The following is a 144,179-nucleotide window of genomic DNA, read 5'->3' as shown; positions in this document are numbered from 1 at the left end:
AGAGAGGGACAAACACAGGCTTTTCCTGCGGTGTAAATATCCTCCCCCCTACAATTACCCAGTGACCATTGATCCTTTAACTTGAGCCCCTTATGGGCACTTCCCCATTACAGCTTTCAGATTATCAGCCTCTTGTACATTCTAGATCATGGAAGACATCTAATGCCAGCAGGTTTGTATGTACTCGCCTACATCATTTTCCTTGCATACTTACCCATGGAGTTTACATGTACTCTTCCAGCAACTTTATGTTACAGGCGGCAGAAGGACAGGGCGACGCGTCCCTTCAGCCGCCCGTCCTTCTGGGTCTGATGTCCGGTTGCTAGGCAACCAGGGACGCCGGAAGACGCGGCGGCAGGACGCCACGCCCGCCCTTCAACCCAGCGTCTCCCAGCAACCTGGGACGCTGTCAGCTGCCGGAGAGACTTCCTGCTCATGGCGGCGCCGTTGCTTAGGATGACGCCGCCTGGCAGAGTAATAGGGCGGCCTCTATTCGGCTTAATCACAAACGGACCACAGGTGTCCGGAGGGGGCAATTAATGTAGGTGGGGCTGGACTCCCCGTTCTCATTGGTCCCTCAGGGTCATTTAAGGGAGCCCAGCAGTTCCCCACCCGTGATAGCTTCTGTCTGACTCTATCCACCTGCCAGTGTCCTTTTCTGTGTTCCTTGTGGATCTTCCCCATGGAACGCTGTTCCCTTGATACCCCTGGTTTCGTGAGTTACCCCAGCAGGGGGTTATCCTTAGTTCCTGTATTCATTCCTTGCATTGCTATTTATTCGCAGCCGGTCAGGCTAGTCTTGTTTATTTTTCGGGCCTAGCAGGCTTTTCCTTCCTGCCCCCGTTCCCATGGGGCATTCCTTCCCCTGGTTCTTCTTTACTGTGTTTTTGCTGTTTGGTTATTGTGTTTGCGATAGGTATCGCAAAGTCGTAGCGACTAGGTCGCTGGCGCATAGTAGCGTTAGCCAGGGCCTGGCTAGTCACCATTTGGTTAAACTTTAGTTAGGCTCCTTAGTTAGTTTTTCCTGTTGACTGTACCCTGGGGGGGTCCCCGGCTCCTTGTTTATACGTAACACCTGGCTGTACCGGAGTTAGGGCGGGCTTAACTCGCCCTTCCAAACGTGACGGCTACAGGCGAAGACCAGAACACCTGCAGGAGTCGGTCACCCAGCCTGGGGGGTATAACAGAGTCAGAATAGGGTTTTGCCGTGGCTGTCCTGAACAGCGGTCCCGGCTGCGGGGTAACACCCGATACTTATCACTTTAGAGTTTACATGTACTCTCTTAGCTCAATATTTCTACCTTTGCTTTATAACAGGTCCTTACATTTGAACTTGCATCCTAGTATTTTTAACTAGTCAATGACCCCATATGCATATGTATGATCTACAGTACATGAAATTATTTGCTGCTAATATTGCCAGTTGTTTTTATCTGCTTTATTAGTAACTCTATGGTCTTTAAGTTTACAGATATAGCCCCTGTCATCGTTGCTCGGCGCCCACCGGAGCCTCCCCTCCGCGAGCGCCGGTGGACAGGGACTACATTGAATTGGGACGTGCATGCATTGCACGCGTGTCCCAATCCTTCAGCAGCGGGGCATTGGCATCCTGCCCGTCTCCGCTTCAGGGAGACTGGCAGGGTTGGGGGGGGGGGGGCGGGGCAGCGAGGGGGACCGATGGCGGGGACCTGGGGGGAGCTCCGTTGCCACGGGGAACGCGAGCATCTTGTGCGTGCGCGCCCCCTGGCGGGAGCTGGCGGCTGGCTGGGGCTGGCGAAAATTTTGCCAGCCCCTGCCTGTATTAGCCAGGCTCCATTTGTATGCTGCCTTTGTTTTGACATTGTAATATAGTTTGCGGCCAGTAATGACAAGAGGGAGAGCGCTACCCTGTCAAAAGTGACCCGGGCCCCCCAAAGGCTTAATCTGGCCCAGTCTATATATGGGGTGGTCCAGTTGCAGATCTATAAGCATACTGTATATATGCATTTAGTTCTCTGTAGTACACCAGCAGCAATCATGGCTGACTTGCCTTTAATGCTTTAATCTCTATTGTGTGTTTAACACTATTCTATTGTAATAAATGACACAAGCATAATTTTAAACTTATATGCAATTGTAACATGTGTTAAGTATCGTAAAATATGCAGTTAGTATAACATACTATACTGTATTATAAAATGAATACTTAAAATGCATCTGAAACAAAACAGGAGAAAGTGATTAGGAGAAGAAATGCCATATGAGGGAAACAGCATGGTAAAACGAGTTCACCAAGAAGATGGGTATACTGTATACATTGGAGAGGCAGATGTTTTCTGTATTAGATACATTTATAATTTATGACATACTGACAGCAGTGTTTTTACAGGCAGGAATATGAAATTATATCTTTAATACAGAGTTAAGAATATATTTATAGAATGCAGCTACATACTGGCCTGCTTCCCCGATGAGGTATACAGAGAGCTGTAAATTTACCTGTAACAGTCTCAGTGGTTTGATCTTTATGAAGCATAAACAACCCCTCATAGGTTGTATAAATTATATGCATCAGTGATCTCTAGCACACCACTGAAAAAAAAACGAAATACGAAAAATAATCCCGATGCACAGAACACACAAATGTCACTTTTTATATAATACTTGAATTTGCTGTATCTACTGACATTTTCCTATTAATGACATCTAGAATACCTTTAAATCCCCATTTGGGTGCCATGGGGGAAAACATTTCAGTGTTTGCAGCATACTGTAACTAGCTGCCTGCTATTGACGTACAAGTCAATAATACAAATAATTATTATTATTATTGAGGCTGCATAAATCGAAAGAACATAGATGATTACTTGGATTTTAGTACATTTTTTTAATTGTGCATTTTACGCCAACTCTCTTAACTGTATTTTACTTTTACAAAATGTAATGGTAAACATTGTGGACTTAATTTATGGAACTACTGTCAGCCGGTATAATGTGTTTTGAAATTAATTTCAGAGCACTGATTCCCATGGTCATTTTATAAAAAGCATCACTGAATCAGTTCATTTTTGGTTTGTTGCATAGAGCAGTAATGTGATTTATTAATCTTGTAATGTGCTTTTTAATAGCAATATAATCAGATGTAGTCAGAAAAAGGTGTAGTTCTTCAATTTGTTTCTCTTTCATTTATATTTTAAAAATATAATAATAGACATTTGAATTGAATGTTTATTACAAATTCATACTTTTTTATAGAAATTAAGGTTAGTACTTATATTTTATTGATTAAAAGAAAGAGGTTTGTGAGGTTTGTCCATGTTATCATAAAGAGTCGAAGCAGGAAGCAATAGGGAGGAGATGTTTGACCATATGGTCAGCTAAAGTGGGGAAGTAGGAAGTCTCCTCGTTGTATGTCTGACCCCACAGCACACCAGCCTACTGTTGATCCTCTGTGTCTCTCCTCCTGATCACTTCCACTGGGATTGGATCTGCCATGCAGCCCGGCAGCTGCCATTAAAGCTTATGTAAATGGTTGGGTACATCAGCATGCTCTTTTGTAGAGAGAAGCACCAACAATGACATAGCACCCCCAACATTTATTAAACACCACCACAGTCGATGGCATCACTAGCCGGCTGCTAGTGTTGGGGGTGTGGGCCACACCCACCATGTGGCCCACACCTAGGTGTCATCCTCTAAAGAAGTGTGCGATACTCTCCTGCAGAACCCAGTTCCTGTCACAGATAACAAGCCGACAATGCAGACGGCCAATTCTCCTGTGTGCAGCCACCATTTCCTGTAATGCTGGACATGCAGTAGGAGAGACAAAAAAATGGGAGTCCAAGTAAGGCCATGCCCCTTTCCTTCAGGCCATGCCCCCTTTTCATCTAGTGCAGCAGGTGGAAAGTGCAATAATGCAATGTGCTCACTTGGAGTCACCGCACCTGGTGACTCCTCTGGCCACAGTAATACATGGGGGAGAAGCAGTATCACCCTATACCCCATACTACCCACCATGGCAAGGTCATGCCCCCTAGATGCCCCCTTCCCATATGCATTAGCCAGAATGTCGGCAACTATGATTCAAGGATTCATCCAACCAAAGCTCTGGCCAGAAAATCTACTTTTTAATGTAACACAGTATAAAGTAAAATACTAGATTATTCTTTATTTCAATTTATTTATTTATTACCAGTTATTTATATAGCCTACACATAGTCGGCAGCGTTTTACAGAGAATATTTGACTATTCACATCAGTCCCTGCCCCAGTGGACGTTACAATCTACAGTATATTCCTTACCACATGTACATGCACATACATTCACTCTAGGGTTCAATTTGTTATGAGACAATTAACCTACCAGTATATTTTTTGGATTATGGGAGGAAACTGGAGTACCCGGAGTAAACCCACGCAAATACGGGGAGAATCTCAGTGCTGTGAGGCAGTAATGGTAACCATTACACCATAAGAATTAGTATTGGCTTTATAGTTCTTAGTTTAAAAAATATTGATTTTTGTGTTAGCCACAGGGTCAGATTGGCCCATGGGAGCACAGGAGAAACCCCTGTGGGCTCCAACCCTTCCTCAGGGTATCAAGTTCCAGACTCATTATAGTGCAGAGTACAAATTTTCTACAGTGCATTACTGTTATTAATCCGGTACATTTCTATTCATGCACTAGTAGTATTACACACTACTTACCTGTAGACAGGCAAATAAAGGTAAGACCTCCACCAAGCCTATAAGCTATTAACACCTAATACTTGGTACAAGTTGAATATAATTAGCTAAGACTATGATGCATGAGAAGATGCAATAAAAAAAAGGTTAATTAAAAAAAGACATCCACCGCACTCACCACTCCTATATCTGGGGTGCCTGTGGCATGTGACCATATTGTTAAAAGAAAAAATAACAGAAGCTCTGCATTCATAATAATTATTACAGAGGGATACGGTTATCATCCTAGCTGCCAGGGTGCCGAAACTCAGACTAGCAATGCCAGAATCCCTACTCAAATCTAGATAACCGATTCCAGAACCCTGATATTGATCGGGCTGCTGATACTGGAATCCTGATAGTTAGCACACCGCACGTATGTGGAGAAGGGCAGCTTTAGGCTGGGGATGGGGGGGATAGGTCTAGATGCTAGCTGGGAATTAGGGTTGGGCTGTGGGGTGGGATGATTAGGGTTAGATTGTGAAGTAAAAAGTGTAGGTGCTAAATGGGAGGGTTTGGCTGTGGGAAGAGGGGGTATGGTTAGGCTGCAGGAAAGGAAGGCTAGGGGGTGGCAGGAAGAAGATAAATTTACCTACCGGACCCCTGATGGGTTTCCCTATATCAGGATGCTGGCGTTGATGTTCTGACCGCCCGCATCCCATCCACCAGTCATCCATATGTATTCCATTACAAACACATCAAGCATATCAGCTATACAACATAGAGTAACAACAAAATGCATATGGATCATAAACACAAAGTGCCTGGAGTTTGACTGACAGGATGCTGACATTTGAGGGTGGAAAACTGCCATTTTCTGGATGTGTCTAAAAAAATGTAGGCTTGCCCAAGCATTTTTGAGAAGGGACTGTCACGTCACTGATGACCACTTGCAGCCTGTCTCAATCACAGATTAGTGGAAGCCTCCGACCTATTCACATTTGCACAGATGGCAAAAATTTAGGCACATCTTCTCTTTTTGTCTGGGCGGCTGCTCTCTCCTTGCAGTCCACTGTGAATTCTAGCATTAGCCATCCATGCTGAATTAGGCCCCAAGTACATACTATCATGGCCACTTTATTTCCATGATGGCAGCAGCCTCTTTCAGAAAGATAATGTGCCACGCTGCCACACTGCAAAAACTGTTAAATGAATGCTTGCGGAACCAGACAAATTACCCAGATCTACAGTAAATGTGAATGAGCATCTGTGGGATGTGCGGGAAAAACAAGTCCGAGCCACGGACCTCATAACTTACAGCACTAAATTGCATCTAATGCGAATGGTGCCAATACGGTGCCAGATACTGCAAGATGCCTTGAGAAATCTTGTGAAATCACCCATGCTCCCACGCACCCGTGGGCACGCTAGCCATGGCAAATGACCCCGGCTAGCAGCAGAGATGATTGCAAACACACTTTATGGCTAGCAGCAAAAGATGGTGGCAGACGTGTCTCTATGGATAATAAAACATTTTTTTCTCTACTTATAATGCCTCACATTCACCATGCCTACGAGCAGAAAGTACCAATGCTAAATCATGTCAAAACGTATAACAATATATTATTCCACTTTTAAGTTTTTAAAAGTTAATTAATGTTTGCTCCTTTCCTTACACTACCCTGGAGCTGGTTATGCAGTCGGAGACAGTATTAACAAGCACATCCTGGAAATGGTTATGTTGTTAGCGTATTAACAATAAAAAAAAATGTAGTCAGACATTTGATTTAACATTTCCAGTTTGCTCCATTACTGTTGACCTTTCCAAGTGCTTTTTGCATGATCATTATGAAAGCAGTTGTTATGATATGTGTTTATAATATGAGATGGTATTTTAACTGTTTTTCTCTAACAACCAAAAATAGAAAAAAAAAGATCATAATAAACAAATAAATTGGTAATATCTATTAAGACACTTTTGTTGTGATTACTTCACTGATCATTACATACATTAAATATGCATAATGCCACACTATGGTGTTTATTTGACAAATAGCCCTGAAATGTTCCATTGACTATCACTTCTACTCACTAACTAGACATTTTGGTGCCCTGTGCAAGGAGGTAATGGGTTTCCCCTCCCCATACTTAAAAAAAAGGACAGCATGCGCCAAATATAGTCTCACCCAACACCAATCAGCAACCTACTGCATCTCTCCTGTGTGTAGGCGTGTTTTTTTTTTACATGTCTATACAGTATATGAGCTAAATCTAATATATTTATGATGCTTTGATTGAAGTTATACTACATACAGGGGTTAGACAAAAATATGAAAACACATAGGAAAACAATAATTTTATTTCTTATTAAGGTATAGGACTGCAAAACGGCCTGAATTCTACTTGGAATGGACAAATATAAGCACTGGATGGTCAACAACAATGGAATCTTAAACCGTTCTTCATGCAACAGTGGACAGGAACATTGATAAAGTGGGAAGACTAATTGTGGGCAATTCCCTTTGTCCATCACATGACAGCTCATGGATCAGATTCCACCTTATCCTCTGCTTTATTTGGAATCATATTTGTGTTTTGTTTTTATATCTGTTACGTCTGAAAGGTTTGCATACTTGTAATCTAGCTAAAAAGAGCTTAAGCTCTGGAGGTTGCTCTGATGATGATGATGATTATTATTACTAATACTACCAGGGCTGTAACTAGGGGGGGGGGGGGGGGGGGGCTAGGAGGTCACGGGCCACGGGTGCGGGCAGAGAGAGGTGGGATGCTCGGCTGTCTTCAGAGCGGGTCCACAGCTGTTTGAAATTTCGTGCCGGTCGCCAGCCAATAGAAGGCCTCGGGGCCCGGCAGCCAACCAGGAGCCGCCACTGATTTGCTCCCATGCCGCGAGGCCTCCTATAAGCTGGCGACCCGGCAGTGGACACAGCTGTGAACCCACTCTGAAGACAGCCGAGCAGCACACCTCTCTCTGCCAGGCTGTCACTTTGGTGCTGAGGCTTGCAGCCTGGTGGCACCGTGCTAGAGTCTGGATTGCGGCTGGTGGCTGCAGTGCTGCTGGAGCATGGACTCCATCAAAATCTAATTTTGGCCCTTCTATTACTACTAGCGTTATCCAATTAGCACTGTTATTTTTTTTATCCCCCCAAAAAGGGCAGATATCACAATTTTAGCCCTATGGTGACTAGTGGGTTATCCTATTAAGCCCCATTTTTTCGGATGAAAAATGTGCTGCTATCATGCAATAGCACATGAGATCTGGGATATCTCTTGGACCCCTAAAGGGGTAAGAGCGCACTGGCAACAGGTCTATTAGGATACTGTTCCTGCCTAATACTATTATTATTATTATTATTATTATTATTGGGTGTATAGACAATAAATACCCACAGAACATAAGAGAAATACCATCCCTGCACTTAAACTTACATTTTAAATGGTAAATGTTTAGGCTTAGAGTAGGTCCCTATACAGTCCGCTCACTGTCCATTTGTTCCAGTATTGCATGAGCAGCCCTACAGAAACCACAACAAGCTGGAGCAATATTCTGAAGCAACAGCATTATATGGGATATATATAAGATCCTGGCGGTGGGTATGCTGGTGGTCAAAGTCCGACCCCGGCATGCTGATATGGAGAATGCCGTCAGGGGCTATGTAAGTGACTTAGCCCTCTCTCGCTAACCCCTAAACCAAACCCTCCTTGCTGGCAGCCTAACCTTCCCCCCACCCCCACACAGCTTGACCATAACCCTTACTGCTTTCCTACCTTAACCACTACCCCGCCACCAAAACCCCCCCATGTAAGTTCCTAAAGTTGTAACCCTGATTTTCCCCACTTGTGCCTAAACCAACCCAACCCCTCTCCCCTTTCATCGGCCTGTTCCTTACCCGCCCTGGCTGTCAGTTGGTGTTCCAACGGCAGCCGGACCGCCGGGATTATAAATGCATCTCCCTCTTCTAACTCACCTCTCAGGTTTCTAGTAATTGCTAAGAGGCTGAGACACTGCTGGATACAGTAAGTCATTCTTGAAGCTTCACTGACCGTGCAAAAACAGTTGCAATCTGAGTGCTCTGCCCAACCACTTAACCATAAAAAGCGGGGTTGCCTACTTTTAGGCTGCCCTCTCCGGAAAATGAGCAGCCCTACAGAAACCACAACAAGCTGGAGCAATATTCTGAAGCAACAGCATTATATGGGATATATATAAGATCCTGGCGGTGGGTATGCTGGTGGTCAAAGTCCGACCCCGGCATGCTGATATGGAGAATGCCGTCAGGGGCTATGTAAGTGACTTAGCCCTCTCCCGCTAACCCCTAAACCAAACCCTCCTTGCTGGCAGCCTAACCTTCCCCCCACACAGCTTGACCATAACCCTTACTGCTTTCCTACCTTAACCACTACCCCGCCACCTAAACCCCCCCATGTAAGTTCCTAAAGTTGTAACCCTGATTTTCCCCACTTGTGCCTAAACCAACCCAACCCCTCTCCCCTTTCATCGGCCTGTTCCTTACCCGCCCTGGCTGTCAGTTGGTGTTCCAACGGCAGCCGGACCGCCGGGATTATAAATGCATCTCCCTCTTCTAACTCACCTCTCAGGTTTCTAGTAATTGCTAAGAGGCTGAGACACTGCTGGATACAGTAAGTCATTCTTGAAGCTTCACTGACCGTGCAAAAACAGTTGCAATCTGAGTGCTCTGCCCAACCACTTAACCATAAAAAGCGGGGTTGCCTACTTTTAGGCTGCCCTCTCCGGAAAAGGGCAGCAAGCCAGAGGAAGCAGGGGGCGGGGCTGGCGGGCATGCCGTGAAAGGGACGGGGCCAGAGGCAGATCTCAGGAACAGAGCCTTGTGTGAGGACATGGTCCATTCCCCCCCCCCCCGCACCCACACAGTATCCCCCATCTGGCGGCCAGGCGCGCACAATACACAGTGCAGCTTGCAGAGCGCTGAGCCTAGGATACAGAGTGCAGAGTGCGAGCCCCGAAAGGAGAAGATGCTGCGCCACCGCCACTGCTGGTAATAGTAACGGGGGGGAGCGGGGTGCCAGCGCGCGAGGGGGGTGCCGCTGGGGGCCTGGGCTGAAGGTCAGTCCCGGACCCCAACATTACTAGTGCCGGCCCTGGCTGTGTAGGAACAGTTGTAGTTGATAACAATAGTAATGAAGCTTCCTCCAGTCAGACAATGATGCTGCACACTGTTTACTGAACTTTTAGTTAAGATTCCTCTTTTCACACCCATATGTTATGTTAATAATTTTTTAATTAACACTTAGTAGGATAAATGGGCTCCGAGACATTTGCATGTGTTTCTTGGCACATTGCACAATAATCTAAATTAGGTTGTTGTCATTTCTGGATAAATCCTTCTTTGTATAGAACACATGACTCTGAGAGAATATTCCTACAATAGAAATGTAAGCTTCAAATGTAAAAACAATGTTAGATATATACACATAAATAGTGTACATATATCCAACATTTTGGAACAATGTGAGATCTTTATGTAAAATGTATCTTTTAAACATTTATTTCTCTAGCTTACCCATACTCCTACTTTTATTGAGGGATGATGTTGCATGGGCATTGAAATATACAGTATTAAAATCTAGGTAAGGATGTCATAAGACCAAATCTGTTATGTCCTAAGAAAATGGTTGCATATCAGCTGGCATTTGTACATTGTGACAAAGGGTGGATTGAATGGAAAACCAGCCTGGAAGCAGCCCTCATGGAGATGGGTATGTTGAAGAGGCGGTATATACCCTTCAACAGTGCTCATGGGTCACAAAAAGTACAATATACTAATTCTAATGAAAGATTACACTCAAGAAAAAAAATGGGGCTCTATTTAACTTTGTCATTATCTATAAATATGGCTGTGGTATACAGTGGCTTTTCTTTCTGATTTACAATCAAGTTCAGGTCAATACAGGTTGAGCATCCCTTATCAAAATATCCGTTATCCAAATTATTCCGAAAAAAAAAAGCTATCTTGCATTTATGTTGTACAAACACATGAAATACACGTCTGTGTCCCCTTGCGGGGCTCACTTTGCTTGCCCATGCTACGGGCTCGGTGGCTCGCTACGCTCGCCACACTATCTAAAGTAAACTCCATGCCAACGTGGATAGTGGGGGTATGAACTATACAAGTTGGCATGGAGTTTATTTTAGAAAGTGTGGCAAGCGCCAACCCGGAAGTAGCACGCGGCCATGCTGGCGCTGTGAAACTACACAAGTATCCAAATATATTTTATGTGTGCATGAAACAAGTTTTCAAAACATGAAACAAGTTTGTGTCTAATCTCAGGCAAGGACGTTGACTGCAAAGCAATCATTACATTGCAGATATTTAGTGCCAGTTACATATGATGTCCCCAGTAGTGCCAGTTACATATCATATCCTCAGTAGTGCCAGTTACAGATGTTCCCAGTAGTGCTTTTTTTCCACTTTCTGGAATGTATAATTGATTAATTCTGTTTTTTTGAACTACAGCTTAAATAGCTATTTAGACCTGTTAATTATTAATGCTATCTTCATTACCTAACATATATTTAATGTATTTTACTCCATTTATTTGTTCTTAAATAGTACAGAAAGTGCTTAAATTTGTCCAGTAAATAGTAACAAGTTCATTGGACGTTCTAAAGTATAAAGCTATGGAGCCTTTTGTGACGAATGCCAATAGAGACCGCTAAGAGGGTAAAACTTTTGAATAGAATTCTGCTCTGACATACTGATGTATGGGGGACAGTTTGTTCATTCATGTTTTTACAGCTGATGTCTTACTCATTAGTTTAGCTTCCAGTTGGCACAGCAGCTGGTGTCAGCATTTCAGAGTGACTCGGAGTGATTGTATGGCTTGTAGTCCATGTGATGTTTTATGGAAATAAATCTGCTTCATAATGATCATGCAGGCTATGCAGCTGTGGGCCTAGAAAGGTGACTGCAGTAATTGTGCACCCAGACATATATATCAAACATAAATATACAGTATGGGATGTCCGTGTTAAAGGGAAGTCGTGAGTTATCTTTAAACATGAATGGTCATTGTAAAGAAATCAATTTGTGAAAATAGCTTGATTAAGTTTAGGTAAGAAGAAAGTTTTTCCTTGAAAAACCAAAAAGAAAAAAAAAGTTCTGATACACACATGCCAATGGGTGAAGTTTGGTATCTTGGAAGATGAAAAAGCAACTATCAGTTGATTACAGTGGATCTCAAATATACAAGGCCCTGCCAAAAAATCAAGAGCTGTCTTAAAGGTATTGTACTGGGCCCCTATCCACCCATTGATGGGACCCAAATTTAAAAAAAAATCATAATTTTCACCACCTGCAGTCCAGCACCATCTCTTCACATGCTTCCATACTGTCAATGACTGTCAGCACTCTGATTTGAAGCATGCTCCTTCTGCCAGCTTCCACTTCCCCAGCCCTTTTACCATCTTCTTCTCGCTCTGGGCTTCTTCTTTGAGTCCATAACATCATGTGCACTTGTCAGGGAGACTTTTGATCATAGCATATAGACGGCACTTCAAACATGGTACAACTGCTATATTTGGGAAATACAGTGTATCAGTACCATAAATTGTAAAATATTAGTGTCAGTCTGGCATGGTACTGTAGGAATCAGTCATAAGAGGTCATCTTCTATTATTGCATAAAAACCCTCAGTATCAATATTCAACAATAACAGCCAGTGTCAACTTTGATGGTAATTTTACTTATAAATTTCAGCCAGGGCCCTCAGGAGAAAGTGGGGACCAGTGGGGACCAGTGGGGACCATAGGTCCTCAGGATAAGCCAGGTGAGGCAGCAGTGAGGGTATTATGGAGTGCAGAATACTAGAACGTGACACAGTTTTTAGTGCAGAGTTGTAATAAGCAATTAGTTACTAAATAAAGGTCAGGGTATTACAATAATAATTACCCAGAAAACTTGATTTCCATTAATGCCTTGTCCAATTTGTGTATATGGTGTCAGGATAGGGATCCCTTTGTTAAAAATGCAAAGATCCATAAAGAATACCAACCCCACTACCCAAAGCACAAATGATTTCTAAATAATTTTATAGAAGATCATAGGTAATCATGTGGTTGGCATTGTGGCTGATTGTAGCCGCGCTGGCACAATTTAGCAATAAACGTGTCTAGTTGTTTTTCTAGTGGGATGACAACTTTGGGCATTTTACACGCCCAAAGTTGTCATCCCACTAAACTTATTAAGAGCTTGCCTTATTCACAGATGCTCAGGTATCGACGTATTAATAGCAATCGTTCTGTCTGTGAAAAACAACTAGACACGTTTATTGCTAAATTGTGCCAGCGCGGCTACAATCACCGCGATCTGGTGGCTTGTAAAGAGAGGGTGCTGTCACTTGACAGGGACTCATTATTCCAAAGGAAGGTCCCCCAAGAAAAATTACATAACGTCATACCAATGGTGACCAGTTACAATGTTGCCTCTGAGGCTATTGTTTCAACAGTTCGTAACAATTGGTCTGTACTTGAAAGTGATAAAAATTTACCCTTTGGTGAACACCGCGTCATGCCTTGTTTTACCAAGGGACAGAGCCTTAAACAACTGCTTGTCAAAACTGATGTTAAATTTCAACATGATGTAACTGAAAAAATGTGGTTAGGTACGCCCCGTATTGGCAATTTTCGCTGTACCTGTGTTACATGTCAGTTTCTTGTTACTGGCAGCACCTTTAATCACCCCTACTCTGGTAAAGTTTATAACATTGGTTTTCATTTCACCTGTAATTCCTCCTTCATTGTATATTTGATCGTTTGCCCCTGTAGTCTGTATTATGTTGGCAAAACCGAGAGAAAAATGAAGGAACGTATGTCTATGCACCGATGTTCCATTCGCAACGCCATTGAGACCGGCAAGAGCGACCAACCTGTCGCCAGGCATTTTGCCCATAATAAACACCCATTGTCCAGCTTAAAATATCGGGCTATTGATTGCATCCCGCCTGACAAACGGGGTGGTGATCGTGCTCGAGCACTTCTCCGTAAGGAGACATGGTGGATCCATCAGTTGGACACCATAGCCCCACGGGGGCTTAACGAGCATTTTCCATTAGGTGTGTTTCGTAAATGATCCTCATTATCTAACATGCATTACGTTCTTTCATTGTTTGTATTCTTGTACTATGCCGCTTATTTTTCTTTGCTATTGTTCTTTGCTGTACTATATGCAGTCATGCTGTTGCTAGGACACGTTGTCTGATGCTTTTAAATGTTTATGTGTTACTATGGTGATTGTGACGTCTGGCGCGTTATTCCGTAATGACGTCAGCCGTCACCTGGACGGGGGCGGGTAAGCGTCCCAGCCACTCTGTCCAGAGCTGCACGTGGGATGCTCCTCTATTTAAGGTTGGTGTTTGTACTGTTTTATTATCCTGACGAAAAAAATAATAAATTTTGAAACGTTGATCATAAAATGGTCTATTCGTGTCTCTGTACAAGTGCCGTGAGTGCCGCACCATCACCCGCTCTATATATATATATATATATATATATATATATATATATATATGTACAGCGTGGGTTCGGCACTCCCTGTAACAACCAAATAACGGAGCCGGTGCCTTCACAAATGTAGATGCAAGGACGCGGTGGTGCGGCACTCTTAGCAGTTTTTCAATAAGTCACGATAAGACCAGGGTCCAACAACGTTTCAATTTACAGAATAATCCCAGCCTGATCGAAGTTCTAATAACAGAAATACTTTAATCTGCATAAGATTAACTAATGCAGGTCTTGAAAGGAAGAAGAAAAGCATAAGATATAAGCAGTCTTGGCCGAGTGCACTAATGTATTGCTGGTGCAGAGGCAGAACTCTGGGAGGCAATGGAGTCATCTGCCGCCGGGCTCCTGCTCTTAAGGGGGCACCTCTCCACCACTGCCAGTTTAAAACCATTAATTGAAAGCCATCAAAATTGTTTCTGTGGCTGAGTTTTGAAATATATGTGTGTTCTCTCTCTCTCTCTGTATATATACAGTATAGAATATATATTTCATAACAGACTATATATATTTTGAAAAATATTGTGTGTGTGTGTGGGGGAGGGGGGGGGCACCAATATTTATCTTGCCTCCGGGCAACTGGGACAAACTTACGCCACTGTGCTGGTGGCTGCAACATTAGCAGTAATCTATACTCCCATGAATCAGAACAATAAGAAAGGTTAATAGTGCAAGATACACTCAGCATCCAATGTGCTTAAAAAGAAAATGCAAGGTAACCCTCTGCTGTTTCTAGATTGAGCTATAATGCCTGTGATTATCATAACCATTTAGTGCAAATTCAGCATTCAATTTCCTGGTTTGCAACTACATAAATATTTAAATTGTATTGAAATGAATTGTTACACGCTGTTGCATCCATCCTGTATATTCAGAGAGAACAAATTGAAAAAGGCATATACTGCAATATTTATTTTTTTGCTTTGTACTTTCTGATCTAGAAGCAAAAAAGATGTCGAACGGACTGGCACTCTCTCCTGCCATTGTTATGCTGCCCCGGTGCCCTCTGCGAATATTTGTAGATAGATGGATAACTCAGCGGCACTCAGAAATGTCAATATGGTGCAAAAAATATTTTATCCCATGGACTGGGTGCAAAACATAGAACTGACGTTTCAGGGGTACACAGCCCCCATTTTCATAGTGCAGAACAAGTGAATGTAAGTTAGACTCCTACCTGAACTAGAGGAGAAGGAACAGTGAGAAGAACCCATCACCGTGCGGCGTCCGTGCCAGGGGCTGGAGTCTGGCAATTTAACTTCCGGTACAGCCTCCCGGATGTGACGTCGTGTAGAAGGAGCATCGCCCCTTTGCTAGGCTACCGCCCATGTCGAGACTCCCGTTGCCCTCTCTGGTCAGCGCGCTGAAAGAGGAGAGCAATGTAGTGATGAAAAAGAAAATGATACTCCCCATAATTAGGAAAGCTTTTGATTATAGTAGAAAGTGCGATAAAGAGTACAATAAAATGTTCAGTGGAGGGGGTACATTGCATGGAGAAGAGAACATCGCTACGTAACTCACATGGGTGTCACAGTGAATTGCATGTACAGTTGAGGAGAAACACTGATAGGAAAAAGGTAAAGGCCCAGGAAGTAACTATTACTAAACTGTATAAAATCCCGATGAATAAACGCATTAATATCATTCAGTATGACCTAATCCAGAGTAATAAAGGGTTAATATACACAAAGAGTAACATTTTAAAGTGTCTTGCGCTTAAAGAATAATATTATCTCACCCAAGATGATTTGAGGTGTATAACTCTGGTCACAATTGGTAGACTTGCCAGTACTACTACTGTTTGAAATATATATATAACTGGTTTGTGGAATTGGATGGGAATATGTGAAAAATTTCAATAATTGATGTCCAATTTATAGATCCACAGATTGGATTAAGGGGATTTGTGCTCCATCCAAAAGTTGTAGTTATTGATGTCAAATGTGTAGGAGAATGCTGCCCGGCAGCAGCGTGGTGATGATAAGGCACACGGCAGTCCGATGGTGGCTGCGGTGATGTTAATTACATGGACACACTCCACGGCAGTGGCATAGAGGATGATGAAGCACATAGATGGCTCCAGCTACACCTGCCCGGCAGCTATTGTCTAGTGACGAGCTGCCAAAGAGGTATTCAGCAGGGAGTGAGCCTTCTCTCTCCTGTGATGGGATAATGAAAACATTATCCCATCACATCAAACATCAAGGTGTCGGGCAGAGATGAGTGGTCTCGGGAGAGCGATAGGCAGAAAAAAGAAGAAGTGAAAAAAGACTAGTGTATGTGACTCTACTAGTGCGCACTAGGCTGCCAAATGCGGTCTATCCCTTCAGGTGCCCTCCCACCTGTACAAAATACAAAAGACAAAGATTTTGGGATAAAACCACTTTCAGCGCCACTATTTGAGGAAGGTATTATCAAAGGAGATGTACGTTCCTTATGCCTAAATACCGTTCCTCTTCTCCGTATGTGTCACTCGAGGATTCAATCGAAATGACAGGCAATTTTCCAGATGTCCTCTAGGTTATATTTCTGTCTCCAGGGTATTTCATCCGATATATATGCAAAAGAATGTGCAAAGGAAATGCATATAGTGCAATGACCCTTTTTTATTTGAATATAACACAAACTGACATATACATATATAATAAACAAATGGGTAGTGGAGGGAGAACTGTGAAAAAAAAAAAAAAAAAAAAAAAAAAAAAAAGGTGGTCTGTAATTACCAGATCAAATTGAGAATTCCTTTTGGGGAGATTCTCAAATGAAGCATGGATTGGAGGAAATAGCGTCCTGTCCTGTCCGGATTCAGTCCAGTGCAATAACCCTCCTACTGGTAATAGTGGCCTCCGTTCTCCTCAGTACCTCCACAGTCCCGTGCACCAACGCGTTTCGATCGCTGACTGCGATCTTTTTCAAGGTTAACAAGTCTCTAATCCTGTGCGGGTTTAAATCCCCCTCCTGATTACATATCCCGCCCCCACGCCAGCCCCCTGGCGTCTCCGCCGTCTGACGTGTTGCGTCGACGTTCTCTAAGCGTCCCCCGTTGCTAGGACTCGACGTGACGTCTTCTGGGCGTGTCCAGTTGTTAGGATGCGGCATAGCGTCTTCTGGGCGTACTCGGTTGTTAAGATACGGCTCTCCGGCTTCTAAGAAGGTGGTCACGTGCTTTTCCGTACGTGGCCACGTAATGTGACGGACAGGGATCACGAGTCTCTGGTTGCTAGGAGACCGCAACGCCGGCATCTCATTTATGGTGTACATTTCCCGTGTCTGTCCTCCAGTATAATATAAAGGGGTACACGATCCATGCATTTCTTTATTCCATAGGAGCAGTTCGTAATGGTCCCGAGTTTTAACTGGGACTGAGTTCTTTAGGATAATATCATTTGTGCCCCGGAAATGGGAATAAAAACATATAATAAATGTTAAAAACCATCCATAAAATCACGTTTGTATAAAAAATAGATAATATGATTCTATATAAAGTGGTTGTAAATATATAAAAATTGTAATTTACTGGATTTATGGTTAAAATGTGACATAAAAATGTTGTTAAAAATGCTTTTAAAATATATGTAGTATATAACTAATTCTCCCCTAAATATTGCACTTTCCCCATTCAAGTAAAAGGAAGGAAACGGAACATATGAGCCCCAAAAAAGTGCTATTGGCAGAGGTAGATGATAAGAAGAAAGCAGGGCTTAAAAGGTGGTTTTAAAAGATGATTATAAGAACCATTTAAGCTCGAAATCAGAATTTAGACCCCCTGGCTTAAGGGTGTTATGTTCATAAATATAGCGCATCTCTTCTTTTGCCAGGGTACTCGTTAGATTTCTTTTTCTTGGGTCCAAGATTATTGCTTTAATACCCATAAATCTTTTAATATGAGCAGTGGAGCTGTTATGTTCAGTCTTGAAATGGTGGGACAGAGAGTGTGTTTCTAGACCTTTACGGATGTTGTTCAAATGTTCACCCATTCTGATTTTGAACGGTCTAGTGGTCCGGCCTATGTAAAATAGATTGCATGAGCATTCTATAGCATACACGATATTCTTGGTATTACAAGTTATAAAGTTCCTGATTTTGCAGGTTTTTCCTCCAATAGTGACCTCTTCAATTTTCCTTATCCCACCACTTTTAATCTCTCTGCATCCCTTACAGTCCCCACATCTGTGGAAACCTTTAGTGGTAATGGTGCCTTTCTTAGTTGATGGGAGGGCACTCCGTACCACATTGTTGCTGAGATTAGGAGCACGTCTATATATAAACGTGGGTTTGTTGGGGACGAGGTTCCCTATGATGGTGTCTTTCTTTAGGAGGTCCCAATGTTTTTTAAAAGATCGTTCAACGTACATCTTGGCTTTACTGCACCATGTATGGCGCAATATGGCACACCTTGGACTCTGCAAAAGTCACGCTTTTTGATTTTTCTAAAAATTTGCTTCTCTAATCTATTACTTTATACAAGTTCTACTGCTTCAGAATTTTTTTAGACTCTATCTACTTGCTACATTTGGAAAAACAGCTAAGCCGTGTTTTACATGTTGTGACAAATTGAGAAAAAAAGCCAAAATGTATGTGGACACATCTGTAGTTTGTGTTGTGAGTTAAAACCCGTAATGAAGGCCCAATCTGTTTTCTTTTTATTTATATTATTGGGATTTGGCTTTGGTTTATCTTGTAATAAATCACCTCTTACTATATTTTCCACTTCTTCTGCTATTTGTTCTAAAGACTGCGGGTCATACCCACTGCTTTTGAACTTCGATATCATCTTCGAAGCTTGTTCTTTATATACATGGTCCTCACTACAATTTCGTCTTATACGTTTCAGTTGTCCGCCCGGAATGGATTTGAGCCATGTATTATGATGGCAGCTGTCTCTGCCTATGTAACTTTGTGAGTCTGTAGGTTTTGTAAATGTCATAGTTTTTAATTTATCGTCTTCAATGTAGATGCTGATGTCTAAAAAGTCTATCCTTTCTTCACTTATACTGAAGGTTAATTCAATATTATAGGGGTTATTGTTCAGGTATTCACAGAATGTTTTTAATGTGTCCCTGTCTCCCTTCCAAAAGAAAAGGATGTCATCTATGTATCTAAACCAGGACACCAGATTCGCTCCAAAGGGATTGTTCTGCCACACATGGTTGGATTCCCAATACCCCATAAATATGTTGGCATAACTAGGAGCGAATCTGGTGCCCATGGCTGTTCCGACCTTTTGTATGTAATGACCCCCCTCAAACGTAAAAAAATTATTGGATAGAATGAATTCTATTCCTTCTAGGAGTAGATCTTGTGTATCTTCCTCCATCTGGCTCTCCCTTAGGAAGTGTTCACATGCCCTTATTCCATCTGTATGGTTGATTATGGTATACAGTGCCCTTACATCTGCTGACACCATAAGATACCCATTCTCCCACGGGACCGTGAGTAAAGAATTGAGTAGTTCTTTTGTGTCTCTTATGTGGGACTTATTGGTGAGTACCAAAGGTTGAAGGTGGTGATCAATATATTCTGATAAGTTTGATGTGATGGAGTTCAAACCGGATACGATAGGTCTGCCGGGGGGGTGGGTAGGGTTTTTATGGACCTTCGGTAAAAGGTAAATCACCGGAGTGGTTGGTTCGGTGATTAAAAGGAATTTAAATTCCCTCTCCTCTATTGTATTATTCATTTTGTATTTATTCAGGAAATTCTTATATTTCTCTAGGGTATTAGAGGTAGGGTCCATCCTAAGTTTTTGGTATGTGGTAGTGTCATTTAATTGCTTCAATACCTCATTTACATACCATTCCCTATCCATCAAAACTATTCCTCCTCCCTTATCGGCAGGTTTAACCGTGATGTTATTATTTGTTTTCAGATCTTTTAAGGCCATTCTTTCCTTTAGTGTTAGATTATGTTTTACATTTTGTTGAGAAATATTTTTAACATCTTCCTGTACAAGAGCACTGAAGGTCTCTATGAAATTACCTTTTATATGGGCAGGATAGAAAATTGATTTTGGTTTAAATCTTGATTGTTGAACCTCTTCCTCTATGTCTACCTGATCATTTTGATTTTGTAGGAAGAATTTCTTTAAGCAAAGCTTTCTGGTGAATTTGTGAATATCGATGAATGTATCAAATTTATTAATGTATGCAGTTGGTGCATACTTTAAGCCCTTGCCCAAGACTGATTCTTCATGGGGTGTTAAGATGTGTGAACTGATGTTAAATATCTTAACTTTTTCCTGGATTTGTACAGGGTTAATGTTTTTTTCAGTTGTGTTTCTTTTTTTCCTTTTCCTTTTTTTGGATTTCCTTTTCTGATTGTTTATGTTAGATCTTTTTTTGGAAAGAAATCCTCTTTTTCCTCTACGTGTAATTTTTGTCATTTTCTGTGGTTGAATCTGTTTCCCCTTTCTAAAAAAGGAATCCTATTTTGCCTATTTTGAAGTGGTATGTACCTATTTTGAGTCATAATGGGTGAGTGTTCCTCATTATGAACATTCTCTTCCCATCCCTTATGTCTATACGGGAAATCTCTCTCTCGATCTCTATTGTGATTGTTTCTATAGTTGTTTCTATAGTCATTAAGTTCCATCCTATTTCCTGGTCTGCTTCTTTGGTTATGTTCTGGATATTTTTCTGAGTGGGTTGGCAACCTATTATCACGTTGTCTCTCTCTATGTCTACTTCCCTCTCCTCTTCTGGGGGAGTGTCTATACCTTTCCTCTTCGTTCTGAGTTTCCCTTCTCCATCTTGGAGTGGGTCTTGAGGTATGTCTGCCTTCATTCTCCGATGTGAATCTTAGTCTTCTATTAAGATGTTTCTTTTTGAATATGGGGACTGGGGTTGGTATATGGTAATTTAAGGGGTCTTCATTCTCTTCCTCCCCCAATTCCTCTACTTCCCGTTTATCCCTCATGAACTTTCTTATTTTCCTGTCTATCAATACTTTCTCTGATTTTTTCATGTTGACATTGATTCTTTCTTCATATTCCTTATACTCAGGTTGATTGGATAGTGGGGTGATTAATTCCTTAAATTTGGTGATTTCTTTATCTAATCTAATTAATTCCCTTTGTCGCTCCTCTATAATTAAATCCATTAGACGGAATGAACATTGGTCTATTATTTTATCCCAATCTTCCCTAAATTGGTCGGAAGCGGATTCAAAGGAAGCTCTTTTTTGAATTCTGAGACCCTTGGGGATGATTTTATGTGTGACATATTTTTCTAAAGTGACGGATTCCCACCATATTTTATTTTCTTTGATGAGTAGATTTTCTATTTTCTTCATAATGTTCTCTAGACTTTCGTCTAAGAGATCGATATGTTCTCCATCATCTTTGAAAATTTTCTCCAGGATAGATTTCCTGTGCTCTCTATGATTAAACATGTTGCTACACTGGATGAGTCAAATACGGTGAGGTGGAAAGATACAGAAGTGAAAAAAGACTAGTGTATGTGACTCTACTAGTGCGCACTAGGCTGCCAAATGCGGTCTATCCCTTCAGGTGCCCTCCCACCTGTACAAAATACAAAAGACAAAGATTTTGGGATAAAACCACTTTCAGCGCCACTATTTGAGGAAGGGTATTATCAAAGGAGATGTACGTTCCTTATGCCTAAATACTGTTCCTCTTCTCCGTATGTGTCACTCGAGGATTCAATCGAAATGACAGGCAATTTTCCAGATGTCCTCTAGGTTATATTTCTGTCTCCAGGGTATTTCATCCGATATATATGCAAAAGAATGTGCAAAGGAAATGCATATAGTGCAATGACCCTTTTTTATTTGAATATAACACAAACTGACATATACATATATAATAAACAAATGGGTAGTGGAGGGAGAACTGTGAGAAAAAAAAAAGGTGGTCTGTAATTACCAGATCAAATTGAGAATTCCTTTTGGGGAGATTCTCAAATGAAGCATGGATTGGAGGAAATAGCGTCCTGTCCTGTCCGGATTCAGTCCAGTGCAATAACCCTCCTACTGGTAATAGTGGCCTCCGTTCTCCTCAGTACCTCCACAGTCCCGTGCACCAACGCGTTTCGATCGCTGACTGCGATCTTTTTCAAGGTTAACAAGTCTCTAATCCTGTGCGGGTTTAAATCCCCCTCCTGATTACATATCCCGCCCCCACGCCAGCCCCCTGGCGTCTCCACCGTCTGACGTGTTGCGTCGACGTTCTCTAAGCGTCCCCCGTTGCTAGGACTCGACGTGACGTCTTCTGGGCGTGTCCAGTTGTTAGGATGCGGCATAGCGTCTTCTGGGCGTACTCGGTTGTTAAGATACGGCTCTCCGGCTTCTAAGAAGGTGGTCACGTGCTTTTCCGTACGTGGCCACGTAATGTGACGGACAGGGATCACGAGTCTCTGGTTGCTAGGAGACCGCAACGCCGGCATCTCATTTATGGTGTACATTTCCCGTGTCTGTCCTCCAGTATAATATAAAGGGGTACACGATCCATGCATTTCTTTATTCCATAGGAGCAGTTCGTAATGGTCCCGAGTTTTAACTGGGACTGAGTTCTTTAGGATAATATCATTTGTGCCCCGGAAATGGGAATAAAAACATATAATAAATGTTAAAAACCATCCATAAAATCACGTTTGTATAAAAAATAGATAATATGATTCTATATAAAGTGGTTGTAAATATATAAAAATTGTAATTTACTGGATTTATGGTTAAAATGTGACATAAAAATGTTGTTAAAAATGCTTTTAAAATATATGTAGTATATAACTAATTCTCCCCTAAATATTGCACTTTCCCCATTCAAGTAAAAGGAAGGAAACGGAACATATGAGCCCCAAAAAAGTGCTATTGGCAGAGGTAGATGATAAGAAGAAAGCAGGGCTTAAAAGGTGGTTTTAAAAGATGATTATAAGAACCATTTAAGCTCGAAATCAGAATTTAGACCCCCTGGCTTAAGGGTGTTATGTTCATAAATATAGCGCATCTCTTCTTTTGCCAGGGTACTCGTTAGATTTCTTTTTCTTGGGTCCAAGATTATTGCTTTAATACCCATAAATCTTTTAATATGAGCAGTGGAGCTGTTATGTTCAGTCTTGAAATGGTGGGACAGAGAGTGTGTTTCTAGACCTTTACGGATGTTGTTCAAATGTTCACCCATTCTGATTTTGAACGGTCTTGTGGTCCGGCCTATGTAAAATAGATTGCATGAGCATTCTATAGCATACACGATATTCTTGGTATTACAAGTTATAAAGTTCCTGATTTTGCAGGTTTTTCCTCCAATAGTGACCTCTTCAATTTTCCTTATCCCACCACTTTTAATCTCTCTGCATCCCTTACAGTCCCCACATCTGTGGAAACCTTTAGTGGTAATGGTGCCTTTCTTAGTTGATGGGAGGGCACTCCGTACCACATTGTTGCTGAGATTAGGAGCACGTCTATATATAAACGTGGGTTTGTTGGGGACGAGGTTCCCTATGATGGTGTCTTTCTTTAGGAGGTCCCAATGTTTTTTAAAAGATCGTTCAACTAGCCAAAGCCAAATCCCAATAATATAAACAAAAAGAAAACAGATTGGGCCTTCATTACGGGTTTTAACTCACAACACAAACTAGTTGAACGATCTTTTAAAAAACATTGGGACCTCCTAAAGAAAGACACCATCATAGGGAACCTCGTCCCCAACAAACCCACGTTTATATATAGACGTGCTCCTAATCTCAGCAACAATGTGGTACGGAGTGCCCTCCCATCAACTAAGAAAGGCACCATTACCACTAAAGGTTTCCACAGATGTGGGGACTGTAAGGGATGCAGAGAGATTAAAAGTGGTGGGATAAGGAAAATTGAAGAGGTCACTATTGGAGGAAAAACCTGCAAAATCAGGAACTTTATAACTTGTAATACCAAGAATATCGTGTATGCTATAGAATGCTCATGCAATCTATTTTACATAGGCCGGACCACTAGACCGTTCAAAATCAGAATGGGTGAACATTTGAACAACATCCGTAAAGGTCTAGAAACACACTCTCTGTCCCACCATTTCAAGACTGAACATAACAGCTCCACTGCTCATATTAAAAGATTTATGGGTATTAAAGCAATAATCTTGGACCCAAGAAAAAGAAATCTAACGAGTACCCTGGCAAAAGAAGAGATGCGCTATATTTATGAACATAACACCCTTAAGCCAGGGGGTCTAAATTCTGATTTCGAGCTTAAATGGTTCTTATAATCATCTTTTAAAACCACCTTTTAAGCCCTGCTTTCTTCTTATCATCTACCTCTGCCAATAGCACTTTTTTGGGGCTCATATGTTCCGTTTCCTTCCTTTTACTTGAATGGGGAAAGTGCAATATTTAGGGGAGAATTAGTTATATACTACATATATTTTAAAAGCATTTTTAACAACATTTTTATGTCACATTTTAACCATAAATCCAGTAAATTACAATTTTTATATATTTACAACCACTTTATATAGAATCATATTATCTATTTTTTATACAAACGTGATTTTATGGATGGTTTTTAACATTTATTATATGTTTTTATTCCCATTTCCGGGGCACAAATGATATTATCCTAAAGAACTCAGTCCCAGTTAAAACTCGGGACCATTACGAACTGCTCCTATGGAATAAAGAAATGCATGGATCGTGTACCCCTTTATATTATACTGGAGGACAGACACGGGAAATGTACACCATAAATGAGATGCCGGCGTTGCGGTCTCCTAGCAACCAGAGACTCGTGATCCCTGTCCGTCACATTACGTGGCCACGTACGGAAAAGCACGTGACCACCTTCTTAGAAGCCGGAGAGCCGTATCTTAACAACCGAGTACGCCCAGAAGACGCTATGCCGCATCCTAACAACTGGACACGCCCAGAAGACGTCACGTCGAGTCCTAGCAACGGGGGATGCTTAGAGAACGTCGACGCAACACGTCAGACGGCGGAGACGCCAGGGGGCTGGCGTGGGGGCGGGATATGTAATCAGGAGGGGGATTTAAACCCGCACAGGATTAGAGACTTGTTAACCTTGAAAAAGATCGCAGTCAGCGATCGAAACGCGTTGGTGCACGGGACTGTGGAGGTACTGAGGAGAACGGAGGCCACTATTACCAGTAGGAGGGTTATTGCACTGGACTGAATCCGGACAGGACAGGACGCTATTTCCTCCAATCCATGCTTCATTTGAGAATCTCCCCAAAAGGAATTCTCAATTTGATCTGGTAATTACAGACCACCTTTTTTTTTTCTCACAGTTCTCCCTCCACTACCCATTTGTTTATTATATATGTATATGTCAGTTTGTGTTATATTCAAATAAAAAAGGGTCATTGCACTATATGCATTTCCTTTGCACATTCTTTTGCATATATATCGGATGAAATACCCTGGAGACAGAAATATAACCTAGAGGACATCTGGAAAATTGCCTGTCATTTCGATTGAATCCTCGAGTGACACATACGGAGAAGAGGAACGGTATTTAGGCATAAGGAACGTACATCTCCTTTGATAATACCCTTCCTCAAATAGTGGCGCTGAAAGTGGTTTTATCCCAAAATCTTTGTCTTTAGAAAAAAGAAGAAGACTGACCTCCACAGCGCAATAAACACTTCTGCCCAGGGTGACACCAGAAAAGCTTTCACCAAAAAGCCTTAAAATACAACACAATACAAAAGATGGTACACCCACTGACGAAATGTAAAACTTACACACTATACAGGTTGAATATGTCCAGATAATCAGAACAATAATCTGAAAGAATATGGACAGAAAAACAAGACCATGGTGCAATATTGTAAGTCACTCCAAGCTGTTTTAATTTATACAGTACACTCACATAGAGCGATCAAGAATGCGCCTATCACAGGTCTTTTTAATCTTCCTCCACTGTTACTTGAACCTGTAGGGCTTGTAAAAATACTTGATAGTGCAATATTGTCGATATAAAAGGTAACAACATTTTATTGGTGCACTTACAATATATAAAAAGATAAAAACATATCACGAATTTCGGGTCTAAGTCCCGGAAACCGGCTGGTCCAACTTACGGAAGGGAAATAGGATCTCCTGTAATGTCCCCACTGCGGCTAACCCTGGTCTGGTCCGGTCCGTTCGGTGATGACAGATGGCAGTATTCAATGTGATTATTGTCCGTGCATGGCGAGCGTTTTTTTTCGCTCGCCATGCACTCGCCGTGTTTTTGCGAAGATTCTCCATGTTTGGAGACTCTCCGTGACGGCACTTTATACACTATTCAATTTGACTGATACTCGCCGCCCCTCGCGGCGAGTATCAGCCAATCCGGCGTATGAGGTGACGCCGCAGGGAGCCCGAGGACGGTGGCAGGCAGGGAGATGGAAGTCTCCCTGCCTGCCCCAGAACGTATGTGGGGGGGAGGTGGGCTCCCCGGGAGCCAGGCAGCACAGGCTGCCCCCCCAGGAGAGCCAACAGGGGGCCGGGTATTCACTGCACCCGATCGTGCATATGCAATGATCGGGTGCAGTGAATATATGAATATCTAATGAGCGGCTTGGCTCCCGGCCCCCTGCTGGCTGCTCTGTGTAAAAAAAATATATATATATATTTTTTTAAATGAAATATATATTCATGTGCTATAAGCACATGAATAAAAATAGCATGCCCTTTCACAGATTAAAATTCCTGATTTTTTGACACCAAAATTAAAACAAAAAACCTTTTATTGTAAAAGTTCACATTCCAATTCTCCATGAAAAAATGGAGAATTGCTACACGGAGAGACACGGCGAAAATCACTTAGAAAGAGAAGTGCTCGTTGAATAGGGTTGCTCGCGTTTTGAGAGCAAAAGTATCCGTCCAACGCGAGAAAAGCACAAACTCGCCATAAAACACAGAGAATTTTTCTCATTGAATACTGCCCAGAGAGGCAGAAAGAAGTAGTCCCAGGAGAGGAAACAAGATGTGCCATTGAAATATAATATTTGTGAGCCATAATACTTTTGTGTGAAATTGTTTTAGGTTATATACCTAGTCTTTCAATTAAAAATGTACTATACTTATATACATTCTTATATACATTATCATCACGTGGTGAGTGCCCTTCCACCACAAGATGATCTGCTTCAGAAGGATGCCTTTTATTATAACAACAATATTTTTTTCACTTTATTTAGAGGGGTATGGTATGATGGACCGTTAATCGGAATCCTGACCACCGGTACTCCGACAGGAGGGGCGAGTGCAAAGAAGCCCCTTGCAGTCTCGGTGGCTCTCTGTACGCACCACAGGTACTATTCTCCAGAAAAGCGCCTGTCAGCTGGGATCTCAACAGTCGGGCATTTCAACATTTGGGATGTCATTATACCAAACGTCAAGATCCCGACTGTTGGGCCAGATCATCTGGCACTCCTTTTGAGTTCTAAAGAAGAATAAATGTTTATTTTGAATGAAACTGGCATTAAGCCAGTGCCTAGGTTTCCAAATTAATGCTAGTCATTTTTCTAAGACGTAGCCACAAAGATTATGCCTTCTTTTTCCGAAAAAAATTGTATTTCTCAAAAATATCTCGTTTTTTTTAGCAAAAGACTATGCTTTTGTTGGTTTGGTGGTCATGTAGTTCAGTAAATTGATAAATAGTATGTTATTTGTAGACAAAGATGTAAGAAATGTTTTAAACTTCCCCTGTCTGTCTACCCCTCCCCTTTAGAATGTAAGCTCTCACGAGCAGTACCCTCTTCCTTCATGTGCTTTTCCATTTCTTACTTAAATCATCCTCAATCAAACCAAATCCTGCAGATTTGCCTCACGGATACTTATTTAGTGTTGTCTGCTGATGCAGCTATGGAGTTATGGGCATGGTCAGTGAAGTGATGGTCATGGTCAAGTGGCTATGATAACTTGTCATAAAGCACAGTCCAGAGTATCCCCTAACTCCAGCGTACATCTTTCTGAATAGATTTCAAGAAAGATAGTGCCAGTATAGGAACATAAGCACCACAACATTTAAAAATGGTTGGTTTAGTTTGCAGGGTTTATGGCTCCCCTAAGCTCAAGGATCCATGTTATGGCCCATAGACACTGCTATCTCCATCCTTGGACTAAGAAGCAATACTTAAACGGGATTTAATTATTTCAAATGCATTTACTACCCTACTAGAGGTCATTTACTTTCCCAGAGACCTTTGCACTTCTGAGGATAACTAAAGCCCTGTACACACTAGGCGACGGGCTCTACCACCGATACCATTAATGACATTGACAGTAGGCCTGGCTGTACAATATTGTGTGTGTGTACACACTGAATGATATAATTTAACAATATAATTCAGTAACATCACCGGTCCCCTAGTGCGCATACAGCTGAGACCATATAGTGAAATTGAGCTGTATGCACACGTGACAGGGGGGCTTGTTAACGATGCATAAGAGCACGCATCATAAATGATAATGAGCAAGACTAGTCCATACATCCCCAAGGTAACTGTATCTGCATTGTGGCCCTTATTCAGATCTGATCGCAGTACAAATTTGTTCTCAAAATGGGCAAAACCATGTGCACTGCAGGTGGGGCAGATGTAACAGTGCCGAGAGCGTTAAATTTGGGTGGGTTGTGTTGAAACTGAAATCTAAATTGCAGTGTAAAAATAAAGCAGTCAGTATTTACTCTGCACAGAAACAAAATAACTCACCCAAATCTAACTCTCTCTGCACATGTTACATCTGCCCCACCTGCAGTGCACATGCTTTTGCCCATTTTGAGAACAAATTTGTACTGCGATCAGATCTGAATAAGGGTCTGTATGTTCCTGCAGACATTCCCCTAAATATTTGCAAATGCCCAGTTAAAACAAATATATATATTCATTGAACTGTGCATGTGCAATTGGTTTTTGTTTTATTTGTGCATTCCTTTAAATGGTGGACCAAGAAGGGTGAATGGCAAGATGGAAATACTGTTCTACATTATTGAAGTCATGCGGTTCTAAATTGCCATGCGGGAAAGTCCTAAGTGATCAGCTGGGAGAAAGCACTTATCATTCTGTATTATGTGTACAAGCATAATCCACCTCCTCCGACAATCCAAAGGTATGTGGTGTACATTGCTTCATACAACATGTGTCGTGAAGTATTTTAATGGTCTGACAGCAATAATTTACACACACACACACACACACACACACACACACACACGGAGACTGCTTTGGAGATGGAGTACAGTAAGTCCTATGACACTATATCATTTGACTCTATTAGTTCAAATGACTTGCACAGAATATAATAAACAGAACATGAGCCTGGTGACTCACGCTGAGGCTAAAACCATCCTGCCAATTTGGAAGATTAGATTTCTTTTTTTCTTTTCTTTTTTCTAAAGTCATTTAAGAGCAAACGGCTAAATCTTTTAGCACTGGTAATGTTTAACTGAAAATCATAAAGTTTCCAAAGTAAGTGCAACAGTCACCAATGCTATAGCTGCAGTCTGGGTTTGTCAATGGATGGAAATTAAAACATGATAATAATATACCCAGACATACAGAGTTACATCTGACGTGGTATTTATTTATAAAACTTGGTGACTAATGCTGGATGATGAGTTGGAATCAGCTGACAACGTCTTCAGTGACCAGAGCAAATGCACAGCCTATTGCTTGAAGAGCAGTATTAAAATATTCTATGTGAAACACTACGGGCCTTATTCTATGTGTCTTATTCTAGTTCACTCTTTCTGACAAAATCCTTCTTAGATGGACAAAACCATGTGCACTGCAGGTGTGGCAGATGTAACTTGTGCAGAGAGAATTAGATTTGGGCGGGGTTTTACTTCAAAGTGAGATCTATATTGCAGTGTAAAAATAAAGCAGCCATTATTTACCCTGCACAGAAACAAAATAACTCACCCAAATCTAATTCTCTCTGCACAAGTAAAATCTGCCCCACCTGGTTTTGTCCATCTAAGAAGGATTTTGTCAGAAAGAGTGAACTAGAATAAGGCCCTATGTGTCTTCTTCGAGGGGAACCTGCGTGGTGAGAAGTCACATGCGATGCCCCTTGAGCAGCATTACATGCATTATTACAGGATTATTAATATTAATTATCCCTCTGCCATACTTATAGATGATAGTGAAAGGTTAGTGGGGTGGATCCCGACTAATGCTGAAGTCTAAAAGTGGCATGCACTGTAATCAGGAAGAATGCAAGCGTTAGCTAGCTGTTAGAAATATACTATAAGTGCAGTTAGGGGTTAGTTCAGAGGGGCCTTTATTCATAGTAAGGATAAAAACCATATTTACTGACTTTGCTGCCCACTGTTCTGGGAAGGAGTAGCCCAGTCGGCTGCATAGGGGGTGTGGAGGGAGCAACAGTAGGCTGTCCGAGGGCGTGGCAGCACAAATGGGTCATCGTGGCTCCAGCCCCGACTATACAGTGCTGTGAAAACAGGCATTGTATAGAAGGTGCATGGCAAGGTGACACAAAGGGGGAAATTTACTAAAGGAAATTTGTACAAAAATAGGTGTATTTGTATCCAGAAATACACTCATTTTTGACATTTACTATCCCGAAAATAGGGCAATTCGTATTCGTATTGATTGCACATCAATACGAATATGAATTGACGTATTTTCTAATGGCTAATGGCTGACCTATGGGCAGCAGCTCTTTCTTTAAAAGGCCGGATGGTCTTGCCAACGTAATGTTGGCCACATGGGCAACTAATCAAATAGACAACATGTCACCCGTTGTCTAATTTTAAACGGTTTCCCCGAGTAGGGGTGCCTAAATATGTCCCCAAATGACATTGTAGCTGCATGTCAGTGCCAGTGCACTTAAAGCACCCTAACTTGGGAGTATCCAAAAATGTGGAACGTGCAGGCCCCCCACAATCTGTAATGTCGTTCTTCACCAAATAATCTTTAAGATTCTTCCCTCTAGTGTACGCACACATTAACTTGGAATTCTGTAGTGACCGCAAGGCTGGTTCAGTGCGAATTATTGGCCAGTGTGATTTGGCCATTTTGTTAATAGCGTAGCTACTGGGATGGAATGAGTTGACCCATATAAAATTGTCGCCTTTTTTGTGACCAGATGGTGTGAGAGCTTGTGCCCTAGACATGGATAAAACTCGTTGTTTTGATTTCAGTAAATCCACTGTTTTGTAACCCCGGGTCCTAAATTTTTCTACCACCTCTGATAGAGCTGTCTCCAACTCCTCAGGGTTGCTGACAATGTGTCATACCCGCAACATTTGGGAAAAAGGTAAGCCTGCTTTGAGGGGGGTGGGATGGTGACTGGAAGCCATTAATAAATTGTTCCGGTTCGTGGGTTTACAAAATAAGGCCGTGGAAATGACACCCTCCTGGTTCCTAATGTCCACGTCCAAAAATTGTATACACTCACGGCTGATGTTAAAAGTAAGTTTAACTGGTGATGGCGAGGCATTGTGATTTAAGATTAACTGCTCCAAAAGCTCACGGGGACCTGACCACAAGATCAGCAGGTCATCTATGTACCGTGTGTACATCACCAGATGCCTGCTGATCTCGGCGTCCTCAAAAAACAATGCATGTTCCACCTGGAACATGTAGCTGTTGGCTAGCGACGGGGCCACAGAGGACCCCATCGCACACCCACAGCGCTGGAGGAAAATCCTGTTGTTGGACATAAAGAAATTTCTTTTGAGCGTGAGCTCGAGCAATTATACAAACAAATCTATGTCCGGACCTTTGTACAAGGGGTTGTCCGTTATCAACGATCGGACCGCCGCGAGCCCCCCCTCATGCGGTATGCATGTGTAGAGGCTCGCGACGTCCACCGTGCACAAGAGACACTCCCGTGGCAACTGGCCCAACTGTTGTAATTTTAAAAGTAAGGTGTTAGTGTCTTTCAAATAAGACGGCCTCCCCTGTACACAGGGCTGTAAGAAACTATCCAAAAAAATGGATACAGGTTGGTAAAGGGACCCCCGGGCAGAGATGATGGGTCTACCCGGTGGGTTTTTGGCATTTTTGTGCACTTTGGGTATGGTATATAACAGTGGCACCACTGGGAATTCAGTGGTTAATGCTGTTTGGGTGTTAACATCAATGAGCGCTGTTGCGGCTGCTTCAGCCAAAATAGAGTCCAGTTCACGCTTGAATTCAATGGAGGGATCTTTATGGAGTGGTGGGTACATGTTGAGATCCGATAATTGTCCAGCGATTTCCTGCAGGTAATCTGTGACATTTTGGATAACCAGTCCACCCCCCTTGTCCGTAGGACGGATCGTTATGGAGGTGTCAGAGCTGAGTGCTTTCAAGGCCTTCCACTCCAAGGCGGAAAAATTGGATTTAGTGTCCACAGGGGAAGACAAAATGATGGCAGTATCATGTTCAATAAGTCTGTTGAACGTTTTGATAGACGGGTTTACCGACATTGGCTCAAACTTGGACTTTTTGCGGATTGCTGTAGGTAATGGCTCTGAGATGGGTGACACTGTTTCTGTGTCCTGAAAGTGTTCTTTTAATTTTAGAAGACGATTGAGTTTAAATTGTTCGATTTTGATTTGGAACGGATCCGCTTTGTTCATGGGAATTAAATTTAACCCTTTGAGGAGTACTTTCTCTTCATCCACAGTTAGTGGACGAGAGGACAGGTTAAAGATCGGCTCCATCATTTTTTGACAAGTGGTTTCGCTTGTTTTTTCTGACCTTTTATTTTGGCCTCCACGGCGGGTATAGCTTCTCCGCTGCGGGCCAATTGGTTGCGAGTGCGCACCCCACCTGGGATGCGGCCACGGGAGTTTTTTGGACCCTCGAATTCACTTGCTGAGGACCCATCATCCCGAGATGATTCAGTGTCTTGAATGTTACGTGCAAACCGTTGCGTGTTTCTACGTCTGTAGGGTCTAGATATGTTATCCCCTCCTGTGAGCCATGGATAGACCAGATGTTTTTTGTAGTCGTTGTTAACACGGTCCTTCTTGTTTTTTTTTGTATGCTATTAGTTCTTTCTTGTATTTTTCTAGTTGACCAGACATTCTTTCCATCCAGTTAGTACTGGAATCCCCAGATAGTGTAGGTGAATGGGTATGTTCAAAGGTTACAATCTTCTCCCTTGTAACTGCAAGCTCTCTGGAAACCTCCTCTATGACTAAAAGCATAAGATCGAACGAACACTTATTCAGTATAGAAGTCCATGTCCTACAAAACGGAATACTATATCGTCCCAGGGTGGGGACATTTTTAATGCGGAAACCCCTGGGGATTTTTCTATCCCTTATGTAGTCTGAAAGAGTTAAGCCGTGGTAAAAGAAATCCGTTTCTCTGCGTTTTAGATTTAATAGTTCATGATATAATTGCATATTGTCAAGGGTAGGTGCCCCTGCTGCCACGTCCTCCTTGAACAATAACTTGTCATAATCTGTGTCGGAGTAGCTAAACGTAGCCCCCGGGATGAGTTCCACTCGGGACTGTGCTGCGGCTGCAGTCTGCAGTAAATGATGGTATGTCCATGCTGGAAGACTCCATGTGGCACCAGTGAAGGTGAGACCACCACCCTTGTGTCCCACTCTCCAAGCAACTTGATGCAAAGCAGGACTTTTGGTCAATCAGGCAGCAAAGATGGTGAACCAATATGATGAACAGTAGCAATGGGTGCCCGCTGCGTTATCAAGCTATGGCAGGCTTGAAAAATGTAGGAATTTGCATGTGCGCGGCACTCCAACCTGATGCTGTATCCACAAATAATGATAACTCCGGTGCCCTCCGTGTGTTACACCTGCCGGCTGCAGGTGCCTGTATCTAGCTATGTGTGGGTGGCGGCACTCGGTCCAATGGAAAATAAAAGTCAGGAGACCTTGTAGTGGAAACCAACGTTTCAAACCTCAGCGGGTTTTTTATCAAGGTGTGTGCAAAAGACAAGTTAACAATGAGACAAAACATACCTTTATGCGTCCCGCCCGGCGCTGTAACGTGAAGTCATCCTGGATGGAAGCCGATGAGCCCGTGAAGGGCTATATATATATAACACAATCCTATCACTAGCGGTAACCCCTTAATATACTGTATGGTAAAAGGAAGCCCGTTTTTGTTGGCCAAAAATTAGACCTTACATACTGGAACCTGATTTTGGCTTCCCCCACCCCAGCCGCAGCGTTTAATTTACCTTTTCTGACGATCTCTGGGGAGGGGCGGGGCCAAAGTGTCATCATCGCGTCGTTTAGCCCCGCCCCCTCCACGGAGATCGGCAAATTGACGCACTTTCCTTCATTGGGGCGGGGCTTAATGATGTCACATTTAAGCCCCGCCCCCGAACGCCTGCTGAAAGTCTCCTCTCCGGGCTTCTCCCGGAGAGGAGCTTTCTGAAGTCGGCAACCCTGTTTTAACTACATATAAGACCTTATTCAGGTCTGTTCACAGCAGGGCTGCGTTTGCATGGGGACCGATGTTGTTTTACTGCGCATGCACATTTCTGTGCATGTGCATATGCAGGGTGTGCGCACTCTCGGTGAACACACTGCACGCACCCAGGACAGCGGGCAGGGGGTGGAGAGTGGCGTGAGATGGCTACATTAGCATATCCCATGACAACGCTGAGTGTCATGATGCTAATGAGGCCATGACGCGGGTGCAGGGGGCGGCTGGCTGACATCACCGGATGTCAGCTGCCCGGCCATTTCCTTTGCAGCATGCACCCATATGTAAGGTTGCTCAGAGTGCTTTCGATGGCCAGCAACCATCGAGAGATGTGGGTGGATCCCCCTGGCCTGCAATTGGAAGTTACTGTGTAACATCCATTCGCATGCCCTGCGTGCCAATCGCGCTTGTGAATGGGTGGCAGCAGGTACAGTATGTTTTTATTAAAGGGTTAAAGGCCAGATATCGTGTACACATAAGGAAATCCTTTGTTCAGTTGTTTGCAGGACTATAAATTAACAAAATTTATGTTTTTCAGGGTTTTTTGTGTGGGGGATTTAATAATAATCTATTTTTTTAATGATGTTTTAAATCCACTTAAATTAGGATCCCCAGTGAGCAAACTTCCAGCAACTTATTTACTTGCTGATTAGAGGAATAAGTGACGTTTTCTTCCACATTAAAGCCATCAGTGGGTGATATAGGGGCATTTATGTTTATATAATTCAAAACATGCTAAGTTCTCCCTTTGATATACAGTGTTCATTCACAAAGTTATCATAAATGTAATGTTAGATATTTTCTGTAGTAACAATAGTGCAGACCAAATGTGATGAGTCAGTAATCCCGGCTGTGCCGGTCCTAGAGAGAGATTATCTTGCATTCGTTATTTGGATATGGGGTAGGATTTAAGAACAGAGCAGTTGCAAATCTCTGTCTATTTCGATGTCAGCTGAATTTGTACTGGATAACCCTGCCTCCTTTGTTTTAGCAATTTGTTCAAGCACCTTTCAATATGATTGATTGAATGAACCTCACTGTATAGCAGTAACCAGATTGTGAAAGTGACAGACGGTAGGTAACGATAGTAACACCTTACACAAAAGTACAAAGGCGTCACCTGGTCCCAGGGTCATCTCTACGTATAATACTAAAAAAGAAATTGGGCGCAAGACCTAGTAGATATAAGAATAAATGGTCATGAGTGCTCTCTTTTATCTAGATAATTTGTTCCATCTCTACGTATAGGCTTAATGGGCGGTTGCCCAAGCCCCCCCCCCCACACACACACACACACACCCTCCTTTAAGCTTGTAGCCGTGGCATTTTAGAGATCATCTGGTACCGTGCAGCCTCCTCACGTACAGCTCTGGCCTCTCTGCCCAGGCAGTGCCCATGGTGCTTTGAGGCTTCAAGAGCTGGCCAGTCTGGTGACATGTTCCTGCTCTTCCCAGTCTGTCAGCCCCGACTCTCAATAGCTGCAGTCTGCCGGTAAGGCGGCACTTGCCTGTCCTGTATTCACTATAAAGTTGGCTGTCCTTGTTGTCCTGTATTGTTATATATTATTAAAAAACAAAGCCCTGAAGCAAGCACAGGGGAGGCGCTACCTAGCTGATATTTACAGCACTACACAAACTGTAGTATAAAAATACATATAATGCAAGTGCACTTTCCAATCGTTATTACTCAAAATTACAATATATATTACAGACAATAATTTTGAATAGTAATAGTTGCAAAGTGCACCAGCATTTCTTTTTGTCTATGCTAAGAGCAGTAGGCATACTCAGTCAGGTTGCTAATGGGGGGAGGGGAGCAATAAGCATGTATACTGTCATGGGGGCGCAGTAGGAATGCAGCAGTTGGGGGGGAGCAGTAGCCTTACACAAGTCAAGGGAGGGAGCAGTAGGTATGAATACAGCCGGAGGAGGGGGGGGGGAGAGGTCTGTAGCCTTACACACAGTCGAAGGAGGGAGCAGCAGGCAGGCACACTGTCAGGGGGGAGCAGCAGGCTTGCATACTGTCAGGAGGGAGCAGCAGGCATGCAACAGTCAGGGGGGCAGTATCCTTACACACATTTGAGGGAGATAGCAGTAGTCGGAGGTGGGGGGTAATAGATCTATGAAGCATGTGGAGAGGCTGCACAGGACTGCAGAGGGGTTTGGTTTTTTAGGGGGGTAGTGGCTCCACTTTATTGCTTTGCCCAGAGGCCAACAATGCTTTTAAGAAGGCACTGTTTGGTCCTCCAGCTGCTGTGGACTACAAGTCCCAATGCAAAGTGCTAGGCTGCAGTTATCAAGGCTACTGGTAGTGTCACAGATACATAGCCACTGGCTGCCTCAGCCTGCTATAGATACCTACTGTATGCATGAAAAGTATGCTATATTTGTAACACTATAGTTGTTTACAGCAGCTTAGATTGCAAGCTCCTGGGTATATGCAGTAGAATGCTACCGTTATTAGCAAGTGCTAATCAGCTGTTGCCAATGGCCGCATGGTCTTTCTATGTTTCTTAATATTATGCAAGTTTATTGACTTAATTCTATAAAACACACCAGCTCATTGCACTGTCTCATAAATGTCATTGTTATGGCTTCCTGGAATAAAAGTAAAATGTAATCTGGGAGGGAGCTTTATCATTTTTATGGGTGCATCCTATCCGTGTCTTCTTCATAGGTGTTGGGAATTTACCCTACAAACATTTGCCAGTAAGAGCAAAGGGAGTCAGTGTACTTCTGTATACATAAAAAATGTCAGGGCAGCTCAGCATTTCCGTAACAGATATAATAACATCATCTGTGTACCAAACGTTGCAGCTTCACAAGCTGATGAAGAGCTAGACATGAGAAAATGGGATTATAGCTAAATATAACTATAAATCACCAGGTCTCATAGTAAAAATGTTTTGGGATCAGCAATGTGTATTTGCAGTACCAGTGGCGTAAGTTTGTCCCAGTTGCCTCGGAGGCAAGATAAATATTGGTGCCCCCCAAATAGCTTAATCAGTAAGGTGTCTGTCTCCAGTAAGACAGGTCATGGGTTCTAATACAGGGTGTGACACTTGCAAAAATTATACTAGGAGGGGGAATCAGCCACAGAAACAATATAAACTGCTTTCAATTAATTGAATCAAACTCTCATGGGAGAAGAGGTGCCCCCCTGGGAGCAGGAGCCCAGCAGATGATGTCTCCATTGCCTCCCAGAGTTACACCACTGCGCATTAGTCACCTCTTAAAGTGTCCCCGTTCTGTTCGCCTGGGCATGAATAGAACATTACTTGAGCCCAGATTTGGCTCAGCCGCTGGATTGGATACACACACATCATCAGGCTAGACCTTATCAGTGGCCCTCATAGAGTTACACTTTTTGACTGTCGACCTAACGCATGTGTTGACCTAGACACCTGTTGACCTTGTTATATGTCGACCCAACTGTATCGACCTAATGAATGTCGACCATCATTAGATCGACCCAATGTTCCCAACCCAAGAGAAAGAACAGCAGCACAAACACAAGGTAGTTACTTTAAAGCTGGCCATACAATAGCACAACTTCTCCAATGGGATGCTTCTAGCTACATTCGAGTGGCTAAAGTCCTATAGATGTAAGCATGCAAACTAGTGTTGCCAATCACAGGGCATTTTTTCAATCCCGGGATTGGCATCCCTAATTTAAAAAAAAAACACCCGTTCCCCCACAACCACCGCACACAATTACTTACGTAATGGCCAGTTGGTCCTGCCAAACTTGGTCCCGGGATTGGCCACCCTGCTAATTCCCAACCTTCTTTTATTTCCGTAATTGTAAAGTTCTGAAGAATATGCTTGTGCTGCATAAATTAATATTAATGAAAATAATCCTATCTGAAAAAGCCTTATCATCTCCATGCATTGCACCCATAACTAAAAGTGGTTACACCAGTCCTGCTCTGTAGATTACCATTCATGTGTGTGTTTGCCAGAAAAAGGGATTGTCTTCACATCATCCAATTCTAGTAAGTGGTTATTGCGGTCAGTAGAGGGGCATACACAGGGCGATTAAACCCCATTTGTAAGCAATCTGACATGACGGGGAAGTAGCAGGGAGGCGGCGGAGGGCTCCGTCGGAACAGGGTGTGTGAGCGTCTCGTGTGCGCAAACCCCCTTCCAGCAGTTGGTGCAGGCTGGCAGATGGCGATTCTATTGCCAGGAGCACCTCCGACGGGAGCTGCTACATCTGTAGGAGGTAATAGTCATACTGTGCATTAATAAGACAAATGTATCTAAGATAATACAAATATAGCAGCGTTTTTAATTTGTTTTAAAGTTGTCTTCTATTGTTCTTAGTTGTGAATAATATAAACAGATAATTTATTCTTACCAGGATCTTTATTACAGAGCCAACGGTTTCCTTTGTCCAAAGTATTTTTAAATCATCTCTGGCTGGAGAAATGTGTAGCCAGTAACAGGATTCCATGACTCACTTGGCTTCGGCGAGTACTTCAGAGAAAAAGTATTCAGCTCTATGATGTAATGCTTATATTCATGTTACATATCATTGCCTTTTTTTTAACACATATTTTCCAACAGCCAAAATGGTAGCGACAGAGAGGAAAAAAGTTATGGCAGAGAAATTAATTTACACAAACTTTAATTCTCGTTCAATCTAGATGTCCCGTGGCACTGCTGATATCATTAATGATATTGGCAGTCCTGCAGGTGTGCATGCACACTGATTGATACAATTCAGTGACATCACCAGGACCCCGCTGAACATACAGGATGTTGGCTACATAGCCAAAACTGGCCATGTAGGTAAAGTGGTAAAGACAAAAGCTTCAATAGATCCATTCCTAGCAGACCTTTATAGTAGGGGTAAGCGGGTTTGGATTTCAGGAATCCGAATACCGCCTGACACCCCAGATCCAAGTACAGACCCGATCAATGTTCGGGGTTTCCCACCAGGCCCAGGTCTCAGGACGCATCAAAACATCAACATCCCATGTCAGATCTCGCAAGATCTGGACTCTATTTAAACCCACACTCTCGCCAAATTACATTACGTGCATATTTCCAGTCCAGTAATACATCTGCATAATTCCAGTCCAATGATTCTACTGGTGCATAATTCCAGTCCAGTGATACTACTGGTGCATAATTCCAGTCCAGTGATACTACTGGTGCATAATTCTGGTTCAGTAATACAGCTGTAATTCCAGTTAAGTGATACTGCTGTATAATTCCAGTCTTGTGGGAACTTAACTTAAATTTTAAATTGCATTACTGAGGAGTGTCGTCATACTGGAGAGTTATCCGGGCACTGTGGGAGAGGGGTGGTTCTGTATTACATATTAAATTGCAATAAAGAGTAAACATTGGAGTAAAACAAAGGTAGTTTGTGGCCCAACTGAAATATTGCATCTTTTTCCTGCCAATATATTACATGATTGTAAACTAGCAAGCAGGGTCCTGCAACTACTATATCGGTCTGTTATTAGAACTACCCAGTTTGTTTTATCACTGTTGTTCCAATTGTAATGTGCAATGGAATATGCTACGCTATATAATAAACTGTAAATATAAATGGACTGTCTCACATGCCTACTTGGATACTGTCACTGAAGAAATAAATATAATCCACCAGCATTCTTTCAATGGAGACAGCATCATATGAAGTAACAGTAGACATGTCTGTTATTGTAGTGGGTATGTTTTGAAAATGCAGTTTTCTCCGGCAGGTGCCGGAGAAATTAAAGAAGGAGATGTTGCCATGTCAAGTTCTGTTTGAGCTGACCGTATTCGCACCCACAGCTCTTTGTGCCACTGCAGATTTGGGTTCATCATAAACAAAGATACAGGTTTACAGCACCTTTTTCAGGCCGCCAACAGCATCTCCTGCATGCCTCTGTCATTTTATGGAATTAATTAGCATCCACTTTCAAATAAATTGTGTCCGGAAAACATGGGACTTTTTAGAATTTGCAGTTATTTGTCTCAAAACATAAATGATCCCTACAATGAATGTATTTGTGTACAATAATACATGTGGAAACAGTGGGTACAACTGCATTTCTGAATGAGGACACTATTGTCGCTTTTTTAAAATGTCCCTTGTACAGTCTGGGAATTGCTTGTGTAGCGAAGATGAATCCAGAGTCGGCACAGAGTACATCAATCAACTGTGTAAATCTGACTGCTCTAATGGCGGATACTGGATGCATGTCTAACACCAGCATACAGTAGTTGCTATGGCCTCGGTAATCTGCTTTGCGATTGGGTGACTGCTGTCATACTTCATCTTCCGTGTTCCTTGTAAAACTAAATAGTATTCCAAAACAGAATTATTTTCCCACCAGCCAAGTGTAGTTACTGTATGGTATTGGTAGGGTCAGGCCTAGACATCACAAACCATGGACACACTTGGACTCTGCTTGGGGATTTGTGATATGTGAATGCACAATTAGTTCCTGTGCTTTAACAAGCTTTATTTTTTTTATTTTTAGATAGGGAGGGGGGCTTCCATCTCCATGAGAAGGGCTTATACAGCAGAGAGAGCAACTGTTTATTTTGTAGGGGCTCAAACAAACCAATTATTTCAGCCACAGTTGTGGCAGACCCTGCCGCTTAAATGATTGGTTTGTTAAACTGTGCATGACCTGTTAATACAACATAAGGGTGGGCGGGAGACAATTCCATCTTGCACTTTTTTTTTTTTGCATTATGTCCTCTTTGTAGCATTTTTTGGCACAGTTTTTAAAACTGCCATTCTGTCTGCCATTGCAGTGCCACTACTAGATGGGCCACGTGTTTGTGCCACCCATTTATGGCACAAAAAACAACATTGTGAGGTGGGAGGTGTTCAGAATAGACTGGAAATGAGTGGAAATAAATGTTATTGAGGTTAATAATAGCGTAGAAGCAACAACAAAAAAAAAATTATGTGATTTTAGCTTTTTTATGGTTTAAAAAAAAAAATACAGATCCAAGACATGAAACACAAAACATGGAAGGGTGGTGTTTTGGAACAGATCCAGACCCAAAACATGGCTAGAGGTACAGACATAAAGCCCAAAACATGAGACACGAAAAGTGTCCACTAAGTGGACTTGGTGGACAGTCCATAATTGAAATGTTAATGTAAAGGTCCCCTGGTGCCTGTACACACTGCAGGTAATATACAGTACACTTTGGTTTTGGATGAGCTTGGATGGGCTTCCCTGCACAGATCATGGTGCACATCTATTCCTTGCTCATGATGCCAGCAGACTGGAAATCTCTCCAGGAACATACCGTGCCAATCAGAATCTACTTTTTATTTATTTAACCACTTCTAGAAGATAATAGATATAATCTGATTGGTTGGCCAAAGCAACCTTCCATCTGAAATAAAACTCCTACCGTACACATTGGAAAGTCAATTTGTACAGCGAGGGTACAGCACATAATATTTTGTTTGCACCAGGTTATTATATGTATGTAACTGACAATTGAATTCTTCCTTTATTTTTAAATGTTGCTGTCATATAAACTCTCCTGCCTTTATATAGCATGAACAGCATGGATATTTAAATGTCAATGAAACCCTTCATTTCACTGGTGTTCTGTGGTTTAGCTAGAAACTATCGCTCATCAAATTTCATATACACAGCAACAGTTCTGCAGTTTTTTTCCCTTAATCACCATGTTGTGTCTTGAATCTCCATGTCAACAGCAAAAGGGGATTCTCAATGACTCATATAATTTCATGTCTGTCGTTAACAAGAATCAACTGTTAAAAATATACTTAAACTGAACAGGAGCATTGTTGCTTATTTAAAAAAAGAAACTTAACTTGTTTACATTTTAACAATCTGCCGTTATTTCTCTATTATTTTGAATGTGCATAAAAAAAAAAAAACATTTGTTGGATACTTGAAAGAGGAAGTTACTTGTACAAGTGACTAATTGTACCCAGAATATATTGGTTGTCATGGCAGATGTCCAAACTAACATAGCTAATATATCCTGTGACCATTTGCTCTCTGCCAGCAACAGTAAATTATGCAGGCAAATGAGTAGCATACACAGTTATGACTGAAAGCTGTAAGTGTACCCATAACCTTGTCACAGAAGAGGCTGCCATTTTGAGGGTTAAATCAATGTTAATGATTTTGAAGCCTATAAATTAACTAGGAATCAACAAATCACTCATCCATGAAGCAAAAAATCACCTCCTACTGTACCTCGGAGATTACCACAAACCCTACTGTGTTCACATGGAAATAAAATGGTTTATTTCTTTATTAAGTTTCTTATATAGTGCACACATATTCCGCAGCGCTTTACAGTCTGCAACACTGTTGTACCACAGTGTGTAAGAAACCAATGCACCTATTTAATTAATAAATTAAAATAATCTCCCAAGTTTTCAAAGAATCCTAGATGGAATGTGTTAATGGTTGCAGTTCTGTAACATATCTTTCAATGTTCCTTGACCAGGGGAGCGTAAAGCAGGGAGACGGCCTGTGTGCAGCCCCTGGGCCCCCTCCTCTGTAACATATCTTTCAATGTTCCTTGACCAGGGGAGCTTAAAGCAGGGGGGAAGGCCTGTGTGCAGCCCCTGGGCCCCCTCCTCTCTAACAGCTGGAGTGCCGCGTTGCCCAGCGCAGGTATGGATCATTGGGTCTCCAGCATGTTGGTCGACATCCATTCAGGTCGACATGCAGGAAGGTTAATATGACTGAAGGTTGACATGGTCATTAGGTCGACACAATCATAAGGTCGACATGGGGTTTTTCACATTCGGGTCCAAAACTCAGTCGACATGGACACTGAAACGTAGCACTGCATACCCTTGCATGCTTGGATGGTAGGGCATGAAATACCGCCTGTCGGCACATGTCAGCTCAAATTTCTTTTTTTAAACCCCATGTTGACCTTTTGACTGTCGACCTTCCCCATGTCGAACCTTCAGTCATGTTGACCTTCCTGCATATCAACCGTAATGCATGTCGACCTAATGACTGTAGACCCAATGCTTGTAGACCTAATGACCGTATCCCCCCAGCGCAGTAGAGTCTGTGCACTAGAGCACCAAGGAAGCACAGTGACAGCAACTCCAAGGTCCATTGACATTTTCAGTATTGCTACAATCCTTTTCTGGATAGCCATGCTTCTTTTATATATAAATTACTGGACTTTTAGGTGGTACGTAAAAGCATTTGTGGCAGAAATATTAAGAGGATGATGATGCTTTGGAGAGCAGCTGAAAACAAATCCATATTATAAAGGAGTCGCTAATAACAGAGTTTAGCTGTACAGATAATCTTATAAAATGTAATTCACACAGGGATAGAAGACACTAACGTTTTACAGCGATCTATAAACTCGGTTTTTAGGTCTCTTTTATAGTTGATGTTCAGCTTAAATCTGAGCGATCATTATATAAGTAAAAAAATGCAAAGATTATATGTTATATTCCTAAAACAAGAAAAGGCTACAGCCATATGTCTCCTCCAACCACACCGCAGAAGTATGACACACCACCAGTGGAAACACAAGTGGTGCAATTTGTACTACTTGCAGCTGGAATTTTTATAGACTGAGACCATAAAAAATATATATATATTTCGAACCCAAAAAAGTATATAGTAATATTTTTATTAAATTGATTTAACTCATTCCAAGTTGTATCACCTATGGCAGTAACTATGGATAAGTTGGTACTTGTTTAGTTGCACGGCGGCCGATATATCGGATGCAATATCGGCCGATATATCCGATTTATCGGCCGATCCGATGCAATTTTTTACCTGTTCATAACCCCACTATCCACTACGCATGGAGTTGATTTTATATAGTGAGGCGAGCGCAGCGATCCCGAAGCGTGGCGAGCGAACACGGATTACTGCGCTCGCCACACTATAAAAAATCAACTCCATGCGTAGTGGATAGTGGGGTTATGAACAGGTAAAAAATCGCATCCGATATATCAGCCGCCGTGAAGCTAAACAAGTACCGTCAAGTCTTTACTAATTTTAAAACAAAGATGGAGCAAACATTTGTCATTTCCCGAGAAAAAGTGGGGTGAACCCGCCCCAAATGAAGTATTACCTTTGATAAAGCTGCTGTAGCGGCGAAACGCGTCAGGAGGACTGTTGCCCCCTCTCCACCACCAATACTTTGGATTGCAGTCCGGACCAGCCCAGGAAACTACTTGTCTTTTACTATCATCATTGGGACGATCAAGTCCGCAAATCCTCCACCCACCACCCCAAACTTCAACACCCAGGTACCTGAGGATAATACCATCTGTCCTAGACCTACTCCAGTGGATTTCGGTTATTTGTGCCAACTTGTGCCGACCACGTGGACATCAGGACATTCCTAACACTGTGTGTGGAGCGGTAACTATACCATCTTCTATCCCCCCCATCTGGGCTTAATAGGAACGGACTCTCCATAAGCTGCTTTAGTGTGGAATCGGGCACACCTATACTGTGCATATATGCAATCATTTTTATTATACATGTGTATGTCTTTTGTCATTGTTTTAAACCTTCAGTAAAATATTTTGTGTAAAGATCATCCAATTCTTAATATTTTAATTCCATTTTTAGCGCTGCTACTACTCTTCTTTCCTTATTTGTAATTTCCTTCATGCAAAACTTGCAATTGTTGGCCAATAGGAAAAAAGAACAATACTGATGCACACTCTAGGTGCTAAGAACACTGATAGTAAAAATAATTTTGATAACTCTTACAATTAACATGGAGTATAATTGAAGTTCTTAGCACACATTTGCGCAAATATGTGGGCCCATCCACCGCGTCCAGGTGAACTTCATTAGATGGGTCCCTAACATTTCTAACACTAACACATTATATAAATTTATCTAGGTCTTACCTTCAAATAGAGCCCATATTAACATGCAGTCTGCAATGTAGGAACCTGTGCTAATTAAAACACCTGAGGGTAGATGGGAGGGGTGCCAGTGCCAGAATGAAGGAGCCTTACCTTCAGTGTACAATATATACACAAATATTTGGAAAAGAGGGGGGGACTGGACTGCACACCATATTTTTTAAACATAATGAGAGGTGCTACCAAGTTAAGGCTTCTAGTACCATACAGGAAAAAAGAACAATACTGATGCACACTCTAGGTGCTAAGAACACTGATAGTAAAAATAATTTTGATAACTCTTACATTTAACATGGAGTATAATTGAAGTTCTTAGCACACATTTGCGCAAATATGTGGGCCCATCCACCGCTTCCAGGTGAACTTCATTAGATGGGTCCCTAACATTTCTAATACTAACACATTATATAAATTTATCTAGGTCTTACCTTTAAATAGAGCCCATATTAGCATGCAGTCTGCAATGTAGGAACCTGTGCTAATTAAAACACCTGAGGGTAGATGGGAGGGGTGCCAGAATGAAGGAGCCTTACCTTCAGTGTACAATATATACACAAATATTTGGGAAAGAGGGGGGGACTGGACTGCACACCATATTTTTTGAACATAATGAGAGGTGCTAACAAGTTAGTTGAATGGCAACACTGGGCAAAGGGTTGAGATCTGCCATAGATTTGTGTTGGGTTTATGGTGGAGATAATGCAACGCAAACATGTATTGTCTTCTTTTATAAGACGTTGTTGCTTTTGTATTCTGCTTCAGGCAACTGTGCTGCAGAAAGACATATGGCAAAATACATGCATACCTTCAAACTTTTGAGGGATGGGAGGAGGAACAGTGCGCGCTTTGAAGGTGCTTGCTGAAATTTTGGGGGCATGGCCTAGTTGGAAGAGGGCATGGCCTGTACTAGCGACACTACTGTGAGGTCACGCCCCATTTTCGCCACTATGGGGGCATGCCCATCAGCTCCCTGAGCTGCTAGCTATGCCCCCAGCCCCTCTGCATGCACACAGCATCTATTCATGGGTGACAGGGGGGCTCCCAACTTCCCCCCGCCGCGTGATGGGACGCGGGAACACCCAAACAAAAGGGACATTCCCATGAAAAGCGGGACAGTTGGGAGCAGTGGCGTAACTAGATACATGTGGGCCCCATAGCAAAAGTTTGTAAGGGCCCCTATTCATCAGCTAATGCAAAAAATTGTATATAGCACATGATACCTTGACAGGCAAAGTGGGCCCCTCTCAGCTCTGGGCCCCATAGCAGCTGCACCCCTTGCACCTATGGTAGTTACGCCCTTGGTTGGGAGGTATGTACTTGGCCAGTTTGATCTGTTTGGCAGAAGGATGAAAGAAGGACGTTTTTTTTTTGTTTTTTTTTTAGCTAATGTGTCATTCATCTTTGCTTTGATCCTGGCACTATTGCCAGTTTCTGAGAGTGAAAAGTATCATCATGTCCATTTATTTTACAGTGAAGCTGAGCACTAAGGGTAGAATGGTCCGTTTTATTTCTGTTTCTGGTTACAAATCAATCACCTACAGTAAATGTTGTTTTACAAAATGTTTGTGAGCAAATATATAACTTCTTATAACTAGGGCTTTTCCTATTGTTATCTTCTTCTAAAAGCCCATTTTGTAAATGCCTTAGGGACTGCTGACCTCTGTACAGTAGTTTCCATTGCAACCACTGACTTCTGTAGCTCACAGTGGGGCCATTTGCCACATAATATTTGCGGCTAATTCCCTGAAAACACCAGTTTGGCTTCTGATATCATATCTATGATTATGATGATGCTCCGCTTTACCTCTTCTTCTCTGAGGTCACCCCCTCTATTCTCACTCATATCTCTTATTTCTTCTTAGATGTCTCAGCCCTTTAAAAAATGTAATACTATAAAGACTCAGCAGATTATTTTCCCACTCTTCCAAATTCCCTTTCTTCCCTTAATGTTACTATCCATTGACAACCTGACCATTTCCTCTATCATTCGAGTTGATGGTATTGAAGTAGGGTGGCCAATACCAAGATTGACGGGATCCCGTGATTTGGCCCTAAAAGTGCCGGGATTAGAATTCTGGGATTGGGATTTTCAATTGTAGGAGTATCAGGATTAGCCTATGCAATCTATTGCCAGGCAGTGCCAAGCACCCGCTCAGATGCTGGCCTGCTGCTCCTGCCCCCGGCCTCTGCTCAGCATGACAGGATGTCTGATGTCACGCTGAGTAGCCCGAAACTGGCTCTGCTCCTGCCACCAATAGACTCCCATTGCCGCAGCGCTGGCCTCCAGCACTGCTCTGGGTCCTGCTGCTGCCGGCCACCACTGGGTAAGTAACACTGCGGGGTAGCCAGTTTGGGGGAGGGAGGATTACAGTTCATCATTACATTGAAAACTCAATCCCGAATTGCCGGATTGAAAAAAATCCCCCGGAATTGGCCAACCTATATTGAAGATATACTTAACTGTGAACTTTTTTTTTCTTATGCCACATTTATTGCTTCCACTCTTTCCAAAATTAAAAACAACAAAGACCCTCATCCACTTGATGGCCATCTCTAGATCCGACTACCGTAAATCCCTTTTCTGGCCTCTATATTGTATTTATTAAATAATCTTTACAATATCTCATTAACTATACATCAGTTGAGTCACTTTCTTGTGGAAGAAAGATGTTGAGTCCCTATTGTAGTTTCAGTCATTGGTAGACTCAATGTCACTGCACACGTTAGACACAATGATTGCACCTGGTGGCCTAACACCCTAATAAGAATTGTATAGTAGTGTTTCCATTTTTCGGCACGCTGCCTTCATACACAAACGTGTGCCTGAAATTAAAAGCTGCTCTTGAGTCAAATATTTGGACAGCATTAGCTGAGTCCAACAAACTACTGTTCCAACTGACATTTGCTAGATGATGACCAGATGCTAATTTGGACTGGCAGTGTGATTTTTGACAAGTCAAGATCACAGGCAGCCAGCAGAAAGTTTTGAAACTGCAATAGATCATAGCATACTTCATATACTTTACCAAATTTGCTAGAGATAGTATATTTGATGTTATATTGAATTAAATGGAAAGCAGATAGTTTATCACGTACAGATTTTATAGTAAAATGAATGTATACTGTATGATATCATTATTTTGATTCCAATTCCGTTAGTCTATAGAAGAAATGACAATTTTTAATCTTTATATGTTCTGTGTACAGTTATTAAATTATCTATTTATTTTAGATTTTTTTGTTTAATTGTATTTTCATGCTCAGCTTGTCTCATTGATTGTGTAGCAATACACACAGGATGGTAACAATAATAGAAAGCTCTTTTTCTTATTAAATATTTAGTGTTAGGATATGATGCCGGTTCACTGTTTATTTAGAGTCTTTAACCCTTTGAGTGCCAAGTGAATTTGTCAAAATAGGTAACAATATTGCCAAGCAAACATTTTTATTCATCCTCCTGACCTGTAATGTGTACCTAACAGCATATATGAAATATAATCTTTTTTTTGCACAATATTTTTAATTTGAATTTAAATAACAAATGTGAGCGATGCTGGGGTTTTTAGCAGATATTTGTACATATCTCACAGAGATGTTGACACTCAAAGGGTTAAACAGAACCCCACTTCTTAATGTACCCTTATATACCATTGTGTCATTATAAGTAATGGTTACTTTCAATAGAGAGGCTTGGGGTAGATACAATAATTTTTATTAAGATCTTGTGTATTTTTGCACATTACATATGCCGTATCCAAGCAAACGCATTTACAGGAATTCCGAATTGTAAGCATCTTTACATGCAGCTGAAGGGACATAACTTGGTGGTAATGGGCATATAACTCTACATATGGGCATTTACACTATATATGGACAAAACTATTCAGATGCCTGACTATTACACCAAAAGGGACACTAATGACATTGTATTGAAACACATTTATTTCAATGATGGAATTTGTCCTCCTTTTGCAGCTATAACAGCTTTCATTCTTTTTATGGAAGGCTTTCCACAAGATTTTAGAGTTTTTCTTTGGGAATTTGTGTCCATTCATTATGTAGAACATTTATGATGTTGGACGGGACATCCTGGCTCGCAATCCAAGCCTTAACTTGGTAGCACTTCTCATTATGTTTAAAAATATGGTGTGCAGTCATGCCCCCCCCTCTTTCCCCAATATTTGTGTATATATTGTACACTTGAAGGTAAGGCTCCTTCATTCTGGTACTGGCACCCCTCCCATCTACCCACAGGTGTTGTAATTAGCACAGGTTCCTACATTGCTGACTACATGCTAGGTAAGACCTAGATAAATTTATATAATGTGTTAGTATTAGAAATGTTAGGGACCCATCTAATGAAGTTCACCTGGACGTAGTAGGTGGGCCCACATTTTTGCGCAAATGTGTGCTAAGAACTTCAATTATACTCCATGTTAATTGTAAGAGTTTATCAAAATTATTTTTACTATCAGTGTTCTTAGCACCTAGAGTGTGCATCAGTATTGTTCTTTTGGTACTCTTTACCTAGAACGGCGCCCGCGATTAGAATCGCGGGCGTCGGGGGTAAAAAATCGCGGTCATCGCGGGCATCGCGGGTAAATCGCGGGTACATAAAAATCGTGTACCCGCGATCACCGCGATTTTCCCATAGGGAACAATGTTAAAAAGCCTGATTGACCGCGATTTTACTTTAAAATGCCTCAATGCCCGCGATTTTCACATAGGAATCAATGTTAAATGGGCTACAGAGCCCAAATAGGCACAATTAACCCTTAAATGTCACCCCAATTTTTGTACGCCACCCCACGATCCACGCCAACCCGAAGCGTGGCGAGCGCAGCGAGCCCGCGAGGGGCGGCGGTACGCGTCCTCCGACCTTTTCATGCCCTACTATCCACGTCGGCGTGGAGTTGAGAATAGAATAGTGTGGCGAGCGCAGCGAGCCACCGAGCCCGAAGCGTGGCGAGCGCAGCGAGCCCCGCGAGGGGACGCGGATACCTTCACAGTTATACGCGTCCCCTCGCGGGCTTCACAGGTATCCGTGGCGAAAAGCGGACACCTGTGAAGCCCGCGAGGGGACGCGTTTACCTGTGAAGGTATCCGCGTCCCCTCGCGGGGCTCGCTGCGCTCGCCACGCTTCAGGCTCGGTGGCTCGCTACGCTCGCCACACTATTCTATTCTCAACTCCACGCCGACGTGGATAGTAGGGCATGAAAAGGTCGGAGGACGCGTACCGCCGCCCCTCGCGGGCTCGCTGCGCTCGCCACGCTTCGGGTTGGCGTGGATCGTGGGGTGGCGTACAAAAATTGGGGGGACATTTAAGGGTTAATTCTGCCTATTTGGGCTCTGTAGCCCATTTAACATTGATTCCTATGTGAAAATCGCGGGCATTGAGGCATTGAATGCAAAATCGCGGTCAATCAGGCTTTTTAACATTGTTCCCTATGGGAAAATCGCGGTGATCGCGGGCATCGCGTCGCGGCCGTTTATGTACTGCCCGCGATGTCGCGATCACCGCGATGGGCGCCGTTCTAGGTAAAGAGTACCGTTCTTTTTTCCTGTATGGTACTTGAAGTCTTAACTTGGTAGCACCTCACATTATGTTTAAAAATATGGTGTCCAGTCCCCCCTTCTTTTCGCAATCCATGTTTATCGGAAATGTGCTTGATGGGGTTTAGGTCAGGGCTCTGTGTGGGCCAGTCATGTTCTTCTACACCAAACTCATCAAACCATGTCTTTATAGTCCTTGCTTTGTGCATTGGGGCACAGTCATGTTGAAATAGAAAAGTTGGGAGCATAGCATTGTTCTAAATGTATTTGTACACTGAAGCATTAAGACTGGACATATGGGACTAGACTAAACCCTGCAAAAACAGTCCCATTATTTTTTTCCCTCCTCCACCAAAATTCACATTTGGTATAATGCAGCCAGGCCGGTAATGTTCTGTGGGCATCCGCCAAACCTGGTCTCGTCTATGTGACTGACAAACAGAGAAGCATGATTCATCACTCCACCAAATGCATTTCCACCGCTCCACAGTCCAGTGTGAGTGTGCTTTGCACCACTCCATCTGATGCTTCTTGGCCGTGATAGGCTTGCACGCAGTGGCTCGGCCATGGAAACCCATTCCTTTAAGCTCCTAAAGTTTTTGTGCTTACATTAATGCAAGTAGAATTCAGAACTCTTCAGATATGGAATCAGCAGTGAGTTTGACTCACCATGCACCTTACCAGTCCTTGATCCCTCTCTGTTATTTTTCTGTGGTCTTCCACATCATGGTTGAGTTGCTGTTTTTCCTAAGCGGTTCCACTTTCTAGTAATATCACAATTACAGTTGAGCGTGGAATATCCAAGGATGACATTTTAGGAACCATCTTATGGCAAAGGTGGCACCCTATCACAGTACCATGCTTGAGGTCACTGAGCTCTTCAGAGTGACCCATTCACAAATAGTTTATAACATAATTTGTATTGTAAATAGAGACTGCATGGCTAAGTGCTTGATTTTATACTTCTGTGGCAATGGGTCTGAATTCAGTACTTAACAGTTTTGGCCATATAGTATATTTGCATGCATCCCCATGCTGAACACTATGAAGGAGAAGTTCCGTGTGTCTTACATTTAAATCTGCAACAGCACCATACATTGTGTTACCAATGTCAATTGTTTTAGACTTTTTTCAAATTCCTTTATTAGTACCCTCTAATTCTGCACTGTAAGGAACACAGATAAATGTCATCCTCCATGTCCGTTCTACTGTATATATGAGCATTATTTATATCAACAGTACAAACAAGTGTTTGTCTTATTATAAGTCTTATTATAAGTCCCAAACTACAGGGATTAGCTTGAAGTTACCCTGTTATGACAATATATTATAGACTGTCATCATCATCATCATCTGAGGAAATTCAATATACAGTAGATCAGTGTTCTAAGACATCACTAAATTATAATATCCAATATCATGCAAAACTTACTAGAAGCCAGTGATGCATACTGTAATGCCTTAGTACATCCCACACAGAGCATTATTCCGGTCTATGAATAAGCACATTTGCTCTATCTATAAATGTCCTGATCACCTCTGATACTTTGACTGATACAGGCTATGTGTAATTTCCCATCCACCGGTTTAAGAACAGATTCCTGGCACTGACTGATGTGCAGCTGATGCACAGTCATCACTGGTGTAAGTCTATTTGTATTTATGGAAGCATAAATCCTTTGGCAACATGCCAAGTAGTGCGTAAGAGTATTAAGAAGGATTAGGAAAGGAGACTCCAAAATCCTTGGGTTGCACTTGCACACAATGTTATTCATGCCACTGGCAAAAGATTAAATTATTGTTCATTTTGAATGTTATTGTTGCGGAAAGCCAAATCTGACTTTTGCTTGTTTTGCTAGCTTGGAAATGCCACACTTGAACACATTTTTCGTGCTCATTTGACAAGGGTTGGCTGGCAACTTTTATACCAGGGAGAAAGTCCACCCAAATGGCTCCATGCCAACAGAGGGGGCTTAGCCAATTCTCAGTAGAAGGCATTCTACTATTAGAATACTCATCAACCCCCTAGCTATCCAGTCACTGGAAGTTTGGCATACACCAATACACAATTATTTGGAACATTCAATATAAAGCAATGTGAAGCAGGACATATATCTCTAATATTTATGTAGTCAGGCCTATTCTGAGCAGAACAGTGGTGAATAGATGCTGTCTGCATGTGCACATCGTCTATTCGTGGAGACAGAGTAGCTGGGGGCATGGCCAGTAGCTCACAAAGCCACTGGCCATGCCCCACAGTGACACATATTGTGTGTGGCTTCGCAGGAGTGACACTATTTCTAGGCCACACCCCCTGACCACTAGGCAATGCCCCCACATTTCAGTCATTCGCTGGGGTCCGGACTTCAAGATTTTAATAGTTGGCATATATGCATACAGATGGGGCAGGTCTCATCCTTGCTACCTATGGCGAGAGTTCTGCCAGCTGGCCATGGCTGGCCACGGCACCCCCGCCATCGCAATACATTTTAAATGCTTGGCGATTCGCCGTGGCGTCTCCGGATGAGTGCAATACCAGTGATCATCCACCAGATGTCACTTTTGAAAACCTCATTGCACATGCATAAAATTTGTGCTGCATCGCGTGCATGAAGCGCAGGAACTACAGTTAATAATTTATTGTCCCTTGCAAGCCTTAGTCAGCGCCTCTCTCACACCGCCGGCACAAGCATGATCCCGTCTCTTTGGAGGAGAGTGGATCATGCTGACGCGGGCGGAGAGGCGCTGAATTTGTTTGACACGCAGGAGCGTCTCTGACGGACGCTCTTGCGACCCAGTTGCACAGACGTTCCAGTAAGACGTACAGCAGGGTACTACAGTAAAGTACTTTACTACTATTGTGCTGTGTCCAGCAAGCTGTACTGTTCTATAGATAGTGTATACACTAATAAATAAAATTACATTGAATTGCGTACAGAATCATTACATTAAATTATATTGTACTGTATTGTACTGTACGTCTCATTGGTTTTGTTGAATGGTGCCGGCCTTTGGCTAGTACAGTATTGTAGTTTTAACACACATAAAAAATTCCGGTTACCAATAAGGCTTTCCGGGCGTCTAAATTTGCATGGACGCTTGAGGGTCTACACGGGTACTTCACTGGAGCGGCGCGGATGCTAATGCGTCTCAGTATATTGTTTTAAAGGTGGCCACATTTTGGTGTTTTGACATTTTGACATACACAGGAAGTTACTGATTCGTAAAGGGATCATTTTACTTTTACACACAGTCATGTACAGTATACAGTGGTACTGTAGATTTAGTAAGCTTGTTGAAGTGATACAATGGGCGGTATTCAATGAGCCTGATTCGCCATGTTTTTATGGCGAATTTGTGCTGTTTGGCGAATTTCTGACTAAAACGGTGAATCACCCTATTCAATGACCACATGGCGAATACATTTGAAGGTTTTTTTTGCCATGATTCACCGAGTAGGAATCGCTATCTTTTTATGGAGAAGTGGAATGTGAACTTTTAAAATAAAGTGTTTTGTTATTTACATTTGGTGTCAAAAAATCAGGAATTTTATTCTGAGGAGGGTCATGCTACTTTTATTCATGTGCTGTAAGCACATGAATATATATTTAATTTTAAAAAAAATATTTTTATTTTTTTTTATTTTTTTACACAGCAGCCAGCAGGGGGCGCCGGAGCCGAGCCGCTCATTACATATTCATATATTCACTGCACCCGATGTTACGATCGGGTATAGTGAATATACACTCCCCTGCTGGCACCCCCGGGGGGCAGCCTGTGCTGCCTGGCACCCGGGAAGCCCACCTGCCCCCCACAAACGTTCTGGGCCAGGCAGAGAGACTTCCATCTCTCTGTCTGGCACCGTCCTCAGGCTCCCTGTGGCATTCGCCGCAGGAGCTCATATTCGCCTGTCAGGGGCAGCGAGCCCCTGACACGTTGAATACCGGAGCCCGCTGGCTCCGGAACGTGGCGAATGTGCAGCGAATCCTAAAAAGGATTTGCTGCACCTCGCAGGTATTCACATTGAATACCGCCCAATGTCTGTTTTTTATCAGTGGTCAATCAGCTGCTACTGTATACTGTAGTACAGTACATTACTGTGCTGTACAGTACCTGTCACTACACTACGCAACACAGTGATGTGTATGGTCTGTAGAGTGCTGATATAATCAATGGCATATGCAGCCCTATTGGCGAAACCTGAGTCGCGGCAGCGTCTGATATGGTCCTTTAATGAATTAGCGCTGTAATGTGATGTAATGTACTGTACTGTATTTCAGGTCAAGTCGACCCCCTCCACCCCTGGAAAGGGAGGAGGCAGTTGACTTCAGCTGCATACACATTATGCACAGTACCAACAGTTCAAAATATTCAGCATCGGCTACGTGAACGTGAATGTAAATGTTTGTATAAGATCATGACACTACACAGCCCTTTTGCGCGCTGCGATGTTCACGAGTGACTCATTGGCACGAGTGTCTCATTTTCTACGAGCGTCTCATACTGTAAGCGCGCTCCGTACGGCGAATGGTGGGATTCCATTGGCACATTACAGTATACCACTCTGACTCTAGCTTGATGGAGCATTAGCCACCCAGTGGTGGCGGATTGTAGTGCATGGCGTGCACCCACGCCCCTTGGCGAAGAAGAATATCAGAGCGCCAGAACCTCCGCCATGAAGGCCTGGCGGCAAGGACGAGGCCTGCCCCATCTGTATGTGTGATTTGAGATTTCACTTCAACTTTCCTAAAAGAAAAGTAACATTTTAAAATGAAATCTGTTTATTTTAAGACTTTTAAATCTATTTTCAAACATTATGCATTAAAATTACTTAATGAAGAAAATATTTTTTTTATGCTTTCAGTCTGTTATCACCGATCAGTAGCAGATGTTGTAGTAGCAGTAGCCACGCTCACTCTGCTATAGACAAGTGATAGGGCAGAGACAGTCATCCTGAATTTAATTTCAGCCTATGAGCACCAGCCCAAATTAAAAATCATAAGAATGTCTTTCACAATGGGACTAGTCACTTGAAAAACATCAGACTATCATAAGCCAATGTATGATTGTAAAGGTAGATGGATGCCACAGGAAGGGTAGACATTGATTTTATGCCAGCTGCTGTAACTATGATTCTTAGAATCTGCCATTGGCATTTCTCTGAGATATAGACAGGTAAGCAGTTTATCTCCTGAAGGGTAGAGAGTAGTCCATAATGTGGCGGAGGGGGTAAGTCAAAGAGTGGCCCATCTGTGTTGGCTAATTCGCAATTGCCCGCACTTGCATCAATCCTTGCTAGAAGCAAGAGATACGTCTGAACATGCTTCCCTGGCCTATACGCCTGGCTCAGAATTGCTTTAGATAACACACCCAGGGCACTCCCACAATCAGGGAGGTTACATTTGATTACTTCATCACCACCCAGTTTCCACCCCAAAACACCCCATTTCACAAAAAGACACAGGGTCAGATGTATCAAGCTTCTAAAAGTGATAAAATGAAGAGATAAAAAAAAACAGCCAATCAGCTCCAATCTGACATGTTTCAAACCCAGCATGTAACATGGCAGTTGATTGGCTGGTTCTTTATCACACTCCATTTTATCACATGTTGACGCTTGATACATCTGTCCTTTATCCTGCAAAGTTCCATGGGACAGGCATAGTAAAGATTAATTACTTTTCATCTGTGCAGGTGTTTTATGCACAAAATCACCATTGCACTCTCCAGCGCACGCTACTGCATAAGGTGACGGCTGAGACTAACATTTACATATTATCGCACCCATGACTCCAGTCTCCCAATCAGGCCCTGTATTTGTCCAGATACAGTATCTAACACTTCACTGGAGAACAATATGAAAGCAAGCATGGAGGTAACATTAAGGCAGGGTGTATTATAAAGCAAGTGATAACTGGTTAGTACAATAGACAGAACCATGGGAATAATTATACTTAAGAACTAACAATCCAATTTTATTAATCAGACATAGAATAATAAGATTTTCCAAACTCATTTAATAAAAAAGTAGGCATGGGGTATTTGTTTCTCAGGGGTTTATTTACTAAGATGGGAGTTCTATTGAGGATGGGAAGTTCCTATGGACAACCAATCAGATTCCATCTACTTTAGGGTCAGGGGTGTAACTACCATAGGTGCAAGGGGTGCAGCTGCTATGGGGCCCAGAGCTGAAGGGGGCCCATCTTTACTGCCTAAGTAATATATTTTACATAGATTTATTACCATCAGTTGCTAAATAGGGAACCCTTACAAACCTTTGCTATGGGGCCTACGAATATCTAGCTACGAATATCTAGTTAGCTCAAGGGTAATACTGTCCATAGTCTATGGAATACAATTCCCAATACTCCAAGATGTTTATATAAGGCATCATGATGAAGTTGAACAACTTATGTTGTTGTGTTTTGCTGTATTATACTGTATAAAGAAACATGTGAATAATAACAACCCTCCCACTACAGCACCTGTTTTTCTCTTTCATACCTTCTGTTATTGCCATTTACAGAACCGCGTCGCTGACTTCTTTTGTTGTCTGCTCTGCTACAATTTCGTTTTAACATAATTAATCTATTTCCCAGGTTTGCTCCAGTTTATTTGTTTTTGTTGGAATAATTCTTTAAATGCTCATATTTCCTGAAAAACTATTATTTTGTCCTTATAATATCAATCCTCCTACATACATGGCATATCTCTGTACAGACTGTATAGCTATTTATTTGGCACATAAGAAACCAACCTATTATATGTGCAATGGATTTGCTTAGTTGTGCTTCAGTTTTAACAAAAACAGTAACTCTATTAAAACAAAATATATCTACATCTAGGAAGAACGGTCTCCAAAATATATTACAAAACATATTGTAAAATTAAGTATTATGTTCTAAGTCTATTTCAGTTTGTTTCGTTTTTTTTTTTTAAAGTTTCTCAATGCCATCCAGGGACAGAAAAACCAACAAGTGTGTATGATATTGAGACTAAAGGAAACCAGGTTCTCATCGGTCCAGAGGGTCCTGCTGTATACACAGGACCAGTGTAAGACTTCTCGTGCCCTAGACAGAACTTCAATTTATAGCCAACAACCACCCCACCCTAAACCCCACACTGCACCAATAACCACTTTTCAACCCCTCAAGTGAAAGTCTGGTGGTAGAATCTTAAAAGTTCCATAGCATTAAATAAAGCAAGGATGCAGAGCTGCCACCAAGAATTTTTGGGCCCGGTACTGATTTCCAGTCTGCCCCCCCCCCAATTCCAGGCACCATGGAGTTGCCCATGGCGGATGAGCTGTCAGTGCGGGAGGTAATTTATTTGTACAAACTGTATCTCACAGTATATAGTGCTGGTGTGTGTGGACCCACATCTCCCCGCCTCATCTCCCCCCTGCCTTCACTTACCGCTGGACTCAGCAGGTCCCGAAGCACAGCCTCGCTTCTTCAATGCAGGATGCCAGTGGCCAATTAAAATGCAGCACCGGCTGCTGAGCCAATCAGAGCTTGTGTACCAGCAGCCACTCTGATTGGCTAATGGTACACGAGCTTTGATTGGCTCAAAAGCCAGTGCAGCATTTTAATTGGCCACCGGTGTCCTGCATTGAAGAAGCCTGTGCTTCTGGACCTGCTGAGGACCGAGCGCATCGCAGGCAGCATAGCGGAGGGTTGCGGTGGGCAAAATTTGCTCTCCGGGGCCCGGGACAGCTGTACCCACAGCACCCCCCTGTCAGCGGCCCTGCAAGTATGTCTTCCATATACACATCCTTAATTTTTTAATCTGTCTAATGGTAGAACTGACCCTGCATTTACACCTCTAGCAAGCAATTATGTTGGATGTCATGCAGATGTGTCCTCATACACTAATGCCATAGAAGCGCCAAATAGCTCAACACTGTGTGCCAGCTCTTGTGTGGCTCATTTAATTTTGCTTGAATGTGCATCTTAGATGAGTCAAAACCTGTAAACATGACTGCATTGGTTAATTTGATGTGTAGCACTTGTACATCCTATTATGTTCGTCCACAAAAATAAAATTCTCACGAAAACACACATCCCCTATAATCACTGATTGTCAGTAATTGCATACTTCCCAATTTATGGTAATAGTCATTGTAGCTTATTGGCTATAAATAGAAAGAAATAAACAAAAATTAGATTGTAGAATGGGTTCCTTAATCATACTAATCATACATTCATATAACACTATATATATATATATATATATATATATATATATATATATATATATATATATATATATATATATATACATATATATATAATTATAAGAAAAGAGAAGAAGAACTGGTAATCGCACAGGACCGGTGTAAGACTTCTCGTGCTATAGCACCAGACACTTCTAAAAGGCATTACAACCTGATTATTAATATATAAGCTAATACTTTTACACCACTAATAAGCTCAAACATGCCTCAGAATTTTCCTTTTTGGAGATTATATAAAAATCCTTAAAGTAATTTGACTAATATGCAGAGATTAATCCTGACCTGTTTATAGGCATTAGAAATATGTGAATTCACTACACCGCCGCACACCGTTATTTAAAACCTATATATTGCACCTATAACTAGACAACATATATGCCACTATAACAGTGAAAAAAAAATTGATATTTGGGAGTGTGGGGTCCCACGTTGCAAGGATACCTATATCCTTTTTTAAAAATTGTGTATGTTTTCATGTTTTATATAAAATTATAATATTGTAAAGAAATGCTATTAATTATAAGGATGTAAAAATAGATGCATAGCCAACCAATCTTACAGGTTATCAAATGCACACAATTTGGTCATAGAACACCATTTATTAATGTGTTGTGCTACCTGTATAGAGAAAGCCCATATTATTTGCTATTAGGAGAGATACTGTAGAGTTCATGTCACATCATAAGTGACAACATTGCAGGAACACAGAGGGGCAGAACAATGTGACCTTTTCCTGTCTGCTTTAGCAATACAATGCTGGTAATGCTGTTTCATGATAAAAAAAAAGATAGATTAAAAAAATAAATTATAGGTTTCAAATGTTAGGTTTAGAAAACCACAGGCTTTGTACGTTCCACCACTCTATTTCCACACACAAAGTAAATTGATAACTACTGCTTATTAAACCTGGCGTCACACTGGTTCATGTTCCAGTATTTGGATAGCACCCGTGTTGGTCATCTTCATTTCATCTCTAAAAGCTGAGGGAGAACACATTTCTCCATAGATAGATTTTGTTGTCGTACTGTGTTACTATGGAAACATGGGCAATAAAAAGTAAGTGAAAAGCTGCATAGGCTTACATAAACATACACATGATAGCACAATGACTTTAATAATGGTAAAGGGTAATGGAGAGGATGGTTAATACGGTGCTTCCACAGTTAGCCAGACTTGTGTCTGATTTATAAATCTCTCTGAAATCCTTAAGAATATAAGCTTAAAATATTAAGTAATATATTTTTTGTTAAAACTACTATATAGAAAATGGTTCTAAATCCTTTAAACTTGCTTCCTTATCAAACTCGTTATGTATGCTTTGTGTAATTAATGAGCTAGCATGCTTATCTCACATGTAATATACATCTAGTTAATGTCTCTTGGTCAGTTTTATTGTAAATAGTTTTAAAAATAGTTCAAATATGTATCAGTGTGCTGTTCCACTGTGTCCCTTGTACAGCTGTTTAATCTCACTTGGGGATCTCTTGTTCCCAATTATTTTAGTTAAGTTGTCCTCCAGTCATCAGTAATTATGAGGACCACACTGTAAGTACTTCCAACATCAAAAATTCTAAATATTCATCTTGCTGCATTCAGGGTCTCTCCAGACTGTACTTATGCTGCACTGTACTTACACTAAGTGGGTACTGTTTCGTTATTTTAAGGTCTAGCTACAGTTACACTTCTTTCATTTAATAGAGAATATCCAGAGGTAATTTTAGGCACACGGACAAGCCTGTCGCCTGTAGAATCATTTGTGAATGCACATACCTATCACACAATAAATAATGAAAGTTGACAATTCATTCTGACTGAAGACAAAATGTTACAGAAATAGAAGCTACAGACTCTAGCACTTGGACTGTAAAACATTGTGATGTCCTACAATGTGGTCATTACAGTGGTGATAAAGAGGTATATTACAGTGGTTACAGGGCTGTGACTGATATGGGTTCTATCTGCCCATCAGGACCCCATGTGTATAAGTGTTTTTGTCATATTATACTATTGTTATTATTGATTTATTTATTACCAGTTATTTATATAGCGCACACATATTCTGCAGTGCTTTACAGAGAATATTTGAACATTCACATCAGTCCCTGCCCCAGTGGAGCTTACAATCTATATTCCCAACCACATATACACGGACACAGACATTCTAGGGTTAATTTGTTGGGAGCCAATTAGCCTACCAGTATATTTGTGGATTGTGGGAGGAAACCAGAGTACCCGGAGGAAACCCATGCAAGCACAGGGAGAATATACAAACTCTGCACAGTTAGAGCCATGGTGGGAAAGCCATGACCTCAGTGCTGTATGGCAGTAATGCTAACCATTACACCCTCCGTACCATACTATATACTTGGCATTTCTGAAATGACTAGTTAATATAAATCATATAATATAAGGCTATAGTACTATAAAGCAGTACATTCCCCAAAATCTAAAATGTATTAGAATAATAATAATAATGTAGGAAGGCCAGAGAGTGTCCCGTTGAGCAATGATATTTTCAATTGCCTCAGAGAATGTTACAGTTCTGCTCAGCGTCCTGTCAACCAAAGATCCGATAGTGGCAAGACCTCTCATTCGCCATATAGTCAATGGATATGCAGCCTTTCCATCTTGAAAATCAGGGTTATTCATAAAAGGAAGGTGTATGGATTTACTGAAATGAAGGCCCGCCTGATGCCACATTCAATGCCATGGTTTTTTTTTTGTGTTCCACTGTAAGGATTCTCTTTTATGTGTACGGGAATTTCTTGATCATGAAAGTGAAGGAATGATAATAAGCATTGGTACTTGTGTACAATCACGGCTGCCACGATGGGCATCGTATACGGAAAAATCGCATCGCATCAGATCGCATGCGATCTGATGCGATGCAATGTCATTTTTCACTGAAATTATGGACATGAGTTGAAATCATGTAAAATGCACCCCAAATGTCATTTTTCACACTGTACCACCCCCACTATCAACGCCAACCCGAAGCATGCCCACGAGAGGTGGCGGTACGCATCCTATGACCTTTTCATACCCCCACTATCCACGTCGGCGTGGATTTGAGAATATAAAGTGTGGCGAGCGCAGCGAGCCACCGAGCCCGAAATGGGCGAGGGGACGCGGATACCTGTGAAGCCCGCGAGGGGACACGGATACCTGTGAAGGTATTCGCTGCGCTCGCCACCCTTCGGGCTCGGTTTTCAGTTTCACTTAAAAATTACATTGCATCGCATCAGATCGCATCATGCAATCGCATGCGATTTTTAACAAAAATGCATAAAAACACGGTAAAATCGCATTGCATGCCATCGCATGCCTCTACATATGGCATGCGATGGGAGCCGTGATTGTACACAAGTACCTAAACATCCTCCATTCACCAATTCCCTTTCTAGAGAAGTGCAGAAGTGCATGTATAACATCAGCCAGTCTGATAGATAATGAAACATAGCAGCCTTATTATATTGTCTAGTATCAGGAAGCCCCCCCCCCCCCCCCCCCCCCCATTACATTTAGGTTGCTGCAGTTTTATTAAACCTGTCTGATGCTGGCCACACATCAGAACAACTTTCTCCAACCATCCAACTAGTTGCTTGGATGCAGTACTATTTTTCTGGAAAAATAGGTTCAGGAACTCCAGGTCTGCAGGTGGATCAATTAAATAAAATAAAACATATATAATAGAGAGAGGGAGGGAGAGATAGATGTATATATTGTATTTAGAAACAAAGGCACTCACAGGTGACTTTAAAATAAAATTTATCTTATAAAAAGTACATTTTCAGTTCCTGATGATGGCAAATTTAATTAGAGGTTCAGGAACTGAGTTCCTGCTGAAAAATAGCACTGCTTGGATGGAATAAAAATATGATACCAGATGGCAGCAAATGTAATATTTACTTCAGAAATTGGCTCCCAAATTCTGGAAAATTACAAAAATTGTCGCTCAGATGCGGTACTGTAGTTGAACCTGCTTGATTTAAACAATTTGACTGAATGTTTTTGTCCATTTTCTTGGGTTTGTGAGCACATTACTGATTGTCCTTTGCTCCCATCCAGTACCATATTTTTATTCCATCCAAGCAACTAGTTGGATGGTTGGAGGAAAGTTGGTCTGATTTGTGGCCATCATGAGGCCTGTCCCCTCCACATATAAATTCTCTGATGTTTTTGTTAAAAATTTTAATATCTTTTGGGGATATATATAAGGGTAAAGCTTGTAAAAGGTACATTAGTCTGGGAAAAGTTATCATTTTAATTAGGCTTTCGCGCCCCAGCAGGTTACTTCTTTGTAAATTTGGCAGAATATAGGGGTGTAATTCAATTTGTAGAGGTTAGATAGATGTCATGGAGTTTGAGTGCCCAAATATGTAAACGAGTTGGTAGCCCATTTAGAGAGTGTGCTTTCCATAAATTTGGTGGTAATGGTTTTGGGGTCAATGGATTTTTCCTGTTGGGGACCAATGTGCTTTATTTATTCATGTGGGGGCAAATGTACCTGTCGGGAACCGAGTTGTCTTTTATTTCCTATTATGGCCTATGCAGTTTTCTCCCTGTAATATAAGGCAGTCCTTTCCACTCCTCACCTACCACTAAAAATACATTATATAATGTATTTAAAAAGGAACAGGGTAGGGAACACAATTCTGTATATTGCCTATGGCTCCATTAGGTCTATAGTCCACCATCCACTATTGCTACATGGCCACTTTTCATCTCATTCCGAGCTACCAGAATGAGTCACCGGATGAAAGTAATCATGTCACATGCATTTCTCTTCGACTCCGATCCACGGCGTGTTCCGGTGATCCTCAGATAGAAGTTGCAAATTGTCATGGGTGGCATGAATACTTATTGTATTCTGCAGCCATGACTGGGACAATACATAGTAGGCAAAAAGACAGCATATGATGTATGCAGTCCAGCCACCCTGGATCCTCCATGTGAGTTGGCACGGTATTGCATACGAGGTAAGTATTGCAATACCTTGCGCTAGTGGATGGGGGTTTTAATTCCAGTTTTGCTCCCACAGCTAGAGTACCTTACTACATGTTTATTAATATTACACACATTTACATTAATCAAATAATTCAAAAAGTACAATTACATAGTAGGTAAGGCTGAAAAAAGACTTGCGTCCAACTAGTTCAACCTGGTATAGATATCCATTGCTGATCTGGTAGGTTCTGATATTTTACAGACAAATTTTATTTCTTATTTGTACCCATGGATGTTTTTCTCCAGTAAATGTTTGTCCAACTTTGCCTTGAACGCATTTAATGAGCCAGCCGTTACCACCTCTCTGGGAAGAGAGTTCCAGAGTTTGACTGTTCTGACCGTAAATAAATTCTTTCTACTAGCTGAATGAAATCTTTTTTCTTCTAATCTATACTCATGCCCTCGTGTCCTAGATTCCTTTCTAGTAGAAAAGAGGGTGTGTGACAGTTCCTTATATTGGCCCTTGATATACTTGTACATGTTGAGCATGTCCCCCCTTAAACGTCTCTTTTCTAATTCTAAGATGTCCTTTTTTTAGTGTGGGGCCCAGAACTGCACTCGGTACTCGAGGTGAGGTCTCACCAATGCTTTATACAGTGGCATAATTACCCTTGAGTCCCTAGTTTCCATTCCCCTCTTAATACATGCCAGAATTTTGTTGGGCTTTTTTGTAGCTACATTACAATGGGCACTACATCCTAGTTTGCTGTCTATTTGGACTCCTAGATCCTTTGCAAGTATGGAATTACCCAGTTCCTCTCCGCTAAGGTTGTAACTTGCACACTGGTTGTGTCTCCCAAGGTGCATAACCTTACATTTATCTACATTGAACCTCATCTTCCATTTTTTTGCCCACTCATCTAGAATTGCAAGATCATTTTGAAGCATGGTGACATCTTCTGATGATTTGATGACTTTGCTAAGTTTTGTATTGTCCGCAAAGATGGATACATTGCTGAGTAACCCTATCCCAATATCGTTAATAAAAATGTTAAACATAATGGGCCCCAAAACCTAACCCTGGGGCACTCCACTTAGTACCGGTATCATATCTGATACGGCACCATTCACAACCACTCTTTGTTCTCTATTACATAGCCAATTCCCTACCCATCTGCAGATATTTTTATCTCCATTTTATTAATCAATCTCTTGTGTGGGACAGTATCAACTGCTTTAGCGAAATCTAGGAAAATCACATCTACAGCATTTCCATTATCAAGGTTTTTGCTAACCTCTTCATAGAACCCTAGTAGATTAGTTTGGCATGAACGATTTTTCACTAACCCATGTTGGTTAGTACTGAGTAGACGGTAATGGTCTAAATATTCCTGGATACCATCCCTTAAAAATCCTTCAAATAGTTTACCCACATTTGATGTTAAACTAACGGGTCTGTAATTAGCGGGATCTTCCTTTTTCCTTTTTTTGAATATTGGCACTACCTCTGCTATTTGAGTTTGCTTAGCCTGAGTATTATTTCCTTCGGCGTGAAATCCACAATGAGATCAGGCTTATTTGTCCCGTTTGTGGTAAATGTTCGTTCCACAGTCTGCTCTCCCTTAGTAAATACTGATGAGAAGAACTCATTTAACAGTTTTGCTTTTCCCTAACAGTTTTGCTTTTCCCATTCAAGTGTTTTCTTTTTCCTTTGATTGCTTATACATTTTTATTAAATACAAATAGGCTTTTACTAGTGCTATATTAATAAGGGTAATCCTGTTTCAACTGTTTTGTAATCTAGTAAATATAAACATCCACACACACTGGGCGATTATGCCCAGCATGTGTGGTGCACGGTGATGGGGAAAATAGCTGGGCTGAAAAATGCTCAGTACATACCGTACACACGTTTTTCCCCCTGCCCAGCAATTTTCCCAGGGGGTGGGTGGCTTTCCATAGCAGGACGCTATGGAAAGCCGGCCACTCCATCCCTCATCTGCTGGTAATACCGGCAGCGATGATATGGGAGCATGCAGCAACGCTCACCACTTATCGTTGCCCCGTACACACTGGGCGGATTTTATGCTGAAAGCCACTCAGACGAGAAAACTGAGCGGCTTTCACATGAAAATCACCCAGTGTGTACGGGGCTTAAGAAATATGCCTGTGATAGGCATATTAATATGCTTGCAAAGAGCTAAAGCTGGGTACACATATGATGATGGGATCCAGCAGGGGAGACGGCATAAGTAAGTGCATACACACTTGCCAATGCCGGTTGCGGTGAGCAGCAGTGGGGGAGACGGGATGCTTAATTCCACAGGATGGTTCTCCGTAACATTATTCTCCATTGTCCTTCATGTACAGACAACGGAGGACATCGCTAACGACCTGCAGGAGCACAGATCATTAATAAAACACTAGGGGCCTTATTTTGTTTCATTCTTTCTGACAAAATCCTTCTTAGATGGACAAAACCATGTGCACTGCAGGGGGGGCAGATGTAACATGTGCAGAGAGAATTAGATTTGGGTGAGTAATTTTGTTTCTGTGCAGGGAAAATACTGACTGCTTTATTTTTACACTGCAATATAGATCTCACTTTGAAGTAAAACCCCACCCAAATCTAATTCTCTCTGCACATGTTACATCTGCTCCACCTGCAGTGCACATGGTTTTGTCCATCTAAGAAGGATTTTGTCAGAAAGAATGAACCAAAATAAGGCCCTAGATGATATGCATGTCGGAAATATAATTAACGTGCATATCGTTGACTATATCGTCTAGTGTACTGTATACTTAAGGATCAAAAAGGGGTTGAGATTAAAGTACAAAAAAAAGAGGCAGACTAGATTGGTCAAGTGTTTCCTATCTGCCGTCAAATTCTATGTTTAAATAATACACACTAATGAAAAACATATTCTATATTTTAAAATGTTTCTTTAAAAATTCAAATATTTAAAATCCCATGCCTATTATTTGTCTACATCTAAATGTGCCTTTTGAATGCATTATTTGTGGATGCTACATCTTTAAGTATCACACAGTGCTGCTGAAACATGATACGCTGCTTTACTGAAGCTTAGGCGCCCTTCTATTTTAATAAGTGTCATGCATGCTTTGGGGCATATCAAAAATAAGTGACTGTATCTAGGTAAAAACAAACTAGACTACAGCTCTATATGAAACGCTACACTTACTCTCTTCAGTAAAAACGATGCCCTGTACTAATATAATGCATCAGCAGCCCCTGTATTAACCCCTTCCCGACATTTGACGTACATGTACGTCATGGTCGGGAAGTACTTCCCGACATTGGACGTACATGTACGTCATGACTTGTAACTGTCACTGCGTCTATAGACGCGGTGACAGTTAGGAGATGTCTGCTGTCCCTGACAGCAGACATCCCCCCTCGCCGCCCAGGGGGGGCAGGGGTGCCCCCCCCGGTCGGCGATCGCTGTGATTGGCTGTTCAAATCTGAACAGCCAATCTCAGCGTTTCCTGTGTTACCGGCGGCTAAGCCGCTCGGTAACACAGAAAACGGTGGTGATCGGTGCAGCACCGATCACCACCGAGCGGCAGCACCCCCCTCCCACCCACCCGGCACTCACCGGGCAGCTCCCGCAGGTCCCCCGGCAGCAGCAGCAGCACGCCAGGTCCCCCGGCAGCAGCAGCAGCTTGTATCCACAGCGCACGCAGCGCTTCCCCCCTCCCACCCCACCAATGAGTTAAAAAATATAAGGAAGTGAAATATATATATATATATATATATATATATATGTGTGTATGTGTATATATATATATACACACATATATGTATGTGTATATATGTATATATATATATATATACACACATATATATATGTATATATATATATATATATATATATATATACACAGATATATGTGTGTATATATATGTGTGTGTATATATATATATATATATATATATATATATATATATATATATATATATATATATATATATATATATATATATACACATACATACACACACACACACACACACACATATATATATATATATATATATATATATATATATATATATATATATAGAAAGATATTCCCGACATATGACGTATATATACGTCATGGTCGGGAGGTACTTCCCGACCGAAGACGTATATATACGTCATGGTTTTAAACTGTCACCGCGTCTATAGACGCGGTGACAGTTTGGAGATGTCTGCTGTCCCCCTCGCGGCGATCGCTGCGATTGGCTGTTCAAATGTGAACAGCCAATTGCAGCGTTTTCTGTGTTACCGGCGGCTAAGCCGCTCGGTAACACAGTGATCGGTGGTGATCGGTGCTGTTAAGTACAGCACCGATCACCACCGATCGCCAGCCCCCCCCCCCTCCCACCCGGCAGCCCCCCTCACTCCCACCCACCCGGCTGCCGCAGCGCCAGCACCCCTCCCACCCCCCCGCCAGCCGCAGCGCCAGCCCCCCTCCCAAAGCTGGTGACCAAAATGGGGTCACTTGTGGGGGGGTTCCACTGTATTGGTGCTTCGGGGGTCTTGCTAATGCGACATAGCACCCACCATTCATTCCACCACCAAAAATCACTCCTTCCCTTCTGAGTCCTGCCATGCACCCAACTGGTATTTTTTGGTCACATGTGAGGCATTGCCGTACTCGGGAGAAATTGGGGCACAGATTTTGGGGTGCTTTGTATCCTTCATTCCTTGTGAAAATGAAAAATTTTGAGCCAGAACTGCATTTTTCTGTAAAAAATTACATTTTTTTACACAAATATGCAGATCTGGCTCAAAATTTTTCATTTTCACAAGGAATGAAGGATACAAAGCACCCCAAAATCTGTGCCCCAATTTCTCCCGAGTACGGCAATGCCTCACATGTGACCAAAAAATACCAGTTGGGTGCATGGCAGGACTCAGAAGGGAAGGAGTGATTTTTGGATTTTGCAGCACAGATTTTGGTGGAATGAATGGTGGGTGCTATGTTGCACCAATACAGTGGAACCCCCCCACAAGTCACCCCATTTTGCAAACTACACCCTTCAGGGAATTCATCAAGGGGTATAGTGTACATTGCAAACCCCCAGGGGTTTCACCAATTTTGATACAACTGAGCTGTGAAAATGAAAATTTTTTTTTTTTTATTTTCACTGCCCAGTTGTACCACAATTGGTGAAACCCCTGGGGGTTTGAAATGTACACTATACCCCTAGATGAATTCCCTGAAGGGTGTAGTTTGCAAAATGGGGTCACTTGTGGGGGGGTTCCTAACTTTTAGCATCTTATGGTGCCTAGAAACCTACATGGTGCCTAAAAAATAATCTCATAAAAAGGAGGCTCCAAAATCAAGTAGGTGCTCCTTCTATTATGAAGCCTGTGGTTTGGTCACCGTGCACACTAGGGCCACATATAGGATATTTATGAAAACCAAAGAATTGGGGGAATCAATTTTTAGTCACATTTCTCTAGTAAAATCTACTGTATTCGTTAGAAAAATGTATTAAAATTGAAACTCTGCAAAAAAAATGAAATTTTGAAATTTCACCTACACTTTGTTTTAATTCCTGTGAAACACCTAAAGGGTTAACAAACTTCCAAAATGCTGTTTTGAATACTGTGAGGGGTGCAGTTTTTGAAATGGCATCATTTATGGGGGTGTCTCACATACAAGTCCCTCAAAGTCACATCAGAACTGAACTGGTCCCTAAAAAAATCAGTGTTTGAAATTTTCTTGAAAATTTGAGAATTTGCTATTCATATTGTAAGCCTCCTAGTGTCCAAAAAAATTAAAAGGAAGTTGAAATAATGATGGAAATATAAAGTAGACATATGGTCTATGTTAGTTATTAACTATTTTGAGTGGTATGATTATTTGTCTCACAAGCAGAAAATTTAACATTTTGCAAATCGCTAAATTTTCCATTTTTTCACGACATTTTGGTATTTTTCACAAAAAAACACAGACTGTATCGACCCAAATTTACCACTAATTTGAAGTACAATGTGTCACGAAAAAACAATCTCAAAATCACTGGGATAAGTAAAAGCAAAAAAAAGTTATCCCCACTTAAGTGAGAGATGTCAGATTTGAAAAAAATGGCTCTGTCAGGAACGCCAAAACTAGCTCTGTCAGGAAGGGGTTAAGTTACTGATTTATGCAGTATGATGAGACTGATGAGATTATGTGTTTTGTACAGTATGTCCTGGCTGGTACTACTTTTATTTATTTATTTTTCTGCACTAGATAATTCAATCAGCAATGTTCACTTAACAGGAATGATTATTCTGTTTCCTTTCTGCAGTACAGGCAAAGGAAATAAAACATACTGAATATTTGTAACATCTATGTAATATTTTTTTAATCGGGCTAACCTACATTTTGCATACCTCCCAACTGTTAATTTGGCCGGAGAGGGACAGATGTGTGCGCCGCACGTGACTAGGGGCATTTCGCCGCTGTAGGGGTATGGCCAGGACTCTGTGAGCTGCTGGACATGCCCCCTGTCAATAGACACTATGCACATGTGCACAGCGTCTAATCACTGCTGTGACGGGCAGGGGGACTCCCAACTGCCCCCACCCTTATTCGAGACTCTGCTGACCGAGGGTGGTATGTTAGACAGTCCTTAAAAAAAATGGAACCGTCCCACGAACATCGGGACATTTGGGAGGTATGAATTTCAGGGCCGAAACTAGGGTTTCTGGCACCCGGGGCAAGGCAGTCATTTGGTGCCCTCCCCAGTCAGCCTCTGACTCAGGGTTTGGGGGGGCACCAAATGACTGCCTTGCAAGAGGGACACTGACTGCCTCAGCGAGAAGGAGAAGATGGCTGTCAAGCTCGCCTATATCAAATGAGAACCGCCCCCCATGAGAACTGCCTTGTCTCCCGGCCTGTGAGCCCATATGTGTGACAGCCGGGCAGAGAGCGGAGGGCTGCATTACTCTTCACTCAGAGCGGGTCTGTTGCTATTTGAAATATTGCGCCAAGTCGCGAGCCAACTGATCAGTCAGTGCCCCCTGAGCCTGAGACATTGACTTCATCAGCTCAATAACTATGCCCCCCATCCAGAGCCCGGGGCGTGTGACCCCCTAGCCCCCCGTAGTTATGGCCCTGTGATTTTCTGTAATTTATCACACATACCTTTTAATTTAACAGCAGATACTGTTCCCTTATTTGTGTTACTCTTTCTATTTAAAAACAAATAAAAATATTTGAGTATGTTCTTGTGAATTTGTATTTTATTCAAGTAGCAGCCAACATTTGTGTTATGTTATGTTTGCTTTTGGCAAGTACTATAGCAAACAGTTATGTCATGGTATTTTTAGTGTTTATTTCATTTCACTTAAGTGGATTTGGTTTGGCCATCGTAGCAGAAATTGAGTTGTTTATTTGTATACTTGACCACCTCATAGATTTACAGTTAATCAAATCTCTCTTTTTTCATTTAGGCTGCCTCTGTAGATTTGGAAACATCTCTCACCTGTAATGATAAAATGCATGATACTACTTTCGATTTAAGGGCGGATGTGGTTTTAAAGCATGGGTTGTGGCCTCAAAGGGAATGAGTTATCCAAAAGCCACGCCCTTGTTTTCATCTCCTTACCCACTACCCAGCTCAGGCCAATATTTGCCTTCTCAATAAAAGCCAAGCTATTCTTCCCAGCCAAGCTTCTCCTCTTGCCTCTGAGTGACAGTCCTTTCTTGCATCTCTTACCGCACACAGCACTGCTCAGCTACTTACCTCATCCTCAGGCTTCTTTTGTGAAGACAGAGAGAGGCAGTGTGTGACACCAAGGGGAGGCATTGGGTGACACAGAGGATGACTGGGAGAGGCAGTGGGTGACAGGGAGAGATTTAAAGGAGACAGAGATGACAAGGAGAAATAGTGGGAGATGGAGAGGCAGTGGATGACAGTAAAGGGTGATGAGGAGAGGCAGTGGGTACAGCAATAAGCAAAGGGTGATGGGGAGAAGGTGATGCCTTTAAGAGGCAAGGGGTAAAAATAAGAAAGATAGGGTTATATGGACATAGTGACGCAGGGGAGAAGCAGAGGTTGGCAGGGAAAAATAGTGGGAGACAGATAGGCAATGGATGATGCAAGGTAAAGGGTGAAAGAGCGAGGCAGTAGGCAGGGCAGGTTAAAGGGGAGGTCAAAGGGGACACCTGTACCAGGCCCCAAGGTTCTGAGAGGCTGGAGAATGGCTGCAACAGTACAGTGCCTAGCAATGGTTTATAAAAGTGAGAGCCACCCATCTTCCTTTCCATGGATTCTTGGACGGGAACTTACTAGGATGCCCCTGGGCTTGGCTACCTGTACTAATGAGTTTAGTGAAATTATCCAATGTCCTCCCATCTGCCCTTCCCTGTGCTGTCTGTGCAGAGGCAATGGTCTATCCACCTACATGGAGCAGGACTGCAGGAAAAACACAGGCAGAATGAACTGGAACCTGGATATTGGCACCGGCGGTACCAGGGAGGTGCATTGGTAAAAGTGACAGTGTCAGAGTGCGGTTATGGCTCACTGTGCTCAGCAGTAGTGCAGCAGATTTGTATTACATTTCATAGCGAATATTAATTGTTATTTTTTAAATAAGAAATAACACATTCATTATGCAATGAAATAAAAATATGCAGTTTAACAGGGGCTAGGTTTGGGGGCCCCAAGATTTCTGTTGCCGGCCCTGGCAGTGTGTGACTCAGAGAGAGTGACGAGAAGGCAGAGGATGACTGGGGCAGCAGAGGGTGACAGGGAGAGGCATAGGGCGACTTGAAGAGAGTGACAAGTAGGCAGAGGGTGACAGTACGAGGCAGTTGATAGCAAGTGTGACTAAGGCAGGAGGAATGAGCATAAGTGCTTATGGATTCCTGTTTCTGAAAAGGTTCAAATAGCGTGGCTGAGAAAATGGATATTCGGATAACATTAATTTTTGCCATTTAAAAGTACGCATTTGGTGTAAAAATATGTTAGGTAATATCATATGAACCAGGGCCGGACTGGGACCAGAAATCGGCCCTGGCATTTTGAGCACACAGGCCCACCTGCAGCAGGAGGGACCCTTGCGCGGTGAAGGCGCGCTGCAAAAAGTGGGCGCGGCCTCATGGAGAGGATTCTTGGCATCACAAAAAAGAGGCATTACACATTATGGAACACACCGTTATCCCATTACACATTGCCGCACACTGTATTGCCCATTACATATTATGACACACCATTAATGCCCATATTATGCCCCCAGTAATGTCCGTTACACATAATTCACTGGCCTGAAGACACTGGCCCGGATGGGAAGAGTAAAGTAAAATGGGGGTCGGAGGGGGAATCACTAGTCTGGAAAGAAGGGGGCACTACTACTGCACTGGCTGTGGGTTAGATTGGGCAACTGTAATGGGGCAGTTGTCCCATTGGGGAGGGAAAGGGGAGGACAAGGTGGCAGAAAAATAACCTGAGCTGAGAGTGGTCCTACCTTAAATCTTGGAAGTGTGAAAGTGTGCCTAGGCATTTTAGGGGAAGGTGTTTGACATCAGCTTCAGCCCAGATATGCCTTTTTCCATCGAACCTCCAAGTAAGTCTCTGGCAACTCTGAGTCTGCCATGATTTGTGCCCAGTGTAAAAATCATTAGATGTTGAGCCTGTTGTGATGGGTTTGGACATACAGATCGCTCCCGGCGCGCCGATTGCTGAACACCTTCCACAGAATAGGGGGCACCATTCTCGGCAATGGACGCACCAGCGCGACCATGTCCGCTGGACACAAGAAAAAAAGGCCTCATCTGCATTCACACAGCTGCGAATAGATGTGTAGCCAAACAATTTATATATATATATATATATATATATATATATATATATATATATATATATATATATATACTGTATATATCAACCAAACAAGAAATGAATTCAAAATGTTCCCATTTGTTTACAAGATATTTTATAAACAGAACTTTATATCTATAATAGCCACCATCAGTTGATTTTCCACAACTATCATAAACTATGCTTGTAATTAAATACTGCAGTCGGAAGTAGCAGCACTGTGATACAATGAGCATACAGGTAAGCACTCATCCATCAGCTCTGTGATCTCACAGAGGCAAACCCCATACCAAGGTCCTAATTTAGACCTGGGGACCTAATTTGATCGGTCCACACGGGGAACCAAAGTTTTGCGTCTGCGCAAGTGTAGGGGCATTTCTGCGCATGTGCAGATGCAGGGTGCGAGTGGGCATGGCAGACTACATGTTATCAATCCTGCTCGCACCTAGCAGTGCGGGTGGGAGGGGTGGGGCACAGCCCATGGGAACGCCCAGCGTTTCTGCGAGCGCTAGAGAAATCATTTGATGGTCGCCGACCATTGAATGGTTTCTCACCCGCTCCCAAGGCTGCAAATGGATGATTATGCAAATTATCCATTCGCAGCCCTGCGAGGGGGTTGCAGTGTGTGAGGGGGGGTGGCCAGCACTGTGGATGGCGGGCGGCTTTTAGTCCTCAAGCAACGCAGCATTGTCTGTGGAGAATAAGGTCCTTGTTCTCAGAACAAATTTGTTTTCATAAATGGGCAAAACCATGTGCACTGCAGGTGGGGCAGATGTAACGTGCAGAAAGAGTTAGATTTGGGTGAGTTATTTTGTTTCTGTGCAGGGTAAATACTGGCTGCATTATATTTACACTCCAATTTAGATTACAGTTTCAACACACCCCACCAAAATCTATCTCTCTGCACGTTACATTTGCCCCACCTGCAGTGCATATGGTTTTGCCCATTTTGAGAACAAATGTTCCCTGCGATCAGATCTGAATGAAGCCCCATAACCAATATATAAAGAATAGAAAAAAGTAACAGAGGAATCAGTACATCATTCAGTTAAAAATGTAAGAATGCCGCAGCTTTCATCCAAACAGTAGGGGTCTCAGGTATTAAGCTTCTCGATCCTATGGGTCTCTCGTCTAGACAGGTTTTGTAACCAATCGCCTCTCCTTTCATTCTGCACTACATGTTCTGTTGCCTTCAACCTAAAGTTAGTAAGTAATGATTTCTGACAACTTGCTAAATGTCTAGGCACACTGTGATTGGCTACCTTATTCAACACATTTCTCATATGTTCCAAAATTATGAGTTTTAGCTGTCACTTCGATTTCCCAATATATTTCATGCTGCAATGGCACTCAATCATATACATTACATGTGCTGTTTGACAACTTATCAAACTTTCTATCTTACGGACTTTCCAGTCATCATGATTGCCAAAGCTGGATCTCTCGTTACTGGCAAACTGACAATCTTTGCAATGAGTACAAGGATAAAATTCTTACACTGATTCCATCCAACTCTTCATTTTAGCAATAGGGAGTAAACTTCATTTTTGATTGGTTTATCTTTGCTGTTATATTTAATTACAAATGGAACAAAGAAACCCTTCTACTCCACATTATATTTCCTATACTTATATATAAGTAATGTGTGGTGTGGGATCCCCCTTGCTCTTGCCACATATTCACTGGATATTTTTTCTCCAAAAACCTAGAGATATAAATCTCAACCTGGTCATCAAATTTCTCAACTTCCACACAATTACGTCTCTAGCATCCAAACTGTGAGTATGGGGGATTTACAGTGGTCCAAGTGGGAATTTAAAGTGGGGTTATGGAAATTTGAAAAGGATTTAGAGCCAGATGTATCAAGCTTAAAAAAAATGAAAAAAATGGAAAGTGATAAACAGCCAGGCAATCAGCTTCCAACTGTCATGTTACACAATGGGCTTGGAAAATGACAGTTATGAGCTGGTTGGCTGGTTGTTTGCCACTATCACTTTTTGAAGCTTGATACATCTGGCCCTAGCACATGCTAAAGGCTTATGGGAAAAGGAGGTGTGATCAGTAAAAGGGGATTACAGGAATGGTGTGTAAGATGGTGTGTAAGAAAACCAAGGGGGCTATTCAGACCTGTGCAAATATACGCAGCCTAGCAAGCAGGTCTGAAGCAGGCCCTAAGGAATCTGATGTTGCACACCAGTTGCTGCTGTCACTCAGTTGAGGAGGCGGTTGCTGCTGTCGGCTTCAGTAATAGACCTTTTACATCAAAATCCCAGTTCTAACCAGGATTTGGAACACGCTTCCAATCTGGGTGTTTTCTGTTTACACTGCGGTGCCGACCCACAGTGTAAATGGGGGCAGCGCTTGGAGATGACATCATCTCCAAGTGCCAGGACTGCTGATCACCCCACCGGGACTGCCAATTGTCGCTCTAGGGGCAAGCCCAGCACCAAGGTAAGCTTCTGAGCTACCCTCAGCCTCCATGCACCGCTAGCCCCCATCATCCGCCAGGTGAATGGATGTCGCACACAGGCATCTATTCACCTCCTCCCTGCCTCTGCTACTATCTGCACAGTACAGCAGACAGCGGTGGAGGCTGCGTGCGCCCTCTGCCCAACCTCCATACTGACCACAGGATGTTGCGGTCCAGAGGTTGGGCTCCCCCATTGTGATGACCTGGCATACCCATTTACACTGCCCTCCACCCGGGTCCTACCCATGTTCCACCCTGATCAGGACCAGGGTAGGATTTCTGGGGAAATGGAACCATGTTTTTATTTTTCAGCTACCCCTTTTACACCTGGGTTTTTGTCTTGGTTGGTTTAAAAGAGTTATAAGATGGTGTCAGTCTGGACACTGAGCCTTTTAGAGGTGCCAAAATGTCTGTGGAATGGAGAGGGGTCACCATCTGAAGGAGAGATAAGGAGATAAGCAGAGAGTGGAAGGCCATAAATATGGTACTAGAGAGGGAGTGGAACGGAAGCCCCAGCAAGAGTCCTCAAAGCAGGAATGCGCCCTCAGCCAGCCACACAGTCACCCAGTAGGAGGAGTGACAGGTGCCCGGTATGAGGCGTGACAGTGATTTCGATCTTCCAGTAGGTGGGGGATGAGTGACACTACCGTCCGGTAATTACACACTGACATTGATAGATCCTGACATACTGATGCTGACGCATAGACAGATACTCAGACATGGATGCAGACACACTGATACTGATACATGGATGCAGACACACAGATACTGAGACATGGTCGCTGACACATTGACACATGGTTGCTGACACATGGATGTTGACACATGGATGCTGATACACGGTTGCTGACAAACTGACAAGTGGGTGCTAACAAACACAAAGATGATGACCATGGAACATAGCATGTGGCAGTGGAAGCAACAAGGACGATGGAACAACAATTTCTGGTACTTCTGTAGTTTCACGGCGCCACCGCGCGCACAGTCTGTAACAGAAACTTGGCAGCCTGCCAGAGGCTCTGTTTCACTGTGCGCGTGCCGCTCTAGCTCTGTCTGACTGAGATTGTGCCGCTCTAGCTGTACGTAAACAGCGTAGCGGCTGGCCAGCAGCAGCAGCGCTGCCCAGGCGCTGACAACGGGGGTATGTTAAAGTGGACACCCCGGCACATCGATGCCGGGGCTTCTAAACTGTACGCGAGATTCAGACGCAACTGCGTCTGAATCTCGAGACACATTTAGGTGAAGGGGTACATCTAAATTTAGACGCAAAAGCATCTAAATTTAGGTGGCCCTAGGGGAACACTATTGAAACCCACCCTCAGTGCCACTAGTGGACGCCACAGCTGTGGACCGTGTAAATCCCACTATCCACGCCCACCCGAAGCGTGGCGAGCGGCGCCGGTACGCGTCCTACGACCTTTTCATACCCCCACTATCCACGTCGGCGTGGAGTTGAGAATAGATTAGTGTGGCGAGCGCAGCGAGCCACCGAGCCCGAAGCGTGGCGAGGGGACGCGGATACCTTCACAGCTATCCGCGTCCCCTCGCGGGCTTCAAAGGTGTCAGCGTCCGCTCGCCACGCACCGAGCCCGAAGCGTGGCGAGCGGACGCTGACACCTGTGAAAGAGTGGGGTTTGTGTGACTATATTCAAATGCGCCTTTCCCAGCTGCCCAATTATAGAGCTCCCCGCTGGTTCAATCAGCCAGCACTAACATATGAAAAGAACAGGTTTTTGGGGGGATTCTATACAATAGGGCGCTTAGGTGGAAAGAACAATTAATTTTTACCCTTTTCTTAGTAAAAAAACACAATTTTATTCACAACTTGAGAAAAAGTCGACATGAAAAAATGTTGACATCAATAAAAAAATTCTAAAAAACACAAGAAAAGTCTGTAGATATATACAGTGCTGTCCGTATATTTGACACTGAAAAGGACAAGGCGTGAGAGGGAACGGGGTAGGAAATATAAGATGTTATGAAATAGTACCTCTACTCCCGTCTCTCAGAGTCCGTGTTGTATAGCGCTTCCATATAAATTGTCTCCGGCGGAGATCCGAGTCCTCAATCACACTTTGTGTCTGCAGCCGTGGTCTCGGCTTCCAGCCAGCAGGGTATGTTTGTAAATCCTCAGGGTATTTTGTCCGCTTTTGAAGAAATATGGGTCAGCGTGAAGTTAATCCTTATTGGTGCGAAAAAAGTTTAAATGAACTGTTCTTGATAAAAACGAAGTGAAAGTTTAAAAGTTCTGGGTGACCACGTCCACCTATAACCCGCCAACGCGTTTCAATCTTCCATGAGATCTTTGTCAAGGCTCAGGTGGAGGTGGTCACGTGGTCACCTTTATACTACTACCTGGTGGTTGTTCTGGATACATGTTGCCGTTTACCGGGGTTCTCTAAAAGAGGTATTGACTTTTCACATTAGATTTGTCTCTCCATACAGAGATGGTCGGCGGTGTTGTTCTGGTCTGTAAAAGAACATTATTTTCCTCTTCTGCATTATGGCTTGAGTTTTTTGGGGCAGAGGTGATTGGATACCGTTATTTCACATAAACCATTTTAACTCAAAGTCCCCATTCATACCATGGGGACTCAGAGTTTTGAGTTCATGTATCCAGCGCATCTCTGCCTGCGCTAGGGCAATTTCTGCGTTGTTTTTACGCCAATTCCCCTTTACTTGTTCTATGATTTTAAAACTGATTATATCATTTACAGAACATTGATGTTTGTATTTGAAGTGGGCTGACATGCAGTGATTCTCAACCCCGTTTTTTATATTTCGGAGATGTTCTCCCAGGCGTATCTTAAGTGCTCTGCTGGTTTTGCCAACATACTGTTGTTCGCATTTGCATTGGATTAAATATATAACGTTCTTGCTGTTACAAGTTGCAAAGCTCTTAATTTTATATTCCTTTTTGGTGGTACACGATGTAAAAGACTCTATTTTGCTTCCTTCTTTGCTAGGGCAGTTTCTGCATGCTATGCAGAGTCCGCATCGATAGAAACCCTTTGATTTTATATTTGAGGCTCCATTTTTTGGTGGCTTTGCACTGTTCACCAGGTGTTTACTGAGGTTTGGTGCTTTCTTGTAAATTACTGTAGGTTTTTCCGGTAGAATTTTTTTCAGGATGGGATCTGACATTAGTACTTTCCAATGGCCCTTTATTATTTTTTCTAAGTCTTTAAATTTATCGTTGTACGTGGTGACAAATGAGCATGAAAAATCTCGTTTCTTGTTTTTATTTGCATCTTTTTTCTTTTTTCCTATTAAAAGATCTTGTCTCTCGATCTGATTCACCTTTTCTAAAGCATCCTCCAGGTCCTCTTCTTTATATCCTTTATTTGTAAACTTCTCCTTCATCTGGACTACTTGTTTCTCATATACATTTTTATTAGAGCAGTTTCTTTTGATTCGTTGGAATTGGCTAGTGGGAATTGATGCTAGCCAATTAGGATGGTGACTACTATCTACTCTTATCATAGAGTTAGTGTCTGTAGGTTTTTGAAAAATTTTTGTGCATAATTTGCCCTCCTCAATATATATTGTGAGGTCTAGGAAGTTTACTGTACTTTCATTTATGTCAAAAGTAAGTAGGATGCCAAAATCATTTAGATTAAGCTCTTCACAAAAAGCATTGAGTTTCTACCTCCCTCCTCGCCATACCATCAGGACATCATCTATATAACGATGGTAGGACACGAAACCCGCACCAAGCCTGCCCCATATGTAGGACTCCTGTGAAGCCCGCGAGGGGACGCGGATAGCTGTGAAGGTATCCGCGTCCCCTCGCGGGGCTCGCTGCGCTCGTCACACTTCGGGCTTGGTGGCTCGCTGCGCTCGCCACACTAATCTATTCTCAACTTCACGCCGACGTGGATAGTGGGGGTATGAAAAGGTCATAGGACGCGTACCGCCGCCGCTCGCCACGCTTCGGGTGGGCGTGGATAGTGAGGCTGATTCAGGAACACATTCACACCTGCACACTCACACACCTGAGACAGTAAAGACAACATTTTCGGCTGACTGACCGACTACGCAAACTGCATAGCTCTCTGACTGACTACGTAACGCTGTCCGCGCGCGTCTAAGCCGAAGTGCCGGGAGTGTGAATTGAGACGCTAAAAGCGTCTCAAACCGCAATATAAGTTAGCGTCTACATTCGGGACACCCCCTGTGGTGGCGGTGTGCCGGGGTGTGCGATTTATAAGCCCCGTTTAGCCCTGTTTGTCTCCTTTTTACACTTCATTACATTTCAACTAGAGTGGCACGCGCGCAGCGCTAAGCTACATCACGTTACACTATAACACTTTAGCTAGAGTGGCACGCGAGCCTCTGGCAGGCTGCCAAGTTTCAGTTACAGAAGTACCCAATTTCTTTATCCACGCCACCATCTTTTCTTTGTAGTAATGGGACCGAAAGGGTGGCAAGTTAAGCAAGCCAGCGAGGGTACACTTTGTGTGTCTACTTTCACCCTGCTGGGCGATATAGTATGTCCCATCAGCCAGAAAAAATTACTGAGGAGGAGATAGATCCAACCTTGTAGACATATGCTTCTTTTTATGTACCTCCATTTCCATGTCCTGCACAGTGACACAGGCACAGAATGCCATTTGGCAGTTGTCAGTTGTTGGGCGAGGTGGGAGACCGAGGATGGAGACACAAGTATAGATGTAATAAAGCCTGTCAGACTGGACAGAAAGTCTCTCAATTGCCTGTGGAGCAAGTGGCAGGCTTGCAGAGAGTGGGATGCCATTAATACCTGAAGTGAGTGCTGTGTTGAATTGCTGTTTTGGTGAGCTGGATAGTACTGTAGGTCTTTCTCATACATAGCAAGGTAGACCTTGTGTATAATTAGTGCCCAGACGGGCTAGGACTTATGTTTATGGTTTGTTTTTACATTTGCTTTAAATAAAAATACCTGAGTCTATTTGTACCAAATACTTTGGACTGACGTATTCCTATTTCAGCTGCTAAAGAAAATGCACCAGATTATCATTCATGGTAGACATAGGTACAAGTCGTATAAAGCCTTTTGCTACCAGCTACAAGGAAGAGAGTAGTATTTCCCCATAGTGTTTTTCAGGGAAGTTGCTAAAAACACAACACAAATGGGGACATTTATTAAGATGGGAGTTCTATTTTACATGGGATGTTGCTATGGGAAACCAATCAGAATCAACTTCTTATTTATTTATGTAGCACCTTCTAGAAGAAAATAGATAGTATCTGATTGGTTGTCCATAACAAAAACCCATATGAAATAGAACTCCCATTTTAGTAAATTCCCCCAAAAGGGGTTTATTTACTAAGATGGGAGTTCTAGTGAAGATGGGATGTTGCTTTTGGCAACCAATCAGATTATAGCTATTATCTTCTCGAAGATGCTAAATAAATTAGTAGTTTCTATGGGCAACATCCCACCTTCAGTAGAAATCCCACCTAAGTAAATTTACCCAAAGAATATATGCAATGCATTTAAGACGTGAAGTTAAAGGAAACGGTTTCCTCCTTTAAATAAAACTATGTATATATGTATAAAGTTTGGGGGTCAATTCTTTAATCAAACCCAAGGGACTGTAATGGGGACTCGCTTCGCTCCATCTTATGCCGATCTTTTCATGGGATGGTGGGAGGAGCAAAAAATAACCCCTTTAGTGAACACATTATTATGTGGATTCGATTTATTGATGATGTCCTTTTTATTTGTGAATAGTGAAAGATCTGATCTCCAATTATTTTGTGAGAGCATTAATCAGAAACCTTATAACATCTGCCTTACTTTTAAACAGAGCGAAAGGGAGGTTCACTTCCTTCATCTAACTATTTACATTGATAATGGTCAAATAAATACAAGAAATTATACAAAACCCACAGACAGCAATTTGTATATTAGCACAGATAGTCACCATCACCCTAAATTGTTACAAAGGGTGCAGCAAAACGGCACTCGAAAAGAAGTTCAGAACAAGTGACAGAAATTGAAGACAAATTCAGAAAAAAATATAAGAACTAATTCAGAAATGTGAAGAAGCCCCACAAGATGCACTGTTGATATATAAACAAAAGATCAACAGCAAGGAAAAATAAAAACTCCATTCATCTCTACATTTAATATAAAACAGTTGAAAATATTATTCGTAAGCACTGGCACATGACTACGGGAAGATCCTTTATTGCAGCAAAGCATTCCAGAAAAAAACTATTTTTGTTTATAAAAAAGCCGATAATTTAAGAAATTGGCCAGTTAAAAGTGCTGTGCCAGAAAAACGACCTGGAAGAATAAAAACAACTGGTTTTCATCAGCGTGTCTCAGGTTTAACATGCAGGTCACACAGCATTTCCATAACAAAATTTTAACATTTTTGTTTCAACTCCAAATAAAAGGTTATCACTGCTTTTATGACATGCAATAGTGTTAACTGCATCTATCTAATAGAGTGTACATGTAACATGCAGTATATAGGAAAAACCTCCTGTTAGCTAAAAGATGGATGGAGAGAGCACTTATTAAATATAAAAAATGATTTTGAAATCATTCAGTTTCAAAACACTTCAGAGAAAAACATGGTTGCTCTGTGAAAGGAATTAAAAAATGATAGGGATCAAGAAAGTGGAAGGGACTGGAGGGTAAAAGGTACAGAGAATTATTTGGCAGAAAGCCAAAATGAAACTAATTTTTGAAGTAGGTACCTTAGAACCACTTGGTCTAAATAGTGAGTTTGAAATCAAGTGGTTCCTGTAAGAAAGCTCCCCTCCTTCTGCATATTCCCTATATATTTTCTTCTCTATACTCCATAGTTGCTTTTATATATATTATAATAGAGGTTTTTTACATTTTTCTAAAGGGGCCTGACTTAAAGAGATGACGCACTTCCAGGGGAAGTAATGCGTTGCACTCAAATTTTTGGTAAAATTGGTATCTTACAAAAGGACCTCTGACATTTATAACCAGTGGGTCTGATCATTTTAAAAAGTGAAGTACTAAGTGCTATCATGAGAGAAACACAGAACTGACACTTCCGCTAATGTGTATTTTATCTGTTTATATTAACATATGATTTCTATAGATTTGTTTTGTTTTACATATGAATTTTTTTATGCACTCCACTTGTAGATATTGATGTTTATTGGATATTTGTAAGCACAAGCCCCGCCCTAAACAGGAAGATGGAGTATACTCTGGGGTATAAATATGGGTCATTGTGGATTGTATTGTATATCCTGAGGAAGGCCTAGCAATAGGCTGAAATGCATAGGTGTTTTTGGCCGTGGAGTGTCTTGTTACCAAATCAGTGTCTTATCGTTTGGACTGTTTGGAGATATTGCTGAGGTGTTGCCCAGGATAAGATCCTTCTCTACACATGCTCACAGACACTCCTTATGTATAAGGCCACCAGCGTAACAAGGCTCATTGTTCTTTTGTTTTTTTGTATTTGATTTAGTAAATCGTATCAGTATTACACTATGTGGATTATTTATCTGTATATTTGAGGATATTGGAGAATAAGATTGGTGAAGTATCCTGAGGAGGAGAGATACCCAGTGAACCATTTGGTCTACATCTGCAAAAACAGGTGTATTTGAGGCCCAAAGACGGCACGGTTAATATCTGGTGGTGGCTATTTGTCTGTGTTTGAAGATTTAAGATAATACTACACCATAAGATTTTCCTCTGTTTTCGAGGTGAACAGACATTCCAAAGCCTTGGATATAAGAAGAGAAAGCCATGGACAGTATTGTTATCTGAGAAATATCTCAGTGCCTTCTTCCCTTCACTATTGTCCCTATAGGAAACGCATTTGTTTATACTGAATTTAGGCAAGCGGTGATACTGCATGAATATAGCTGCTCTGAGTGAAGCCACCAACCCCCTTTTTTATGTATAATATTAGAAGCTGAGAAACATAATTATTGGCACTTATTCAAAATATGCTAACAGTTTCGGTATCCTTTCAAAACTACTGTATGAAAAAATGTGCTTAATATTCAGTTACAGCTGGAGACATAAAAATTGGAAGTGAGTTCCATTTGCTTAAGCACTTATGATCTATTAGCTGGAGGAAAATAGGGTAAAAGTTACTGAAGGTTATTTCATGCAACATAGCTGAAATACTATACTGTCAATTACTGTATATTATAAAACTTTATCTGTCGAAGTCTGCTTTAACATAAGTTGTATGAGTGAAGTCCTCTGCATTTTTTTACAAGGGTGAATGTGTTACTTTATACTGTATTTCATTTTATGTGATACAATGAAGAGAACAAAGGGCCGGTGCAAGGTTAAGTGGCACCCTAGGCAAAAGTTCAGCCTATTGCTCCCCCTCCCCCCCCCCCAAAAAAAAAAATCCCCCTTCCCAGATTCCCAGAAAGTCAGGTAAAAGCATGGAGGTCTAGTTGGAGGGCATCCGGGAAGTATTCATTCTTTACATTGTTTTGGATTTATGAACCTTATAATACTGTGTGTATATATATATATATCTACCTAGACTGCGGATTCCCTATTCCACATTGATTCTGAATATACCGCAGAACTGGGAAAGGCACCAGTTGGAGTGTCTCATTGCGCCCCCCTATTTTGAAATCGAGTTATAACATTTACAAATTGAAGCATCACAGTGTTGTCAGAACAGCAACGGTGACCACACCATCCGAGTTTACACCCTATAGTGTGGGTTCTCAATGTATATGTGCCTTGTTAAGGTGTAAAAGGTTTACTGATCTTGGTGTATTACCCCTGAAGAAGTCCCTAAGGGACGAAACGCGTAGGGTTTCCTTTAAGATCCATTTGCACCTATGGTCAAAATAGAAATCTTGCACTGACATGAAATGATCCATCTGAAAAAAACATTGTAAACGACTCAGAACTAATGTATTTTAAATTGTTTTATCGTTTGTAATAAATACATCCTTTATTGGTTTTACTTATTTGTGGACTGGTGAAACTACACTTTGAGCGCACCTCTACATCTCCTGTTCTATATATATATATATATATATATATAGCAGCTGCTCCAGGGACCATTGGGTTTTTCCACCCCAACAACGCTGATTGCGATGAATTTTGTTGATAAAGCTCCTTGAAAAAGGTCCACGCAGGACCGAAACGTCGGAGCAATGTCTATCTGCATGTTACAAAATCTGCTAAACTGATTGGAAAATAATAAAATTCCTTTATATGGATTTTTTACACAGATTGCGCTGGACTTGTTATTAGGCGAGTGCTTGACATTCCACAACCTTGATTAGGTGTGGATACTCCTTGGACTATAATTGGATGCATGTTTACCACTTGCACCCTTTGTCTGGCACCCCGTGTTGCTTTAGATTAAGTGTGAGTGCGGTCTACACACAGAACTATATATATATATATATCTGAACCCTATGCCACCACCCCCCACACTGTGCTTACATCCCCCACATTCTGTACATCCTCCCATCCCCCACACTGTACACCCTAACTCCCACGCCCCACACTGTGCATACCACATCCCATCCCTCACACTGTGCATATAACCCCCCATCCCACACACTGTACATCCTCACATCCACCACACTTTACACCTTAACTCCCACGCCCCACACTGTGTATACCACACCCCATCCCCCACACTGTGCATACCACCCCCCACCACACACACTGTACATCCTCCCATCCCCCACACTGTGCATCCTAACACACCCCATCTATGCTGCACTCACCTACAACAATGGCAGCTGGAAATACTCTGACCTGCTCGCTAGCAGATGGCTCCTTGGCGTTTGGCTGAAGTGAGGGGTGTCACCATGCTGCAGGAACTGACATGTGCTGATGAGGCCTGCTGTCAAAAGCTGCCCCATGGCGCTGCTGGGACCGGGAGAGGCCAACAGTCTGAGTATGTGGGTGGGGCTGACTGATCTCAGCCAGTGATAGAAACTGAAAGCTGAGAGAGCCAAAGTGTGAACAACAGCAGGAAATGTAGCGCTCACCTCTCAGCCTCTTCAGGCTCAAGGCAGCCCCAGTGGCATCAGGTCAGGCGTCTCAGCAGCAAACACAGCACAGTGCCTACAGCATGTGTGTATGTAACGTGGCTGCAGGCAGATGGTGGCCCCCAAATCATATCAGCCTGGGGGGCGGGGGCTGGTGCACACATTTGTCCAGTGACTAGCGCAATGTAAAAGGATGACTCTTAAAGACATCCTTGATTTTTTACTATGACAGATGTAGCAGCGCCCTCCAGTGGCTGGCACCCATAGGCAGCTGCCTAAAGCTGCGTAATGGTATCTCCGGCCCTGAGAGAACTATGGGCCTGATTCAGAGTTTTAAGCTAATACAATTGTAATTGCTATTTTCTAGGCTACAGAACTGCGATTGTTAGCAAATGAAGCATAAATTAATAGAAATGCCCACCGGCATGATGCACCAAACTCATTTGCTACGTCATTTCCCTGAAGAGCTCTCTCGGTGAGCATTTGTTTTGTTAAGGATCGCAGATGCTAAGTTGCTGCAAGTAGCTTGGCATATACTATACATGCCAAATAAGGGTCTTTATGCCTAGACATGAGTTAATTCATACAATAATACATTTAGATTAGATGTAGGATATCATAAACCATAGAAATGAAAGAGAAAGCGAGAGAGTGAGAGCGATGTAGAGGCCACTTCGAAGACCTGAACAAAAATTATTTGCTTAGCTAAGTATCACAGATAAGTGTTTGTACTATTTAAATGTGGAGTGCAGCATAAAGTAGGCAAACATAGCACCAGGAAGTCTATTTCTTATAATATAATCTTAGATAATGGATGTGTTCTATGTTGGGAAGAGATGTTGGGCAGAGACAGACTTTATTACTGCAATTAATTTATCTATTATATATTAAAGCAAATGACATAAAGGATTATCACATGGAGATCTCCAGACAAGAAGTCTCCTTTGTCTTATATTAAAGCAGCAGCATAGCATATTGACAAGATCCGTGCAGACTGCTGTGGATTTCTTATCAATTAGTGACCCACATGATCAGCAACTCACAGAGGAACTGCAACAGGGGCTCTGTGTAACGGTTGTAGTGCCACCAAAATGAGTTTTAGGAAAAATGATTCAGCTGATTCTAATGGCCTAAATGGAGAGATACACCCTAAGCAGATAAAGTCACAGGGCCTGATTCAGACCTGATTGCATCACTGCTAATTCGCAGGCCAAACGATTATCAATAGACCTGATTGCTGGGCTCCCAGAATAAGCAGCTGTGCGATCAGGCCTGAATCATGCCCACTATTCACTCCTGATTCAACAAAAATATTTTGAATATTTATATTATATCACAATATACTTATATGCTTTTGATTGAGGGGGAGCACAGGCGCAGTTATGGGGAGACACTATATGCTACGTAATATAGGCGTTATGTAAGCAAATGTTAAATACCTTGCTTCTGAAAAGTATTCACAGTGCTTCAATTTTTCCACATTTTGTTATGTTACAGCCTTATTCCAAAATTGAATAAATTATTTTTTCCCTTAAAATTCTACACACAATATCCCATAATTATTATTTATTTATTATTTATTAGCAGTTTCTTATATAGCGCACACAGATTCCGCAGCGCTTTACAGAGAATATTTGACCATTCACATCAGTCCCTGCCCCAGTGAAGCTTACAATCTATATTCCCTACATGCACACACAGACATTTTTTTAGGGTTAATTTTTGGGAGCCAATTAACCTACCAGTATATTTTTGGATTGTGGGAGGAAACCGGAGTACCCGGAGGAAACCCACGCAAGTACGGGGAGAATATACAAACTCCGCACAGTGAGGGCCTTGGTGGGTATTGAACCCATGACCTCAGTGCTGTTAGGCAGTAATGCTAACCATTACACCATCCGTACTGCCCCATAATGACAATGTGTAAAAAGTTTTTGGGAAATTTTTGCTAATTCATTAAAAATAAAAAACGAAGAAATCACATGTACATAAGTATTCACAGTCTTTGCCCTGAAGCTCAAAATTGAGCTCAGATGAATCCTTTATCCACTGATCGTCCTTGAGATGTTCCTCAGTTGATTGGATATGATTTGGAAAGGCACACGCCTGTCTATATAAGGTCCTACACTTGACAGTGCATGTCAGAGCACAACCCAAGCATGTAGTCAAAGGAATTGTCTGTAGACCTCTGAGACAGGATTGTCTAGAGGCATAAATCTGGGGAATGGTACAGAAAAATATCTGCTGCCTCCATCATCTGTAAAAAGTTTGAAACTACCAGGATTATTCCTCCCAGAACTGGATGGCCGTCTAAACTGAGCGATCAGTGACCATCAGGGTGGTGACCAAAAACCTGATGGTCACTCTGTCAGAGTTACAGCATTCCTCTGTGGAGAGAGGAGGACCTTCCAGAAGGAGAACCATCTCTGCAGTAATCCATCCACCAGGCCTGTATGGTAGAGTGGCTAGACGGAAGCCACTCCTTAGTAAAAAAAAGCACATGGAAGCCCGCCTGGAGTTTGACAAAATGCACATAAAAGACTCTTGGACCATGAGAAACAAAATGCTTTCCGATGAGACAAAGATTGAACTCTTTGCCAAACGTCAAGTTTGGAGGAAACCAGGCACCGCTCATCACCAAGCCAATGTCATCCTACAGTGAAGCATGGTGGTGGCAGCATCATGCTGTGGGATGCTTTTTGTTTAGCGGCAGACTAGGAGAACTGGGAGACTAGACAGGATAGAGAGAAATATGAATGCAGCAATGTACAGAGACATCCTGGATAAAACCTGCTCCAGAGCGATCCTCACCTCAGACTGGGGTGACGGTTCATATTTCAGCAGGACAACGACCCTAAGCACACAGACACTGTATCAAAGGAGTGGTTTCAGAACAACTCTGTGAATGTCCTTAAGTGGCCCAGCAAGAGCCCAGACTTGAATATGATTGAAAATCTCTGGAGAGATATAAAAATGGCTGTGCACCGATGCTTCCTATCCAACCTGATGGAGCTTGAGAGTTGCTTCAAAGAGGAATGGGCGAAACTGCACAAAGATAGGTGTGCCAAGCTTGAGGCATCATATTTAAAAATACTTGAGGCTGTAATTGCTGGCAAAGGTGCATCAACAAAGTATTGAGCAAAGGCTGTGAATACTTATGTACATGTGATTTTCTTAATTTTTAATATTAAGTAAATTCGCAAAAATCTCCCAAAAACGTTTTTCACATTTTGGAATAAAGCTGTAACATAACAAAATGTGAATACTTTCTGGATTCAATGTAAGTAAGTCTTTGCTGGATAAAAACCAAAACAAACTAATATACACTCATTACATTTCCTACTTACTGTAGCTTATCGATAGTACTGAACTAATGCCTGCCTAAATTATTTCTTCAACACTTTTCGAAGAAACACACAGGCAAATTAATAAGTTCTCAACAGGTATGCATACTTCACAACCGACTTGATTTTAGTAGGACAGGCCCCATTAGAGACAACTGTTCTAAGCTGCTGTCCTGCAATCATGATGTTTGTACCAAGATGGATATATGTACAGTATTAAATTGATTATCATCGCAAACCTAGATAAATATGCAGATGACTGCAAGATTTTTCTTGTTAAAATTATTGCGTTTATCGTACCCAATTTATCATGAAGGTGGCTATGAGGGATCCTGATTCATCTGCATCCAATTGAAAAAACTTGCATGCTAATTTTAGCTGTTAAACAACATGTTACATAGTAGTTACATAGTATTTAAGGCTGAATTAAGACTCACGTCAATCCAGTTCAACCTTGGTATATTAGCTTCATCCCTTGTTATATGTAGTGTATACTGATATATTTAAGGACAGATTATGATTATTGCTTGTACCCCTGTATGTTTTTATCCAATAGATGTTTGTCCAACCTTATTTTAAACATATTTATTGTGTCTGCCGACACCACATCTCCAGGATGAGAGTTCCATAGTTTGGCTGCCCTTACTGTAAAAAGAAAAATGTTTTTCTTCTAAGGGAACAAAATCTTCTTTCCTCTAATCTAAACTCTGTCCTCATGTCCTTGAGTCTTTCCTTACAGGAAAAATTTGTTTGGCATGTTTGATTTTTCAAAAACTCATGTTGGTTAATACTGATTAGACTGTGAAGCTCTAAATATTTTTGGATACCATCCCTTAAAAATCCCTCAAATAATTTACCCACTATTGATGTTAATATCACAGGTCTGTAGTTAGCTGGGTCATCCCTTTTTCCTTTTTTGAATATTGGTACTACCTCTGCAATTCTCCAGTCTTTTGGTACCTTACCAGATGAAAATGAGTTCTCAAAAACGTAATACAGAGGGGTTGCTAATTCCTCCCTTAATTCCATTAGTACTCTAGGATGAATCCCGTCTGGGCCTGGAGATTTGTTTTTTTCGATTTTGCTGATCCATAATGTTATCTCATCTGTCGTGAAAGGGATTTTAAGATCTGGCTTGCTCATCCCATTTGTGGTACCTGTATGGTCCACTGTCTGCTCTTCCCTAGTATACACTGATGAAACTCCTTAACCCCTTCCCGACATTTGACGTACATTTACGTCATGGTCGGGAAGCACTTCCCGACACATGGCGTAAATGTACGTCATGGATTTAAACTGTCACCGCGTCTATAGACGCGGTGACAGTTTCAACATGTCTGCTGTCCCTGACAGCAGACATGTCCGTGCATGCCCCGGGGGGGCTGCGATGCCGCCCCCCCGTCGGCGATCGCTGTGATTGGCTGTTCAGTGTGAACAGCCATTCACAGCGTTTTCCTGTGTCACCGGCGAATAACGTTCGCCGGTGACACGGGATCAGAGGTGATTGGTGCTGTAAAGTACAGCACCAATCACCGCGGGGTGTAAGGGTGACACTGGTGTCACCCCACCTCACCCCGCCCGCCCCCAAAGGCCGTGATTGGTCCGTCGGACCGACGGACCAATCACAGCCAAGGAGGGAGATTTAAACTAACGGTGACTGCACTGCAGACGCCATTCCGGTCTGGAAAGCGTGCAGTGCGGTCACCGTACCCCCCTGCCGCCATACTGACCAGAAATACTTGCTGCAATACTTACCTGATCGCTGCTGATTGCTTCCTGGATCCTGTGCAATAATTGTGCCATACTGTGATATTGTGCTGCTGCACTGTATTAGTATTAGCTAGATAGATAGAGAGATAGATAGAGATAGATAGAGAGAGATAGAGAGAGATAGAGAGAGAGAGATAGAGAGAGATAGAGAGAGATAGAGAGAGATAGAGAGAGATAGAGAGAGAGATAGTGTCAGAGAGTGCTATATTTTGTGCTGCTGCAGTGTGATATAGTTATAGATAGAGAGAGAGAGATAGAGAGAGAGAGATAGAGAGAGAGGCCTACTGACAGAGTGCTATATTTTGTGCTGCTGCAGTGTGATAGTTATAGAGAGATAGAGAGAGATAGAGAGAGAGAGATAGAGAGAGATAGAGAGAGATAGTGACAGATTGTGCTATATATTTTTTATATAACTGACTGCTGCCCCCTCCTTTTGTGCTGATCAGTATAAATTAACTGATCAGTAACTTTTTGGGGGCGCAGGTTTTTTTTTATATATAGATATACCTGTGAGTGCTGCTGCTGCAGTGTCATAGAGTGTTAGATAGTGTTAGATAGTGAGAGATAGAGAGATAGAGAGAGATAGTGATAGAGAGTGCTAAATTTTGTGTCTGCTGTCCCCGCCTTTTGTGCTGATCACTATATCTGAGGTGATCAGCAACTTTTTTGGGGGTACAGAGGTTTTTTTTTTTTTATATATACCTGTCAGTTGCACCAAAGGTTGTGCACCTGCTGCACCTCACTGGTAATCAGTGTCGCATCACTGATCACCTTTTTTTTTTGTGTGTGTGCTGTGGGGTATTTTTTTAATTTTTTTTTTTACACACACTGTGATTTTGTGGGTGTCCTGTGGCCGCTGTGCGCTGATCAGTGACGTACATCACTGATCATCTTTTTCGGCACAGGGTTGATCTATTTTTTTTTTTTTTTTGATCAAATTCCTGTTGCCTTTGAGCGCTGTTCAGTGACAGACGTTACTGACCAACATCTGTGCTCAATTTTTGGCGCAGGACCTTTTTTTTTTTTAACCCCTTCCTTTTTTTTTTTTTAACCCCTTCATTTTTTTTTTTTTTTAACCCCTTCATTTTTTTTTTTTTTATTGGTATAAAGCATTTTTTTTTTTTTCTGCACCACATACACACTACACACTACATACCCCCCGGATTGAAATAAAGTTTGTGCCCCCCCCTACACTATACACGTGTTGAAACATTTCACTACCGGTAACACAAAAATAAAAATGGCATCCCAAATGTCCTCCCAAATGTCCTCCCAAATGTCCTCCCAATCATCCAGGAGAATGTATTCAGTGGAGGAGGCATATGCCATGCTTGCTTCTGACTCTGACACAGGCAGTGATGCAAGCGGGGAATTTGAAGGATTTGCCTTAAGCTCCTCTTCCTCCTCTGCTGATGAGGGACCCCCTCAAAGACGCCCCCGTAGATCAGCTGAGATTCCCCCCCCAATAATTGATCTAGTATGGACCCCACCACCAGACAATTTTGAGCCCCAGGTTCCTGAGTTTTTGGGCATGCCAGGAATCCAATTTGATTCCACAGGTCTCAGAGAAATTGACTTTTTCAAATTATTTTTCTCTGATGATTTTATAAATTTAATGGTGGACCAAACTAATTTATATGCCCAGCAGTTTATTGCTCAAAACCCCACGTCATCATTTGCTAGGTGGACCCCTGTAGATGCAGTAGAGATGATGACGTTTTGGGGTCTGGTGTTTCATATGGGCATAGTAAAAAAGCCAGAAATTAGGCAATATTGGAGTACAGATGTTCTGTACAGTACTCCATTTTACCGTATGGCCATGACCCGGACTCGATTTGAGACAATTCTTAAATTTATACATTACACCGATAATGCACAGTGCCCACCCAGAGATGATCCCACCTTTGACCGGCTATTCAAAGTCAGGCCGGTCATTGATCATTTCAGTGCCAAATTTGAAGAGGTGTACATCCCTGAAAAATTTATTTGTATCGACGAGTCCCTTATACATTTTAAAGGAAGGGTTAAATTCCGCCAGTACCTTCCCAGTAAGAGGGCAAGGTATGGCATAAAAATGTATAAACTGTGTGAAAGCACCTCAGGGTACACCCACAGGTTTAGGGTTTATGAAGGGAAGGATTCTAGAATTGAACCGCCAGAATGCCCCCCCTCCCTCGTAGGTGTTAGTGGGAAAATTGTCTGGGATTTAGTGCACCCCTTCCTGGATAAAGGTTATCACCTCTATGTGGATAACTTTTACACTAGCATCCCCCTGTTTAAGGCCCTTGGTTCAAGAGGTACAGCAGCTTGCGGTACTGTGCGCAAGAACCAAAGAGGCCTCCCAAAAACGCACATTGCCCAAGTAATGAGAAGGGGTGAAAGCAGGGGAATATGCAACGAAAATATGTTGTTGGTCAAATATAAGGACAAGAGGGATGTCCTTATACTGACAACAATTCACGGAGACAGTACCACCTCCGTCCCTGTACGAGGTACCAGTACCCACACCTCAAAACCTAATTGTATCCTGGATTACAATAGGTACATGGGCGGAGTGGATCTTTCAGATCAGGTACTGAAGCCGTACAGTGCCCTGCGGAAAACAAAAATCTGGTACAAGAAGGTGGCCGTGTATATCATCCAGATGGCACTGTATAACGCTTACGTGCTATTCCGTTCTACCGGCCAGAGGGGGACATTTATGCACTTTCAAGAGGAAGTCATAAAGGGCCTAATATTTGGGAACCAGCAGGCAGAGGGCCCCAGTACTTCTAGTACTGGCCCCCGTATTGTACCAGGGCAGCATTTTCCTGATGAAATCCCCTCCACTGGAAAAAAGGGCAGGACACAAAAAAGGTGCAAAGTTTGCTATAAAAAGGGAATAAGAAAGCAAACTATTTTCCAGTGTGACACTTGCCCCGACAAACCCGGCCTATGTATAAAGGAGTGTTTTAAAATATACCACACATCTATGGAATATTAGGTTCATAATTTCACCGTGCTTCGGGGGTCTTGCTAATGCCACATAGCACCCACCATTCATTCCACCAGAATCTGAGCCGCAAAATCCAAAAATCACTCCTTCCCTTCTGAGTCCTGCCATGCACCCAACTGGTATTTTTTGGTCACATGTGAGGCATTGCCGTACTCGGGAGAAATTGGGGCACAGATTTTGGGGTGCTTTGTCTCCTTCATTCCTTCTGAAAATGAAAAATTTTGAGCCAGAACTGCATTTTTGTGTAAAAAAATGTAATTTTTCATTTTCACTGCCCACTTGTATCAAAATTGGTGAAACCCCTGGGGGTTTGAAATGTACACTATACCCCTAGATGAATTCCCTGAGGGGTGTAGTTTGCAAAATGGGGTGACTTGTGGGGGGGTTCCACTGTATTGGTGCTTTGGGGGTCTTGCTAATGCGACATAGCACCCACCATCATTCCACCAGAATTTGTGCTGCAAAATCCAAATATCACTCCTTCCCTTCTGAGTCCTGCCACTTTTTGGTCACACATGAGGCATTGCCGTACTCGGGAGAAATTGGGGCACAGATTTTGGGGTGCTTTGTCTCCTTCATTCCTTCTGAAAATGAAAAATTTTGAGCCAGAACTGCATTTTTGTGTAAAAAAATGTAATTTTTAATTTTCACTGCCCACTTGTATCAAAATTGGTGAAACCCCTGGGGGTTTGAAATGTACACTATACCCCTAGATGAATTCCCTGAGGGGTGTAGTTTGCAAAATGGGGTGACTTGTGGGGGGGTTCCACTGTATTGGTGCAACATAGCACCCACCATTCATTCCACCAGAATCTGTGCTGCAAAATCCAAAAATCACTCCTTCCGTTCTGAGTCCTGCCATGCACCCAACTGGTATTTTTTGGTCACATGTGAGGCATTGCCGTACTCGGGAGAAATTGGGGCACAGATTTTGGGGTGCTTTTTCTCCTTCATACCTTCTGAAAATGAAAAATTTTGAGCCAGAACTGCATTTTTGTGTAAAAAATGTAATTTTTCTTTTTCACTGCCCACTTGTATCAAAATTGGTGAAACCCCTGGGGGTTTTAAATGTACACTATACCCCTAGATGAATTCCCTGAGGGGTGTAGTTTGCAAAATGGGGTCACTTGTGGGGGGGTTCCACTGTATTGGTGCTTGGGGGGTCTTGCTAATGCGACATAGCACCCACCAAAATTCCACCAGAATCTGAGCTGCAAAATCCAAAAATCACTCCTTCCCTTTTGAGTCCTGCCATGCACCCAACTGGTATTTTCTGGTCACATGTGAGGCATTGCCGTACTCGGGAGAAATTGGGGCACAGATTTTGGGGTGCTTTTTCTCCTTCATACCTTCTGAAAATGAAAAATTTTGAGCCAGAACTGCATTTTTGTGTAAAAAATGTAATTTTTCATGTTCACTGCCCACTTGTATCAAAATTGGTGAAACCCCTGGGGGTTTGAAATGTACACTATACCCCTAGATGAATTCCCTGAGGGGTGTAGTTTGCAAAATGGGGTCACTTGTGGGGGGGTTCCACTGTATTGGTGCTTGGGGGGTCTTGCTAATGCAACATAGCACCCACCAAAATTCCAAAAGAATCTGAGCTGCAAAATCCAAAAATCACTCCTTCCCTTCTGAGTCCTGCCATGCACCCAACTGGTATTTTTTGGTCACATGTGAGGCATTGCCGTACTCGGGAGAAATTGGGGCACAGATTTTGGGGTGCTTTGTCTCCTTCATACCTTCTGAAAATGAAAAATTTTGAGCCAGAACTGCATTTTTGTGTAAAAAAATTTAATTTTTCATTTTCACTGCCCACTTGTATCAAAATTGGTGAAACCCCTGGGGGTTTGAAATGTACACTATACCCCTAGATGAATTCCCTGAGGGGTGTACTTTGCAAAATGGGGTGACTTGTGGGGGGGTTCCACTGTATTGGTGCAACATAGCACCCACCATTCATTCCACCAAAATCTGTGCTGCAAAATCCAAAAATCACTCCTTCCGTTCTGAGTCCTGCCATGCACCCAACTGGTATTTTTTGGTCACATGTGAGGCATTGCCGTACTCGGGAGAAATTGAGGCACATATTTTGGGGTGCTTTTTCTCCTTCATACCTTCTGAAAATGAAAAATTTTGAGCCAGAACTGCATTTTTGTGTAAAAAAATGTAATTTTTCATTTTCACTGCCCACTTGTATCAAAATTGGTGAAACCCCTGGGGGTTTGAAATGTACACTATACCCCTAGATGAATTCCCTGAGGGGTGTAGTTTTCAAAATGGGGTGACTTGTGGGGGGGTTCCACTGTATTGGTGCTTGGGGGGTCTTGCTAATGCGACATAGCACCCACCAAAATTCCACCAGAATCTGAGCTGCAAAATCCAAAAATCACTCCTTCCGTTCCGAGTCCTGCCATGCACCCAACTGGTATTTTTTGGTCACATGTGAGGCATTGCCGTACTCGGGAGAAATTGGGGCACAGATTTTGGGGTGCTTTTTCTCCTTCATACCTTCTGAAAATGAAAAATTTCGAGCCAGAACTGCATTTTTGTGTAAAAAATGTAATTTTTCATTTTCACTGCCCACTTGTATCAAAATTGGTGAAACCCCTGGGGGTTTGAAATGTACACTATACCCCTAGATGAATTCCCTGAGGGGTGTAATTTTCAAAATGGGGTGACTTGTGGGGGGTTCCACTGTATTGGTGCTTGGGGGGTCTTGCTAATGCGACATAGCACCCACCAAAATTCCACCAGAATCTGAGCCGCAAAATCCAAAAATCACTCCTTCCGTTCTGAGTCCTGCCATGCACCCAACTGGTATTTTTTGGTCACATGTGAGGCATTTCCGTACTCGGGAGAAAATGGGGCACATATTTTGGGGTGCTTTTTCTCCTTCATACCTTCTGAAAATGAAAAAATTTGAGCCAGAACTGCATTTTTGTGTAAAAAAAATGTAATTTTTCATTTTCACTGCCCACTTGTATCAAAATTGGTGAAACCCCTGGGGGTTTGAAATGTACACTATACCCCTAGATGAATTCCCTGAGGGGTGTACTTTGCAAAATGGGGTGACTTGTGGGGGGGTTCCACTGTATTGGTGCAACATAGCACCCACCATTCATTCCACCAGAATCTGTGCTGCAAAATCCAAAAATCACTCCTTCCCTTCTGAGTCCTGCCATGCACCCAACTGGTATTTTTTGGTCACATGTGAGGCATTGCCGTACTCGGGAGAAATTGGGGCACAGATTTTGGGGTGCTTTTTCTCCTTCATACCTTCTGAAAATAAAAAATTTTGAGCCAGAACTGCATTTTTGTGTAAAAAAATGTAATTTTTCATTTTCACTGCCCACTTGTATCAAAATTGGTGAAACCCCTGGGGGTTTGAAATGTACACTATACCCCTAGATGAATTCCCTGAGGGGTGTAGTTTGCAAAATGGGGTGACTTGTGGGGGGGTTCCACTGTATTGGTGCTTGGGGGGTCTTGCTAATGCGACATAGCACCCACCAAAATTCCACCAGAATCTGAGCTGCAAAATCCAAAAATCACTCCTTCCCTTCTGAGTCCTGCCATGCACCCAACTGGTATTTTTTGGTCACATGTGAGGCATTGCCGTACTCGGGAGAAATTGGGGCACAGATTATGGGGTGCTTTGTCTCCTTCATACCTTCTGAAAATGACAAATTTGGAGCCAGAACTGCATTTTTGTGTAAAAAAAATAATTTTTCATTTTCACTGCCCAGTTGTACCACAATTGGTGAAACCCCTGGGGGTTTGAAATGTACACTATACCCCTAGATGAATTCCCTGAGGGGTGTAGTTTGCAAAATGGGGTCACTTGTGGGGGGGTTCCTAACTTTTAGCATCTTATGGTGCCTTGAAACCTACATGGTGCCTAAAAAATAATCTCATAAAAAGGAGGCTCCAAAATCAAGTAGGTGCTCCTTCTATTATGAAGCCTGTGGTTTGGTCACCGTGCACACTAGGGCCACATATAGGATATTTATGAAAACAAAAGAATTGGGGGAATCAATTTTTAGTCACATTTCTCTAGTAAAATGTACTGTGTTCCTTAGAAAAATGTATTAAAATTGCAAATCTGCAAAAAAAAAGAAATTTTGAAATTTCACCTACACTTTGTTTTAATTCCTGTGAAACACCTAAAGGGTTAACAAACTTCCAAAATGCTGTTTTGAATACTGTGAGGGGTGCAGTTTTTGAAATGGCATCATTTATGGGGGTGTCTCACATACAAGTCCCTCAAAGTCACATCAGAACTGAACTGGTCCCTAAAAAAATCAGTGTTTGAAATTTTCTTGAAAATTTGAGAATTTGCTATTCATATTGTAAGCCTCCTAGTGTCCCAAAAAATTAAAAGGAAGTTGAAATAATGATGTCAACATAAAGTAGACATATGGTCTTTGTTAGTTATTCACTATTTTGAGTGGTAAGATTATTTGTCTCACAAGCAGAAAATTTAACATTTTGCAAATCGCTAAATTTTCCATTTTTTCACGATATTTTGGTATTTTTCACAAAAAAACACAGACTGTATCGACCCAAATTTACCACTAATTTGAAGTACAATGTGTCACGAAAAAACAATCTCAAAATCACTGGGATAAGTAAAAGCAAAAAAAAGTTATCCCCACTTAAGTGAGACATGTCAGATTTGAAAAAAAGGGCTCTGTCAGGAACGCAAAAACTGGCTCTGTCAGGAAGGGGTTAAACTCATTTAATAATGTTCATTATGTGGGAAATTTACTCTGTACCCTAAAAGCTGCAAATAAAGTATTACTGGGCATTTTAAATGAATGCTTTTTTAAAAGTATGAAAGATGTTTTTGAGTAATTTAAGACACCTTTAAAAAATCTTTTAACCCATTATTCTCCCCAAATGACATACTGATTAGCAAAGTTAAACAATATAATATTTTTTTTTTTGCCTAACTAATTATTAGGAGAGGGTTCTCGGGAATTCTGAACAAAGTTCCAACATTTTTAAATTAAAATAGGAACTTTGACAACTTTGCGTCTGGGGCTGCAAGAAAACACTGCATTTAAATCCTAATGAAAATTAAGTCAACTAAATTTCCATAGCCTCATTGAATACAAAAACCTCTCGTCCACCTGCAATAACTATCAAATCAGGGGACTTCCGGTTCAGGCATGGAGGAGTGAGCAGGGTCTCCCCACCATTCAGTTTCCTGCCTCGGTTCTCTTCAACTTAAGGCTGTCAACGCTCCTGGTCCCCCTGATCAGATATCCGTAGGGTTGGAAACATTTTACCAGGCGCTCAACTCACAGTTAAACAGCCTCCCCCACCACAAAAACAGCGCCAGCAGAAAGGGCACGGAGATCACAACATGGCGCCGGGAAATAAAAGCTCTGCAGGAAAGTCAGTGGCAAAGAAGCCAATAACCGAATCAAACTCTGACCCTACAGGTAGCACTGAGTTCCCAGGCACATCTACATTTAATGATGATGATCTTGTAGCAGCTATACAAACCACCATGATGCCACTACTTCAGAAAGCAGTGTCAGAAATTCCATTACAAATTGCCCACCTTTCAGACAGAATGACTGATGCCGCAACACATATAGGAAACAATATAGATAATATTAAAGCTTGAAAAAAAAATGATGTACAAAAATTGGAACAGGAGAATAAACGCCTTTCTGGTGCAATAGATAATATTGAAAACAGAACAACCCGGTTATCCTAATAATATTAGGATAACCAGTTACCTGAATCACTAAAAGGTTCCCGAATTGAAAATTTTGCTCGTAATACGCTTCCTAAATCACTCCATATTGAATCGGCATGTGCAGATATAATCATAGAGAGAATCCACAGGTTGGGAGAATTTAAATTGCAAGCACAAATGAGACTGAGAGCGGTTATCCTCAAAATATTGAATTACTTACACAAACAAGCTACAGTATATGGACTGCATGTAGAAAAATAACTAGCAGATATAAATGCACATAATTATACCAGAGAGTAGCTCCCAGGAAGAAGAGACTGGAACCTTAAGGGGCCTAAAAACAGGGAGATTTACTAAGCATTATGGGTCAGATGCACTAAGCTTCAAAAATGATAACATGGAGAGTGATAAACAGCCAGCCAATCAGCTCCTGTCTGACATTTCTCAAACACAGCCTGTGACATACCAGGTAGGAGCTGATTGGCTGGCTGTTTATCACTCTCCCTTTTTTTCACTTTTAAAGCTTAGTGCACATCTGGCCCTCTGAGTGAAAATTTCAGTTTTGGTGTGACAGCCACCACTTGGTTTGGACAGAATTGTTCTGATCTGCATGGAGTTGGGCGGTATGACGGATCCATGCAGTGGCAAATGCAGGATTTCTAGAGGTGGTTTACTAAATGTAGTCCACAATCTCTAACTATAAGGACATTGGAGCGAGTGTAGGAAACTGGGAAAGCTGATTCGCACACATGATGTTTCCAAACTGCGCATGCGCTTTTCTGCGCATGTACATGCATTGTATGGGAGTGGTCAAGGCAAACAGTGTTCACCGGGCGCTCGGGGGCATGGGAATGCCCAGTGTTTCATGGACGTTCCCATGAAAATGCTGGGTGTTATCATGCTGATGCCCCTGTGACGTGGATGCCGGGGGCCGGCAGCTGATATCACCGGATGTCAGCTATCTGCCCTGTCCTCGCACAGGACACACACAAGCCAGGACACAGGACCTCCATTCTACTCCAAAGCCACGCACATCATCTAGCCGCCAGGAGAACATATTTCTGGGACGGAAGGCTGAGCATTCCCCCCCCCCCCTTTGGTACCACCACAGCAGACTGCACGGACAGGGTAAGAAGTAAGTGAGTGGGACGCCGCTCCTTACTCCGTCAACACCCGCCCCTCCCCCATCCTGCCGGTACAAGGACTAAACGTTACCACCTCTCCGCCCATACCCACCTTACCACTTTGCACCGGATTGAGACATAAGCCCCAGAGGGCTTATGGTCGAAAAGAGGCCTGCTGGCATTCTCATACCCCGCAGGTCACAGATACTGCAGGGCTCATCCAATACATGCTTACTTCATATGAGACATAAGTCTTTATAAGACTTATGGTAAAAAGGAACCTGCTGGCTTCCCCATTCCCATTGTGGCTCATCATGAGGCATTGACTGTACAGACATCCATCCATCATTATTTGTTTTATTGTGTTCACACTGTATATACTTCAATAAACAATTTTTCTTGCAAACAAGGTTTCCTCATTAGCCTCCTCACATATCTAGAATCTTAGATATACCTCTCCTACATAATTAGCCAAAAAGTGAGCGCTTAACAACAAACCTGCTATTTACACACAAGCCTAAAACACCTGAGAGTGTCTAAGATTTGCATGTGCGCACCACATCATTCGATGGTCAAAAAAGGCTCCAACCTCTTCTCTGGACCAGTGCACTGATTGAGGACTCACACAGAGCAAACTTGGTAAAAGAAGCTGCTACCAATGATCATATGCAGTAGCTCTGCTCTGTCCCTTAAACTGCATGATGTGGCAGCAGCTAGTAATCCTATTATATACAGTTCCATTGCTAGTTTTGCCAGAATTTGAGCCATTTTCAAAGAGATGGGGGGTTGCCAGGCAACTGGAAACCCCCCTGCATTTGTAAGTTAGTTCCACCAGGGGACAAGTGAGGGCGGTTCCAATGGAGCATGAGCTCAGGGTGTTAAAACCTTAGAAGGGTGGTGTGCAGGACACAGCTGAGATCCTTACCCGCAGTGCAGCTCCCTTGTAACCTGGTCTGGCTGACACTGAGCATTTCCCTGACATGGCCCTGACTGGGTGCGCACAAACAGTAAATTATGTAGTGGTTTGACATCATAGGTCAAGCGCCCCACATTATCCCTGTCTGCAATGAGGCTGTGGCTGCGGACAGTGTTGAGGAGCTAAGAACAGTGTTGAGAGGCTGTGCTGACAAGGGCTGAAGATGCTGGTGAGGACCTGTGGGCCTAGTGGAAGTAGGGCGTGGGACCAAGACTCAACCCACTGGCCTGGTCTGTACTCTCTGGAGGAAAGCAATCACTGGCCTGAACTTCCCTAGAGTGATTGGATGCTGGTATCCTGTGATTATCCCTTTAGCTATCTTTGAATGCCCAACAGGTCAGTCTTTTGTGGCTGCTTTTTTTTCTGTAGGAGAAATTATTAAGTCTAGGTGTATCATGTTTGTGTAGACCAAAGTGTGCGATTTATTTTATTTTGTTTATGTGGGAGCCAATGTGTATTTTTTTCTTGTGGTTGACATTGTGGGCAGGTTGTAATGGAGTGCGGCCCTTGTGGCTATGCGGGATGTCAGCTAAACTCAAAAGTTTTTTTAAAGGGGCAGTCATTTGCAATGCAGTGTTTTGCCTTATAAAGGTCACTGATCAAGACAGGAATGTGAGAATGACCCAAACCAGTCTGAAAATATTTTGAGTATGTATTATAGGCTTATTTCCTGTTTGTTTGTAAATGCAAATGAGAGTTTCTAGACACCAGAGTCATTACAAACTATGGGGGAAATGTAATGAGAGATTTGGTAAGACATAAGTTTGTCACAATATCCAGTATTTTAGTGTTTCCTGCTTTGTGAAATCCTGCTGGGTCTGCTCTGTCTTCCTCTGCTACATTCTGCTGACCAGCTCTGTGTTAGTTTGAACACTGTAGGCTGATTGCAGCACCTGGGTGAGTACATGCACAGTTCTCCTTGATTAGGTAACGTGCTCATTAGCTCCTTATAAAAGGCACTTCCTGGCAGGTTTTCCCTGCCAGAGTATAGGTTCACTAACCTGCTCCAGTGTTCCCAGTGCTTTGTAAGAGATTCTCCTGTCTGCTCCCAGTGTATTGCATCCGTGGTTTCAGCGTATGATTCAGCTATTCCTCTGACCATTCTCCTGCTTGTTTCAAGTGTACTGCGTACCTGTGACATCCAGTGTATGATCGCGGATTACCTTGTGACCATTTTATTGCCTGCGAATGACCCGGCTAGTACTTGGACTCTTGTTTACAACTGTTTCTTGTTATGTATATCTGTCCACAAGTTCCTGACACGGCTAGTTTGACCATGAGTACTCCAGAGCTTACCCTGCCTTACTCCCCGTGTTTACCAGCACCATGTGAGAAACCTGACCAGGGGACCGCGACTGGTGTACTGGGTGCAGCGAAGCCCAAATCCCACTTGGAGGGGTCACTGGCAAAAACCACTGGTACGGTTAGACTCCAGACCCCTGAGTCAGATCAAGTCAATTCCTGGTCTGGTATCCACTATTCTGAGCCCGGGACTGTGACAGTTTTTTTTTTTAAAGCGGCAATCTTTACACTGTTTCATTTTAAAGTGTAAATGATTGCTGCTTTAAAAAACTGGAGATTTCTTACCAAATCTCTCACTTTCTGAATCTCTCACCATATTAAAATTCACCCTGATTTTCAATTGCATACACATTTGCAACCTATAGGCAATAAGGATGAACACTGAAGTGAAAGGTTGCCCCACGGCTACACAGATTCTGCAGCAGTAGCAAATATGAGTGCATGTTTCTCCGAGTACATGATCGCAACTGAATGCAGATACATACACCTCCAAATTGGCCAGGACACTCCTGTGTTTTTGCCGCCTCTCACTGATGACACCTATAAACTGTCACTTCCTGTCATCACTGTGCAATGCCATCCTAATTTTGAGCGAGATCGCAGTGAAACCTTGATGCTAATTTATGTTTCCTATTTATATCTGCAGAAAATTATATCAAGTTTAGTAATGTTGTTTCTCTTCAAGATGAAGTGAGTTATGATATATTTTAAAGAATACAACAGTAGAATTGTTCTTGAACAATAGGACAATAAATCGGTTGTAAAGAAGATTAGCATATGAGTCACAAGGTTTAAAATGAATTGGGATATTGACAGTTTTTAAGTTTCATTCTGCAGTGGAGAAATTATTTCAACCTTCTAGCCTTCCCCCGAGCCAATTAATTTGTGAATATATTCTTTAATTTATGTGTATTACTTCTGTTTTAATAAACTGTTTTGTATTCACATTCTATTCTGTCTGGCAATTTGTTACAATTACTTTTGCTCATAAGAATTGTGACTATTTGTCACATTTAATCCTATACAATACATTTCTGCCTTTGTGTTCCCAAATATTTTATGTATTAGATAGGCTTGGAATTGTAATGATACATTTATTAAAGTAATTATATGATTTATATTAACTCTGATTAGATAGGTTGTGGTTGCATTTTTGGATATGCTAGGGATTACCTGTGCAAATTTTAAGAATGTCAGATCTTTAATATTGTGTAATAGTGAGTCTTAGATACAGCTCTTTGATTTTTGTCATATGCAGGGTCAGACTGGCCATCTGGCACTTCTGGCAAATGCCAGAGGGGCCGATGGCCAGGTGGGTCAATTTCTTGGAGGCTCTGCCCCCCGGCGTCCACGGTGTCCCCTGGTGTGCACCTCTGGCACCAGAGATGCTGCTGAAGAGGATCCTGGAGATCGGGGGACGAGGTACATTTGAAAAATGCACCTAAATTTGGAAACAGCTCATGGGACACTGTCACATATGCTAATTATCCTCTTAGTGTGAGATGACCAAACTTTGTTTACAGCCATTGCCCTTGTGTGTCCCAATCCCATTCTGTGATGATTGGTGTGGGTTGCGAGGCCTGTCCAGTTACACATCAATAAGAAAGTACTTACATTTCCCCACAAACCTGGAGGTGATGTGAGGGAAGAGGGAATAAACAAAATGTTATTTCATTTATAAAAAAAAAAAAGAAGAGAATAAAAGATTTCCAAGGCGCTGGCCATCCAGCATTAGTACCAGATTATCAATAAACAGAGTAGGCAACGGCCTCTGGGCCCCGTGGCATGAAAGTACTGTTTTAATGTAATGTGCCCATTAACACCACATACATAAATCCTAGACTTCAGATTCACAATACAATACAAGAAGTGACCACCTAAAGACCTTCACCCAGGTGTCCAGCATGTCCACTTTCTATCTTACTACTCAGGTCTTGTGAGAAATCTGCCTTCATCTATCACTAGTCCGTTGATTTCAGGCCATGTTACCTTGTTTGGGGTTCCCTGAGGAACCCATAGTGACTAGACTTACTTTTTATCTGCCCCTGGAGTCTGGCCATCTGCTCTAATGGGCTGAATAACCTTCAGTGTTCTGTCAGCGCGACTGCAACAGGGTTAATTGTTGGTGTCTGGGATATCCCATATCCATTGGATCTACATAGGTTTCGTATTCTATCTGGTGTTAGAGCCTCTCTCTAGGACTGCTGGTGCTTCCAAATCCAGGAACATGGCTCAGTGTCGTATTCAGAAGGAACACTGGCCTCCATTGCCTGGACTTCTTCTCCACTGCCTTCAGCCTTAAATCATGCTTTATGTTTACTAACTACATCAATGGGCACTTTTATATCTTTTGTAGCTTTCTTCAAAATAGTTAATCTTATGAAAGAGGTAAACCAAACAAATATAGTATTATTAATAAAACAAAGGAACTCTCAAAAAATACAATATTTTTAAGTACTGTATACCATTGTTTCATACACTTATAAAATGCCATCTAAATTGCAACCTTCTTTTTTTTCTTTTAAATTATGTGTGTTTTCCAAAGGTGTAATTTGCTATTCTAATTGGCTGAAACAACTCTTAGCTTTGTGGCAGCATGTGGAAAAACTGTTTATGTTCTCATATGAGGTGCCTATTGGAACAAAGACAAACTTTTCTTAAACATGTCCTGTAACTTGTCCAATAACATTCTTAGCATTCTACCAATGATAACATCACGGTTTCACTGAAACACTGACTAACCTCAGAGTACAGTACATTCATGATCAGTATTTGATTGACAAAAGTGTACCTTAGCATGTGTCATTAACAAATTATTTGGCAACACTTAAAGAACTTCTTTAATTATTGTATTTATAGAATGTCCACTTCGGGAATGCAATGGGCCCATTTATATATATATTGCAATGCACTGTAGTGAATACACCATAGTCCTGGGAATCAGGGCAGTCTTAATGGCATTGAGGGCCCCTGGGGCCCCTACATAAATGAAAAAAACTAATGCACTGGGGCCCCTACTTAAATTAAAAAAATCACAACTTCCTGCGGTGTCTCCCCACCTACTATCAGCCATCCGGCAGTTAGCATGCTTATAACCAGTAACTGTTTGGCTGCAGGCCGGTAGAGAATGCTTCCCGGCAACTCTGATTTTGTGTATTCACAATCAAAGCAGCCAGGCAGCAATCTCTACTATCCTCACAAGAACCTCCAGAGGCACCATCAAACCCCTGCTCAAAGGCCCCTAGATGGCCCTGCTGGGGATGCTGTATCATACAATCTAGTGCCTCCATTTTCAATATTTGCATACTGTTTGTATCTGAGCATGTCCTAATCATATTGGAGGTCTCATACTGTATATATGTATATTTCATGCTTTGGGATCCTGTTCCGCCAGTTACCTCAACCTCTTATAGAGTAATAATGTTTGTTTAAGAAAATGATCCCTATAGAAGTGGTGGACCCTCAACCAGTGGGGACCATCAGGAGATTCCCCTATTCCTCTGTAAGCCTCTCTCTGACTCTGTGTGGGAGGCTTGCTCTCCCAAGTGATATAGTCACAATAGAGGTACAAGCCACTGAACAGAGTTGTGCTTGACAGCTTTCACAGGCTGGTGAGAAAAAATATGTACATATTAATATACAGTAGATGTTTGCATCTTAACTTATTTTTATGCCAAATATACATTGCTATAATTAAAAATACATATACATTTACTATCAATTGTCTCTACAAGTATAAAGCATGGAGATGTAACTGGAGTTGGAAAACCATATCTTCTCTGCAGGGTCATTTTAAGTGATCATCAGTGGATGATAGCCCAGATAGGACCTGTACAGTTACCTGCTCTTTTAAACCACCCAAGCTGAAATTGCCACAGTGAGCAGTGGCGTAATAATAGCACCGCAGACCCTGCCGTGGCAGAGAGGCACTGAGTAAGTGTGGGCGCCTGGGGTCTGTGGGGCTATTGTTATGCCGCTGCCACCTGCTGGAACCTGCCACATCTGTAGCTGGGACCCGCAGATTACTTGTCTGCGGTCCCAGGTCTCCTCCTGGCTTCTGCTGCAGTGCTAACAAAAACTGACTGTCACAAAATGTCCGCCCCCATTTAGCAGATAGTTTTTCAGGATGCTAGAGGAAGCAGCGGCATCCTCTAGCATCCTTAAAAATGGTCTGCTATTAGGGGCAGCCATTTTGTGAGGGTCAGTTTTCATTAGGACTAGTTCGAGGAGTGCCAGACTGCAGACCAGATCTGCGGGTCCCTGCCAAGAACGCAACGGCGGCTTGCGGTGGGGTAAGGCAGGACTGGGGGGTGTTTAACTTTACTTGGAAGGGATGGTGCTAAATTAGCGGGGAGGCACAAATTTCGTAGTTATGCCATTAGTCAGCCAGTTGAGCAATCATGAAATACATAAAGTATATTAATTAGCAATAATATTTGTAAGAATATTTCTAAAAATTAAATCTCAATTTCTTTTAATCAAAATCTATTTTTGGGTCATTTAGGATAGATAAGCCAGAAGCGAATCTGACTTATTTATTGTTTATTTTAGATGAAACTAAATTTCTTGATATTCATTTTGGAATACAACAGAAATGTCAGGAAAGATGGAAGGAGAGAAGACATTAAGAAATGTTAATCCTTTACATACCTTGAAGCTAAATAATCTCATTTCCTCTGCATAAAATATTTTTTTCTCCTAACTATTAAATCAGAGGGATAATCAGTTGAACAGAGCAGATGCTTTTTATTTTTGCCTATAATACATAGTTTATTTTCATAACAGCCTTTGTATTTTACACTTTATTTATTGCTAAATATCTTTTTACAGATTTGAATGCAGTTGAAAAAGAAATTCATTTTGTGAGCTTATTGGAAAATACACTTGTGCCTGCAAGCTATTATTCTGGATGTCTTATTTCAAGGATATAAAGACAGACTGCACCATAAAAGCATTAAACATTATATCTAACATAAATAACGTACTATGTGAAAGCAATGTGGCAAAATGGAACCAATAAAATGTGTCGCTCTTGATTTGTGGCTGAGTAGTGAGGTTAGGGAGAAGCGTGTAGTGTAACCGGAGAGAGCTGGAACTAGGAATAAAGAGGAAGAAGGAACATGTTTTGGCCAGTAGAGTAATGCAAACATGTGTGGGTCACATAAAAAAAGAACGTAATTTATTTAACCCTTTAAGTGCCAGGTGAATTTGTCAAACTAGGTGTGAAAATTGCCAAAGCAAACCTTTTTATTCATAATAATAACCGGTTATTTTTACCTTATATAGGAAATATAATCTTTTTAAATGCAACATTTTTTTTATTTGATTTTATATAACAAATGTGAGCGAAGCTGTCATTTTTAGCAGATATTTTGAACATCTCTCACAGAGATGTCGGCACTCCAAGGGTTAAGATAGAAGACACATCCTCACCCTAAATTCACAAAATGTTGTACGCAGCCATATGGGCCTGAGATGCAAATGAAGCATATCTGAGCTGCAGTAAAGTACTAGCTCAAAGGGGCAAGAAATCCCCTCCCTCTGGATTGACCCCTATGTTTTTTTTTAACCATCAGACAAAGCTGTATTTGACAACCTGATACACATCAAATCTCTGCAGCTCTACCTGTGTATCCAGAGTTCTGTGAAAGTGAAGGTAAAAAACTGCATGATGCTATAAGCAGATGACTAAAAAGCATATATTTATTTATTAACAGTTTCTTATATAGCGCACACATATTCCGCAGCGCTTTACAGAGAATATTTGAACATTCACATCAGTCCCTGCCCCAGTGGAGCTTACAATCTATATTCCCTACCACATGTACATGCGCACACAGACATTCTAGGGTTCATTTGTTGGGAGCCAATTAGCCTACCAGTATATTTTTGTGGGAGGAAACCGGAGTACCCGGAGGAAACCCATGCAAATAGGGGAAGAATATACAAACTGCGCACAGTTAGAGCCATGGTGGGAATGGAACCCATGACCTCATTGTGATGTAGTAATGCTAAACCATTACACCACCCGTACTGCGTATAAGGAAGTTAAAAAGAAAAAAAAAAACATTTCATTAGGGAAAGTGCAAATTACAACCCAAAGTCATCATTGAAATGTTTATGTGGAAATAAACCATAATGAGATGAATGTGGGATGCAATTCAATCCGGAGCTATGGCCACAAATCACCAATGTTCTGATAAATGATCCAGCAGCTCACAGCCACCAAAATCCCAGGCTTTTCCTCAAATGCTATAGGAAAATCTGCAGTGTTGCCGGACTACTGTAATTCCACATGATGCTCCTAATTCACGGTGGATCACTAGTTAGAGAAAGAGAACTTGCCGTTCAAAAAGTCACCAGACACAAAACCTAACCACACTTGCACACCTGCAAATAGCATTCGCAGATCCATTTACAAAAAGCAAACCATCAAACCGTTTTTCCCAATCTGCGCCAGTTTAGGGCTTCCACTAATCTGCTAAAGAACCAGGCTGAAAATGGTTATCGCTGATGCCAGAAACCCTCCCCAAAAAAAACCTGGGCTTGCCTGAGTCTTCACAAATAAACAGCCAGAAATACATGTTTCCTCCTCTATACGCGGTTTCCTGTCCATCCAAGCGACTTCAATGCAACTGCTATGCGTAGGGATATTTATTCGCTAATTGTGGCCGTGCACGCGTAGTTGTTTAATAGTCAAACAGATTGCGAATTCTCTGCTTAGGAATCCATGCTGAATTAGGTCCAATGTAACCTGCAACCTCATATCACTCTGAACTGAATTGCTCTCATAGGCCCTTATTCTGATTGAGTCGGATGGCTGCGTGTTTGGCCGGACGGCCGATGTATTGTGTTTGTGCATGTGCAGAGGCGTTTCTGCGCATGTGCGAACGCCTCGCACATCCGAATGCAGCGTGAATTCCGTGCAGAAAAGGATCGTACGGACCAATCTGAGTAGGGGGTGGAGAGGGGCGTGAAGGGCTGTTTGGGCTCATTACCATATGCATACGCCCCGCGTTTCATGTGCGTTCCCTTTAGAATGTTGGGCGTACGTATGGTAATCCGGCCGTGACGCACGTATGGGTGGCGGACATATGACAAAGCTGGATGTCAGCTGGCCATCGATATCCCTGCTTTCACACACTCGGGGCTGCCAGACCGCTCAGTCCATCAATCGATAGTCGGCGACTATCGGATGATGGGGGAGGTGTTCACATGAAACATCCACTCGCGGTCCATTTGTTCAGCGTCTTACCGCATTCGGAAGGTGTGAGCGATCTGTACGGTAGGCGCGGCTAAGAAATATGCATCTGACCGAGTCAACTAGAATAAGGGCCGTAGAGTAATAGAGAAATGGCTGACTTGCTCAATTTTGTAAAAAAAACAATTACTCAAATATGTTGTTTCATAATGTTTTGTGCTAAATCCTTATTCATGTTATTAAAAGGATTCGCACAAAAGGGGGGGGGGGGGTGGGGCAATCTGCACTAATCTTATCTGGTGTAGATATTAGAATCCCTGGGTGACATTTTATAGAATGCGATTTTTAATAAGGTTCTGAAATCGGACCTTATGGCATTTTTCCAAATCACACATTTTTTAAAGAATTCAACTATTTATTGGGATGCGATTACGCGAGTGAAAAAAATGCGATATGGTGCAATGTGGCACGATTTTATGACCTGGTCATGTGCAAATTCCTGACAAACTAGAATGCAATTTCTAACACTACCTTACCAAACAATACAACACCCCAGCCTATTGGACCACTTAAGTCCTCTACAATATGCATCACACACCCTATATAAAGGGGTCAGGTGCCATTTTGACCTTTCAAAGGCATTGAGGAGTGCAGGATGGACAGAAGAGAAGTAGAGGGACCCAAAGATAGCAGCAGTGAAAGGCAGCATGATGCCAAGGAGGGCAGTGCCAGGGAGGAGGCAGGATGAGTGTTGCTGCTACAACCAGCTACAGCAGCACACAGGAGGAGCTGTTTGCCACACAGCATGAGGAGGAACTGTAGGAGGCAGGCATCTCCGAGTTAGACTGGCAGGAGGGTGATGCTGGCCAGGATGTGGATGAGGAGGAGGTTAGGAGGAGAGTGATGGTGGCTCTACCACAGGACGCACAGGGCACCATGTGAGTTTATCTTATGAAGAGTATTATGCTCTTGTAAGAGCCATTGTTATTTACACAAACAACTAAGCATGGTAATGTTATAATCATGTTATGCTATGCTGGTATGTTTCTTCAGTATAGTGCTACTGCAGCACCACACATCCCAGCAAGGTGGCCTCATGTAAAGATAATGTTGAAAATACAACTTTGGTGGCCATGCTGGGTCATGTAGTTCCACAACTGCTGTTATTGTAGAAATAATTACATTCTATTATAAATGTAGGAAACAGCAATATTTATAACATATTTGTAACACCATCATCTAATAAGAAACATCCCTCGTGTTTTTTATAGTATTGTAATATTTTTTAGTGAAAACATGTAAAAAAAAAGAAAATTTCCAATTTTTTGGGCTTCCAAAGTTTTGAACAATAGTCAAATTTCATGTTCGGCCATGTAGTCAATTAGTTCATATAAATGTACACGTGTTGATGATGCTTGCTGGTTCCAAATGTCCTTAATGCAAAACATTAAATCATTGTGCTTCAATGTGTTCACAGCTCCACATCTCAGAATGGGTCCTGCTCCTGCTCCACACACCGCACAGTGTGTGGATTCTCAAACTTACTCTTGAGTAATTCCTTGAAAAACACTATTACTATGTAGCCATACATGATACTCCAGGCAAAACACTCCCCTACCTTATACAAATCTAATATCAAATATTTTCTAATATATAACCCACAGCTCCATGGTAAGCCATGTTTCTTTGGTGAAACATGCACATGGGCCCTTAGTCTGGTTCACTCGCAAAGGCAAATTCCTTCTCAAATGGACAAAACCATGTGCACTGGAGGGGAGGGGGCAGATGTAACATGTGCAGAGAGAGAATTAGATTTGGGTGAGTTATTTTGTTTCTGTGCAGGGAAAATACTGACTGCATTATTTTTACACGGCAATATAGATCTAACTTTTGAAGTAAAACCCCACCCAAATCTAATTCTATCTGCACAAGTAACATCTGCCCCACCTGCAGTGCACATGGTTTTGTCCATTTGAGAAGGAATTTGCCTTTGCGAGTGAACCAGAATAAGGTCCATAATACATTACAAAGGTGGCTTGATGTTCCCCAATTAGTTACCATTATTGTGGCAGATGGTGTGCAGTGCACTTTTAATACCCACACCATTACTTTTTCCCACTGTAATTTTTTGGAAAGGTACCCCATCAATATAAGTATACATCACATGAAGGTAAACCATATGGTGATGTAAAAGTCTCAGTATAAAGGAAGGTTATGAATTTGCATATCCTAACAATCACAAGTACCATCACAAATGATGTAGGATGATCAAGAAATTCTTCTGGAGACAGTTAAGTCTTTTGATTCTGTGGAGGAAGTAACACAGCCAGCCATCACGCAAAGGCCACACCATCACCAATGTACACCAGTTACACAACCAGCCCCTACAACACCTACTGCAGATGATCTGGCTAGGTTGTTGTCTTTAAAAGCAAGCAGGTGGAGTTCATGGAAAACCAAACTAATCAAATGCAAAACATGCAAGGGTACCTAAGAAATATGTGCCAGCAATTGTGCAAGGTAGCCAACACCGTCCGTGTAACTGCTGGCTCAAAAATACATATGGCTGCCTCTATCAATACTAGCCTATCGGAAATCAGTCAGGCCTTAAGGGCACAAACGCTTGGAATTGTGATATACATGTAACCTACTAATCCCTAGAGGGGTCGCTACCCTCCCATGTTGTGCTGTACATTCAAACTCCCGATGACCAAAGAGGAGACACTACAGCCTCTCACAAGAGGTCTCTGATGGTCACGGCTCTTTACATACACTGCCTGGCTGATCTGGAGCGTAAACCCGATCAGCCAAGCATTGTATAGATGTATACCCATCTTTTATGTATACCCATGCTCTGCTTCAGTTTTGCTATTTGGCCATGGTAAATCTGATGCAGAGCATGCTGGTATGTGTAGTTCAACAACAGCTGGAGTGTCAAGGTTAGCCATCAAGGCTCTAACCTGTTCTTGCTGCTATATCTGCACACTCCTGCACTCCTGTCTCTAAGGAGTTGCAAGATGCAACCTAATATATGGTATATATGGAAGGGGATGATTCAGTACTTGTTTCCTAGCACGGCGCCCCCGATTTTCAGTCGTATGGCATCTTATGCATTGTATTTAAGCACCCTATACAATTTTAAATTGTAAAGGCACCCTAATGGGTGCTTACAATGTTAAATGCACCCCCACGCCACCCCCACTATCAACGCCAACCTGAAGCGTGGCGAGGGGCAGCGGTACGCGTCCTCCGACCTTTTCATACCCCCACTATCCACGTCAGCGTGGAGTTGATTTTATATAGTGTGGCGAGCGCAGCGAGCCACCGAGCCCAAAGCGGGGCGAGCGGACGCGTATTACTTTACATGTAACGGGTCCGCTTGCCACGCTTCGGGCTCGGTGGCTTGCTGCGGTTGCCACACTATATAAAATCTACTCCACGCCGTCGTGGATAGTGGGGGTATGAAAAGGTCGGAGGACGTGTACCGCTGCGCTCGCCACGCTTCGGGTTGGCGTTGATAGGGGGTTGCATTTAACATTGTATAGGGGGGCCCATTTAACATTTAAAACACCCATTAGGGAGCTTATACAATTTTAAATCGTATACCATTGTATATGGCATACAATAGAATACAATGCAAAGGTATATGATTTAAAATTGTATAACATCAGCTGCCATCGCTTAACATCGCATCGCATACCATCGTATGGCTTATGGTATATGATGCGATGGGAGCCGTGCTAGGAAACAAGTACTGATGATTCTTGTGCATCTATGTGCAGTGCAAAAATGTGCATTTTACATATACACACAAACACACAAAGGGCCTTATTCAGATTTCATCGGTACTGCACGCATTCGCACGCAGTACCGATGTTGTGCGTCCGCGCATGCGCAGGCATGTTTCTGTGCATGTGCAGGTGCATGGTGCATGCACCCACGGTGACCTTTCGGGTTGCCGGGTGCAAGCACCCATGGCAGCGAGGGGGGGGCGGAGATGGGCCGGGAGCGCCGGGCTGCCCCATTACCATATGGGAACGCCCAGCGTTCCATGGGCGTTTCCAACCCTAATAACGCTGGGCGTTCTCATGGTAATGAGGCAGTGACGCGGGTGTGTGGGCTGGGTAGCTGACATCACCGGATGTCAGCTGCCCGCCCATATCACGCCAGCGTGCACACAAATGTAAGTAACTCAAAAGTCACTTATATAAGCGTGCACGCTAAACATCATTCGATGGTCACCGACCATTGAATGATGTGGGTGGACACCCCAGCAAAGCTAATGGATGTTTATGCAAAACATCCATTCACTGCTGTGCGGGCGAAGGTGCACTTTGCTGTGGGGGCGTGCATTCGCCGGGCGGGGTTTGGTGGACTCGCAAGGCTGCGAATTCGCAGCCTTGCGAATCAACCTGAATAACATCCAAAATGTGCAAATTATACATTAGGTTAAAGTATACAAAACCTTTTTATCAAAGAGGACAAATATCCTACACTTTTATTTGTGGCACAATTTACATTATAGACCAAAGAGTTCTATCGTACACGAAACAATTCACATTTCTATTATTAGTTCTAACAAGTAGTGTAATAAAAGAAAAATGAAAGTTAAATACATTCAATTATACTGAAAACGTACAGTTTTATATTAATATACATTCTTGTCCAAAAATAATAATTGTATTACACAGTTTTGTCCAAAAACAACATTTCACAAGAATGATTCCCATTTTCAGTACAACCTTTACAAAGTGAGTTGCTGACTCTGAGCCACTGAACTTCGCACAGCTTTGAACTTTGCAGACGTGTTCTGCTCATGTTCGGGGCTCCAGCAGGTGACTGCCCTTTTCAACTTATTCTCCACATTCCTTTTGGAACACAAAACGAGCAAAGCGCTATTTAAATGTTGCAGGTTTGAAGATCACTGATCACTACGCCAAAATGTGTGAGCTGTTCAGGCGAATGTGGCATTAAGTATGCAATGGATTCTCACGAGTTTACTAGTGTCTCAGTTAAAACTGTTGTCATTTAAATGGGAATGGGTCATTGCGTCAACCCAAATTAGGTCGACATGCATTGGGTTGACTGATGGTGGACATGGCTTATGTCAACACATAAAATAGGTCAACATGGCTAAGATCACAGGGTTGGAAGGTAGACACAAGCATTAGACTGACAATGGCAAGGTCGACAGTCAAATGGTTGACAAGAGTTTTTCACAGGTTTTTAGTCTGGATGTTGACGTAGTCGACATAGACACAGTCAAAGTGTACCTCATCCCCTAGCATGGCTTGCTGCGCTTGCCATGCTTTGGACACAGTTCTTCCCTACGCTCGGCAAACTATTTTATTCTCCCACCACAGTGTAGTGTATGGTAGGGTATGAAATAACGCCTGTCGGCACATGTCGGCTCAAAAAAAAAAGTGAAAAGCTCATGTTGAGAAAAGGTCTTTCCCCTGTGGAGGGAAAAGGGGGGGGGGGGTAAGTGGCGCTGTGACTTGAGATGGTTCGCTAGCAGCTGCTGACAAGGCCAGGCTAGTCGAGCCTGAGATAAACAAAGACAAAGAAAATTGGGGGTTAGCAGCACTTATAATGTAAACCCAGATTATTCAGCATATATCTAAAAAGGAAATATAGATTGGATTGATTTCACATAAATAATAAATGTAATAAAACAATGCCATATGTGACCATATGTTAAAAGCATACAATACTGGTAAAAAAAGGGGGAGGGGGGATTGATGCAAATTAGGCCTCACACATGACAGATATTAAAACTGTCCGTTCCTAGGATGCCTCAGGGGACCAAATAGGTAAAGATGTTATATTACCGTCCACTATTATTGGAGACCATAGTGTCTATTTCCTCCCAGAGGTACGAAAGACCTGGACATATGGAGCTGAATTGGTGTCCGGATTGAGGGAGTGGTGCACTGTATTCGTGGTCGATCCAAATGACGGAAAGAAAAGGGTCCGGTTCCAAATGAGATAGGTCCAATGGATAAGTCCTGAGGCTGGTCTGGATCAGTCCAAATATATAGGTGAGGACAAGGTACTGACATGTTTCACAGACTCAGCTGCGGTACCTTGTCCTCACCTATACATTTGGACTGATCCGGACCAGCCTCAGGACTTATCCAGTGGACCTATCTCATTTTTACCAAAAAATGCACATTAACACGTTTACAAAATGGCACCCTGTCCACTAATTTGCATATTTTCATTACTAAAACACGCACATTTTCATGACTAAAAAAAAAAATCGCACCATATCGCACTTTTCAGCCGCAAATCCCGATTTCGGAACATGCGATAATGTGCCATTTCAGAACCTTACTAAAATCCACATCCTATTAAATGTCACCCTCTGTCTTCATCCACTGTATCTCCCTCCAAGTCTTAGTACATAGACCCCAAAGTTCTGTTTCTCTTTTGATATAATTGCTACTACAGATGGGGCCGCTATGATCTGAGCAGCTCCCGTCGTGTCGTCCGCCACCCTGCGCCAGAATGGGGCATGTGCACATTGAGATGCTCACACCCCCTATTCTCGGCAATGTCTGTCGTTTTCTTTGTTGATTTGCATTATACAATTTTTTTTATTATTATTTTGGTTCAAATGTTATAAAATATGAATGTTTATAGGCTAACCTATGAACGCTATACACTTGCAGACTGCCAGCTATCACTACTCAATATATCATATTAAAAAAATGTGGGGTGTTTGGTTTGTCATGATTTATGTTTTGGCAGCATTTTGTCACTGGAACAATGTGACTGTTCTATGACATTTTTGTTTTGTATTCATGCACAATTGCTGGACAACAAATTGTTGTTTTGTTCACTGGCTATTGGTGGCATGGCACCTGGAATTCAGCACTTATCATGACATAAATACTTCAGAGATTTCCAGCCCAGCAGAAGTATGTAGCAGGAATTCCAAACACAAGTTTTTAAACTATGACACTGAGAACACAATCATGCTTAAAAAATGTATTTATGCAACACATGACACTTGTCCGAGCTTTTCTGTACTTCATATCGGGCAGAGAACAGTGTGCTTTCATGCTTTAAAGTGCATCAATCCAAATTTGTATTATAATTTACCCTTACCCAACTAATGCAATGTTGTCTGTCATAATAACACAAACCCCCCCCCCCCCCCCAACTCTCCTGATTTTTTGGGGCTGGTCCCGTGTCCAGCCTGAGGCCGGCAGTGTCCTGCATTAAGGGGAAGGACAGTTGAGAGTCATCCTGCCCCGCTGAGCAGCAGTGAAGAGTCTATTCCTGGAGACAGAGGGGTTTGGGCATGACCATCAACTTACAGAGCTGCTGGCCACGCCCCCACTTAGGAAGCGCCGCAACCATAGGCCATGCAACCATGCCCCTAAGCCATGTCCCCAAATTTCGTGCGTGCGCCGTTGGCGTGTGCGGAGGTCCCAACTTAACTTTTTCACAAGTTGGGTTGTAAGATAACACCCTTAGCTCCCTTGGATATTACCCCAAATTTACTTATATAGACATTCTCTCTGTATTATCATCTAAATATATGCCTAGTGTCCATTTGTCTCCGAAACACTGCCATCTGTTGGCAGCAAGTGAAACTACATCTACTAGCTTTTAAAGCATTAGCTTCAATTAGGCTTAATAGTGAAAAAATATGAATTCAAAGTAGGATCTACAGTACACTATCAGAAGCTGAAATCAGTATGAATACCAGTGATTTAGCGCAATAAGATAGGTCCATCCACTTTGGAAGCCTCCTTCTACTCTTCAGAGCATACATGGCAACATCCAGAGTAGTAATTACAGTGTTGGGCACAGTAGCATACCTATCAATACTGCAACCCCCCCCCCCATACCTGCTTGCTAGATAGCCCCCCCCCCCCCCCCCATATGGCCACCAGGGACTGTCAGAGGATCCCTCAAATGTTCCACCTCCGTCCTCTGCTACCACTGGGGTTCTGACACGGTGGAGAGGAATAGAATGGAGAGGGGATGAAGGAGGGAATCCCTTAAATCTAAGTGTTAACAATAGCCCACTCAGACCCCCCAGTGCCCACAAACCCCCTGGCTCCTCTAAGCCCCCACAGGGTCTGCTGGGGCTATTGTTACGCCACTGGATGTGCATGTTCATTGGGACTAGTTACTTTTTTTGCATTATTTATGTGGTATGTTTTTGGGAAAAAGGCAATGGCACATGTGTTGACTGAGGGGGGTGGCTTAGTTACACGAGTATGCCTGTATTTTTCTGACTGGTTTTGTCTTGTAAATGATTCCCGCTTTGAAAATACAGGCATACTCACCAGAATTCCACACAGCGTGCATCTCACAGGCTATTACATAAGCCCCTGAGGACTATGTGGGGGCAAAAACATTGTGGCAATAAATGTGTGCACCTCTGTAGATACACACCATCAGGCCTTTCCCAAATTTCTAATGGAGCCCAGTGACTGCGAGTTACCTATGCAGATATCATATTTCAAGCTCTAATAGCTAAGCAATGCCACATTCAGTTCATTCAAATTTCAGTCCATTTTTGTAGGCTTTCTTTTCTACTTAAATATTACTAATACGGTAGATCTGGAAGATCTTACATAACATATATTTGCATCCTGCATTTCCATTGTAGTTTTGATAAATGGTAACATGCTGTAGTGTGGTGTATTTGCTAAGCACCCCTTTGCAAACAAATTAAACACTTAGCCAGTTGCTGATATATACCTAAAATGTAAAAGCTTTATTTTAAAATTTGTAGACCCTTTCCTTTAGCAGAAGTTGGTGCTATTTGGGGGTTTGGCAGAGGTGAGAAAATGAGAATCGCTTAAATGGTCCCGATTCAGACGCACTTGCTTGGCTGCAAAATCGCAGCCCGGGCGATTATTGAACGGCACTACATGTGCATGGATCGTAGTGCGTATGCGGGAGCCATCTGTACCAATGAAGTCAGCAATGGCTAGCCATCGTTGTGTGCCGGGCATTTGAGGGGCGGGTTGCCAGTGTTTTCTGGGAGCACACAGGCATTTCTCGGCCGTTTGGAGCCATGCACAGGGGTGGGATAGTCCTCTGGCTACTTGATCGCTGGGCTAAGAACATTTGCAGTAAGTGTTCAGGTCTGAATCGGGCCCATAGTGGCAACAGGGTTATTTTATGGTGAACTGATATAAAAGTCCTTAATTTCAAGAACAAACTAATTTTAAGGCTTAAAAGTAGTAATTATGTTGGTACTCTTTACCTAGAAGGGCGCCCGTCGCGGGCATCGCGGGTACATTTATGTATGGCCGCGACGCGACCGACGCGATGCCCGCGATTTCCCATTGAAACCAATGTTAAACATGGAAATCGTGTCGGTCGCGTCGCGGCCGGCCATAAATGTACCCGCGACGCGATGCTCCCGATTTCCCATAGGAATCAATGTTAAAAGGCGCGATGGACCCGATTTTAATGTTAAATGGCTCAATCCACCCGATTTGGCCATAGGAATCAATGTTAAATGGGCCACAGAGCCCATTAACCCTTAAATGTCCCCCCAAATTTTTAACGCCACCCCACGATCCACGCCAACCCGAAGCGTGGCGAGCGCAGCGAGCCCGCGAGGGGCGGCGGTACGCGTCCTCCGACCTTTTCATGCCCTACTATCCACTAGGGCGTGGTGTGAGAATATAATAGTGTGGCGAGCGCAGCAAGCCACCGAGCCTGAAGCGTGGCGAGCGCAGCGAGCCCCGCGAGGGGACGCGGATACCTTCACAGGTAGACGCGTCCCCTCGCGGGCTTCACAGGTGTCCGTGGCGAGGCGGACACCTGTGAAGCCCGCGAGGGGACGCGTCTACCTGTGAAGGTATCCGCGTCCCCTCGCGGGGCTCGCTGCGCTCGCCACGCTTCGGGCTCGGTGGCTCGCTGCGCTCGCCACACTATTATATTCTCACACCACGCCCTAGTGGATAGTAGGGCATGAAAAGGTCGGAGGACGCGTACCGCCGCCCCTCGCGGGCTCGCTGCGCTCGCCACGCTTCGGGTTGGCGTGGATCGTGGGGTGGCGTTAAAAATTTGGGGGGACATTTAAGGGTTAATTTGGCCTATTTGGCCCCAAATCGGGTCCATTGAGGCATTTAACAGTAAAATCGCGGTCAATCTGCCGTTTTAACATTGTTCCCTATGGGAAAATCGCGGTGATCGCGGGCATCGCGGCCATCCCGATTTACCCGCGATGCCCGCGATGACCGCGATTTTTACCCCCGACGACCGCGATTTCAATCGCTGGCGCCCTTCTAGGTAAAGAGTACCATTATGTTTGCCAGAAAATAATCACTTGGGGCCAGATGAACTAAGCTTCACAAGTGATAAAATGGAGAATGATAAACAGCCAGCCAATCAGCTCCTACCTGTCATGTCACACACTGTGTTTGAAAAATGTTTCGACCATGTTAAGACAGTAACGAAGATACCAGCGTTAGAGCGACCGGGTTGACATGCGTTTTTCACGGTTTTTGACAGCTTCAATCTGCTATACCAGCAGTAGGCAACTGGCGGACCGGGGTCCATCTCCGGACCGCAAAGGACAGAGATGTGGACTGCCTACACACTCCTGAAACTGCAGCTGTCCCGGGAATACATTGCGGCGGGTGCATGGGCAACATCACCGCGCACCTGCACGCCACTAGTAAGGAGCTCAGTCGGCTCCATGTGGCGAAGCTGCCTCAGTACTGGCAAGCACTGTCTGTGTGGCAGCAGGAAGGCCCTGCGGGAGCAGTGGTGACAGGGGTGCCCAGCAGGAGCAGTGGCGACAGGAATGCAGCAATGAGGGCCCAGCTGGAGCAGCAGTGTCAAGACGGCAGTGACAGCAACAGGGCCCAGCTGGAGCAACGGGGATCATGACAGACAACTCCCTGTAAGTTTTAATAATATGATGGGAGTATTTGGGTTTTTTAATGGCTGCTATGCAGTGGGAGGTGAATGGGGAGGGAGGTCTCTTCAAAGTAGTACATCTAATGTGAATGGGATGGAGTTCTGTGTCCCCTCTGTGCCTATACATATATATATATATATATATATATATATATATATATATATATATACACAAGTCCAAAAGCTGCCGGCACTCGAGTGGTTAATAGTTCAGCATGCTCCCGGTGCCAGAATGGAGTAACACAAATCCAAATCACCAAATAATATGGGGAAAAAAACAGCACTCAGAAGACTGTTAGATGAAAACAAAAACTTGTATTGTGGTGTACAGGGGCGAAATAAACGTTTCGGGGATACAACCCCGTCCTCAGCCCCAACCTACAGCAATGGGTGATATATATATAGAAGAATCAATGCGTCACTCCTGGGGCTTCACCGAAAAGTGACGCAGGACCCCAGGAGTGACGCATTTATTCTTCTATACATTTGGAGCACGTTCTGGTTTCATGTGCGTGCACCCGGGCAAGGATAACTACAAGCCATCACCTGTTGGCGGAGGAGTGCCAGACCCCTGCCTTTGTATGTATATATATATATATATATATATATATATATTACAGATATTTGATTTTGTGTTTTGTGGACCTCGATGAAAAGAATTAGAAATATTCGGACTCCGTTAAAAATCACTTGTCTACCCCTGCGCTATACCATAACCCATCGGTTCTCAAACTGTGGGTCCTGAGCTTCTCTGCATGGGGTCGCGACTCCATGTTGTTGACCATCAGGCTGATGACTTCTCTAATCTCAGTCAGTGATTCAAGGAGTCTGTTGCATTGTCTGTTACTTCAGACTCCTCCAATCACTTTGGGCCTCCACAATGCACTACGCATGTGCCTTCTTCTGACTACACGGGGGAAATTTACTAAAGGAAATTTGTAAAAAAATAGGTGTATTTGTATTTATAAATACACTTATTTTTGATTTACTATCCCAAAAATATGGCAATTCGTATTCGTATTGATGTGCTATCAATACGAATACGAATTGCCGTATTTTCGGGATAGTAAATGTCAAAAATAAGTGTATTTCTAAATACAAATACACCTATTTTTTACAAATTTCCTTTAGTAAATTTCCCCCCACATGTGATGTGATGACCTTCTACAGTCACTTGCTGGGGTCCTGTAATTATTTTTATTGTATGATGGGGTCCCAAAGCAAAATAATTTGAGAACCCCTGCTATAACCAATAGATTATACTACATTGAAGATTTTATATTGGAAGAATCTACACTTTGCAAAGCACTGTATAAAATGAAGAAACAGAGATAGGCAGTAGGCTTCAACTGGCATGATGATCTTTGAATATGTATGATATTGCATCATTGTATGCTGAAGGTGGGTTATTGGTATATACAGGTACAACACCGATTTTCCGGCATTGTCGGTTCCAGCACTGAGCCGGATTACGATTGTGACGGATTTCCGGTGGTGTACCCTGAATGCAGGGAGACCCCCGCAGCTTGATTCCCCCCTCCCCGCCCCCCGCAGCTTGTTTCATGCTAACAAGCCTCCGCAGCGCATCTCAGGCTCACCTCTGCAGAGTGCCGCCACCCCTCCCTGCAGAGTGACTATCTTCGTCCACAGTCCGATAACCCTCCCACTTCCCCTCTAAGCCCTGCTGCTGCTCCTGCTGCCATCCTAAGCCCTCCCACAAATTATTTTACAGTTACAACACATAAAATCCTACCTTCCCGATGTGTCTGGATTAAAAGAGGTTCCAGACCATCGGTTTCCGTAATATCGGGGTTGTACCCAGAGCCGAATTTCCCATTAGGCACGTGAGGCACCGGCCTAGGGGCGGCACTTGGATGCCTGTAATAGTACTGTCAGCCCAAAATGTACCAATAACTGCAAAATATCCACTGTACTGTACCGTATTCCATCTTAAATAGAGTGTAAATGGATAGGACATGCAGATACTGCCCCTATAAACTGTCCTACTTAGTAAACATTATTGTTGTGCCTAGGGGCGCCCTCCTCCCTAAATCCGCCCCTGGTTGTACCTGTACTTGGATGCATTTGTTCTGGGTTACCCATAGCATTCTGCACAAACTGCACATAGATCAGTCAAAAAAAAAAATCAGTACATGTAAAGATTAATGATCTCTATGGAATGCACACAGAAGGACAGCACATTCAACTTTCTTTTCCTCTGTGTAAGCTCCTTTGACTGTTTTAACTATACTACACTTGTCTGTACAAGGATATATCAAATGTCCTATTTTAGTGATTTATATTGGTACTTGCAAGCCAACTGATCTCCTAAGACAAATCACCCTGCAAATCTACACCTTGTCAAACATCAACAAATAAATAATTAAAACTGACTATACGTCTCACAATCACAGAAATCATCTATTATGGTTAGACAGTCCATATTGCTGAAAACCAGTGTCAGAAGTGATAGCTCTCGTTCCTTTCAACTGAAATGTATGGGTACAGAAATCTCATAGGAATGTATTGCTGATTAAAATGATAGAGAAAATATTTCTAAATATAAACATTTTTATAATAATAAAAATAAGTTGCCTTCCAAGTTCCAACTAAATTCACTGATTTGCATGAAGGTCAATACCGTCAGTCAATAACAAGTTGCCAGCATATAACCACTGCATGTTATTGGCTAAGAATGTCCCATTCATTTATGTCTGATACATTTCAATGGGATGCAGTTACAATTCCGGCGGTCGGGATCCCGGCGTTCAGAATCCCAACGCCGGAATCCCGACCGCCGAAATGCCGACACATTCTCCCTCCGTGGGTGTCCACGACACCCCTGGAGGGAGAATAAATTAGTGTGCTGAGCGTAGCGAGGCACCCGGGCCCGCTGCGTGGCGAGCGCAGCGAGCCCGCAAGGGGGGGCGATCCACGTCCCCCCCTTGTCGGCATTTCGGCTGTCGGGATTCCGGCGTCGGGATTCTGAACGCCGGGATCCCGACCGCCGGGATTCAATACTGAATCCATTTCAATTATTGCCTACTGAAATTAAGAAAATGCTGAAATTTTGGACAGCAGCACACAATCAATTTTTAATAGATTTGAGAGTTTAAATTTATTAATGGTGTTATGCAAGATAATGTGTTAAGTACATAGCAAATTCATACAGCAATCTCTGTAAATCGTGTAGAACTTGACAGATAATGCATTAACAATACATGGAAGAAATACATTTGTGTGTAGTAATTTAAACAAACCCCCAACTGATCTCATATAAGTGTGAAAGTCCCCATTTGGGACTAATCAGAACTTTTTATTTTATTTCTAGTACAGGTATGGGTCATTAGGTTGACATTGTCTAGATTTGACAGTGAAAAGCCACTACTGGTCGACAGTCAACATGTCGACACATGAAAAAGGTTGACATGCATTAGGTTGACATGATCAAAATGTCAACATGAGGTTTTCACTTTTTTGTTGTCTATGTCGACATAGGTCAACATAGATACCGTATAAATGTACCATGTCCGCTCGCCATGCTTTGGGCACAGTGCCTCGCTACGTTCAGCACATTATTGCCTTCTGCCTCTATGCCCACTTGGATTGTAAAGTATAAACCGGACACTGGGTCTAATTCAGGTTACCTCTGGGGCGGGTCACCATATCAGATGCGACGGTCACTGTGTCTAATTCAGGTTGGCTCTGGGGGCAGGTCACCATATCAGAGGCGCCGGTCACTGGGCCTAATTCAGGTTAGCTCTGGGGGGTGGGTCATTATATCAGAGGCGCCGGACACTGGGCCTTATTCAGGTTACCTCTGGGGCGGGTCACCATATCAGAGGCGCCAGAGACTGTGTCTAATTCAGGTTAGCTCTGGGGGCGGGTCATCATATCAGAGATGCTGGACACTGGTCTTAATTCAGGTTACCTCTGGGGCGGGTCACCATATCAGATGCGCTGGTCACTGTGTCTAATTCAGGTTGGCTCTGGGGGCAGGTCACCATATTAGAGATGCTGGACACTGGGCCTTATTCAGGTTAGCTCTGGGGCGTGTTATCATATCAGAGGCACCGGACACTGTCCTTAATTCAGGTTAGCTCTGGGGGCGGGTCATCATATCAGAGGCGCCAGACACTCGCCCTAATTCAGGTTAGCTCTGGGGACAGGTCACCATATTAGAGATGCCGGACACTGGGCCTAATTCAGGTTAGCTCTGGGGGTAGTTCACCATATTAGAGATGCCGGACACTGGGCCTAATTCAGGTTAGCTCTAGGGGCGGGTCATCATATCAGAGGCGCCGGACACTGGGCCTAATTCAGGTTAGCTCTGGGGCAGGTCATCATATCAGAGGCGCCGGACACTGGGCCTAATTCAGGTTAGCTCTGGGGCAGGTCATCATATCAGAGTGGCCGGACACTGTGTCTAATTAAGGTAAGCTCTGGGGACAGGTCACCATATTAGAGATGCTGGACACTGGGCCTAATTCAGGTTAGCTATTGGGGCAGGTCACCATATCAGAGGCTCCGGCCACTGTGTCTAATTCAGGTTAGCTCTTGAACGGGTCATCATATCAGAGGCGCCGGACACTCGCCCTAATTCAGGGTAGCTCTGGGGCGAGTCATCATATCAGAGGCGCCGGACACTCGCCCTAATTCAGGTTAGCTCTGGGGGCAGGTCACCATATTAGAGACGCTGGACATTGAGCCTTATTCAGGTTAGCTCTGGGGGCAGGCCATCATATTAGAGATGCCGGACACTGGGCCTAATTCAGGTTCGCTCTGGGGGCAGGTCACCATATCAGAGGCGCCGGACACTGTGTCTAATTCAGGTTAGCTCTTGGCGCTGGTCACCATAACAGGTGACAAAATTACAAATATACAGTATGCGATGGGAAAAACACATGATTGTGGATCTAGACTTAAAGGGGGAAATTTACTAAGAATACGAATACGATATATCGTATTCGTATGCTTAATACGAATGAATACGACTACATATGGCTGTTTCAGCCGTATGCAAATTTGTGTTCCGGAGGGTTATTTACAAAGCAGTCAAATCCGACTGCTTTGTAAACCTCCGATGTCATATTGATTCGTATTAGCGGCTATATATGGCCGCTAATACGAATTCATACAGGCAGCCTGCACGGATCCCCAAATAGGGGTTCCCCGATTTTTAAACCAGCTCCAGGGCCGGGGCTGGTTCCCAAAATATGGGGGACAAAATGAGTAGGGGTCCCTCGTATTTTAAGAACCAGCCCCAGGCCTAACCAGCCAGCAGGGTAATGCCACAGCCGGGGGGAGACTTTTTATACAAGTCCCCCGGCCAAAGCATTCATCCCTACCGACCAGTAGGCCTAGCCAGGGGCCCTAGGGGAGTGGGGACCCCCCAAAAAAAGGGGTCCCCCCCCCTCCAGGACTTACCTGACCAGGCTGAAGCCTGGTGCTGTCCACAGTGACCCTGGGATGTGGTCACCGGGCTGATTAAGTGTAAAAAGATACAATAAACCATTGAGTTTTGCTGTGGAACTATGAGTCCCAGCAAGCCTGGAACGCATACTGGGACTTGGAGAACCACAAGTCCCAGCATGCGGCCCATTAATAAATACATAGCCCATACATACTGATACTTACCTGGTCCTGGTGCTCCGGGTATGGTGTCCGGGATCCGACTAAATCCATAGGGGAACCTTTTGAAGGAAATTATACTTACAAGTGTCCTATGGCGAAGATCTGTCCTTTGCAATCAAGCAGTAGTCCAGGGGTCTTGGCAAAAAAATAAACCGGCTACCCGAACCAATATGGACTGAGCCGGAGCCGCACGTTGTCTTTGTTTACATTGTGCGGCTCCGCTCCCAAAGTACCGCTATTGGCCGGCTTGCGGCCTAGCGGCTCCTGATTGGCTGGTTACGGCTGTGGGGGGGACCCCACGCTGTTTTTTTAATTTTTTTATTTATTTTTCTATTTTTTTTACACTGAAGCCTGCACAGATCTGACTGATCCATGCAGGCTAAAGCCAAATACGACAGGAAAATGAAGTGTATTTTCCTGCCGTATTTGCCCGGCCATTCGTGGCCGTTTTACGCCAATTAGCGGCCGTATTTTCAATACGGCTGCTTAGTAAATCAGGAATCACCATTCTTTTGAATGGTGATTCCTGTCGTATTCTATCGGTGGTGTATTCATTCGTATTTGTAAATACAAATACGAATGTCCCATCAATACGAATACAAAAATTTTATTTTTGGCATAGTAAATGCCAAAAATACAAATACACCCCGAAAAATTGTATTTTCCTATGAAGATACAAAAAATTTTTGCGAATTCATCTTAGTAAATTTCCCCCAAAGAATCATTAAAGAAACATATAACTGTTCACCCAAATGCATGAATAAATAAGAAAGAAATCCCTGTTTTAGCACTATTGTAAATAATAAGGATAGGCCCTGTGGGATAAATTGACTAAGATGAGAGTACTAAAATGGGATGTTGCCCATAGTAACCAATAAAATTCTACTACTTATTTATTTAGCAGCTCCTATAAGATAATAGATACAATCTGATCTTTAGTAGAACTCTCATCTTGTAAATATACCACTGTGTATCTAGCTTAAATTAGCATTTTATGACCCTTTATTCAAACAGCGAAAAGAATATATACCACAAAATCACACACTACTCCTGTGGTTCCCAACCTATTTTGAATCACGACGCCCTAGAGTATCTGAATTTTTTTCATGGCACCCCTAGGACAAGTTTCTTATAGATAAATGTATAAAAAATAAAGAAAAATTAAGTAAATGGTGTTTATATGTCATCCTTATGGTCACCTATGTTGTGAGGGACAGGATTCACTTCTGTTTGTCCACATATGGTATGATTGGCAGCCACCAGCACTGGTTTTGTCAAATTCATTGACCATAAATCATTTTGTTTGATCCTGTACCACTAAATGAGGGCACCCCTGCAAGTCTCCCAAGGCACCCCAGGTTGATATGGCACACAGTCTGGGAACCTTTGCACTAATCAAATCAGTTTATAAAATTAGTACAAAATTCTAAAATTTCCAGGAAGTCTTCATAGTTTAAAAACTAATCTAAATTCAGGCAAAATCCATCAGTTCTAATAATGTATGTATGTGCTAGTTCAAACATGGACTAAATTATGGCCCTTATTCTGATCGGTGCGGATATTCCCGCATTCTTACGGAGCGGTCCGCACGCTACGGTGTTTTGCCGCATGCGGCCATCGTCCGTAGAAACGCCCACGTGTCCTCCGCATTCGGACGGACTCACTCTTTAAGAACAGGGCGTGTTTACGGACGACATACAAACCATGCGTGTGCGGGAGAAACACTCAGATTCGGCACGGTATTACAGAGTATTACAGAGTATGCTCGGGAATACCGCATCCGAACGGGAGCCAAGCGGTGCTACCGCACGTAAGCGGAGTATTTACGCCAAACAACCCACTATTAAGTATCTTCTGCAAGACATCACATGACCCACTTATTCAATTACCTATCCTCATAAAAAACTGCTTATTTGGAATTGGAATCAATTAGATGCCAATATATCCTTACAAGCATGCCTAACACATGCATTGCACACATTAACCGTTACAGCAATGTAAGTGCAATGGTTTGTATTACACCCTGTGTAAAAGATTATAAACAATCTACACATATACTGTTTAATGTGCTTGTAGTCATTAGGCGTACGTTCGCCTACCGCATGAACGAGTGGTGTCCGCAAAGCAATAGTACACTTGTGGACACCGCACATTTCTTCCCCTTTTGATCGCGTGCATTCGGAGTGCTATCCGAATGTACGCCCCCCAACATAAGTGTACTCCCCCGTGTCCGCCCATGTTTCCGCCCCGTTTTGCCCACTTTGAAACTACGCCCATGTGACATTCCGCATGACGCCCATAATACGCCCATATTTCCCGACTGATTGCGGGGAACAGTTTTGTACGGGATTTGGCCGAACTGGTACGGAGTCAAGGCGTGGCACATGCGCGTTGCGTTCTCCACGCATGCGCAGACGCCGAAAAGACGCGATCCGTAAGAATGCGGTAAAGTCCGCGTCAATCAGAATAAGGGCCTATGTTTGTACGCAATGCAATTGTAATTTCTTTTTTTTTTTTTATAGGATACGAAGCTGCGATTGTTAGCAAGTGAAGCTGCCATCCAAAAATGAAACAACGCGACCACCAAACCAATGGAAAACTCATTTGCAATTGCGTACACCAGGGATTTCCAACCATGGTCAGCAAGTGTTGATCTATTGCTACATATACTGGGCACTGCAGTAGCAATGCTACTTATGGAAGACAAACTCATTGCTAGTGGGTTTGTAGTGACACTATGCGGTGTATACAATGCTATATGGCAAGCTATGATGGCTAGCAGTGCCGATAGCTCCCCCCCCACTCTGCATTTCCATCTAACTGGGTATTTTCAGTGAGGTGGAATCGGCGAGTGCAGCTGTAAAAACGGTGAGGTTCGCTGCTATATGCAGTGGGCTTGCTGCATTTGCGGTGAACCTCGTCATACTGGGGAATCCTCGCCGTCCTCTGATGGCGAGGATTTCCTCAAAACGTTAAATACGGTGAACGGCCGGCGAGGGAGCTGGATGGCGAGGATAGCTTTTCCTCGCTAAAAGAAGCCATCCTCGTCGTACATACTCCCCTCGCCACTGCTCACCGAGGGCATTGAATACCGCCCTATGGCTCATGTGCATTGTTCTAATACTGTAATTATTCCATTGTTTGAACATCAGCCATTGATTTAATTCGGCCCAAGTTTGAACTCAAGATGGTGCACATTAATGTTTTTATTTTAATTGAGAATAGAAATGTATGAAAGGGAACTTTAAACTGTGCAATATATTTACAATGAAGAAAAAAGGATCATGATTTAAAATATTCTATAAATTGTGCTGTCATTCTTTTAATTAAGGAATAAATATACGAACATCAGGCATATGATGAAAAAACAGAGCAATGCTTTTAATAAATGGATATCTAGGCGTAAATGTAATGACAGATGATTTTAGAAGTCACAACAAAGATGCTAGAATGTTCAGTTTTTCCCCGTAGCTCGGCCAATGTAATGGTTTGCATATTTCACACTATGGGGCAGATGTATTATCAGGGCCATAACCCTTGTAAAATAATGAGTCCCGCTTATCCTGCATTACGAGGACAAGCGGGCACCCATTACAGGCTGATGTATTAACACCCCCTCTTGCCGATAAGGAGAGCTGTTATGTCCATTGTCCACAGCTCTCCTTATCAGCGGCCCAGGCAGTGGTTCGCATACAATTTTTTTAAAAATACCCCTCATCTTTACCCAGCCGGATCTCTGGGCTTGCATAAGATCTTGCTATTATCGTGGGATCTTGAGCACAGGCCGGAGCCTGCAGCAGGGCTAGCATTGTCGCTGCAGTGGGGATAGGACAATGCTAGCCCTGGGCTGGCGAAGCAGCTGGGGCTTATTAACTCTGTTGCTAATTGCTGGGGGGAATTGCAGGGGACAGCCCTGCCAAGCGTTATTCGGTGGGCTGTCCCTAGTTAGCTAGCATTAAGTGCAGAGATGCACTTAATGCTAGTTGATACATATGCCCCTATGAATTCAAATCGGTTCTGACTTCTCGCGGAATTTAGACCAGGAAACAGCTGATTTATTCGGACCAACAGAAATGCATCTTTTAGTGTAACAGGTGCACATTTGTGGCCAACAACACAAGTGACTTTTTGACTGCAGCCTACTTTATACTGATTGTGAAGGAATTGCATTGGCGATAAGTGAATTGTGACATCCTCTACTCCACAGTAATTAATGTACATTTTAGCCCTATTGTTCCCTATGTATGTCTGTATTTCCCAGGACTTTATTCATGTAAGCATTATACCATTGATGCCATTTGCCCGTGCCCTGACAGGAAAAGGGTTATCATAAACTGTCCTCCCAAAAGGCAATCTCCACAGGGGGTGATCCAATTACCCTGCTATTTTGCTGCTATTTACAGGAAAGAGATAGCAGAGGAACCATCTCCACAGGGGGGTTTACAATTCTTTGTAAACCTCTGGGCTCTAGCAGACTTTGTGGAACCAGACACAGCAGGGGTTGGGAGCAGCAGTTGGACAACTGTGGATTGAAGGTGGGATATACCTTATGCTTGAATCCACCAATCAGGAAATTGGGCAACCCCACAGATGATGCGATCACCGTGGGAATTTGAAATGTTTTAAAAAGTGTTTTTTGGTCAGACCAGAGAGAGCTGAAGGAGAAGAGAGGAGGAAGGAGGTTAGTCGCAGTCTTAAGGTTCAGAGGTATGCTCTACCTGTGTCTTGTGGAACGCCTCATCCTCGCTTCTGTGGAGTTGCCAGTGTTTTGTGGACTTATACAGTTTTCTGCTATCACAGCTGTGTGGACAAGTGATAGTTTGCCCTGTGGAACTGATCTGGGACTGTGACTATACAAGGACTGTCTGTTTGGGCCTGCTACCTGAATATCTTTCTACTCTGCAATTTACCTTTGCCACTGTTTATTGTCTATTTGTGCGTGCTGTGGAAAATAAACCATTCTTCTGGTTTCATCTGCTCGGTGTCTGAGTGATTGAGGAATTCGTACCCTCACATTTGGCGGCAGCAGCGGGATCACTCAGACACCAACCTTCGAGCAACGAGTCATAAACACCTCAGGGAATGGATCCAGCACCACTATGCTACCGATACAGCAAAAAGGATCAACTGCAGGATCTGTGCCGTACGAGGCAGATTGAGTTTGAGGCATTGGACACCAGAGCAGCATTAATGGCAAAGCTGGCACAATGGGACCAAGAACACCCTGGACAGGAGGACGATGAGGACCCCGTCCTAGAGCGGAACGAGGTGCAGGGGGCCAACAGGACAAATGCTTCAGGGGCTGCGCTGCCTGTTGGAAATGCAGATCAGTTGCAGGACTTGCTGGCAGCTCTGGGACAAGGAGCCTCAGTTTTGGGAGCTGCATTGGGGTTGCAGTCCTCTATACCCACTACGGCAGCATCAGTAAGCCAGGTGGCCAGGCTGAGATATAATGACATCCCACCTTTTGATGATGCCGGTTCGGATATTGATACCCATTTGCAGATGTTTGAATCTGTTATGACTTTGCATGGAATTGAGGCAGCAGAGTGGCCTCGATTTCTGTTCCCCAGTCTGAGAGGAAGGGCTCTGGAAGCATTCCATGCCCTGAGCCCAGAGCAGGTGCTGGTATATGAGGAGGTACGAAGTGTCCTGCTTGCTAGATATGCGGTGACTGCTGAATCATACCGTGTGAAGTTTCGCACCATAACCCGAAAAGGCGATTCTTCATTTACAGAGTTTAATAACCTGTTGCGGAGGAACTGTGATAAGTGGCTGTCCGTGAAGCAGGCCCTTACTGTAAAAGATATTAAAAATGCTTTTATCTTGGAGCAGCTGCTGAACAAGATGCCTCTTGAGATCAGAGAATGGGTAGCAGATCGGACCCCTACCACCCCCGAGAAAGCGGCACAACTAGCGGACGAGTTCACAGCTAACAGGCCTCGGTGGAGAGGGACCAACATCGAGGAAAAGACTAATCTCCGACGGGCCCAGCCAGATCGGGATCTACCGGCGGCCCCCCAACGCCCAGCTCCACAGCCCCCCAACCCCCGGCCTTGGGGACCCGAGCTACCAGGAGCCCGTCGCTGCTACAACTGTGACAAGGTGGGTCATGTCCGCCGAGATTGCCCCCGGGGAAGAGGACCATTTCCAGGTGCCCGACATGCCTTGCCTCGAGTAGCTGTGTGCCAGGAACCATCATTTGGGGGAGGGGAGTACTGTCCTGATGCGCCAGAGGCGGAGGAAGTAGTATACCAGGTGGAGGTGGTAGCAGCTATTGGAAAAGCCACCCCGGATAACATGAAGCCACATCTACAGCCTGTAAAAGTTAATGGGAAGGAACTGCAGGGGTTAAGAGATTCGGGTGCCTCCATCACCCTTATCCGCCCAGAATTAATCCCCCCCTGCCAATTACTGAAGCAACGGAAAATTAAGATCTCCATGGCAGGGGGGCAGATCACTGTCATCCCCATGGCCCGGGTACACTTGGATTGGGGTCAGGACTCTGGGGAAGTGAACGTGGGACTTCTGGAAGGGCTCCCCACCCATGTTATTCTAGGAAATGATTTGGGTGGTGGATTGGCCAGTTGTTTCGTGGGAGCTATCACCCGGAGCCAGTCACAGGCTGGAGAGATAGCACCTGAGGGCCCTCTCCCGCCAGCACCAGGAATTACTGCTACAGCCCCTGAGCCACCGCCGGTGAGTAACATGGTACCAGACTTGCTTGACTGTGACGTGAATCTGGGGGAGGTAGATAGAGTGGAATTTAGGGAAGCCCAACAAACAGATCCGTCCCTAGCTAGCCTCCGCAGGGCAGCAGGACGGAGTGATTGGGGAACTCAGGAGGATCGCATTCAGTGGGAGGAGGGGAGACTGTACAGGGTGCCAGCAAAAGCAGACCCATTAGAGCCCGAAGTCCCTAGGAAACAGTTAATTGTTCCCCAGCAGTACCGTGCGCGATTGCTAGCACTTGCCCATGACATCCCCTCAGCAGGCCATTTAGGGATTCGTAAAACCCGGGCCCGACTGCTGCGGCACTTCTTCTGGCCAGGAATAAACCAGGAGGTAAGACAGTATAGAGAGTCATGTGGGGTCTGTCAACGCCTCGGGGGACCCCCACGTCGTGTCCCCCTACAACCCATGCCTGTGATCAGTGAGCCATTCAAGAGAGTGGCCATGGACATTGTTGGGCCTTTTAAGAAACCGAGCAGAACAGGAAAGAAATACATACTGACTGTGGTTGACTATGCGACTAGGTACCCAGAGGCGGTGGCGCTGGCATCCATAGATGCTGAGCATATTGCCCAGGCTCTCATGGATATCTTTAGTCGTGTGGGATTTCCCGAAGAAGTGGTCACCGACCAAGGTGCGCAATTTCAAGGGGACTTACTGCAGACCATATGGGCCAAATTTGGGGTCCATCCCTTTCGCACTACTGCCTATCACCCCCAAACAAACGGATTGTGTGAGCGATTTAATGCGACCCTTAAGCAGTTGCTACGGGCATATGCTGAATCAGAGGGGGGAGACTGGGAGAAATCCTTGCAACAGCTTCTATTCGCATACCGCGAAGTAAGGCAAGATTCTACCGGGTTCTCCCCTTTTGAGTTACTATATGCCAGAAGGGTCCGGGGTCCTCTCGACTTAGTCAGGGAAAGCTGGGAAGGATCATTCCAGGAACCGGAGGTTCCGGTCTTAGAATATGTGGCCCAAATGAGGGAGAGACTGCAAAGGCTAATGCAGCTTGCGCATGACCATATGCTGGAGGCACAGGGAAGGCAGTGCAAGTATTACAACCAGCATGCACGTGAACGGGAGTTGGAAGTGGGTCAGAAAGTGATGGTACTGGTACCTGTACGAAAGCACAAGTTACAGGCGACCTGGGCAGGGCCATATACTGTAGTGGACCGACAGGGGCAGGTAGATTATATCATTGCCCTAGATCAAACCGGGAAGCGGGTGGGCACCTACCACATAAATAGATTAAAAAAATATGTCACCAGGGAAATAGGGGCTGTGGCAATCTGCTGCCCACCAATGGATGACCCAGAGACTGACCCCATCCCTGACATTCTGGCAGCAACCAAGAAGGATGTGGGGGTGGAGGCCGTGCCCATAGGCACACAGTTAACTGAAACCCAGACCCGACAAATGAGGGAGGTTTTGGAGCTAGTGGGGCCTCAGTTCACTAGCAGGCCAGGACGCACTCATGTAGCAGCCCATCATGTCGACACCGGAGCAACTCGGCCCATTAGGCAACCAGCATATCGGCTGAATCCCGAGGTGCTCAATATGATGAAAAAAGAGGTAGACGAAATGCTGGCGCTTGGGGTCATTGTGCCATCAAATAGTCCCTGGGCCTCCAGCGTGGTCTTAGTGCCCAAGAAGGATGGGAGTACACGCTTCTGCGTGGACTATAGGAAGCTGAATGAGGTGACAGTGACAGACGCATACCCCATGCCCCGGGTAGATGAGCTGTTAGACAGGTTGGGGATGGCTCGCTATGTGTCCACCCTGGACCTTAGCAAGGGGTACTGGCAGATACCCCTTACCAGAGAGGCACAGGAGAGGTCAGCGTTCAATACCCCATTTGGGCTTTTTGAATTTACTGACATGCCCTTCGGGATGAAGAATGCCCCTGCCACCTTCCAGCGTACAGTAGATCGCATACTGACAGGGTGTCAGGAGTTTGCCCAGGCCTACCTGGATGATATAGCAATTTTTAGTGAGACCTGGGAGGATCATCTGCAGCATGTAGCCCAGGTTTTAGCAGAGATTAGCCAGGCAGGGTTGACAATCAGACCGGATAAGTGTCAGATGGGGATGGCAGAGGTGCTGTACCTTGGCCACAGGGTTGGGGGAGGCCGTATTCGTCCAGAACCAGCAAAAATTGAGGCCATTCTGAAGTGGCCTCACCCCACTAACCAAAAACAGGTACGTGCCTTCCTGGGCACAGCGGGGTACTATCGTAAATTTGTTCCTCAGTACAGCACCATTGCCAAACCACTGACTGACCTAACGACCAAAAAGTACACCCGAAACATTGACTGGACCCCTGACTGCGAGCAGGCTTTCTCCCAGCTTAAGGACATCTTGTCCCGGTCCCCAGTGTTAGCCGCCCCTGACTTCCGCCGGCGGTTCATTGTGCAAACAGATGCTTCAGCTTGTGGAATAGGAGCTGTGCTAAGTCAAATAGGGGAGGATGGGTGTGAGCACCCAGTTGCCTTTATTTCCCGAAAACTAGTTGCCCGCGAGATAGCCTACGCCACCATTGAAAAGGAGTGCCTAGCCATCGTCTGGGCACTAAAGAAGTTGCAGCCCTATGTGTATGGGCGTGAGTTTTCAGTGGTAACAGATCATAACCCCCTTAGTTTTCTACAACGTACAGCTGGAGACAATGGACGGTTACTGAGGTGGAGCTTAGCCCTACAACTGTACAACTTCTCTATTTCTCACAAAAAGGGTAAAGATCATGGAAACGCGGATGGCCTATCCCGTCAGCAGGAACCAGACCCAGTGCCACCTAACACCAGGAGACCAGCCCTTGCCATTACCCAGGACACCAGGAACATGGACTAAAATGTGGGGGAGGAAATGTGAAGGAATTGCATTGGCGATAAGTGAATTGTGACATCCTCTACTCCACAGTAATTAATGTACATTTTAGCCCTATTGTTCCCTATGTATGTCTGTATTTCCCAGGACTTTATTCATGTAAGCATTATACCATTGATGCCATTTGCCCGTGCCCTGACAGGAAAAGGGTTATCATAAACTGTCCTCCCAAAAGGCAATCTCCACAGGGGGTGATCCAATTACCCTGCTATTTTGCTGCTATTTACAGGAAAGAGATAGCAGAGGAACCATCTCCACAGGGGGGTTTACAATTCTTTGTAAACCTCTGGGCTCTAGCAGACTTTGTGGAACCAGACACAGCAGGGGTTGGGAGCAGCAGTTGGACAACTGTGGATTGAAGGTGGGATATACCTTATGCTTGAATCCACCAATCAGGAAATTGGGCAACCCCACAGATGATGCGATCACCGTGGGAATTTGAAATGTTTTAAAAAGTGTTTTTTGGTCAGACCAGAGAGAGCTGAAGGAGAAGAGAGGAGGAAGGAGGTTAGTCGCAGTCTTAAGGTTCAGAGGTATGCTCTACCTGTGTCTTGTGGAACGCCTCATCCTCGCTTCTGTGGAGTTGCCAGTGTTTTGTGGACTTATACAGTTTTCTGCTATCACAGCTGTGTGGACAAGTGATAGTTTGCCCTGTGGAACTGATCTGGGACTGTGACTATACAAGGACTGTCTGTTTGGGCCTGCTACCTGAATATCTTTCTACTCTGCAATTTACCTTTGCCACTGTTTATTGTCTATTTGTGCGTGCTGTGGAAAATAAACCATTCTTCTGGTTTCATCTGCTCGGTGTCTGAGTGATTGAGGAATTAATGTTTTTTATTTTTTTTTAAATAAAACAATTTGAATAATCCATCCTGATGAGTTTTTGTGTAGTTATTTTTAAGTTTGTCAGAAGAATTTTTAAATCACCTGCATTGGTAGGTGTTCCATGTTAGTGTAGGTTGTATGTATTCTCTATTACTGTGTTTATTTTCAAAATTTTCTATCCTTTGCAGGACCTTCCCATCTGCTGTCAGCACCACCACTCCCCCATCAGGAATGCAACTTTCATGGTTGGTGCACTATTCAGCGTGGAACCTATGATTTATGTTCCACCACCACAGCAGCCGCAACCACCACCACCTAGCACACAGGACACTCTTCCCACTGTAGATGAACCGGTCTTGTCCCTCCACCATTTCAGGGAGCAAGAGCTGGTGTTTATGGAATGCCAGACCAGCGAAATGAACTATTTTGGGTGGCTAATGTGGCGCAACAATGGAATGGTGGCTGTGGCACAGGGCAGCCTGCAGGAATTTAACTAGGCAACCAGCGGAGGCTGGCAGCATGCCTTCTATCCTCCTCAGCACTTGGAGCTTGAGTTCCACTGAAGCAACCCTCCCTATGCCCCTGGTGCCATGTGTAAAAGTAGCGTTGGGCAGTCCACTATTCACAGGGGTTTGATGGTACCAGCATGACTAGATTTAGACAGGTTTTTCAGGGCATGTAGGTGGCTGCATGTTATTATGCACAAATACATGGTGTCTACGGGGGTTATTCAGACATGATCGCAAGACTGCGAATTTGCAGACCGAGTGATAATTGATAGACTGTGCGTGCGTATGGTTCCTAGTACGCATGTGCAAGGCCATTCTGCTAATTTGTCAATCCCTAGCCATACGGAAGTTGATTGGCAGGAAGCCGGCATTTGGGGGACGGTAATAGGACATTTTTTGGGAGCATCAGGGAAAACTCTGGCATGCCCAGGTGTTTGAAGGGAAGGTGTGTGACATCAGACTGCACACACTGAAGAAATCATTCAATAATGAGTGCCAGTGTGAAACCCTGCCCTGCGCAAGGCTTCCATTTGCTTAACTGCACTTTCAAAAATTAGCTGGATCGGATAATAGCTGCAAACCCATTCACAGGCCTCTAAATGATTTTTCCAGTGTGTGCAGTCTGCGCATAGCCCAGGACATACTCAACAGGCTACCATAGTAATGGCTACTATAGAAAGCTTGTGCTTTCCCTGACACTCCCAGAAAATGTCCGGTTATCACTCACAATCACCGCTTTCCTGTCAATCAACTTGAATATGGCCAGAGATAAAAAAAAAAAAAAAAGATCACAGGATGGCCTTGTGCATGCATATTACGGGCTTTACGCATGAGCAGTCTGAATTAGGCCCTAAGTAAAGATCGCATTTTCAACCAATAATCCATGGTAAATTTTATAACGATATCAAACATGTACTTTCACTATTGGGTTCTACATGTTTTTCATACTTGAGCCAAGTTTCCTGATGCGCTGCTATAAATTATGTCCAAAATTAAAAACCTATATATGAATTTGAAACACATTAACCCTTTGTCTACAGGAATTGGCAACTTGTACAGAAAGTTTGTGTAAAATTGTAGTTAAAAATAAACTCCAGGATAACTAAATAGCCGGGATTGTAACATTGTCAGTCCTTAAATTGCATGGGAAAATGTGCTGAATTTGTCTTTATTCTGCCTGTAACACATTCAAGCTGTGATGAAAGTGGATTTCAATGCAGCTGGTGGATGAGAACCAGATGGGATACATTTCTGAAATATTCCTTGCCAACCACGAGCAAACACTGAGGGAAATCAGCATCCTTAAAGCAGAGTCTCAGAGGAACAAAATGTAATTTGTAAATTAAACAGAACATCTCAAATTTCAGATGTTGACTTGTCGACACAAGGCCCCATTGCAGCGGTCATCGGAAGCGGCAATGAAACTGTGCAATATTTAAATGTGAGAAAAAAAAAGGAGACATGTGTCCTTCTCCCACTGTACGTCTGTCGTACATTCATAAAATACCATTGTCCACTGCTGGGTTTTCTCCAGCAAACCAGACACAACTTTTCTTTGAAGATGTCTGAGACCTTCCTCCCTGGGAAGACACACACACAACATTATCACTTTGATCAACTATCTTAATCAGTCTGGTTGATAGACCTTACACAACATTTAGTAGAAATCACAGCAGAGCTGATTTAGAATGGTGATAAACATAAGTCACTTAAATGTCATGTTTTTAAAGCAGTGCCTTTAGCAAGGGAGTCAGCGATGTTTCAAGGAATGTTACCTTTTGTGAAAATAAGCAGGTTACTGGAGAGGTCACAGAAGGCTGGAAGATGTCTTCTTTGAATGATCTCTAAACACATTTGTCCTAGTATGAAAAATTAGGAATGTAGCTGAAATAGCATTCTCAATGCATGTCTTATTTCAATTAGAAAAATGCTGTCTATTAAACAATGGCCCTTATTCAGATCTGATCGCAGTACAAATTTGTTCTCAAAATGGGCAAAACCATGTGCACTGCAGGTGGGGCAGATGTAACATGTGCAGAGAGTTAGATTTGGGTGCGGTGTGTTGAAACTGAAATCTAAATTGCAGTGTAAAATACTGCCAGTATTTACCCTGCACAGAAACAAAATAACTCAAACAAATCTAACTCTCTCTATCTGAATAAGGGCCAATAAATGTTCGTATTGTTATTGTGGTAAGATAGAAATAAAAGGTTGGTGCTTCATTTTTTAAAGCAAATTTTTAACGTAACATATAAGCTCATTAGAGATGGAACAAGCAATGTTTAAATTTAATATAACTATTGGTCAGTTCAACACATTACTTGTTAGGTCTCCAGAAACTTTAGGATCTGGTTTAGCAGAAGCATTTTATACAAATGGACTAATGAGCAATATGCCAATATTCATGGATGGGCCATTATTTATTATTTATTTACAGTTTCTTATATAGCGCAGCATATTCCACTGCGCTTTACATTGGAAACAGTGATAAAACAAACTGGGTAGTAACAAAGGGCCTTATTCTAGTTCACTCTTTCTGACAAAATCCGGTACTTATGTATTATCTGGGCTCCCATGTTAAATGCACCCCATTTTTTCATACCCCTACTATCCAACTACGCATGGAGTTGATTTTATATAGTGTGGCGAGCGCAGCGAGCCACCGTGCCCGAAGCGTGGCGAGCGCAGCGAGCCCCGCAAGGGGACGCGGTCTCATAAGAAAAATAGGAGCCCAGATAATACATAAGTACCCAAAATCCTTCTTAGATGGACAAAACCATGTGCACTGCAGGGGGGCAGATGTAACTTGTGCAGAGAGAATTGGAATTTAAAAAAAAAAACGTTTTCATGGTCAATAGAGAAACTCAGTCCATGGACATTTAAACAAAACCTTTGGTAGGTTTGAACCGCCCTCGTCCAAGTGTGAGTAAGGCTACGCCAACCCCCACTTTTATTTGGTCCTAGAAAAGTAACAGAAACCTTTATCTGGATCCCTACTATATTTTATACATAATTGAGTTATGCTTACACACAGAGGGTGGTTCCTTAAATACAGTAAGGATTTCCCACATTTTGCCCTTGTTGAAGAAAACATGCTATCGGAACAGGCAATATCAGCCACTGATTACAAACACAATGGGCACGACCCCTAGCCGCCACTCCCCCACCCGCACTGCTAAGTACAAATAATCAATTGGCTGTGCCTGCCCGCACCGACCGGCTGCACATGCGCATACATGTGTATGCAGTCGCAAAACATCACTCACCGTTGCGAATTTGCAACAGTGAGAATAAACCTGAATGATCTCTGTAATATCCAGAACTACTTTATTTCATTTGTATTAGTTATATTGTATCATGTTTTAGTATCACTACATTATTGCACCTAGTGTACCGGTTGACTCAATCTCTTGTTGTTTCCTGATGTGTGACTGTGCCTTTAGTAAATATCATAATTCATAAACTGCATACAAAACTAGCAAAGCATATGCATTTTCAAGGCACCACTTTAGAAAACCATCAGTGTGGTAATGCAGAATTACAGTATAGGACAGAGTACACTGTATGTACACATCTTGTCATATGACTGTGTGACTACAGCTACCAAAATAATCTTTTTATAAATATCAGTATTTAGCAACACAGTGATTTATTCATCACACAACTTTGTACAGTAGAAGTCACAATTCTCTGGGTAAAATATTACAAATAGCTTTGTGTAACCTTGGTACATAGCTTTGTAGATAAATGTTTATTTTTGGATAGCAATTGGATTAAGATGGGTGTATTGGCTAGCTGGGAAAGTTAATCATTGTTGCAGATTATGACAAAGTCTTTGGTTGTGAGGGTAAAAATAAAGAGACATTGCACAATTTCACCCTATGTTCTATGAATCACAGCCCTTGGAAATGATAAGATACAGACAAAACAACATGTTTTAAATAAATGCTTAGAATTTCTCAAAGTCATACAGTATATAAACATACAAAGTATGGCAGGTGTTTACAATGAATTGACTAATTTGGCCTCTGTGTTCTCTTCCGATAGGGACTAGCTATAAAAACACAGTGGCGGAACTTGTGGGTTGCCGGCCTATCTGCAAACAAATCATATAGACCCCCTCTTCCATCCCAACCCAAGTTTGATTTAGTGATTGCTGGTTTGGGCAGCAGTGGGCCCCTTAGTCTTCAGGGGCCCCAGAGTAATGCACCTGCTGCACCAATGGTAGTTTTGCCTCTGTAAACACAAGATCATTGGTCGAATTAGGGTGACAATCAATAGGTCCACCTTCCCCATATAGTCAACATATGTTAGGTCAACAGGTCGACATGTAAACTGTCAACAGTGCTTAAAGTCAACTTGTACAAAAGGTCAAAAGGTTTAAATTGTCGACATGACAATGATCAACACACATATGACAGCCAATCAGCCGCAAAGCCCCCTCCCAGAGCCCGCTCCTGATTTCCTGGGGGAGGACCCGGTGTATGACATCACTGGGAAATCCCTCAGGTCGGGGGAGGAGCTGAAAGCGTAAACACACTTGCAGCTCATCAGTTTTTTTTCTTATTTTTACACATTGCTATCAGCCCGGGCTGGGGATGCCATGGGGGCTTCCCACTCCCACAGGGTTTGGACCCAAGCTGACCAGCCATGGTTTAAAATTTTGGCTGGGGGAGCTTGCATAAAAAGTGTCTCTTGACTGTGGCATTAGCCAGCTGGCTGTTTGGGCCCGAAGCTGATTGCCACAATAAAGGGGACCCCTACTTGTTTTGTCCCCTGTATTTTGGGAACCAGGACCAGCCCATGAGCCTGCAGCTGATTATATAAACACAGGGAGACCCCAACTTTTTATTCCCCTTTAATTCTGCAACCAGGACTGGCTCAATGAATCCGGGGCTGGCACTGGTCGGGCGGGGGGGACCGCTTGACTTTTTTTTATTTTATTTTATTTTTATTTTTATTTTTTTACACAGAGCGACCTGCACAAATCTTACTGATCCATGAAGGCTTCAGGCCAATAATCCTGGAAAATTAGGATTTTTTTCAGGCATATTTACGGCACAAGTACCGGCTGTATTTAGCATACGGCCTAATAGTACATTTGGATTCACCATTCAAATGAATTCAAATGAATGGTGAATTCCATTCGTATTCTTTCAATGGTGTATTCATTTGTAAATCAAAAACTGAATGAATATACTGTTTGTAAAAGCATACGAACACCCATATACTGGCCTTAGTAAATTCAGAAAATACAAATTTATGGCCGTATATGGCATCGAATGGCTACGAATATAGACATTTGTAGCCATTCCATCTCAGTAAATGACCCCCTATACAGTATGTGTAATTACTTTTTATCTATGGTAGTATTACTTTAAAAGCAGTGTTTTTATCCAGCCATGTGCATGCAGTACAAAGCATACCATGCCCCTATGCCTTACAGTCACAACATAGCCATGGATGGCAGCACGGAAATTGTACAAACAAACAAAGCCTTGATGAAAAAAATAAGTGATGGGAAATAAAAAGCAAAACTATCAGTCTAAACAATGACAAAGAAACATGGCGTTCACGCTAAAACATAAATGAGATTATTCATCAAAGTCTTGTGGCAGTGACATACAGTCGTGCCAAAAAGCAATAGTTATTATTAATGAGAAACTCTCTAATTATTTTTCTCACTGAAAAATCTGGTGAGCGTTTAATTGTTTTCTAATTGTGTTTTTCTTCCTCATTTGAAAACTAATGCTTTAAAAGCAACCTGTATCAAAGATCCTTCAGAATATTTTTCTGAAAGCCTTCAATTTCAA

Source organism: Crinia signifera, chromosome 5 (genome assembly GCF_055691185.1).
Source record: "Crinia signifera chromosome 5, ASM5569118v1, whole genome shotgun sequence".
NCBI lineage: Eukaryota > Metazoa > Chordata > Amphibia > Anura > Myobatrachidae > Crinia > Crinia signifera.
The sequence above is the reverse complement of the archived record's forward strand: the minus strand, read 5'-3'. Positions refer to the sequence as shown.